The sequence below is a fragment of the Furipterus horrens genome, unplaced genomic scaffold (genome assembly GCF_987537825.1).
Source record: "Furipterus horrens unplaced genomic scaffold, mFurHor1.1.pri manual_scaffold_5, whole genome shotgun sequence".
NCBI lineage: Eukaryota > Metazoa > Chordata > Mammalia > Chiroptera > Furipteridae > Furipterus > Furipterus horrens.
Window position 1 is genome coordinate 65,134,685 of NW_028327175.1, and position 123,242 is coordinate 65,257,926.

The following is a 123,242-nucleotide window of genomic DNA, read 5'->3' on the forward strand; positions in this document are numbered from 1 at the left end:
AGTCCCAGCCCCTGTCTGCCACTGGACTGTAAATCCTCTAATGCTTCCAGACTTCAGTTCCCTCATCTGTTAAACTGAGGCTTGGATTAATGATCCATGCCATACCAAGAGCTTTATTTTGGTGGAAAAAAATAAAAGTTCCTATATTCATTGATTAGCAGGTTTGCTGCTTCTTTATAAATAACTGTTGTTTGTTATTTAAGGAGCTTGTATTCTTCTTCTTTTTGCTATTTATTATATTATACTTAGCCCTCCAGCTTTTTGATTTTCAAATGTTAAATGGTAGAAAGCAAAGATTCTGAAATAGCAATGGGTATAGTAGATAATGTCACACTGTCTTCTCTGATAATGAGTAGTAACTTCATAATAATCTAAAGTATTGTGCCCTTAAACTAAAAAGGAAGTTCTGTGTCAGAGGATAGAAAGAGGTTAAAGACTGAAACACGACGGGTTTCAGCAGTGAAATGTGTGAATTTATGTTCCCTCATAAAGACTTTATGAAGTCAAACGTAAATTTATATTTAAAAAAAGACCCGAATAAGATAAAACAAAATTTATTATTATTTTTTGAGGGTAGGTAGGATCCTGAAACACTTTGGGTTTGCATACTTTTATTTCCAGTCCAAAACCACAAGTCTTTAAATCTTTAAATTGTTCTTAAAGACTCTTTCCTCTTCCCTTCTCCCTAAACCCTCTCTGTGTAGGGATAGGAGGGATGGGAGGCAAGAAGTTGGCAAAGAGAGAATAAAGAAATTTCTCCCTTTGTCCAAGAAATCTCAGTAAGACATGATCATGCACCTCTTAGAGCTGTGGTGAAGAATTTTTTACCACAAGTCTCTGCAGAAATGAAATATTTAAGACAAAACCCAAGATAATGTGTTTCACACTTAAAAGCATGATAGACTCTAACTTACAGGTGAGGTGAGGGAATTTAACAAGCTGTGGAGTTTTAACTATCTCTGATCCCAAGTATTTTGGTTGCAAAAATAACTCCAAAGGGACATGACATGTCCTAACATATAGGGAAGATCCTCTTGTCTAAGCAATACGATGTGTGGGGTCCTTTTAACAAAATCCAGTGCTCCATAAAATGATGCACCAGCTGTGGTTCACTTCCTATTTTTAAGTTCCAGGAGTGGGGGTGGGGAGCAGTCTAAGTGCTCTGATTATCCTTTTTTAACAATGGGGGAAAAGCAGCTTTGAGGTATCATATGATACAGACACCTTTGCTGTACCGATCACATACACACCATTTAATATAGAATAAGATAGATGTTCTCCGGAAAGGTGTGAAACATTGCAAGTTAACTAGAACTCTAAATACCATTGCATCCATTCCCTTATTCATTCAAAAATTTATTGCAGTTACTTCGGGATTAGGAAGACAATCCTTGAAAAAGATAATGACTTGGCCTTTACGCAGTTTGCATTCTTGAGAGGGAGGTTCATAATAATAAAACAACAAACGAAAACATTGTCTTAGAGAGTAATGAGTGCTCTAAGAACAATAAGCAATAGTCCATGTTTGTGCTTATTTTCGATTGTGTGGTCAGGAAAGGGCTCTCTAGAGTTAACATTTGAGTGGAGACCTAAATGACAAGAAGGAACCAGCAGGCAAAGTTCCAGTCAGAAGGAACAGTTCTTGCACGAGGAACATGCTTGGACGGAACTTGACTACTTCCAGGAAATGCAAGAAGCCCTTTGTGGCCAAAGCCCTGACTCGTGTAGGAGATGAGGTCCCAGGGTTAGGTAAAGAGTTTCGCTTTTATTCTAAGGGCGATTGTCGTCCACTGGAGGTTTTAAAGTGGAGCGGGAAGTGTGTAATTTAATACAGTTGGCACTTAACATATAATACTGCACTTCAGTTTTACTTCTTTTAAATTAAATGTCTAATTCCCGTGCGGATCAAACGACAGCCCTGTCGTCCTTGTTCGCTCAGGCTGTTTTGCGCCCACCGCCGGCGTGTTTGCAACCGACGTCCGCCCTGCGCCCTTGTGTTGACAGCCTTTGAGAAGCTTGTGACAGTTGGCAGGAGCGACGAGGCACAGCCTAAGCCTAGTTGCTGCAGCGGCCGGGGATGTGGGAAGAGGAGGGAGAGGGAGAGAGGCGGTGGTCGCGGTCTGGAAGGGCCGCGGCCTCCGCAGCGAGAGTAGCGGAGGCGAAGCGCACATCGAGCAAAGGGTGAGGGAGGCGACCCACCCCGGGGGGCGCTGGTCGGGGCCCCTAGTTGCTCCATCCCCAAGGTTTGCTGGGACTGCCCAGATCTGACAACGGAAACAATGGTGGCAAGAGACTGAAGGCAAAGGCGCCAGTGCTGGGGAGCAGGGGTTAAGGGAGCTTCCGCTTCTCGGGTGCAGCTCCGTCCGCCTAGGCCGCGGGCTCCAGCGGCTGCACCCCTCAGAGCCGCAGGTGTCGATTGAGGGCTCTGCTCCGACAAGCCTTCTGACCACATCCTGCGGCGCCCGCGGCCTCCGGAGTATCCAGCGCCGGGTTTTGTGATTCGCCTGCCTGTAGAGGCCGCGCTCGGAACCGCTAGCCAGAGGACGTGATCCCTGGGTTCCCCCCGCCCCTGCCCTTCAGTCTCTTGGGGTACGCCCTCTTGGGGCCACTCTGTTGTGAGCGGACAGCCCTGCTGAGACGATCTGGAGTGCCTTCTCTTCCGAGCCTTGGCTGAGTGAGCCCCGGGAGCCGCCCCAGTTCGGGGAGCGACCCTTCACCCACAGGCTCCTGCTCTGTCTTCAGATCTCGGTTACAGAGGCACCCCCAGCGAGTCCTCGCTTCACCATGCCACTCGAATTAGCGACCCACTCATTCTTCATCACATCACCCTGATTGAACGCTCAGCGGGACAGTTATTTCAGCCTCTTGTATCTTCTGCGTGTGCTTATTGTCTGTTTCCGGAATGTGTGCTCCAAGGGGCCACGACGGTGTTTTTCCACCGCGGTGCTGAGTCCTGGGCGCCTAGCACCGTGCGCGCCTGCACGCAGTCGGCCTTCACGTTTACTAAATGACCGAACAGAGCTCGGGGCCAGAAGAGACAGTGCTGCCGGCTTTCCTGACGCGGGCGTGGCTTCTTCCCACTCCGCCCAGGCACCCGCCCCCCGCTCTAATCCGCTCCACCCACCCCTCTCTCCAGAGTAGGTTTTGGGCCTGGCGGAGCCTTTCCTCTTTTCCAGCCTCGCAGTTTCTGCAGCTGTCGCGAAAACCCGGAACGGCAGAACGCGGAGCGGCGGAGCGGCGCAGGGGCGCCGCTCCTCGCAACACCTCCCCAACAGCCCTCGGCGGCCTCGCTGGGCATGCTCAGTCTGCAGGGCCGCTTCAACCATCCAAGTAGGAAGCTAGGGCGCTCCGGCTGTAAGGAGCAGTGGCGGGGGGAAAATGGAGCCCTTCACCAGTGGTGAGTGGGCAGCAAGAGGGGCCGGGCCCGGAGCTCTCTGGGGTCCAGAGGATTGTGGGCATTCGTAACCCAAGGGGTCGGGATGCAGTTGCTCCCACCACGGGTCTTCTGCGAGGGTTTGGGGGCGGAGAGATGAGACTGGGGGAGGCAGCTGGAGGCTCGGGGGCAGGGGTCGAACAGCAGCAGGCGCGGGTCTAGGGGGCTGGCGTGAAGGTCAAAGCTGCCACCTTTGCGGGTAGGGTGGGGGGTCTTCGGGTGCGACTGGACCGGTTTCTCCGCTCCGCGGCCAGGTGGGCGAACGCAAAGTTTGGGCTGCCGTGCTCAGAGGAGGGGGAAGTGGGAAAGTTGGTAGCACGGGTTTGCCCCGAATAAGGTGATGTGCGTCGCGGCCCCTACCCAGCCCAACTTCGGTGCTGCGCTGGGAGCTGTCCCCCTGTCCTTCAGCGAGTTGCCAGCGTGACTTTTCCTAATAGGACGGCTCGGGGTAGGGGGCTTGGCCGGTTAGTTTCGTGGAAGGAAGGGAAACTTGGAAAAAGGCTTGTCTACTCCTGCTCAGTACCGAGGACCAGGTGCTTGTCCGCATCGCCACCCTCCTGTCTGTTGCTGAGGCACTGCGCAGAGCGTTCAAGCTTCCTTTTCCCGGCTCCCGATAACATCGGTTTTTCAGTGGAAGTCTCATTAAATATCAAGGGTCCGTCACGGTGATATCACAATGTGACTTGAGGGGAGAGTCAGAGTAGGAGCTTGCGGGATGCCCGACAACAGTCACAGCCCTTTACTGAATGGAGACAGTAAATCCCGCCCTAGTTAAAACGATGGCTTTTGTTTGGAACAGAAGTGCTGGAGTCACAATATAAGGGTGAGATGTCTAACCATTTTGTAGCGTTGATTATATGGATTCTATGGATTCTCTTTGGGGCTAGAAAGTAGGAAAACTGCCAATAAGGGATAATTTACACTCACATAGAGAATTCATTTTCTAGTTGACATTTCCTGAGGGTGGTTGGTTATTTCAGGTAGTTTGTCATATTAATAGAAGCCAAGTCTATCGCTGTTTGCTTGGGTCATTGACACCCAAGAGATGGAGACATTGTCTACTATACGTCCCAAAGACCATCCTGACTTTGTTGTATGTTGTGCTTCATTCACGGGCCTGCGAACTACTCATTCTATTCTTCTTGTTCCTACTTCAAAATGCTTTATTCTACTGCCATCTTTCTGTGTGTGCTGTTTGATTGGGTTTAATGTTGACAACTTTAATTCTGAATCTTCTCATTCAGGTTCTGTTTGTAATCACGAAGGCTCTAAGAAGAGTCTGGTAAAGTTACTAAGACAGTTGAGGAAGATTAGAACAGAAAGGAACTTTAAAGACCATCTAGTCCTTTAGTGTAAAATGCTTAATGCAAATTGTTACATCCTTTCAAATGCCTCTTCCAAAGCTGTTTCTTTGTTCTAAGTAGAATGCCTGGAGCTTCCATCTTTCTCGGATTTTAAATGTGAAATTTCATTTAAATTGAAAAAAATTTTTTTCCACAGCAAGTCCCAGTCATCCATTTGGTCAAGAGCATGGCCAGCTGGTTTTGTGAACCTGTGCCTACAGAATGAAAGTACATTCTCAAGTCTTAAAAGCGGGGCCTTTTCTTTTCTTTTAGAACATGCTCCTTTAGATATGAATGTCTGCAAATTGCCACATTTGGAAAGGTAGTGGAAAAGTCCTACAGATGAGCGTAAAAAAGAAGCAAACCTTCAACTTTCATGTAGGAAATTGGATTTCTAATCCTTTCCTGTCTTCCAAATTTCAGTGTGTGCTAGAAGTTACTGTAAATCCTTTACCAAAGAAATAGAAATTACAATGTCTAAAGTCAAGAAATGAACTTCTAGCAATCCCAGTTGCTTTTCAGGTTTAAGGTGGACTCCCCCCCCCCCATCCGCCCCCCCGCCCCCAGAACTTTTGAAGGATAGCTGTAGAATTTTCTAGTATCTTCAAACAGGGTATCTTTGTACTTAATTCTTTTGAGTCCAAAGGGTATGTACATTTAATTCTTCTCCCATAGGTCTGGGTGTTCTGGTGCAGAGTATTTCATTATCCATAGAATTTATGATTGCAGGAACTATCAAGTTTGGAATTGGATTTTGTTTCAAATTCATGTTCTTTTAATAAAACCTTCACTGCTTACACATTCTCATGTATCCTGTATATGGAAAGAGTTGTGAGAGCTTAACAAAGACAGTTTTCGTTTCAGAACCACATATATTTCAGTTAGAATCTTGTCAATGATTTCACCCTCTGACCTATAAATCTGTAAAGAAGGCAAATTTAGTTTCTGTGTTGTCATTTTGGCTTTCAGTACTCATATATTCCAGTAGGGCTTTCTGTATTTCTTTCAAACTTTCTGCTGGTATGGTTCATTTTCTTGGGCCCTGCTCTTGGCCTGCTGATAATGTGAACATCCTATATTAATCTGTCCAGATAATACTGCTATAACCCATTTATTATACACATCTTCAGAAAAGGCTCATAAAGAGGGACCTTAGTGCCAGGAATTCCCTTTTGGCTCAGGAGATATTTTTGGTCTTGCCCTTGGGAGAAACTGCTGACTCTCATGCTGAAGACTGGATATCCATTCTGGCTTCTGATCTTTGATGATTTATCTTTATTTTTATTTTTGTGGGAAGAGAGATGTGCTAGACCAGTACTCAAGATTGTTTTAACATAATTACTATGTCTTATTAGGCAGGTAGAGGTGAAACTATTAGGAAGTAGTGATTTATATATTATCAGAAAACAAACAAAAAAGTGATAGCAACCGACTATTGCAGATTAAGACAAATTATGATTTGATGACTGTCAAGCTTTATGTGTCCTCCTGTGCATTCAGGGTTGGGGTATTTCAGAGTAACTTACATTTTTGTTAAGGAATATAAATGCCAGGGCTCACCCTCAGAATCGGATTGAAGAGGTCTGAGGTTGTTGGACCTAGGAATCTGTGACTTCATTTTGAGGGTACTAGAATTATTCACCAGAAGAGAACAAATTCAGGATTTGGAGGCATATTGACAGAGAAAGACTTTTTATCCTTATGTGCTGTGTGTGTGTGTGTGTGTGTGTGTATGTGTATGTATATATATGTGTATGTGTCTTTTCCCCTTATGCTTTCTAGGCCTGAAGGAAATCTAGAGGGTAAGAAAGCATTGGTATTTTGAAGTCCCAGAACTAAAAACATAATTTAAACAGCTTGTCATTTATTTCCATATGAACAAAGCGCCCAGAAATTACTTTAGTACCGCAGCCTGGTGCATAATCAAACAGGCAGGCTTTCCTGTCTCACAGAATTATTTTTGTTTTTGTTTTTAAATTGCAATCCAATACGTATTTCCCAAGTTCCATAAAGAGAAGACTGGACAACAAAGTTGATATTCATTGATGACAAGGCAGTATAAAATTGTGATTTCACCTTTTTACGTTATAAGATAATAATTGTCCTATAGTATAGATTTAAAAAAATTTAGGATCATCTATCAAAACTGTGATTTTACCACATTTTGTTTATATGTTTTATATCTTTGGTTCTATGATAAGTTACTACATTGAGAGAAAACTCTTAAGAAATGGAAGATAAGTGTTTTTCCCTCTGATGGAATATAAGTTAAATTCTCTTTTTAATCCATTTATCTTGCTTTTATTTTAGTGAAGGGAAATAGGAACTATATAGGAATTGAGTGTTAACATTTAATAGTCTAATGTTGAGCAGTAACTATAAACCAATTCAGTTTTTAACTGGAAAACAGTGGTTGAAAAGCTCTTTGCTTTACATAACAACCTCCAAAAAAGTGTCTTGAAACAAGATAAACAGCATATTTTAGGAGCAATTGAAACCAGTAATTATCATTTATCTGGAGATCATCCTTAAAAGATATATAACCAGAAAGATCGGTTATGAGGAAATTATCATATAGAAAATAAGCAAGGGGTGATTTCCTCCTCAATAATTCAGTCAGGTGCCATTTTTTTTTTTTTTTTTTTTTTTTTTTTTTTTGATGCCCATTACAAAGTAGACTTTCTGCTAGGCACAATTATAAAAACCCCACAAACCTGTCATCAGATAATGCTAACCTCAGCGACAGAAATGAAATCCAAGAATCTAGTTTTGTTCTCATGCTGATATATAGAAGAAGTGAAAAAGCAATAAAACTTTAAGACATATTTTAATTATGAAAGAAATGTACAGGGTTGTATTTATAGCCTGTTCATATAACATCTGCCACCAATAAGTTCACAATTCTACTGTGACTATTCCTGTTAGGAAGCATTTTGACCCTCTCTATGAAAGTATTAGGAAATCTCCAAAGTTGGGATAGAGCTAGGTTAGACCACTGTTTCTTGGCAGTTGAGGTGAGGAGGATAGTGCAGATGTGTTTTGTAAATTTGTTACCTAATGATGTGAAAACTATAGGAGGTTGGAGTTGGTACAGATACTGATCATTAAGCCTTTCTATAATACTAGTGGAGCAACTAGAGAAAGTCTTTTTTTTTTTTTAATTTGAATCGACAAATAATGCACCGTTCCTGAGTTTCCATAGGAAATAAGGATTGGGAGTGGAGGGAAATTTTGAAGCCCTTGTGGTAGTACAGTTCCTGTATATCTAGTGGCCTTTTTAGAATGGGCTGCTCATTGGTCTTTTGTTTCTGTGCAGTGACCGTGACAGTAAGAATTCCTGTGTCAATGCAAGAGTCGTCAGGATTCCCCTGTAACTTGATTCATTATTGTAATCCATTTGTGATTGGCCTGGGAGGTCTTATAGAACTTTGACTCTTAAGATCTTTAGGGAAAATTGGGACTTAGTAGAACTAATGATGAAGATGAAAGAAATGTAGAGATTTAAGGTAAAGGAGGAAGCTGATAGGCAGAGATTTTCAAAATGGTCATGCCTTGAGCCTTGCAAGTGTGGTTCAGAAATAAGCCTAGTTTGGAAAGCAAGACACTGTTGTATGAGGTTGAAAGACAGAATCAGAGTTGAAAGTGGGAGGTAGGTGGATCTGGTTGGACAAAAGAAATTGAGAGGTGAGGGGAATGAATGAGTTAAGATTGGCATTTGGAGGCCCTGGAAGGAGAGAAAACATTTGCCATGAGTTTAGTGATACAATGTACTTCTCTCTTTCATAGTCACAAATTCAATTACTTGTAAGTTAGGCCTGTTCACTTTCATGAAAGTTTTAGATTTTAAGAAAAAATGTACAGAGGACTGCAGAGCCATTGATCTCGTGGTACCTTCCTGGTAGCAGTCACTGTTCTTTATTCCCTGGTTTTACTTCACTTTTCTACTGATGCTTATGGTTGAATAATTAGCCAAATAATTTTTTTTTTAATTCCAAGATTAGCATCTAATCTAGGAGGAAACCAGTTCTTTTGCCAAATAAAGAAAATTCAGGCTTTCAGGGGAGTTTGAAAAACAATGGAAAATCAAGTTGAACTGTAGAAGATTCTTTGAAGTTCTTTTTCCTTTTATATTGTTTTCCTTAATTAAGGTCTTCCTGGGCATCCTTCCCATGTATTTCAGGAAAGCAGTCACTGAAACAAAACTCAAGCGAATTGTCTGGATTGCTGTAGGTTGGAGGGCTGGGTGGTCCCATCTTCTCCAATCCTCCTGTGCTTTTGGGGGAGGCCAAGCCAATGACCTGAGATGAAGGGAGTAAAAGGATTCCTGATATTTCTGTGGGGAGAATGGGAGAATGGGAAGTGCGATGAGAAAACTGGCATCTCTGTGGGTTGGTTGTGCTCCACTCTTTTCTGATCTCACAGCGATGATGACCTGAACTGTGCGGTAATGTTTCCTAGACAACTGCCTCAGGCATCATAGAGGAACTTCCTGGTGGGCAAGGGGGCTTCGGTTCATAGTATTTCTCGCAGCTGAAACACCATTCCAAGGTTTCCTTTGGAGGAAAAATGCATGGAAGGTAGTGGGAGTGATTGAGTGTTTAAAAGGTCTTTAAGTCGCTTTTGGTCATGTGATTTGAAATCAGAAAGTAGTGTAATCCTTGTCTAGTTTCTTCTTGTTCCTTAACTGTCGAAAGGGCCTGAATGTTTAAATAAGGGAGGCTGCTGTGGCTCTTGGGGTGTGGTGGGAGGAACTAGTGTGTCTCAGATTTCTCAAGATCATGTCCATAAGTTTGGGATGGTTTCCCCTTATAAGTATTAGCAGTAGTTTTTCTGCTTTTAAAACTAAATGCTAAGTACCTAACCTGTTGGGCCACTGACATGTCCTTGCAGTATCTGGACTGGGTGGCTAGATTTAGAAAGCAACTCAGACTGATCACAGAGTATTGGGTGTTTGTGGGAATAAGAAATGCATTGCTCTTTGAAACAGCAACCTCACTTCCATCTGCATCAATTCAGGCTAGTGAGGGTTGGTAACTATGAGTTGGAGGAAGCACAGAAAAATAATTGAATGTAGAAAAGAGGGTCTAATCCAGCAGTTCTCAACCTGTGGGTCGTGACCCCTTTGGGGGTCGAACGACCCTTTCACAGGGTCGCGTAAGACCATCGGAAAACACATATATAATTACATATTGTTTTGTGATTAATCACTATGCTTTAGTTATGGTTGGGGGTCACCACAACATGAGGAACTGTATTAAAGGGTCGCTTCATTAGGAAGGTTGAGAACCTCTGGTTTAATTCAACTGGGGGTTAGATAAGAAATATAATGTATTGAGTTAGATAGAAATAAGCTACCTTTGTTCAAGTGCAGTTGTTCATTGCAATTGGATACATAGTTCTAATTAATTGCCAATTTGGGAAACACCAGAGAGGTAAAGACTTGAAGAATTCATGCATAGAAACTTTTCTTGGCAGTTAATCAATGAATGACATTGATGACTGGTAGGAAAAAATTTGGTTATAATCCTAAAGTTTGGGATAATCATCACTATTTTTTAAAAAGTGGGTTGATGATAAACTGACCCTCATTAAGTTTTAAATCGATGACAAAATTTTTGCTATAGAGATTTAAGACTATCATTTACTTGTGTTTTATCAGTCTGATGAGTCAGATGGAAAAGTATTTCAGAGAATTATCAGCAAAATAATGTTTTGTTCAAATCTTATCTGCAATCAAGTCTAGCAAATATATTCACTAATTGAAGTACTTTCTAAATTATCAGCATTCTGTATACACTGGAGCACCGAAGGGGTCTTATAAATTTCTTTTGCAGATCTCATTCAATGGTATGCATTCTCTGTTAAATTACTTAAAGGTATTCATTATGCCTAATGCCATTTTTCGTTTTAAATAAGGAATTATAGTAGATTAAGATTATTTTGAAATTATATTCAGAGAGTTGATGGAATTAAAAATAGACTTTTAAACTTTAGATCTTTAAAAGGTATTTGGCGTTTTGTAGATTTGCCTGAGAAATTAATGGGCATAATATTTAGGCATCTTTCACAGTTTCAATTGCTTTTTATAGCTGATTCTTTCTAAGTGGTACCATGAGGATTGTCTAGGATTGTGGGACCTATGCTATTAAGAAAGATTTTTAAAATATTATGAACAAGTTTTATACAAATATAAACATTAGGGTAATTTAGCCTAGGAAAGGAAAAGAAAATTGAAAATTAAGCTCAAATAACTTTATTTCCCCACCTGAGGATGTTGGCTAACTTTTAAATGGGGGGAGCAGGGAGCATATCTGATTAATGTCATAAGGATAAGAAATACTGTTTGTCTGTATTCTTCAGTCCATGGAATATTATGTTCCACTTGTTAACTTGATGCTTTTAGGTGTCCCCTAGCCAGAAATTTAGCTAGAGTATTTTTTTTCTGTGGAATCTAAGTGGTTTTGAATGCTTGTTACTCAGTAGAAATCAATGGTTGTTATTAGAGCTTTGTACATTATTGTAAATTTTATTTTTCTTTTGGTTCTCATTAAGTCCATTATAGAGAACAACCAGAGAAAATAAATACAGAAATATTTATTGGAATATATTATACAAGAAGTTTTTAGAAAAGGAATGCTTTGGGCTCAATTCTATTTTATTGAAACCAGATAATACTGGGGTTTAAATCTACTTATGTTTCTACCTCCTTTTTTTAAAAAAATTTCTTCCTTTTTAAATCATGCTAATAGTTTTTCTTCATCTCTTATTTTTATCACCAAGACTAAACATAGAACAAACCAAAATTAGTTTTCCATGTCTCCTTGGAAAGTTAGGAGTTGGGGTCAGAGAAAAAGCATAGAGTGAATATTTTAGTACAAATTCATTTTGCATACCATTTTGAGCTGCCTCAGTTAACAGGTATTTTTAAAATTTGTTTTTGACACATCCCCACTTACCTCTTTTTAAAAATATAATAGTTTTTTTAAAAGATACCCACCTCAAATATATACATTAAAATATACATTAATTGTATGTTAACTTATGCCAAGCTTTGTTCTTAAGACTGGAGCACAAATATGAATGCAGCATTGTCTCTGTTTTTGAGGAGCTTATAGCCCAGCAGAATTAATTTTTAAAAAACATACATGAACACATAAAATAGTACATTCTCTTAAAAAACTGTCAGGCTTCTCTAAGAAGCATAGGTCCCATCCTACACCACTTTCCTTGGATATGCTTGGTTTTGTACCTTTAGTTTTTTTCATTTTGGAGATCTATCCATGATGATAGATCTATCTATCTCATTTTGTAAGACTACTACCTAGTGTAGCATAATACAGATGAGCAGTTCAGATGGCTACATTCCAACCCTGGCTCCTTACTACTGGCTCTGTGATTCTTATTTAAGGATATTAGCAAGATATTTTACTATGTTTATTTAAAAGGCTAAAATGTGCACAGAAACTCAAACTTTTACTGTTTTTAGCTGAGTTCTAAGATACAGAGTGGTTTGACATATTCCAGCCATAGTGAGATGTTCAAAATTGGTATTTCTTGCATCTTCTCTACTAAAGGCTTGAGGCCAGTATAGGAGTATTCTTTTCATTTCATATTTATTAACACTTATCATGCATATGTAACACTTTTAGGGAAGTATTGTGTAAGAGTAGAGTAGAGGAACTATTCATTTCTACATTCAATTTGTTTCTGGCTTAAATGTTTTTTGTGGTTCCTTTAAGCAAATGTAATATGCAGCACCTCATTATTCATACAAGAGAACTTATTTCAGTCTTAGATTAGGTATTAAATATATTTTGTCTGTTAGGTGGGGTTGAAGTAGTTAGGAATTTAAGACCAAAAGGGGTAGTGTTAACATGAAAATATAGAATAAGGGTACTTCATTAATTGGTAACAAGGCCTGTATTTCATAGGTATCAGGAATGCAAACAAACATGTCTGTGTTTAAATTTATGCCTATTTTGCTATGTTTCCTCACAGGAAGTGTAATAAGCTAGTTTTACTAGTGAATTTGTATATCTGCTAGTGACTGTGACAGCATTATTTATTATTATTATTTTTGCAGAAGGATTGTAACTTGGCAGCAGCTTTTGGCTCTGAGAATCTGTTATGAATCATGGCAGTTTACCTCCTTACCTCCACCCTGCCAGGAGCCTCCAGAATGGATTTTTTTTTTTTTAAATCTCACAGAGATAATATGTTCAACTTTTAAAACATATCAAGTAGTGATTTTGACCAAATAGCAAGATGAAGCATCTATATGGAAGGATTACATGGGAACACAGTAGAGGCATTTCTCATCTTGGGCCAGAATTATTCCCGGGAAACCTCAGGGTGAAAAAGAGAGTATTTTTCCACAGAAATAAATTATTAGAGTCCACATTTTTTCCCAGAGATGCTCAAAGAAAAATAAATGATATGTTATGAAAGCAGAGGTACCACTTCTTTAGGACTCCATTTTCTAAATGGTTAACATCCCATTTCAAGTTCTATATAAAGAATGTACATGCCTGTTCAGCCAAAAAATCATCAATTGCAACAAATAAAAACACAATTCTCTTGTACTTGGTTGCTACTAGAGTTGCCACCTAACCTAGTGTTCCACGCATATTAAATGTTCGATAAATATTATCTGAGACTAATATTACTTCAAATAACTGCAAAACACTTAAAATACCAATTTTATTTTGCTTGTTTTAATTCAGAAATTTTTCTTTTTTTTCATCAGTCAATGAAGTTGAATTTCAGTGCTTTTCCTTTTTCCATAAATTTCTCCAGAGCAAATAGAGTGATTCCAAATCAGTTTTTTGGGGAAATATTCTTCTTTTTAAGTATATTTTATTGATTATGTTGTTACAATAGTTCCAATTTTTTTCCCCTTTGCTCCTCTCTGCCCAGTACCCCATTCCCTCCAGCAATTCCACCCCCCCTTAGTTCATGTCCATTGTTCATGCATATGTTCTTTGGCTTCACCGTTTCCTATATTATTCTTAACTTCCCGCTGTCTATTTTGTACCAACCGATCATGCTTCTTAATCCCTGCACCATTTCCCCATTTCTCCTCCTTCCTCTTCCTAGTTGATAACCCTCCACATGATCCCCATACCTATGATTCTGTTCCCATTCTGGTTTGTTTAGTTGGGTTTTGTTTTTATTTTTTAGATTCAGTTGTTGATAGTTGTGAGTTTGTTGTCATTTTAGTGTTCATAGTTTTGATCTTCTTTTTCTTAAGTAAGTCCCTTTGACATTTCATATAATAATGGCTTGGTGATGATGAACTCTTTTAGCTTTACCTTGTCTGGGAAGCACTTCATCTGCCCTTCTATTCTAAATGATAGCTTTGCTGGATAGAGTAATCTTGGTTGTAGGTCCTTGCTTTTCATCACATTGAATACTTCTTGCCAGTCCCTTCTTGCCTGCAAAGTTTCTTTTGAGAAATCAGCGGATAGTCTTATAGGCACCCCTTTGTAGGCAACTCTCTGCTTTTCTCTTGCTGCTTTCAAGATTCTCTCTTTATCTTTCACCTTTGGCATTTTAATCATGATGTGTCTTGGTGTGGTCCCCTCTGGGTCCAGCTCGCCTGGGACTCTCCGTGCTTCCCGGACTTATATGTCTATTTCCTTCACAAAATTTGGGAGTTTTCCTCCATTATTTTTTCACATAAGTTTTCAATTTCTTGCTCTTCCCCTTCTCCTTCTGGCACCCCCATTATTCAGATATTGGCACGTTTAAAGTTGTCCCAGAGGTTCCCAAGCTTCCCCTCATTTTTTTCAATTCTTGTTTCCTCATTCTGTACTAGTTGACTGTTGTTTTCTTCCTAATGTTCCAAATCATTGACTTGAACCCCGGTTTTCTTCTCTTCACCATTGGTTTTGTGTGGATTTTCCTTCATTTCACTTAGCATAGGCTTCACTTCTTCTCTTATGCGTTTGCCGTACTCAAGCATACCTGTCAAGCCTGTGAGCATCTTTATCATCAGTGTTTGGAGTTCTGCTTCTATTAGATTGACTGTCTCCTCGTCGCTTAGTTCTCCCACTGGAACCTTGATCTGTTCCCTCTTCTGGGCTATACTTCTCTGTCTCCTCATCTTGACAGGCTCCTGTGTTTGTTTTCCTCTGTGTTTTAGGTAGAGCTGTTGCTCCTGTTACGTTGTAAGGAGCAGAGCCTTAGGTATTCATCAGTACAGGACGACCTGTTTCACCATGTTGTGGTGCTGTATGTGGGGGAGGGGTCTGAGAGGGAACAATGCCACTTGCTCAGCACTTGCTCCTTTTCCAGGCACTTCTCCCACTTCCATATGGGACTGGTGCCTCTCTAGCTGTTGCCCTGGTTGTCTTTCCCAGAGTGGGTGGGTCTGTGGACGTTCTAGGACCATGGGGACCCTTTAAACAAGCGGACTCTGCTGAGAGACCAGCAGTTTCTTCTTCCATCCCAACCCCCACTGGTCTGCACAGTCAGAAGCAATAAGGCTTGATTTTCCCCGGTGCTGGGACCATGAGCTGTGCCATCTGGTCTGGTGCTGGGAGCGCTCCCCAGGTGGCCCTCCTTACTTTTTGAACCATGTAACTGTGCTTTCTGCCGGCCTGACACTGCTTCCACTGCTGCTTCCACACACCGAGTCCTCTCTGCCCTGTTCCGCCCCTCCTACCTGTCTGGATGAGTATGTCTTCTTTATATGTTTGTTTGCTGGACTTCCATGCAGTTAGATTTTCTGAAACTTCTGGTTGTTTCTAGTTCTGAGGTAGTTATATTCTTCCTTAGTTGTGGAGGGAGGTGCAGCGTGTCTGTCTATGCCTCCATCTTGGCCGGAAGTGGGGAATAAAATTCTTACTGGTGTTCATTCAGCTTCCCTTTTCACTGAAATGCATTTTGAGTGCTTGTTGTATTTCAGACACAGCAAGTACTTAGTACGGGAAAGATAGGGCTACATAAGTCGCTATGCCTTGGAGACCAAAGTGGTGCAGTTAAATCAGTTTCTCTGCCCACAGTGCTGTAGGGCCTCTGGCTGACCTGCTATTGGGATACTTATGCCCTTCATTAAAAAGACACGGAAACAATTCCCAAGCCAATTAGATTCAACTTTTAAAAAGTAATTTTTTAATGTCCCAGAATTGATAAGAAGGCATGAATTGGTCATACATATGCATTCATGTCGCCTGATGGAAGACTAAAGGAGGTGAGGCTGCATCATTGCTGTCAATTAGGCAGAGCCATTGAGAGGCAAGTTTCTCTGTTATTTGATATAACAGAATAACTAATGGTATGAGTTAGTTACAGTATGAGTGGGAATGTGAAAACACGAAACTAACCAGGAGGAAAAAGTGTAGATGTTTCTGTCCTAATGTTAATCAAAGGATAAAAATTAAATGACATTTGGAGAACAAAACCAATACCACTCCTTAGTGGCCACATAACATCAATTATGGCATGTGAACTATAAAAGCAATTCAACATCTTCAAGAAGGAACCCTTCATTCCACCCCCCACCCCACCCCGTTTTACTCAGTATATTATGGAGTACTTATAGGAAAACAGAATATAGGCAGTATATTAGTCAGCTCAGGCTTCCATAACATAAAACCACAGTCTGACTGGGTCGAGTGGCTTAAACATCAGTGATTTTATTTCCTTACAGTTGTGGTGTGGAGGTTAGGCATTCAAGATCAAGGTGCAGGGCATAATTGGTTTCTGGTAAGAGCTCTCTTCCTGGCTTGCAGATGGCCATCTTCTTGCTGTGTCTGCACATGCCTTTCCTCTGTGCTTGCAGAAAGAGGTATGGTGTCTCAGATGCCTCTTAGAAGAACATCAGTCCTATCAGCCTCACCCTTATGACATCATTTAACCTTAATTATGTTCTTAAAGGCCCCTGTGTCCAAAGACAGTTACATTGGGGGCTAGTGCTTAGACATATAAATTTTTTTGTAGGAGGCGGGACTCAGTTCAGTCCATAACAGGCAGCCTTTGATTTGGATGCTGTGTTTACCTTGTGGTGAAGAAGATTGTGTTATTCCATAGAAACAAATTGTGGGAGTCCACATGCCTATCTGAAGATACTCAGAGGAGCATATATGTTAATCTGAGTTCAATGATTTTTTCCCCCTCTAGATCCAGGAATAAAGGATGATCCAAAACCCCTTGTCCCTTCCTGCCCTACTAGAGAGTGATTCAGATCTGTATTTATTTTTTCTTACTTTATGTATTTATATGCTTTTTCAAACAGTATACTGAAACTTCCATTCTTGAATCAAGCTATTTAGAGATTTTGGAATTTTTTCTTTTATCTTTGAAGGCAGAATTATACTTCTCAAACTTTTTGGTCTCAGAATGCCTTTTATAGTCTTAAAAATTGTTGTGGACCCCTAAACACTTTTGTTTATGTGGACTATATTTCTAGATATTTAGTGTGTTAGAAGTTAACACTGAAACAATTTTTAGAATATTTCATAATAATAAAAAACCTTTTACATGTTAAATAATATTTTAATGAAAAATAACTGTTTTTCAAAACAAAACAATTATTGAAAGCCATTATTTTACGTTGTTACAAGTCTCTTTAATGTCTGACTTAATAAAAGATAACCAGATTTTCAGTTTTGCTTCTGCATCCAGTCTGTTATATTACATGTAATGTACCTGTGTATAACTCCACTGTATACTCATGAGAGAATGGGAATGAAAACGGCAAAAACCTGTTATTATGAAAATAGTTTTAACCTTGAAGACTGGCTGACAGAGTGTTAGGGATTCTCAGGGTACCCATACCACATCTTCATAATGTTACTTTAAACAGTTAAACTGCCTTTTACAGGGACTGGAGAGGAATACCTTAGGAGTCCACAGCAGGTAGAAAGTCCAACTGTTGGAATTAGGCAGCAGGTTTCTTAAGATAGATCTAGGTCACAGGAGAAGGAAATGTTCTGGCCAGGCATATCAGGTGCCTTGGTTATTTGAGGATTCTGCATTTATTTATTTCAGCCCTGGATAGTTCTAAACTAGGGTGGACACAAAATTTAGAACCCTGTTTAATTACCTTAAAAAAGAGGATTGGATTTTATCTATTTTGTGTTTAAACCTGAAGAGTTTTCAACCTGCTGCTCCTCTTTCCCAAACCCCTCCCTCCAACATACACATAATATGAATACATCATTTGACTTCTCAGTCCGTTAGTGGTTTCTTAGACTTATCTTAATTTTAATGAATGAAAGGCCTGCATGGTTAAATTCAATTATCTTTTTACTACTTGTCCTGATCTGTGGAATCCAGAATGGTATAAAACCCTTTGTCCCATATCTTTTTTTAAGAGAACTAGAATGAACTCTCTTTCTTTTCTGTGGTATTTAGGACCATGAATGACTAGTATTGATCTTCTTAAGCCTGTTTTTCCCCTTGAGAAGATATCTTCACCCCATGTTCATACTCACATTATTTATAACAACCAAGACATGGAAACAATCTAAGTGTCCATCGATGGATGAATGGATAAAGAAGTTCTAGTGCATATATACAATGGAATATTACCCAGCCTTAAAAAAAAAAAAACAAGGAAATCCTTGCTCTGGCTAGGTGACTTCATTGGTTGGAATGTCATCCTATGTACCAAAAGGATGCTGATTCGAATCTTAGGGCACATACCTAGGTTGTGGTTTTGATCTGCGGTTGGGGCGCATATAGGAGGCAACCAATCTGTTTCTCTCTCACATTGATGTCTCTTTCTCTCTTTCTCTTTCCCCCTTCCTCTCTAAAATCAATAAAAATATCCTTGGGTGAGGATTACAAAAAAAAAAAAAAAAAGGAAATCCTACGATTTGTGACAGCATGGGTGGACCTTGGAGACATTATGCTAAGTGAAATAAGTCAGAGAAAGAAAACTACTATATTTGTCTTACATGTGGAATCTAAAAAATAAAAACAAACAAACAAGAAAACCAAACACTAAAAACGAACAAACACACCAAACACATAGAAAAAGAGGACAGATTTGTGGTTACCAGAAGCAGGGTGTGGGGAGGGGCAATTGGAGGAAGGCGGTCAAAAGGTACAGACTTCTAGTTGCAAGATAACTTAGTACTAGGGATGTAATATACACAGGGTGACTATAGTTAGCACTGCTGTATGATTTGTAACAAAGTTATAGAGTAGATTCTAAGAGTTATCATCACAAGGTGAATTTTTTTCACTGTATCAACATATGAGATGGTGGATGTTAACTAAACCTATTGCGGTAACCATTTCACAATACTCTATGTAAATCAAGCCATCATGCTTTGCACCTTTAACTTATACAGTGATGTAGATCAGTTATAAGTTTAGTTAACTGAATTAATGTTCTGTAAAAGTAAGTTATATACCCAACCATCCTAATCCATACATTTAAAGTACCTTGAAGTACTTACTAACAGAGAATTAGCTCTTCACTCCGTTGTTGTTCACAGTAAGTGTCAGGAACACTTTTGAACAGAAGACCATTTATTGTTCCTTTGTGTGAGTGAACAAAAGTAATTGTGAAGTCTGGCATGTGAATGTGCAGTAATTGTTCAAATGAATAAACCTCTAAAATTGGCCTTTGTATAATTAAAATCAGGGTACTGAGGTGTTGCATTTTCCTGGTTCTTAGTTTTATGTTTTTTAAACTTAAAGTCAAAGCAAAACAAGAAAACCCCTACACTTTATCCCTCCCTCAATCCCCATTTTGAGGAAACAATTGAGCTGATTTGTCACTATAGATTAGTTTATAGTTCTTAGAATTTTATATTAATGGAATATACAGATTTTATATAAACAGAATCATATACTATCTTTTTTGCCTGTTTTTCTCAATCAGCATAATAATTTTGAGATTTGTCCATGTAACATCAATATTTACTGTTTCTTTTTTCTTTTTAAAAATTGCTGAATAATATTCCATTATATAGATATACCATAATTTATTAATACCTCTTAATGGAAATTTTTTTTGTTTATTATAAATAAAGCTGCTGTGAACATTCAAATACAAGTCTTTGTGTAGACATTAGTTTTTGTTTCTCTTGGTTAAATACCTAAGAGTTGGTTAAATACCTGGTAGCTGCATATTTTAACTTTAAGAAGCTGCCAAGTTTTCAAAATTGGTCATTTCACATTTCTATTAGCAGTATTATGATAGTGCTTCTCTATATCCTTGCCAAAACTTGGTATGGTTAATCTTTTTAATTTTAGCCAGTCTAGTAGGCTTGTCGTAGTTTCTCAGTGTGGTTTTAATTTGCATTTCCCTGTGACTACTGATGTTGAGCATCTTTTCATGTTTTTTCTTTTTCTTTTTGGCCATTAGTTCATCTTTTTTTGTGAATTAGTTGTTCAAATATTTTGCCCATATACTGTGTTGTAAGAGTTCTTTATGTATTCAGGATTCAATTTTACCAAATATATAAATACATTTGTGTAATATATAACGTATGTATTATACAGGGTGAGGCAAAAGTAGGCTTACAGTTGTTCATATAGGAAACAGTACAATAATTAATAAATAATAATACAAGAATAAACTGTTACATGCACTCACAACTGTAAACTTACTTTTGCCCCACACTGTGTGTATTTCACAAGCATATAAGTTGCCTATATGTATATATACACACACTAAATATATGTGTATATGTGTATATACAATATATACATATGTTATATATATATATATCTCAAAACACTAAAGATGCTGCACTAAAAAGATGTTGCTATATGAACTTGCCTCTACAGTTTTCTGTTAAGAAATGTATGGTATATGATTGCGGGAGAGGGGGTGGGTTGGGTGGGGGAGAGAAATTGGGAGAAAAGGGGACAACTGTAATTGAAAAACCAAAAAAAAAAAAAGGAAATGTATGGTACTTTGAATAGTCATTACCCTATATGTAATATGTATTTTTTTCTAGCTGGTTTCAGAGTTTTTCTTTACTTTTTTTTTTTTTTTAGCAGTTTCCTTTTGTCTTGGTTTGTTTTTTTTGGGTCTTATTATTTTTTTTTTAATATTTTATTTATTTTTAGAGAGAGTGGAGGGAAGGAGAAAGAGGGGGAGAGAAACACTGATGTGTAAGAGAGACATCTGATTGGTTGCCTCTCGCACACACCCTAACTGGGGACCAGGCCAGGAATTGAACCAGCAACCTTTTGGTCCAACACTCAGCTCACTGAGCCACACCAGCCAGGGGCTGGGCTTATTCATTTGTCAGGTTCATTGAACTGTAATTTATGTCTTTCACTATATTTGCAGAGTTTTAGACCATAGTTTTTCTTTTAATATGATTTGTCTGCCCCAATATTTTTTTACATGTAGTTTAGTCTTTTTGATATCTTGATTAACTTGTTGATATTGAGGCACTGCTCTTTATTTTTTATCTTTCTTTTCTCCCTGTTACTGATACTGAGGCACTGTTCATTTTTTTCTCAATCTTTCTTTTCTTCCTGTTATTCAAATTGAATAATTTCTGTTTATCTTTAAGAAATGTGATATGTGAATCATAATTAAAATTGACCATCAGTTGAACTAATAAATCCCCTGATAAATAGCTGGAGTAAACAGCTATAGTGCCTTCAGTGAAACAGTGGTTCAGTGAATAAATCTACACTAAAATTTTAAAAAGTCTCATGCAATATGATTTGCTATAAATTTTAAATTGTTAATTGAAATGCATTTTAAAGAAAATTTGGCCAAATTCTGGGATATAGAGTGTCATTTTACTCTGTCAGCTAAGACACTGAGTTCTGTTTCCAAACATATAGCAGTGTATTTTTTTTGCCAATGATGACCATATGTTGAAACTGTTCTTTGTAAGAAGATGGTAAAGTAGTAAAATATGTTAGAAATATTTGCATCAAAAACATTTTAAAAATTAGTAGGTAAAGTTTTATCACTTAGCCAGGAAACTCTAATATTAATAATTATGCAGATTCTCTCATCCAGTGTTAAATTTTAATGTATTAGGATTCAGCTAGTGCTTACTACCGGGGAAAAAAGGAGACAGCAGATATTTTTCTCAAAAAATCAGCTATAGCACAATATGAGAAATTTCTCTAAAATATATCATATCTGGTCTCTGTTTTGTCTAAGATCAAGATGGAACCATGTTGCTCACTCTTCAATTGCCAGTTTGTCTGTTCCCTGCAATGATTTTTATTCTCCTGGTTTGGTCTTGAAGTCTTGAGAATTCCTTTTATTATAAAATGTAAAAACTCATTAAAAAAACATATTATAGCTCTCTTTGCCCTTTTTAAAGGAAAAGGGCTCTCGAGAATATGGTAATAACTTGTAATATCCTATAGATTTGCTATATTTAGTTGATGTAGGCTTGGACAATGTTAGGATGTTCTATTGTCTGAAAAACACTCATCGAATAAAAAACTTCTGCCATGGTGCAGGAACAAATGGCTTCTCTGAGGTTACTTAACCATTTCCTGTGTCTGAGAAAGTTGTTGTTTTCAAAATCACCAAACTGCATTTCGATAGATCTAAACTTAACTGAGTGATTCTTGATTCTGTGGGTAAAACTCAGTTTCACTTCCATCTTCCTGTAGAGACATTAAAGTTCAAATATTAAAAAAAGAAATCTCCTGGGTTCCAGTTATTTCGACTAACCAGCTGAATAACTTTGGACAGAAGTTGTTTCATCTGTAAAATATAAAGATTTAGCATGTCTCTAAAAAAGCTTCTAGTTTGCTAAATAGCAAAACAAAGTTTCAGTAAAATGGGCATGCATTGTGTTGTATTTGGATAATTTCATGATCTTAATGAGGAAGGGGAAAGTCCAACTTCCTGCCCATGAGGGAGTAGTGATTCAGTGAATGTAAGTGGGCAATATCAAGCAGCACCTTTAGGATGCCTACTAAGTGCCTGGCTGAGAGAGTCGTGCAAACCGCAGTGTCAGTGTCTGACACGTGGTGGTAGTTTTGTTGATTAATCTCTGAGGCCATGCTAAACCTCTGAGGAGCTGCTCAGTTCTGACCCAAAGGTGGTTCTGTGATCACCCCAGCTCCAGAGGCTGAGAAGACATGGAACATTTGCCTGGCAGGAGGGACCTGGTTTGACACTCCTGGGCTATTTTAAGTTATCTCACATGGTGTCAGAGGGTTCAGCTACTACAGTCAGAAAAATGTGGGTTTGGAACTTGGTTGTGCCACTTACTAGCAAGTTCTTTAACCTCTAACACTCTCACTTCTTCATCTGTAAAATGTTGTAGAAATTAAATTAAATAAGCTCATACATGTAAAATGCTGATTAATAATGCAGAAAGCTAATAATTATTGTGTACTTACTATGGTAGGCTCTGTTCTAAATATTTTACCTGGATCTCATTTAATTCTCACAATTCAATGAGATATCTCCATTTTACAAATGAGTACACTGAGCTTAGAAAGATGGAATAACTTATTCAAAGTTACAAAGGAAATGGCAGAGAATATCTCTGGTTAAGAATACCTTTGGAAGACATTCTTAACTAGTCTGCGGTGCTCAGCCCATTGTTAGCACATGCTAAAGTCCCCAGTGAATGTTGGTTTTTATTATCATTTTTATTGGTGGTAGTGTTAAAATAGGGGTGGTGATGATGAACTTTGGTTTTACTTTTTTCAGCATCTATTCTGGTGCTGTTCTAGGAACTTAGGCAGAGAGCATCCTCACATCTGTTAATGAGGGAAGTAGAAACTATGGAGTCAAGTACACCAAGGCCTTGGGCTTTGGAGGAAAAGCCCGCAGCTGCACAGAGGAGTTTTTGTATAAAGAATGCAAAGTGTTTCGAATGCCAGGTGTTCTGTTCTCTTTTTATGTGTTTGAGATGAAGTCCAAAATAACCATGAAGCCCTGCATGTGTTTCAGAGATACCACAGAATCATAGAACTGATATCTGTAGCATAATATCACTTTTGTCTTAGGGGTAAATTAGTCTCTAAGAATAATACATACAGCAAAATAAGTATACATGTAGGTGATGGATAAATCAGTCATCTACTGCTGCATAATAAATCACAAAACATAATGGCTTAATAACAACCACCATTTACTTTGCCCATGATTTTTTTTTTTTTTTTTTTTTTTTTTGGTCAGTAAATTTGTATTGGGCTCAGCTGGATATCTCTTTGACTCATGTTGCCTGAGGTCAATTGTAGCAGCCCTCATCTGGCAGGTTAACTTGAAGCCAGAAGATTTGATAACTTCGCTCACATATTTGAAGGTGCTGGCTGTTGGCTGGGCTTGTCTTTGCATGTGGCTCCTCATTCACGAAGAGGCCAGCTCTGATTTCTTCTCATTGGACCCTCCGGTCAGCAAAAGAGAAATAGAGCTTCAAGGCCCCTAAGCCTAGGATTGGAAATATTACATTGTCACTTCTGCTGCATTCTATTGATTAAAGCAAATTACAAGGCCAATACAGATTCAAGGAGGGGATATAATAGGAGGTCTCCTGGAAGATTAATTAGCAAATTCTGTCCTGGTATTCAGGGTCCTGATTTCTCTGACTAGGATAATTTCTAAGACATGCCAACAGTGTTGATAATTTTTCATTAGTTTCTTAACTCTACATCATGAACAGATTAAAACATAATCTGTACATGTTTGAGTGAGTTTTCCTATTATTTAACATATAAAAAGAAAAATAATGAAAGCATTCAACATACCGCTAACTTCACCTCTCAGAAATAACCACTGTTAGCCCTGTCTGGTGTGGCTCAGGATTGAGCACTGGCCTGTGAACTAAAAGGTCGCCGATTTGATTCCCAGTCAGGGCACATACCCAGGTTGCAGGCCAGGTCCCCTGTTGGGGGTGCATGAGGCAACCACACAGTGATGTTCCTCTCATTCTCTCCCTCCCTTTCCCTCTCTTTAAAAATGAATAATAGCTTTAAAAAAAAAGAAATAACCACTGTTAACATTTTTATTTACAGTGTGTCTACCTGGACAAATATTTATTTAAAATTTTATAACCTTCCTCTTAGTACTATATTTTGAACACCTTTCCATGTTTAAAATGGATGCAAATAATTTTTATGTCTGCATAATATTTTATTGGGTATGAATATACCTCTCCTCTGTTGTTATACATGTAGGTAGTTTCTTTTTTCTTGCTATGTAAACAAAACTGCTGTAAACATTCTTTAAATGCATGTAGATTCTCATTGGATAAATTCCTCTTATGGGATTACTTGGTTAAAGAGTCAGGCTTCTGACGTATATTGATGAGACATGATTTCAAAAATCCTCTGGTTTAAACTCATCAATGAGTATAATTTTGCAGAGCTAGGTTCTTTTTTTTTTTTCTTTCTTTTTTTAATTGTTGTTCTATTACAGGTGACCCAATTTTTCCCCCTGGTGCACTCCACTGTCTGTCCCCCCCAACCCCCCTGCACCTCCTGTTGCTCCCACAGTCAATCCCTGCCCTGTTGTCCATGTCCATGGGTTATTTATACTAGTTCCTTAACTAGTCCTTTCTCCTTCTTTCCCTCCTTCTCCCCCTCCCCGCTCCCCTCTGGTCACTGTCAATCAGTTCCTTGTTTCCGTGCCTCTGGTTCTCTTTTGCTCCTTTTTTTGTTCATTAGGTTCCTGTTATAGGTGAGGTCATAATGGTATTTGTCTTTTGCTGCCTGGATTATTTCACTCAGCATAATACTCTCCAGTTCCATCCATACTGTTGGGAAAGATAGGAGTTTCTTCTTACTTTCTGCTGTGTAGTATTGCATCATGTAAATATACCAGTTTTTTGATCCACTCATCTACTTATGGGCACTTAGGCTGTTTCCAGCACTTGGCTATTGTAAATAATGCTGCTGTGAACATAGGGGTGCATAGGATCTTTAGAATTGGTGTTTCAGAATTCTTTGGATATAATCCCAGCAGTGGGATAGCTGGATCAAAAAGCAGTTCCATTTTTAGTTTTTTGAGGAAATTCCATACTCTTTTCCACAGTGGCTGCACTAGTCTGCATTCCCACCAGCAGTGCAATAGGGTTCCTTTTACTCCACATCCTCGCCAGCACTTGTTGTTGGTTCATTTGTTAATGATGGCCATTCTGACCTGTGTGAGGTGGTATCTCACTGTGGTTTTAATTTGCATCTCTCTGATAGCTAGTGATGTTGAGCATCCTTTCATATGCCTATGGACCCTTTGTATGTCCTCCTTGGAGAAGTGTCCTTTCAGGTCCTTTGCTAATTTTTTAAATTGGATTGTTTGTCTTCCTAGTTTTGAGTCATATTTCTTTATATATTTTGGAGATCAAACCCTTGTCCAAGATATCATTGGCCAATACATTTCCCCATACAGTTGATTCCCTTTTCATTTTGGTGACTTTTTTTTTTTAGCCATGCAGAATCTTTTTAGTTTGATGTAGTCCCATTTGCTTATTCTTTCCTTTATTTCTCTTGGCCAAGGAGGTATATCAGTGAGAATATTGCTATGTGGGATATCTGAAATTCTACTGCCTATGTTTTCCTCTATGACTTTTATTGTGTCATGGCTTACATTTAAGTTTTATCCATCTTGGGTTGATTTTGGTGTATGGTGTAAGTTGGTGGTCTAGTTTTATTTTTTTGCATGTCCCTGTCCAGTTCTCCCAGCACCATTTGTTGAAGAGGCTATTTTTACTCCATTTTATGCTCCTGCCCCTTTTGTCAAATATTAATTGACCACAGAGACCTGGGTTAGTTCTGGTTTCTCTATTCTGTTCCATTGAACTATGTATCTGTTCTTTTGCCAGTACCAGACTGTTTTGATTACAGTGACCTTGTAGTATAGTTTGATATCAGGTATTGTGATTCCTCCTACTTTGTTCTTGTTTCTCAACATTTCTGAGGCTATTCGGGGTCATTTTTGGTACCATATACATTTTTGAAATATTTGTTGCAGATCTGTGAACTCTTTCATTGGTATTTTAATAGGAATTGTGTTGAATCTGTAAATTGCTTTGGATAGTATGGATATTTTAATGATGGTAATTCTTCCAATCCATGAACACAGTATATGCTTCCATTTATTTGTATCTTCCTTGCTTTCTTCAGTGTTCAGTAGTTTTCTGAGTATAGGTCTTTTACCTTCTAGGTTAGGTTTAGTCCTAGGTATTTTATTTTTCTTGTTTCTATAGTATATGGGATTTTTTTCTAGTTTCTATTTCTGATATTTCATTGTTGGGATACAAAAAATGCCTTTGATTTCTGAATATTGACTTTGTATACTGCTATTTTGCCAAATCCACTTACTAGGTCAAGTAGTGTTTTGGTGGAGCCTGTAGGGTTTTCTATGCACACTATCATGCCATCTGCAAATAATGAGAGTTTACTTCCTCCTTTCCAATTTGGATGCCTTTTATTTCTTTTTCTTGTCTGATCACTGTGGCTAGAAGTTTCAAAACTATGTTGAAGAGAAGTGGAGTATGTTACAGAGCAAAAGGGGGTTCTTTCACTTGGCGCCTTGGTGTAAAACCCAACAACTAGTGTGAGGAAAACAGGTCTTTATTTACAATATTACAACCTAGGGAGGGCAGTGAGCACTTCAGCTCAGAGCCCTATTCTACTATGGGACCCAGCACTTCCCTTGCTCCCCAAAAGGCTATAAGCCAAAAACATGCCCAGAAGTTCCCCATCCCTTATCTGTCAGCTGTCTTCTTCAGGATCTGGGGTATGATATCATCAGCCTCCATATAATAGTCCAGGAAAACATGTGCCATGTTGTACTGGATCATGTGTGGTTCTCTCTCTGCCCTTTCAAAGCCACATGGTACTCTCCTCTAAAATCTCATGGTTCTCTTCCCTCTGCAAACTACATGGTTCTCTTTATTCTCTGTAAACTGCTTCTCCCCTCCTCTGCAAACTGCATGATTCTCCTTCTGCTCTCCACAAAAATGGCTGCTGCCTTATTTTTAAATCCCTGACCACGGCCTGTGATGCAGTGCGTGTGGTGATGGTTCTGACCATTCACAGAACCTTGCGCAGGCCCTGTGTGCTCTTTTGTCACCATTCCATGGTCAACCCCTCCCATCTCCTAGGGGCCTTGAAAGAACTAAAGCCATTTACATAACTAAGACACTAGCTACCAGCTATAGATATGCAAAGGCATCTTGAAAGCTGCCCTCTTTCTCCATTCCCCAACTCAAAGGCACTGGGGATTTGGGGGACCCCGCTCTGTAACAAGTGGACACCATTCTCTTGTTCCTGGTCTTAGGGGGAAAGCTTTTAGTTTTTACCCATTGAGTATGATATTGGCTGTAGATTTCTCATATATGGCCTTTATTATGTTGAGGTATGCTTCCTCTATTCCCACTTTGCTGAGTGTTTTTATAATAAATGGGCGTTGTACTTTATCAAATGCTTTTTTAGTATCTACTGATATCATGTGACTTATCTTTCATTTTGTTTATGTGGTGTATTACGTTTATTAATTTGTGACTATTATACCATCCTTGCATTTCTGGGATGTATCACACTTGATCATGGTATATGATATTCTTAATGTGCTGCTGGATCCAGTTTGCCAAAATTTTGTTGAGAATTTTAGCATCAGTGTTCATCAGCAATATTGGCCTGTAGTTTTCTTTATTTATTGTTTCTTTACCTGGTTTTGGAATTAGGATAGTACTGGCCTCATAGAAAGAGTCTGGGAGTCTTCTCTCTTCTTGGAGTTTTTGGAATAGTTTGAGAAGGATAGAAGTCAGTTCTTCCCTAAATGTTTTGTGAAATTCGCCTGTGAAGCCATCTGGTCCTGGGCTTTTGTGTGCCAGGAGTTTTTTGATTACTACTTCAAATTTACTACTTGTTACCAGTCTATTCAGGCTTTCTGCTTCTTCTTGATTCAGTTTGGGAAGATTATATGTTTCCCGAAATTTGTCAATTTCATCTGGGTTGTCAAATTTCTTGTGATACAGTTATTCATAATAATTTCTTACAATCCTTTGTATTTCTGAGGTATTGGTTGTGATTTCTCCTCTTTCATTTTGATTTTATATATTTGGGTCTTCTCTCATCAAGTTAGGGAGGTTTTCTGTCATTACTTTTCAAACAGGTTTTTTATTTATCCCTTGCTCCTCTTCTTCTCCTTCTGGTATATCCCTATCATACAGATATTATTATGTTTCACATTGTCCTGCAGCTCTCTTAAACCCTCTTTATTCTTTTTCAGACTTTTTTCATTTTGTTGCTCTGTCTGGGAGTTTTTTTTTTTTTTTTCTGCATTGTTCTCTTAACTCACTGATCCAATCCTCTGCTTCATCTAGCCTGCTTTTGATTCCTTCTACTCTGATCTTTATTCAGAAATTGCATTCTTCAGTTCCTCCTGGCTCTTATTCATAGATTCTGTGTCCTTTTTCATGCTGATGTAGTTTGCAGTAAGTTCCTTGTATCTTCCCTGGAGTTCTTTTTGGTTCTCACTGAGCTCATTGAGCTTCCTTATAACCATTATTTTGAACTCAGTGTCTGATGGTTTGCTTGCCTCTGTTTCATTTAGCACTCTTTCTGGGGATTCCGCCTTTCCTTTTGATTGAGGAATTGTTTCTTTGTCTCCTTATTTTAGGTGATTCTTCTTGTTTGTTTCTACATTGTAGATTGATCTGCTTTGACTCCCTCTTTTTGTGATGTGACCTTCTGTGGTAGAGGACTTGTGATATTCAGAGGTATAAGCTCCTTGATTTTCTGAACTTGATGCTCTTGGTATGCCCTTTATGCTATTTATGTGGGCTGTATGGTTGTAACTGGGTTTGGGTTGTTTGGTTGCTCTTTGGTGGGTCCCTCCCTCTGGCTGGCTGGCTGGCTGGCTGAGAGTCACTCCTCCCACCATGTCTGTTATGCTTTTGTACAGGTGCTGCCAAAATCAAACCAAACAGCCCAGGAAAGAAACCCACACCTCACCAATAAACTCCACCCACAATCACACTATCAATAGCAAATGAGCTAGTATTAATAAAGATGTAAAGAGGTTAAGACTATTATAAGAAAGGAAAAACAGATATGAGATGACTAACTGAAAGAAAAATGACTTTTGAGAGGGGAGATGGAGGAGCAATTAGAGCAGCAAATAGGGACAAGGAAGTGAGAGAAAGAAAGTAAAATTTACATCATAAACAAAAAAGGGAGGGAAGAATGGAACAAAATAAGAGAGGGAAAGTGTATACTGTTAGGTTTAAACAGAACTTTTAATATATATGGCGAGAGACAGAACAAAAAAAAAGAAGAAAAAGAAAAGAAAAAAATAATAACCAAATTAGAGAAAAAGTTTCACCACTGCACTATTGACAACCAATGAGCAAAGATTAATATAGGTGGCATGGGAATGAGAAAGAAAAAAGAAACAGAGAAAAGCTTAATAGATGTGTAGAGGAATGGGAAGTGATTTTGGGATCAAAGAGGGAGAAGGAATACTAAGAGTGAGGAATGAAAACCAGGCTTAGACAGGGAAAAATTCAAATTTAAAATGAAAAAAGAAAGGGGGGGGGCTAGAGAAAGGTAAAACGGAGTAAGAGAGGGAAACGATAAGATTTGAGATTTGAAATATCAATATAGCGAAGATCTAGGAATAAAATTGAAGAAATTCAACAACTGCTACCATATCCACAACCAATGAGCAAAGAGTGATCAAGGTGGAGAGGACAGGGGTATTTTAAGAACAGGAAAAAAATGTGAGATGACTAATGACAAGAAAATGGTTTTAGGAGGCTGGAGAGGAGAGAAATAGTAAGAGTGTGGAATGGAAACAAGTCATATCAAGAGAGAAGATAGAATTTAAAGCAAAAATAAGAAAAGAAAATAAGATGGTAAAATGGAGTAAGAGAAGGGAGGAGCAAAATAAGAGATTTGAAATAAACTATTAAATAAAAACTAGAGGCAAAATGCACAGACTGGGAGGACAAGAAATGAATATTAAAAAGCTATGCAGGAGAGAAAGTAACTCAAATTATGAAGAAGACTATGGTGGAATTTGTCTCAGTAGTATCTGTGTTTTACCACTTTGTTTCTCTTTCTGGATCCTCCTGTAATCTCATCTTGTCACAGTCTGGGCCTATGCAACCTGTCTGAGACTACCAGCTATCCACAGTCTGTGGCTATCTCTTTCAGTTGTTAATCTAGTCAACCTATAATCAGCAGTCAAGTTTAAACACCACTGAGTGAGAGAAAATTCCTGCGGGCAGGGGCAGGGCTGTTGCTTCCCCTCGAGCTGATGCCACTGTAGGGGAGTGGTCTGCCTGAGCAAGAGGGCTCCTAAAGTTTGAGGGATGGCTCAGCACAGGGCTCCTAGCAGCTGCTCCCTCAGTTCTCTCCCCAAAGCCACCACCCCCAAACTCTCCTCAAGTGTCTCTAGTCCCCTCTGTCCTCCCTCTTCTGGATCCTAGGGTAAGTGAGTGCCAATGAAATTTGTGCATTGGCCCTTTTTGAAGCTCTCTGTGACTCCAGCCATCTCGCCCTGGCAGGCAAACCCCCCACCACCACTTTTTGCAACTGGGTGCTATCTGGGTTCTTCTCAGCTCTGATGCTGTAGGCTGGGGAGCCCAAATTGGGGTTTAGACCCCACACTTCCAGGGGGACCCTTGCAGCTGCTGAAATATTTCTCTGAATCTTCAGCTGCTGCCAGTGGGAGCCCAGCCAGCCCTATCACGTCTCTCTGCAGTTTGAGACCAGCAATCCATAGTCTGTGGCTTTCTCTTTAGTTGTTCATCTAGTCAGCCTGTAATCAGCAGTTAGGCTTAAGCACTGCTGGGTAGGGCAGAAAATTCCTACAGGCAGTGCTGTTGCTTCCCCTCAGGCTAATGCCTCCGCAGGGGAGTGGTCTGCCTGAGCAAGACGGCTCCTACAGTATGGGGCATGACTCAGCACAGGGATCCCATTGGCTACTCCTTCCGTCTCTCCCGAAAGCCACTGCTCAAAAACTCTCCTCAAGCGTCTCTAGTCCACTCTGTCCTCCCTCTGCTGGATCCCAGGGTAAGTGGGTGCCAGTGAAATTTTGTGCGTTGGCTCTTTTTGAAGCTCTCTGTGACTCCAGCCGTCTCTCCCAGGCCAGTAAAACCCCGTGCTTTTTGCATTGGATGCTATCTGGGTTTCCCTCTGGCTCTGACGCTGTAGGCCTGGGAGCCCAGCTTGGTGTTTAGACTTCACACTTCTCAGGGGGAACCCTCTGGCTGCTGAAATATTTCTCTGTACCTTCAGCTGCCGCCTGTGAGAGCCTAGCCAGCCCTCCTGAGTCTCGCCCGCATTCTGTACCAGTCAGGTTTTGATGAAGCGGTTTCTTCTGTCTGTCTGTGGCTATAAAGCTTCTTTCTAGCTGTTGTTTAGTTGGTTATTCCTGATGACTTCTCCAGTTAAGTTTTAATTCCAGACTGGTCATGGGAGGAGGTTAGTATAACTTCCTCTTACTCCTCCACCATATTAGAACTCTATTCCTTATCTTGTTTTTTAAAGGATATTTTCATTGGATATAAAATTCTGAGTTGACTTTTTTTTTTTCAGCCCCTCAAAAATATTGCGTGTCACCCTCTAGTCCCAGTTGTGATGAGAAGCTACTTGTTTGTCATTATTTTTCTCTTTCATATAACATTGTTTTCAAGTTCCTTTAAAGATTTTCTCTTTATTTTTTTTAGTAGTTTGAGAATGATGTAGCTAGGAATGATTTTCTTTGTATTTATTGTTTTTGAAGTTTGATGAGACTTGTGGATCTGGTAAATAGTGTTTTCATCAAACTGAATAAAAATTTAACTTATTTCTTCATTTTCTTATGTATGTGTTAGACATCTAATATTGTTCACAAAACCCTGATACTGTGTTCACTTTTCTTCAATCCTTTTTTTCTTTTTGTTCCTAAAATTGGTAATTGCTAGTAATCTGTCAGCTTCTGTGACTCCTCTGCTATTTCCAATCTACTAAGTCTATTCAGTGATAAATATTTTTTTTAGTTATGAACCTTTTAATCCTAGAACTTCAATTGTTTTCTTCCCTTTGACTCTTTTTGAAGTTTTAGTTTCTTTGCTGAGATTCTCATCTGTTCATATACTCTTATTTGTTGTTGTTTTTGTTGTCTTTTACACATTTTCCTTTACCCTTTGACACATTTCTAATAGCCGCTGTAAAGTTTCTACTAAATATAATATCTGGGTCAACTTAAAGCCTGTTTATAATGACTCAGTTTTTCCCTACAGGTCACATTTTCTTGTTTTGTTGAATGTCTAGTAATTTTTATTATGTATCAGACAGTGTTGATGATACATTATTGAGATGCTGAATGTTTTTGTGCTTTTTAAAAAAAAAATTTTTGTAGAGTGTTCGCTTTTGTTTTAGTAGGCAGTTTAGTTATGGGCTGATCACCTTGTGTAAGCTTGGTTTTATTTTGGTAGGGCAGATCTGTGGAAGACTCAAGGTTTTTTCTCAGGCATCTCTAAAATAGCAAGTCTCATCCTCCAAATTCTGTATCCTGTATGAGTTTTATGAGGGCATGTTTTTAGATTTTGTTAGTGTGGGTCTAGAGTAAACCTTATTCTTGGGTGTGCTTTTGCTCCTAAAGTGAAGCCTTTCTAGTGTTTCAAGTTGATGCCCAGAGTGCTAATGAGGTCTCTTTGTTCAGACTGGGTTAGACTGCCAATATATCCCCATGCAACTTGACTTCTAGTATTTTGATTCTATATTAACCTTATTACAGCCACCCTTTTGTAAGCCTCATGTAATCCTGCACTGGTTGAGGACTCTCAAGAAGCCCTTGTATAAAATTTTGTGCTTCCCCCCTCTGCATGGTTCCCTCCTATCTGGTGCTCTGTCTCTGCCTACCAGCCCTGCTCTGCTGCACTTCAGCTCACTGTACTCCAATTAGGAAATTGTCCTTAGGCAGACAACTAAGGTAAATGTGAACTCACCTTTTCCTTCTCTCATAGGTCACATTCCTGTGCTGTGTGTTATCCAGTACCTCAAAATAGTTGCATCATTTTAGTAGTTGTTTACCAGAGGAGGAAGAGTCTAGTATCCATTACTTTGTCATATTGGAAGGCCATGTCTCCCACAGCATTTTTATATGTGTTGAAGTGAATTGTAGGGATTTCATAAAAGAGAAAAATCAATCTTAGTCTCTCATAACTAAAGAGTGTAAAGTGAGTTCATGGTGCTCATGAACTGAATCATTTCTCCTGGATCTCCCTGCTTCTAACCCCAGGTCATGCATTCACTTCACTCTTCTCAAGGGAGGAGAGGGGAACAGGAGAGAGAAAGACCTTATTTGGATCTTGCATCTTGGTTTATGATCTCAGGCCTGTCAACTGGAAAATAAATGTGGTTTGTGAAAAAGCACTATATATTAGGAGTAAAAGCAGGAATGCATGCAAGACTTTCTGTGTTTGTGTTTTATGACACTGCTTATATATTGAGATTTAAGGAAATAGGATGTGCCAGGGAAAGGGACTACTTAGAACATCTTCCAAAGTTGTGCTCTCTAATGACTGTCCTTTAGATTCTGGGAGGTCATGATATATCGAAACTGGTAGCTTAACATGAGCATTGGGATCGGGGCTGGGTAGAGAATTTTTTGTCATATTAACACTTCAAAAAAGTCACTTTTTTGTTCTAAATTCCAGTCCTTTTTAATCTTAAATATCTTTAAAATCTTTTTGATGGGAGAGGATTACTTTATTTCATAATTAGCCATCACTTCAGAAATTTAATGAAGCTTCCATTTGGAAATAATCTAGAAGATTTAAATGTTGTCTTATGCTTGGAGCTTTTAGCTCTATTTAAATGTGTCATAGAGGCCTTAGAAGAATAATCTTTTATTTATAGAGCCTAATGTGGTTGCTATATTACCTAATTGAATACAGTAAATCTTGTATCTGTCCAAGAAGCCTTATTTTGATTAGGCCTATTCTATTAAAATGGTTTTGTTTGTTGATCTGGAAATACGCCCCATTTCATTTTCTCAAAGACTGTAATGGTAGTCTGAATGGATTAAAGTCTGTGGGAAGTTTGTTCCTTTTAATTCAAGTTGTTCACCATGTTTGCAAAAGCTTTACTTTTGGTCATATTTTTAAAATTAAACTCCTCAGTTAATCACTTATTACTCTCTTGCCAGCACCCTCTCTGCATTTTCCTCTTAGGTTTTCAACACATCCTCCTTAAATATTAAACCCTGGATCCACCATTTCCTTTCTCTACTTTTAAGATTTATTTTTAATTATTTGTTTTTTTTAATTGTGATAAAATACGTATAACATGCTTTCTCTTCTTTTAGACCTGGACTGGTAAACACCACTAATCACATTTATGGAGACTCGTGGCATGACATATTCTGCTGGCCTTATTACTAAACTTCTCAGCCATTTGTCCTTGGGCCACCCTTCCCTGGTTCTATCCCGTAGCCTCTGTCCTTATTTTTCACCTCAGGTCACCTATATCTTCCCCAAAACTGCCTTTGGCTCTGGGCAGATGGCCTTGCTTCCTTTGTCACAGAGAACATGGAGGCCATCTGCTGTTTATACTCTTGGCTTTCCATGTTCAAATACATGTTTCTCTAGCTTCACCTCGTGTTCTTCCAGTCTTCGAGGAGGAGAGTGTCTAGGTCCCACAAAGGTTAGTCTCTTTTGGAGTTCTTGTGATGTTTCCCTATCCCTCTGAGATATAGCATTTGCTGTGGTCTACTTCTCCAGCTCCACATTTTGATGTTCTTTTCCTTCTCACATAAATAGATGCTTAAGGTCTTATCTTAAACACAGACCAAAAAAACTACTCTTCACTATGCCATGTTTTCTTTCAGTTTGATTCTATGCTTTTCTCTTGATACACAAAGATGTACCTTGAAAGAGTAGTCTGCAGTCCTTCCCTTCTCTTGTTAACTTTCCATTCTTTCTTTGGGCCACTGAAGTCAGGCTTCTGTTCCCATTACTCCACTGAAGGTGCCTCATAAATCATTGTTTCCTTGGTTGGCTAATCTAGTGACCTCTATCGGTCTCATTTAATTGACAATCCTGAGACATCAATTTTCTTTTTTTTAAGTATATTTTATTGTTATGCCTTTACAGTTGTCCCAATTTTCTTTCCCTTTGCCCCTCCTCTGCCCGATACCTTCCTTCCCTCCAGCAATCCCCTCCCTCCTTTAGTCCATGTCCATGGGCCATGCATATAAGTTCTTTGGCTTCTCCATTTCCTATACTATCTTAATGTCCCCCTGTTTATTTTGTACCTACCAGTTATGCTTCTTGATCCCTGCACCTTTCCCCCCATTCTCCCTCTTCTCCCTCACCACTGACAACCCTCCAAATTACCTCCATATCTATGGTTCTGTTCCTGTTCTAGTTGTTTGCTTAGTTTATTTATTTATTTTTAAGATTCATTTGTTGATAGTTAGGAATTTGTCATTTTACTGTTCATAGTTTTGATCTTCTTTTTCTTAAATGTGTCCCTTTAAGATTTCATATAATAAAGGCTTGGTGATGATGAACTCCTTATCTGGAAAGCACTTTTATCTGCCCTTCCATTCTAAATGATAGCTTTGCTGGATAGAGTAGTCTTGGTTGTATGCTCTTGCTTTTCATCACTTTGAATACTTCTTGCCAGTTCCTTCTTGCCTGAAAAGTTTCTTTTGCAAAATCAGCTGACAGTGTTATGGGAACTCCTTTGTAGGTAACTCTCTTCTTTTTTCTTACTGCTTTTAAGATTCTCTCTTTATCTTTAACCTTTGGCATTTTAATTATGATGTGTCTTGGTGTGGTCCTCTTTGGGTCTAGCTTGTTTGGGACTCTCTGTGCTTCTTGAACTTGTATGTCTATTTCCTTCACCATATTAAGGAAGATTTTCTTCATTATTTTTTCAAATAAATTTTTGATTTCTTGCTCATCATCTTCTCCCTCTGGCACCCCTATGATTTGGATGTTGGTATGTTTAAAGTTGTCTCAGAGGTCTCTAAGCCTCTCCTCGTTTTTTTCAATTCTTATTTCTTCATTCTGTACTGATTGATTGTATATTTCTTCCTTATGTTTCAAATCATTGACCTGCACCCCAGCTTCCTTCCCTTCACCATTAGCTTCTGGTGAATTTTCTTTCTTTTCACTTAGTATAGCCTTCACTTCTTCCCTTCTGCATTTGCCATACTCAGGCATATTTGTCAAGTCTGTGAGCATCATTATCACCAGTGTTTTGAATGCTTCAGCTGTTAGGTTGGCTATCTCCTCGTTGCTTAGTTCTCCCACTGGAGACTTCATTTGCTCCATCTTTTGGGCCATACATCTCTGTCCCCTCAACTTGACAGCCTCCTGTATTTGCCTCCGTGTCTTAGGTAGAGCTGTTGCACCTGATACATTGAGAGGGATGGAGCCTTAAGTATCTATCAGTATGGGGCAACCTGTTTCAGCATGTTGTGGTGATTTGTGTGGGGAGGGGTCAGGGAGGGTACAGTGCCTCTTGCTCAGTGCTTGCCCCTTTTCCTGTTACTTCACCTGCTTTCCATATGCAACTACCACCCCTCTAACTGTTGCCCTGGTGATGGCTCCCAGAGTGGGTGCTTTTGTGGACGTTCTAGGACTGGGGGACCTCTAAACAGACTCTAGTGAGAGATGAGCAGTTTCCTCCACCACCCCAATCCCCACTGATTTTCACAGCCAGAAGCAATGCAGGTTTATTTTCCTGGTGCTGGAACTGTGAGCTCCGTGGTCTGGCCTGGGACTGTGATTACTCCCCTGGTGTCCCTCCTAGCTTTTATAATATGTGACTGCTCTTTCTGATGGCCGACTGCAGCCACTGCCACTGCTCCCACAGCCGCCACACTGCATCCTCTCTGCTCCAGCTCTGCCCCTCTTACCTGTCTGGATGAGTATCACTTCTTTTTATCTTTGTTGGACTTGCATGGAGTTTGATTGTCTGGTAGTTTTTGTTGTTTGTTGTTTTGAGGTAGAGGAATCCTTTTTATGGTTGTAGAAGGGGGCAAAGCATGTCTACCTACGCCTCCATCTTGGCCAGAAGTCCCCTAAGAAAGCAATTTTCAATGTTTTTCATCTCATAACACACATAAGCTAATTACTAAAATTCTGTAGCACACCATAAAGTATATTTTTTGCTGATCTGACAAAAAAATATAGGCATAACTTTTATTCATCCACACTGACTGGCTGTTGTTGTGTTAGCTGTTGTCTTTTTTTTTTTTTTTAATTTGACAATCTAAGGGAAAAGAGGCCAGTGCCCCTGACTTAGTGAGATATTGCATGTTTAAAAAATTCTTGCAGCACACTAGTTGAAAATCGCTGTTCTAAGACATTATATGCTGATCATGTCCCTCTTCTTGAAAATATTCTTCTGCTTTCTGGGATGTTACTGCCCCTGATTTTTCCTCTGGTACATTCCACTTATTCTTCTTTGCTGCCCGTCTTCCTCTGCCCACCTCTTTAATGCTGAAGCCCTCTGACTTTTCTCTCCCTTTCATTAATCTCACCCATCTGCATAATTTTAATTACCATGTAATTAAAATTACATGAAAATTTCAAAATCTGAGTCTTTCACCCATATCCCTCTTTTGAGTTCAGACCCACATAATGTTATCCTTATAATAGTCCTACAAAATAGTAATGTTTTCAACATTTATAGGTGAGGAAATTGAAACTAAGGCATGTTTAGTCATTTGTTTGAGATCAAGCAGTCAATGGAAGAGCCAGGATTTTAACTTCTGTTTAAAGTTAGGCCTTTAACTCTATATGTTATTAATCAAATAGTTTCACCTGGCTATCTGACAGATATTAAATATGTCATATCCCACACCAAATGCCATATGTTAACTCCATCCTCACTATCCCCTCCCACAATAAAACAAGAGAGAGAACATGAAAACCTATATTCTCAATCTCGATGAATGGCATTTCTTCTTTTAGTTATCCGAGCCAGAATTGTTTAGAGAATTCATGTAGAGTTCCCTCTGTATTTCCCTCTATCTCTCCACCCGACAGGCCCATCTGGCCCAAGCTGGCATCAGTTCCTGTATATTCTCCTTCTTTAACATGACTTGTAATCATTCCCTCCTTTTTTCTTCCACTGCTACTGTGACAGTTGAGAACTTTATATCGACCTTGATTGCCATTATTGTGACAATCCAACCCCTTATTTTTCACATTATCTGAGATGAAGAGTTAATGTTTATCATTTAAAAAAATTTTTAATATATTACAGAAATGTAGGAATATAAAAATGAATCACTGAAAAACTGAAATTAAAATGACATGCAAAATATAAGCTTCATTTTAAATTTGATAGACAAAATTACTGTGAAACTTCTTTAGTAGTTTTCAAATACTAATTTTCTGTGTGTATCTTGTCACAGACAGGTAACAGTTGGTGGCTTGGCACTGGTCCATAGACAACATTGGGAGCACCAGTTCATGGTATCTGATGAAAAGAAATGTCTTCAGTTTTTCTTAGATTATAACCACATGGGCCTATGCTATTTAAAACTGAAATATTTCAACTAGGAAATTCTTTGCTTTTGGCTTATAGGTAGCTTATATATACGGATTTAAGAGGTTTCAGAAAATTTCCTGTTTCTTTAGGATCCCTTCTTTCAGTATAAATAAATCCCATGTGAGCAAGGGGTAGTCATTTGTCACATTACAATTTAATTCTAAGATCAAAGTATACTGACTTAAGAATCCAGAGTGACATTTTCTTAAATAAGCTTGAAGTACAGTCTTCATGGGCTACCTGTAATAAAAGTGATTTCCCTGGTTTGATATATTTAACTTGATATGATAGCACACACATACAAAAATTTGTTTCTAATTACAGTAAAATACAGCAGGTGGGTTGATGTGTTTCATTTATGAAAGATTAAAATTCTATATATGTATTAATCTGACTGGGTGATAAATAATAAGAGTTATCTGGATTTTGACTAAGCCCTTGTCAAAGATTTGAATGAATTGTAGACAGGAGATGCTAAAATGGTTAGACTGTGGTTTACCCCTTGGCTTTCAACAGGGCGTTGCTTAGGAATCAAAAAACACAAAAATGAAGTTCTAGAGAGATGGATGAATTCAGGGAGGGGAATGCTCTAAATAAATATTAAGCTGAACCATACCTAGAGTTAGTTTAGAAATTTTTTATTAAATAAAACCATACTGCCCAGACCCCATTATTGTCTATATCAGGTCTGACACAGAACAAAACGCATGGGCAGAGAACATAATTTTCTCATATGAGATTTTTAAAAAGTCATGAAAGGTCTTTTAGACATATTTAAATGAAAAAGCAGATAATACAACTAATTGGCAGCACTTCCAGGTACTAAAAAACTACCATACACAGAAAATGTCTAACCATTAAGTATTCATTAAAAGTTAAAATTTTTTTGAAGTTCAGTTGCAGTGATATTTGCTCTGTAAATTAAGTAAATGACTCCCAAACACAATTAACTATAAAAACAAGATGAAACTTTGTCACAAGAAGTTGGGGCACTATAGGAAGTTTAGGAGACTAAATTCCCAAAGCAGGATGTTATAACTATCACCATTCTTCCATTTCCAGATCATTCACAGGAGATGGAGAGACGGCAGCTTGCTAAACCCGCACCTAGAAAGTGATTAGAAGTTTTATTCAAAGAAAACTTTAAAACTAGTATGAGGGGAGAGGGAAGGGAAAAGGGGAGAAAGAAAGGGAAGGGTTTAGTCAAGAAACTAGTGTAAATGACCCATAGACATGGACAACGGGGAGAAGGGGTGAGCGGGATGGAGGGGAAGCAATAAGGGTGGGCAGAATTTAACAACTGTAATATAGCAACAATAAATTTTAAAAAATAAAATAGAATAATAACCTAAAAAAATAAAGTAAAACTAGCATAGCTTTTATGAAGTTCAGGATGGAGAGGAGGTAGGAAAAGACAACCCAATTGGGGTCTCAGTGCTCCCCAAATCAAAAAAAGGGGTGAGATAAAGTGGAATAAAGTGTATTTTAAAAGGTAATTTTTAAAAAGTAAATAAATATTCTTAATTTGTATTGTAGCAAGTTATGGAATAACACGTTCATTCACCGGATGGACTGGGATGGGAGGGAGAAACGACATTGCAGGCAAAGGGAGCGGAGAGGAAAGAAGGCATGTGGAGGATAACATGAAATAGCAGCCTGGCTTGCTCTCAGAGAGGAAAGCAGTTTGGGATGGCCGGAGTACACACAGGAATGGAGTGTCTAGTGTCTGGCTGATCTCAGAGAAGGCTTAAAGCAGTGCTTCTCAGACTTAGGGGAATGTAAATCACCTGAGGATTTGTTAAAATCAGATTCAGGGGAGGGACTTGAGAGTCTGCTCTTCTAAAAAACTGCAATGTGTTGCAGATGCTCTGATCCACAGACCGCATTTTGAGCAGCAAGACTATAAATTTTATCTTAATAGTTATTGATACTTTGTTTCATGGATTGAGTTACCGCTATTTAGTTATTTAGCGTTTGTTGAATAGCACAAAATATACATCATTTCTGTTAAGCTAGATATTAAGTAATTTTATGTCCATTTTCTCTGCTGATGGAGAAATAATATTCAGCAACTTCATTACCGAGTGCAAAAGAAATAAATACTTTAGATACAAGCTCTCATCCTTTATTGAATTAGTTGAGTAGGGGGATGCAACATAATAATGGAAGAATCTAAAATTTGATATCAGAGTTTTAGAACTGGGCTCCAGTCTCAGATTTGTGACTAAATAACCCTGACTTTATGAAGGTAAACTAACATCCCTTTCTGTGTTTTTTCTCTCATCTGAAATAGTTACAATACTTGCCATCTTATAGAATTGTTGCGAGGGTAACAGATGATATGTATAAAGTACCTTGTAGGGAAGGTAAATGGGAATTTCAATTATTAAACTTTTGGGCTCCCTCAAAAGCTAAAATTATATGAGTCTTTAAATGAAGAACATTTAACAATCTGATTATAGGAATTATTGATCTGTGTGTGATTATCTACTTTTGAGTCTTTTATTCTCAGTGACTCTTAGCAAGTTGGAGAGTGTGTGTGTTTTTTTGTTTTGTTTTTTGTTTTGTAGTTTATAAAAGCTCCCACCATTACCCAGCCCTAGATCCACTTATACTTATGGTGGATATAAGTAATGTGGCTGTTAGAGAGGGGGTTTTGTTGTACTCCTCAATGTTCTGGAAGGATGAAAAAATAGGTTGGATTGCAGCTTTATCTGATATTTACAGTTCGTTTGTCTTATTTTTAGCATTCCTTGATTATGGAAATTTTCTATATAATTTGCCACTTTCAGTTTGTTGTGGAACAGGAACATCCCAGCGGGGGAAAAGTAACAGCCTCCTGCTTAGCCACTATTTAAGCCTGTAAAGGGCGTACCAGTTTGTGATCCTCCTTAGAGAGAATGGGACTGAGAGAAGAGATCCACAGAAGCCCCTAAACCAGAAATTCTTGGGTTCTGGTGCCAGAACCCCAGAAGGGGGACATGGACTGCTGGTGGGCACATCTCTTAGATCTTATTGACTCCTTACCCAGTAGGGACAGACACAGAGGCAGGCCAAAGCAGGGCTTTCTAAAGCCCCAGTCAAGGGTCCAGGTTGTTGGGCAGGAGTGTATTAAGGAACTTAGTATTTAATCTCAGTGACCGTTTTTTGTTTTCTTTTTGTACTAGCCTGTTTATTTAGCTTTCTTGTTTCATGACTGTAGTATATACATTTGTTTATGCTTGGATTTTTAATGGATACAAGAAAATTATAGCATCTTATTTAGTACAGTAGCTCTATGATGGAAATGTCTTAGTGATAAAAATAAATTCTTAGATTAATTATGTCTTGCCAGGAGACATTTCATTATGAGCTTTTCTTACTCACTCTGTGCCTTGTCTTGTGTTTTGGTTTTTTAGATCGGCTTCCACTCCCCAGGAATATGATTGAAAACAGCATGTTTGAGGAAGAGCCAGACGTGGTGGATTTAGCCAAAGAGCCTTGTTTACATCCTTTAGAACCTGATGAGGTGGAATATGAGCCCCGGGGTTCACGACTGCTGGTGCGGGGTCTTGGAGAACATGAGATGGATGAGGAGGAAGAGGATTGTGAGTCATCTGCAAAGCTGCTGGGCATGTCCTTCATGAACAGAAGCTCAGGCCTTCGGAACAGTGCAACTGGCTACCGGCAGAGCCCCGATGGGACTTGTTCTGTACCCTCTGCAAAGACCATGGTGGCCTGTGCTTTTGTCATTTTGGTTGCCGTTTCTGTAATCATGGTGATTTATCTACTGCCCAGATGTACCTTTACCAAAGAAGGCTGCCATAAGAAAAACCAATCAATGGGACTAATTCAGCCACTTACAGCAAATGGGAAGTTATTTCCATGGGCACAAGTTAGGCTTCCCACTGCCATCATGCCACTACGCTATGAACTTAATGTACACCCAGACCTAACCTCAATGACATTCAGGGGTTCTGTGACAATTTCATTTCAGGCTCTTCAGGCCACATGGAATATCATTCTTCACAGCATGGGCCATAATATTTCAAGAGCAATCTTTATGTCAGCAATTTCAAGCCAAGAAAAACAAGTTGAAGTCCTGGAATATCCACTTCATGAACAAATCGCCATTGTTGCTCCTGAAGCCCTTCTTGAGGGGCACAATTATACCTTGAAGATAGAGTACTCAGCAAATATATCTAATTCTTACTATGGGTTTTATGGTCTCACCTACACAGATGAAAGTAATAAGAAAAAGTATGTAGCCCTCTTAAATGATTCTGTTTCTTTGCTCTGTGACAACTTCTGCAATATGATTTCTTTGACCACACAAGAGATATTAACTGCAATTCTTTAAATTTTAGGATGTTATGTGTGAAAGAGTAGAACGGTGATTTGGAAGAATGCCCTATATCTCTGTTAGTCAAAACCTTGGGCATAAATCATACATCATAGTGGGGGTGGGGGTGGGGACATGCTGATGGAAGGAATTGGATAAAGATTTTGTCTGTTACAGTCTCTATCACAAAACTTATGTTATTTTGTGTTTTTTATATCTTATAAGATGAATCTAGTTTTATACAAGACCTCTATGGGAAGCAGAGTAAATAAGAGTATGGATCATTCCTTAAGACCTATTTTTCTAATGTACGGAACTTTTAGTAGGTGCTTAATGAGATAACTAAAAGGGTGTTAAGAAGTGTTGTATGCTTACGTAAATCATTTTTAGTATCTTCAATCTTTGCTTATTTATTTATTTTTTTAATGCCACTGGCTATTTTGGATTTCTGACCAAATTTATTTTAAAAATCTAGGAGAGACTTAATTTGGCTTTTATAAAAAGTGACTCAAAACAGGAAAGTATTCAGCTCCATATTTAGACCATATATTTTGCACTTTAATCATAGCGTGTGGTTTGAATTTCCAAAAAGATGCAATGTACACTGCCTATAGGTCATACTTAAGTAGCAATAGTGTTAATTGTCTTGAGTGCACAAAGTCCATATTAGATCTGCCTAACGCAGCTGGAGCATCCTCTCATATTTCTTTGTAAACCAGTATGTGGATTACTGATGCCATTTAGCTAATGTATACTGGTATATTGAGAAAAAATGTAAATGAATATTTCAAATCTATTTTTCTGATCCTTGTTAAACAGAGGGACAAAAGCAGGATCTATGGTTCTATTTAGATAAGTATGTTTTCTTTTTTCTCATTATGTAATACTTGAAAAGTAAACGGTATGCTGACTCTTCATGAGATCTGACATTAAAAGCAAATTTATAAAAAAAAACCAACAAAAACAAATTTATAATTGCAATGGTAGCTTGGGCTTCTTGGCTTTACTTTTCCTTCCATAATCTCTGTCATCTCTAAGAATTACCGGATATATATAAAAACAATATTTTTAGTATCCAAACAAACCTTTAAGACAAATTTTTTATCATATCTTCCAATCAGATTATTGCCCTTGGTGTCCCTTGTGTCTGATCCTATAAAATGGGAGGAAAAACGTTATGTGGCAGAAAAAAGTGATTTTTGGTAGGTTACTTGTTGACTCTTGCCATGGGGTATATTGAATTGTGGAAAATTCCAGGAAAATGAAAGACAGTTTCTTAAAATTAAGAAATAGAGTATTAAAAACAAGTATTTTAAGATCTTAAAATAGATCTGTGAAACTCTGCTGTTAAAAATAAATATAAATTCACTAACCTTCTTGGTTAGGTAAAATGCATACCTCACAAGAATGTATATCCTGATGCAAAATAAAAGTTTAGAAGATTATTTATACCTTTGAAGATGTATGAAAACGATACTTCAGAGTAATTTTTGGTCTTTTTTTCCCCACTTTTAATTTTGCTTAGTTCTCGGAGAAGTTTTTTGTACTTTTTCCTCCTCTGAGGTGTAATAGGAATAAATATTTAAACAAGTAGGTAAAGTAATTAGGGATATATTTCTTATTGATTGGAAAATCAGAATATATGTAAATGTCAAACATGTATTGATGTTACTTGTGGTAAGGGAAAGTTACCGATGTCATTTAAGAAGTAAAGATGGTCAGTAAACCTGGAAATTGTTGATGATAGACTTAGGTTCTCGATAACAAACCAATACTAAAGGAACTAGTAAACAAATTTAGGTTGGGAGTGTGTTTTATTTCTTTGTCTTTCAATCTGTCAGTGTCTTTTTCTTGAACTCTTGAAGCATCTTCCTAACTGACCTCCTGACTTCTAATCCCCTACATCTTGCCCCCATCTTCCACACTGCCGCCAGACTCATAATTCTAGAAATACTGATCTGACCATATTGGTCTCTGTTTTAGGATCCTGTGGCAGTTCCTCATCTCTTAACAGGATTTAGTTCAAGATCTGGCCCTTGTTTTTTCACAGCCATAGTGAATTTCATGGGCACTTTCCTGAATTCCAGTAATCATAACCCATATTTACTGAAAACTGAAGTGTAAGAAACTGTTCCAAGCTTTTCATATGTTTAGTTGTTTATCCTATCAAACTCATTAAGAGTTGGGTATCAATATTTTATTTATATTACAGATGAGGAGACAGAGTCACGTAAAGTAACTCATCCAACAAGTTATAGCTAGTAGATAGCAGAGGGGGAAATCAAAGCCAAGGTCATTTTAACTTAAGAGGCCACATTCTTAACCACTAAGGTGCACTGCCTCCCTAGTTCACACCTCTTTTTCTTTATTGTTATCCCAGTGCTTCGCATTCCCTTACCTGACCCCCCAGCTAATTCTTAATGGTCTTCACTATTTGAAGTAGTACTCAAGCTGCAACTAGTATTTCTGGAAGCAGATGCAGTCGCTAATTGAGACATAGGTCATTGATTTGCCTAAAGTCATGGGTGGTAAATTGAAGAGTTTGTATCTTCCAATTCCAAATCCCACTCTTATCTACTTATCTTTTTAAAGTAGAAACTAAGCCCTAAGCAAACGAGGCTATCCTGTCTAAAGTGGTGGTTGGACATGTACCCTAATGACTGGTATCTGAAATATGCGCACTGCAGCCACACTTGCCCTGACTGCTCTATGCCCATGTTTGGATGATTTCCCAAATACAGGTCTGTTTTATTCCTCTGCTTAGTTGACAACCTGAATTTCTACTCTTGCCATGCTTTACTTCCAGCCGTTATATGAGTCAACTTCTCAAGTGTTGTTGCTGTGCTGTGGGAGGGAGAGGAAAATGTTTATTCATTTCTGAAGCGCGTGAAGGAAACGAGTATACTACAGGACAACTGGCTGTGAAGCCGGAGTCTGTACAGATGAGCAGTGGTGATTCATGACCACCCCGCACTCTGAGCTTCCATCCGAAGCCTTTTTAGGGCCTCATTGGCCATCTCTAGCCCCATTGGAAAGCTGTCCTTAGTCCCTGAACACTCACTGCTTTTTCCTTGTGCTTTCCACTCTTTCGATGATCGTACTTTCTCTCCTCTATCTTTTCAAGTATTCCTCATTTTTAAAGACCCTTTTCAGGTTTTCTCACCAGTTTCCTTATCGTGTTTGACTTCTAGTCAGAATTTGTTTCCAGGGCTTTGTTTTCACTGTTATGACATCATTTGCAACCTGACAAGTTTCTGTTCATCTTATAACCTCTGCTCCTCCCAGTTGATTGTGGTTCCTTTAATGACTGGGATTGTAGCATGTTTATCTTAGTATCTGTATTACTTGGCAAGGTGCCTTGAATAGTAGGTGCTCAATGATTATTGGATGAATTTGCATTTGTTTTAGGTACTTCGCAGCAACTCAGTTTGAGCCCCTGGCAGCAAGAACTGCTTTTCCATGTTTTGATGAACCAGCATTTAAAGCCACATTTATCATCAGAATCATGAGAGAGGAGCAATACACTGCTTTATCAAATATGCCTAAGGTACTGTTCTGGTCCTTGTTATAAAATCTTTCAGTGGGTCTCTTTCTTTCTTGTGAAGACTTGAATTCCTCTTTGCCATGCTGTTGAGGATGGGTAAAGTCTCATACATTCTTATTCTTTCTTAAGATACATAAATAAAAGTTAAAATAAATGTTGGAATCAACTGGAAAGTCAGCCTGAGGAGCACTTGAGGAAAGAGAAAGAGCTGTTGAGTGTGGAATGTATAGGTAGGAAACATGAAGTATGTGCTGTGCACTAAAGATATACAAAATATTAATACTATGACCAGTACTGAAGATCAGAGTGATATTTTCTGAGATATGGTGAATTTGCTATTCTAAACAGTAGAGAGTGATGAATCATTATTGACCTAGATATTTTATTGGTTATTTAAAAATCTTGGTTGTGAGCCCTGTATGGGAGGCAGTAAGTGTGAAACTAAGCAGAATTGTTTTTATGCTAAACAGAACTTAGGGGGGTCCTTTTGTTGATACCTGAGGGGCTGTGTGCATGTTGAGAGGAGCCTCTCAGAACCCATGTGGCTGGGGGAGAGGAGCAGCCACATTCAGCAGATTGGAGTGAACCCTGGTAGGCAAGAGAGAACATGATCTGTCCTTTAACAGGGACAGTGCAACAGCTCCACTCCCAGCCATACACTTCACCTTAATCTTTCTCTAAGAGAGATGGAATGCCTACTTGCCTTATATCCAAAAACATTGCAGTTCATGGTCAGAAAATCCTATATGATTGCCTGCATTCCCATATCTTATGTCTACTACAGACTTTGCTAATGACTTGATCCCAGTAAACCTTGGGGTCATCAACACATTACTTTCTGAAGCCATTTCAGATCATTCGGCATGATATCCCAGCTTTAGCTCCTTCTTCTGTCACTATATTTGTAGCAGTGCTAGATCATAAAGAAGGCCTTTTGTTTTGGTGATGTTTTAAAAAGGAGAAACAGAGAAAATGCTATTTACTGTCTCTTACATTTGCTTAAAGCCATATTTTGAGGCTAAAAGCTCTTTAAGGATTTTCACTGTAATTAATATATCAACATGATGAAGAATGGTAGAACAGACTGAGACTAAGGGCCATGCTCTGTTAAGAAACTAGTGCTGAGAGATTAAAACATGCCAACATCTTTAGTACTTATTTCCTATCTGAATTTTCAGCTTCTCAGCTTATTTGTCACTGTCAGTTATTCCCATAATTATAGAACTGTCATCTTTTCCCCTTTGCTTATAGAAGTCATCGGTCACTATGAATAACAGACTTGTTCAGGATGAGTTTTTTGAAAGCGTGAAGATGAGCACTTACCTGGTTGCTTTCATTGTGGGGGAGATGAAGAATCTGAGCCAGGACATAAATGGAACCCTGGTAGGTGGTGGTATTTGTCTTGAAAGAGGTTGAGAGGATTTCTATAATGATTTCTGATAACTGCTTTATGGAGGGAAACAAGCTTTTGGATCACAACTCTGATATTTTATGCCAGAACTGTTACTTTTTCCTTAATTGTTATTTACTGTTATTAATTGAATACCTGAAAGGCAATAATGTTTCAATTTCTTTTCATTTTATTTTACAAGTAACAGACAACATATAGGGTAGGCAAAAGCAGGTTTATTATAGTTATTCATATGGTAAATATTACAATAATAAATAATAATACAGGATTAAACTCTGTTTCACATACAACTGTATATAGAGTAAAGCTTCTGGAACTGTGTTGTACACTATGGTGGTCACTAGCTTAATGTGACTATTTAGGTTTAAATTAAAATTAGATGACAGTATCATGGCTGAATAAGATGTCTCTCATTTATGCACTCCCCACCCCAACAACAATTTCATCCATCCACGGACAAAAATGCCTTTGTATAAGCTGTGGGATCCAGCACCATGTGCCATGGGACATGGAAGAGCCTTGCCCACCTATGTGTCAGCTACTAAGCATGCAAACCTTGGTCCTGGCTGTGGACCCTGTAGTAGCTAAAGAAAAGAAAAAAGTCAGTCTCAAACTCTTTCAAAAAATGGAAGCTAAGGGAATACTTATTTTGCAATGTCAATTTTACTTGATACCAAAGCCAGATAAGGACAATACAAGAATCTATAGACTCCAGCCAAGATGGAGGCCTAGGCTGACATGCTCCGTGTCCCTCCACAACTAAGAAGGAATACATCTACCGCAAAATCAGAAATAATCAGAAGCTCCAGAAAATAAAGCTACATGGAAGTCCAACATATGAAGTTATAAACAAGTGGTGCTTGTCCAGACAGGTATGAGGGGCAAAGCTGGGGTGAAGAGGTCAAGCTGTGCTGGAGGCGGCAGCTGCGGCAATGGTGGCAGAACAGCAGTAAGCACAGACACCCGTATTTAAAAAGAGGCTAGAAACACCTGGGGAGCACCCCCGGCTGCCGACCGGACCCGTCAGCTCACAATTCCAATGCCAGGGAAGGCAGATCCCCATTACCTTGGACTGCGAAGGCTGGAGGGGATGGGGACAGAGGAAGAAGCTCCTGGTCTTTCAGTAGAGAGTAAATGGCAAGAATCCATCTTGGACTCCTGCCCCCACACAAAACGCCACAGCGTGGTGAGAAGGGTCACCTGGTAGTGATGAGTGCATGGGGCTCTGCCTCCTATAGCATAGGAGGTGTGACAGCCCTGCCCAGGAAGCAAAGGTTAACACAAAACTGTCAGGATGGTAGAGATCATGATAGGATCCCAGTGATGCAACTGACCAGCCAGCAAATATCTAATCTAATGGATCAGCAGATAGGAAATCTTTCTGAGGCACAGTTCAGAACTTTGGTTATAAGAATGCTTACAGACCTGACAGCAGATCTTAACAAGAAAGGGAAGGCATGAAGGCTAGTCCAGCTGAAATGAACGAAAACACATACGAAACAAGTGGTGAAGGAAAGAAAACCAGGGATCAAATCAACAAATCGGAATGCAGGGAAGAAACAAATAGTCAACCAGTGCAGAAAGAGAAAACGAAAAGTGAGGTAATGAAGAGAGGCTCAGAAACCTATGGGACAGCTATAAGCGGGCCAACATCCAAATCATGGGGTTGCCAGAAGGTGAAGAAGAAGAACTAGAAATTGAAAAATTATGTGAAAAAATAATGAAGCAGAACTTCCTGAACTTGGGGAAGGAAATAGACTTTCTGGTCCAGGAAGCACAGAGAGTTCCAAAGAAACTGGACCCAGGGAGAACCACACCAAGACACATTATAATCAAAATGCCAAAGGTTCAAGATAAAGAGAGAATCTTAAAAGCAGCAAGAGAGAAGAAGAGAATTGCATACAAAGGGGTCCCAATAAAACTATCAGCTGATTTCTCAAAAGAAACTCTGCAGACAAGAAGGGACTGGCAAGAAATATTCAAAGGAATGAAAAGCAAAAACCTACAGCCATGATTACTCTATCCAGCGAAGCTGTCATTCAGAATAGAAGGGCAGAGAAAGTGCTTCCAGGACAAAGTAAAACTGAAGGAGTTCATTAGATCCAAACCACTGTTATATGAGATGTTAAAGGGACTTGTTTAGGAGAAAGAGGATCAAAACTATGAACATTAAAATGAAAACTGTATCACAACAGCCAACAACAGAAGCTAGGGAATGGAAACAAAGGCAAACTAAGTAGACAACAAGAATATGAAAGGAATTATAGGTATGGGGAAGATATAGGGGGGAGGTCAGCTGGGAGTGGGGAGAGGGGAAGGGAGGGAGATGGTACAGGAATTAAGAAGCATAGTAGGTGGGAGTGGAGTAGACAGGAAGAGGTTGAGAAGAACTATATGCACAATCAATGGACATGGACTAAGGAGGGGGCAACTGGAGGGAGGGGGGTCACTGGGTGGAGGAGAACAAAGGGAAAAGAAATTGGGGCAACTGTAACAGCATAATCAATAAAACATATTAAAATATAATAAAGAACCTATAGGCCAATATCCCTGGTGAATGTAGATGAATTAGATGTTTGTGCATGACATTCTCAACAAAATATTAACATACTGACTTTCTATAGCACATAAAAAGATTAGACATCATGATCAAATAGAATTTATCCCTAGGATACAACATACACAGATCAGTAAATGTAATCGATTAAATTAATAGAATGAAAGGTAAATATATGCAACCATCTCAATAGATGCAGAAAAAACATTTTACAAAATACAACTTTCCTTTATCGTAAAAATTTTCAACAAATTTAGTATACCTCAACATAATAAAGTCTAAATATGAGAAGCCCACAGCTGATATCATATTCAACAGTGAAAGGTTGAAAGCTTTTTCTCTTAATATTGGAAACAAGACAAGGGTGCCCACTCTCACCACTCTTATTTAGCATAGTACTGGAAGTATTAGCTAGAGTGATTAAGCAAGAAAAAGAAATAAAAGACATTCAGATTGTAAAGGATGAAGTGCATTTGTCTTTATTATCAGATGATATGGTCTTATATATAGAAAACCCTAAAGATACCACTAAAAAACTGACCTTATCAATTAATTCAATAATGTTGCAGGATATATAATCAATATATAGAAATCAGTTCTGTTTCTATATATCAGCTATGAAATATCTGAAAAAGAAATAAAGAAAACTATTCTGTTCATGATACCATCAAAAAACAATAAAATACTGAGGAATTTAACCAAGGAAGTAAAAGATCTGTATACTGAAAACTATAAAATTTTGAAGAAAGAAAGTGAAGAAGACACAAATAAAATGATAACCCATGTTTTTGGGTGGGAAATAATATTGCTAAAATTTCTATATTATCCAAAGGCATCTGGAGATTCAGTTACAATCTCTATCAAAAATTTAATAACATTTTTTTATAGAAATAGAAAAAGAAATCCTAAAATTTGCATGAAATCACAAAAGACCTTAAATAGCCAAAGCAATTTTGAGAAAGAAGAACAAAGCAGGAGGTATCACACTTCCTTGTTTCAAACTATACTACAAACGTATAGTAATCAAAACAGTATGTATAGCAATCAAAAGAGTATGGTATTGGTATAAAAAGAGACATAGACCAATTGCACAGAATCAAGAGCCAAGAAACAAATCCCTATATATTATGACAAATATTTGACAAGGGATTAAAGACTATGCAATGGGGAAACGATGATTTCTTCAGGTATTGGTTCTGGGAAAACCAGACAATCACGTGCAGAAGAATGAAATTGGACCTCTCTCTTAACACCACTCACAAAAATTAATTTGAAATGAATTAAGAGACTTAAACAGAAGATCTTAAACTGTAAAACTCCTAGGAATAATATAGGGAAATAGCTTCTTGACATTGGTCTTAGCAACAATTTTTGTATATGATACTAAAAGTGCAAGCAACAAAAGCAAAGATAAGTAGGACTTCATCAAATAAAAAGCTTCTTTACAACAAAAGAAACAATCAGTGAAATAAAAAGGCAACCTACAGAATAAGAGCAAATATGTACAAATTGTATATCTAATAAAGGGTTAATATCCAAAATGCATAAGGAACTCATACAGCTCTATAGCAAAAACAAACAAACAATACAATTTGAAAATGGGCAGAGGAACTGAACAGACATTTTTCCAAAGAAGGTATACAAATGACTAACAGGTACATGAAAAGGGGTTCTAAATCACTAAGCTCAAGGGAAATGCAAATCAAACCCTCAATGAGAATCCACCTCACACCTATCAGAATGACTATCTCAAAAAGACAAGAGTTAAGTGTTGGTGAGGATGTGGAGGAAAGGGAACCCTTGTGCGCTGTTGGTGGGAATGTAAATTGGTACAATGTCTGGAAAACAATATGGATGTTTCTCAGAAATTTTTTCAAAAATTTAAACTACCATGTGATCCAACAATTCTACTTCTGGATATATCCAAAGGAAATGTAATCAGAATTTCAGTTATCTGCACTCCCTTGTTAATTGCAGTATTACTCACAATAGCAAAGACATGGAAATAACCTGTGTCTATAAATGAATGGATAAAGAAGGTGTGGTATATATTCCATGTACTATGGAATATTGCTCAGCCATGAGAAAAGGAAATTCTTCCATTTACAACATGGACGGACCCTGAGGGCATTATGCTAAATAACATAAACCAGAAAGAGAAAGACAAAGACTGTATGATGTCACTTATATGTGGAATCCAAGAAAGCCAAACTCATAGAAATAGAGAATAGAATGGTTGCCAGAGGCTGAGGGTTAGGAGAAATGAGAAGATGTTGGTCAAAGGGTAGACATTTCCAGTTACAAGATGAGTAAGTTCTGGGAATCTGAGGTACAGCCTGGTGATCATAATTAATAATACTGTATTATATATATGAAAAATGCTAAAGAAAGTAGATCTTAAATTTTCTCACCAAAAAAAAAAAAAAAGTAACTAGGTGAGGTGGTGGAGGTGTTACCTAATGCTACTGTGAAAATCATTTCACAATATATAAGTGTATCAAATCAACACATTGTACATCTTGAATTTACACAATATTGTATGTGAATTATATCATTAAGCTGAAATAAATTTAAAATTCACTTCCTCAATCTCAATAGCCACATTTTTAGTGTTTTTGTGGCTAGTGGCTACCATTTGGGTATCACCAATACTGAATGTTTCGATCAATGCAGAAAATTTTATTGGACAGCCAGCACTAATTTAGAACATTGTGCAGATTTAAAAGCACATAAAAATGTAGGTAGAAGAAGGACTGCAGGTTGTGAAAATTAGTTGAATCTTTCTTTTTTAATAAGTAAATTCTGATTCATTTTTCTGTAATCTGGGAGTAATGGGTAAAATTGTTTAAGGGTCCTGTGTATCTGTAATTTGTCAAAATTGATTATTTGTTCTAATTAGTCTCTTCTGCTTTTCTTTCCATTAGTGACTATCTATAAATGATTTTGTTTGGATTTTCTGTTGATTTTACAGTAGAGACCTAATAAAGCTAATATTTTCACATGCTGAAAATATTGAAGGGTCCTTTAAAGCTAATAATGATTATTCTTCAAGATAGAAGTGTAATGGAATTCTTTTTTTCCCATATTTTTGAACCCCACCAGGGAATACTGTCTACCCTTTGAATACATTTGGTTGTATTTGGGTTTCCTGTCTAGACTAAAGAACTTTATTTTAGTCACAGTATACTTGGGTTATATTATTCTGCTAATTAAAAGGGTATACTCCCTCTGTTATAAAAGATTATTATGTCTACCCCATAACTATTAGATATAAGGAAAGATATGAGGATTATCTGGCTATTTATTAGCAATAACACTCTATACCTTTATGTTCAACTTAAAGAATGGAGGACATCATGAAATAAAGTAAGTATTCAAGGGTAAATGTAGACTGCATATTGAATAACTGTTCAATATGATTTACTCACCTTTGAGTCGAGTTTTTGTAAGTCTAAACCAAACAATTTTTCAGAATCAGTTCAAAAGGATATTAAGATTGGTTTAATCGTAAAAAAATTCAGTTCCTCAAATTTAGCCCTTGATTTAGTTGTTGCAGCCTTGATAAAATCTAAAAGGCTCAATCTATAAAGTTACATTTGCTGCTTCAAGACCCAGCAGAATACCCTCTTTCCTTGAAGCATTTCCTTCCTTCTTTGCACAGTGGGGGTTCATCATTCCCTCTGCTCTTTCATAGCACTTAAGTCACATCTCTGTTGTAGTTCTTGTCACACTTTTTGATATAAAACCCCTAGCACTTTTTGTGTTCCAAAATATACGCAGGCTTGGCTCCCCACCCCCACCCGTCTCTCCCTCCCATTCTTCCTGTTTTCCTCTTTTCTCTCTCTCTTTCTCCCTGTCTCCCTTCTCCCTTTCTTCCTCCCTCTGTCCCCTACTCCATCCCGTCTTTTATTCTCTCAACTGTTCCATCGGCTTCTTACTGCCTATAGGATTAATTTCAATTCATCATTCTGATATTCAAGGTCCTCTTATAAATTGGGTTATATTTCCAGTTGATAGATAGTATTAAGAGAGAGGCGTTTCAGGTGACTTTTTTTTTTTTTTTTTTTTTTTTTTTTTTTTTACATGTATTAGAAAGCAGCGTGGTTTAGCATAGAATGTGGTGTCTACCTGAGTTCAAATCTCTCCTTTACAGTTGACTAGCTATGTGCCCTTGACAGACTGCCGGTAATCCTCTCTAAACCTCACCTTCCACCAGTCTAGTACTGTATTGCCCATATTAGCCTGCCCTGTCAAAGATTAAATTTGTTAAATTCCCATAAAATGTTCAGTACCTTGCAGATAGTAATACACACATACACAGGGAAGTACAGTCTCTTTTTTTGTATATGCAAATTATGAACTCCCTGTATGTGTATAATTATAAATAATCTATATTTTAATAAGGTAGGAAATGTTTTGAAAAAATTAGCATCATACAAATAAACAATTGTTTTATTTTATCTCTTTTTAGTAGGAAATGGAGAAGAAGCTAACATGCATGGAGTTATACTCTTCCCTGGCAGCTTACTCACTCATTTATAAACATCTTTTCATTTTATAAACCAAATGAGAGGAAGGCATTAGCTCCAGGTTGTTGATGAAGAAAGTGGCTCAGAGGAGTTTATCAGATGACCCAAGATTATATAGCCAGTAAGTGGTAGTCAGAATTGTACTGTCACTGCAATATGCTGCTTCTTATGCCAGATGACATAAATAACTTCTGTAGATATGGTGACCAGAAATTCAGACTTGGAGTCTAACAAAGGAATTTTGTTTGCTAAAATGTGGTAGCCTTTTGGATGCTTTCTATTTTGTAATATTTGACCTTGGGCCTATTTCACAAGATTCTAGAAGAAGGCAGTAGGGCTTCACTTACTGATCAGTCTTACCAAACAACTAAAACTGTCCAAATTCACTGTAGATTATTTAAAATGTCCTGTTCAGTGCTAAAGATTACTGTGTTGTCAAAGGCCTAAAGAAAAATGAACATTTGTTTTATTATTTCTGTCCATTCTTCAGTGTTCTTTAGACCTTTCCCTGACTTCAGGATGCCAGAATTACCTAGGAAAATCCAGGCTAGTTTTAAAATACACTGATTTTATCTGTTTTTCTTGAAGTTTTTATTTTACTTTTCCCATTGCCTGATTTTGTTTTTACCATAGAGCAGTTCTAATTAGTAGAATCAGAATCCAGTGGTGGTTAGTCAGATGTGGACAATTTAACATTCAAACAGAACCTTCAACAGTATTATCCATGTAAAGTTATAATTTTAATTTATTCATTTTCAGTCAGGAACATAGCTCAGTTCCAAATTTCCACTAACAACAGTTCTATGTCAAGTATCTCTTCACCAACCAGGGACATTATTCATAATTTATATCATTCTTTTAAAATCCCATCTAATCAATTATTCTGGATAGACTTGATACTGTTGGAGTGGTTTTGTTTTATAGCAAGTTATATTTTTTTGTGTATTCACCTGTCAGTTTAGGAAAGCTGTGCTTTTGAGGAGCAGGTTATATTATTATCCTTTTGGGTGGGGAATGAGGTGTAGTTTTGTTTTTTATTTTGTTTTATTTAATTTTTGCTTTTAGTAAATTAAGGAACAGATTAAGTTAAGCCGAACAAATCTGTTACTCCTCAATCTTAAAGAACCGTTTACTCTGAGTCTTTGGTTATGTCTTTCAGAATTCCCTCTAAGGTATTAGCGCAAGGTCTTGCAAGAAGAGTTTTCAGTTGTGAAGTCTTAAGATCTGAGAGCCAGTTGAGTTTAGAGTGCTCTTACCAAGACCAGAATGCTGGTCAAGGCTTTCTTGGTTCAACTAGATTGCTCTCTTTGTTTATTTCTTACTGCTCCTGTTGCTTATAAAACAAGTTTGATAATAGTTATAATGACCAGACTTTTATCTCTAGTGAGAACTCATAGCCTGCGTTCTTTTAAGGAAAAAGAAAAGAAGTAGAGAAAAGAGAACATTCCAAAGTATCTTTTTCCCTGATTACTGTATTCCAGAAATGGGACTGAGTGAATTTTTTGGTCATATTTCAGTTTCTTATACACTTCTTTTCCCCTCTTTACTTTTCCTCTAAGGAAAGGTGCTTTGCACTTACAGTGATGAAAGTGGTCAAATTGTTTGGCTGGCAAAAGGATGTTTGAGGAGAAATCTGGGTTATATGAGTGATGTTACTTTTCTTTTTTTAAGATTTCATTTATTTAGTTTTAGAGAGTGAGGAAGGGATGGAGAAAGAGAGGGAGAGAAACATCAATGTGAGAGAGAAACATTGATCAGAAGCCTCTCGCTTGCCCCTACTTGGGGACCTGGCCCACAACCCAGGCATGTGCCCTGACCAGGAAGTAATCCGGTGGCCTTTCAGTTTGTGGGACATCAGGGCAGGTGATGCTTCTATTGGGATAACATATTTAAATGATTGCATCAATTATAACATACAGGTAGAATAGATATATTTGGAAAAAACAGGCAGAGATAATAAAGACATCTCAAATTCTAAGTGATCTTGGTACAGCATTTATAATGACAGATTTTAAAAGAATATGTCAGGCTTTTTTATTATTTTAGTGATAACACTGATTTCTTCAGAGGAGGAAAGATGCAGGAAGTGCACATGTTGGCAGCATGAGCTTGAGTTCCCTTGGCAGGTGGTGACTGAATTCAGTAAGCTATGGTCACAGCCGTGTATTGTCCAAGGACCGCAGGTGGCAGAGTACTGGGCTGGAGAAGAACACTTGACCACGTGCTGTGGGAGATTATATTTCTTCTAGAGTTACTTTAGAATGCAGCATATTTTTAATTCTAATTCTTGGCATTTCATTCTTCCAGTAACCGTTGCCACAAATGTTTTAGTCACACTTATTTTGCCCCTTTCTGATGGGACTCTGGTAGTAATGATAACTACCATTTATGGAACCCTTATATTGTGTCAGGTACTATTCTAAGTGCTATGAATGTATCAGGTCATTTAATCCTCACAGCTGCCCTGTGAGGGTGGGAGCTACTTTTATCACCATTGTATAGATGAGAAGACTAAGGTTAACCTGCTCAGCGTCACACAGCCAGCAGAGATTTGAGCCTGGCACTCTGGCTACACAGCCTGTATGTCCATTTAATTTTGTTATTTGTTTACTTAAAAATGTTCTTTTTTTTACATTTAATTTTGATGCCATGTGTCCTCCATGTTTCTGTGATTAATGCATATGTTCTATAGACTGAAGCCTCACATAAAGGCAGTTATGACTTAAATCTACTTGACTTCTTAGACATTGTTGACAGTTTTTCAGTCCTTTTATGGGAGACGAAAATTAATTTAAAATGAGAGTCCACCAATGTCTTTTGTCCAAATGATCAATTATTTAATATCTCCATTTCCTACTTTCTGAAATCTTTATTTTGAAGTTTTTATTTTATGCTGTGTCTTGTCCACATTCCATTTTCCAATTAAAAAATAATAAACATTGCTTTTTTAAAAACCATCATTTTTAACATTATTGTTTAAGTTTTGCCTTTTAGTACTTATTAAATAAGAAGTTTACAGTTAGTCACATTGTATGTGTTTAACTTATGTACTTGCAAAAAGAGAAAATAAGTTCTGGCTGGTGTGGCTCAGCTGGTTGCAGTGTCATCACGTACGTACGTTGACAGATTGTGAGTTCAATTCCTGGTCACCGCACATACCTAGGTTGTGGGTTCAATCCCTGGTTGGTGCGCATATGAGAAGGCAACCAATCAATGTTTCTCTCCTCTCTCTTTCTTTCTTCTCCTCCCCACTCTCCCTCCCTTTCTTTCTCTCTAAAAGCAATGAAAAAGAAAAAAGAAAGAAAGAAAGAAAGAAAGAAAGAAAGAAAGAAAGAAAGAAAGAAAGAAAAAGAAAAAGGGGAGAGAGAGAGAGAGAGAGAGAGAGAGAGAGAGGAGAGAGAGAGGGAGGGAGTAAGGAAAGGAAATGAAGGGGGGAGGGGAGGGAAGGGAAAGGAAAGGAAAGAAAAGGAAGAAGGAAGGAAGGAAGAGAAAGAAAGAAAAGAGAGAAAGAATAACAATTTACATAATGTGGGTGATTGCATCTGTTATTTCCCTGAGTGAGCATGTGCCCTGGAGTGAATGGGTGATGGGGTGTGAATTTATCATTCCATTAAGCTGGTTTTAGCTAGTGTGCCACTCACTGAGTATTTCACTCTGCTGGGTATGATTACTTTTTCATACTATATGGTCTATTAAAAGAAGCCAACAACTGGAAAAAATGTAAGCTCTCCCAAGGCTGGAAGAAAAACTGGCTGTGCCATGCTCACGGAAAGAGAATGTGTTGATCTCTGATAGGTTTTTCCAGGGTAATTTCACAAATGTTCAATTTCTGCCTTATATGTTTAAGTAACTCCCTCTGTATTGAGTGTCTGCCCAATGCCAGGTACTGTAGTTAAGTGTCAAAAGAATGAAAATTTGATTTTGTCCTTTAAGTAATTCACAATCTTGTTAGCTCATAATCAAGGGAGGACAAGTATAGTTAGTGGAGAGAAAAAAAAAATTGTACAATTAAATGGGCAAATGTTTATTAATTGCTATAATACGATCCAAATAGTTTATTTTGAATGTTATAACAACTTTTAAAAAAAGAATTATCAAGGTTGTTTTTTTTTTACACTATTCTATGTATGGAAGTGACTTGCTAAACTCTGCGGGCGCTAAAGGAACTGTACACAAGAATTTTTGCCCTGAAAAATCTTTCAGTTCTATGCATTTCTCATATATACTGACCTTGACAGTGTTCCCGAGAGTATCATGACATTTTAATTATACCTGGCCTTACCTCATACATAATTTTTTTCTTCTAGGTTTCTATATATACTGTACCAGAAAAGATTGGTCAAGTCCAACATGCCTTCGGAACAGCTATGAAGCTTCTTGAATATTTTCAAAACTACTTTGAAATTCAATACCCACTTAAGAAATTGGGTAAGAATCAAACAGTGCCTCTGATTTTTATTATCATTATAACCTAGATTCATTTTGCAATTTTTTTTTTAGAAATAATTATTGCCAAAGTTACTATAAAAGAAAACCAAGAAAGTGTTAATGATTTAAAAGTTGTTTGTATTTAAGATCATTTAGATTTCATGAATGTCTCTGAATGTGGAGCTTATAACACTTAGAAGTTTATGGGGCTACTACAAAGGTGCTGCGTACGTGGGAACTTGCTTCAGGCTTAGTCTGGAGTTTAATTCTTACTTCATAAGAAATTTCTGATTCAGATAATGAGAACTGAGCAATGGAACCTCTGAGTAATGGAGCTGGTGCTAGATCAAAGAGAGCTGGCCCTGCACATTGGGAAGGAATTGGGTGTCTCTTTGTCTGCTGAGGAATGTGACTCTACAGGGGTTTGACCAGGTCTTCCTCAGCTGATGTGTAGGTGAGGAGCATACAGGGCTAGAGTAAGGAAGGTTCCAATTATCTGGTGTGTAAAATGAACTCACTGCCTCCTGGTCCTCAGTGATGAAGCAATGGGTAAAATATTTTGATTTAACTAGGGAATATCTTAAATGAGGGAAAGTTGATTATTTTTTTCCTATTATGTCCAGATTTGGTGGCTATTCCTGACTTCCGAGCAGTAGCAATGGAAAATTGGGGTTTGCTCACCTTCCCAGAAGACACAATTCTGTATGACAATAATACTTCTTCAGTGACAGATAGAAAACTGGTTGCTAAAATCATCGCTCATGAGCTGGCCCATCAGGTATTAGCAACTAAGGCTCTTATATTTCATACCTGTCATCTATTTCATATCCTAGAGTATTAGAATAAGTTTAGATGCTAATAATATATCTTTTTATTATGGTATGGCTTTCATAATGAAATGAAGCTTTTGAACACAAAAACTTCAGATGAAAATGCTATCTAATGTTTGTATAGGACTTGACAGTTTTTAAAGCATTTTCACCTATATTATCTCAGTTTTCATAACTGCTGTAAAGTAAGCGATAATCCCCGTTCACAGATGTGGAAATAGACTCAGCTTAAGTAAATTACTTGCTTAAATTAACACAGCTAAGTGGCAGCACCAGGCCTTACAGAACCACTACCTTATTAATATCTCTTTCTTTCCCCCCAATAATACATAGCCATTTTGCCTCTGATAAAAGCCAGCTGCTCAGTGTAGCTTTGTGGGGGGAAAATCTTTTTCCTAAGTTCTACTCTCACAACTCTTGGTCTATAGTTGTCATGACTAGATTTATTTTTTCCTCTCCTGCTAGAATTGTATTATTTAAATTATTTTTGGAGGGGCAGCGTACTCTTTGTATGGCATGGAGAAAAAGAAAGAAAATCATGCAAGTACATGTACCTCTCTCTGTCTTCCCCAACACCTTGTCTCTCTTGTATCCTTGATGAGGTGCTTCTTGGTGCTAAGGGTGCCATGATGGTGGGAGGATCTAGAAGAAGAGTAGAACATGCTCTCGGCAGTTTACTCCCTATCTCAAAGTCAGCTTGAATACGACTGTGTATCCCTTGTGAAGACTTCATGACAAGCTGGTATATGAAGCACATGCTCATGTACTATTATAGTGTTAGGCACGTAGACTGATTGTCTTTTAGGCGATTTCATCTAGGTCTGTTATTTCTGGGACCTCCCATCACTGCTTGGGGAGTATTTCTCTGATACTTCTTCTTTAGGACTTACAGATCATCTTCGTCTGAAACAGGTTTTAAGATATATCTTTGAAAAATATGTTCTGGTAATTCTCAAAAATGTTTTTGTTTCAGTATCTGGTAACCTTATTATTTTGCTGCTGGCTTAAGCCCTAAGCAACACTAGCTATTGCATACCCTATCACCACACTTTATTTTAGGGAATTTTGAGATACATTTTTTAGGAGAGTTTCCTATCTCTTTATTTTCCTTCTTACTTCCTCATAGGAGAAGACACTTAAGATCTTTCTGATTTCATTTCTTTACATGCATGCCAACTTTCTTAAGGAATGTTGTTTGAATTTTGCTTTGAATTGTGTAAATACTGTCCTCAACTTGGGCAACTGAGGAGATACATGAAGTATAGGTTCTCAGACTACAGGAAAGTCTGACACATAGAAATTTATTTTTTAGTTGCCATGGATGGTTGTAGGTACAATGGAAAATAATCTTACTAACTTGATATTAAAAGGTAGAAGAATTTCATTATCTAGGAAATCTCATTTTTAATGAGCTGTCTGAAAATGTTTTTTAACCTAGTATGTAATGTGTGTTAATTTGATAAATATGCTAATTGTCTGTCTTATTTGTTCTCCCATTCAGTTAGGGTAAAATGTTAACTTTTTAATTTTAGTTTTAAAGTAAACTTATACACCTTTTGTTAGTCTTTAATTTGAATATAGTTTGTTTTAACTATAATGACTGTATTTTTAAGTAATTGTCATCTAGTTATATGTGATTAATCTAACAATTCAATTGTTAGAATATTCTTAAGAACTTAAATATTGTGTTGGTTAGTAGTTTGTTTTTTCCCCACAGTGGTTTGGTAATCTGGTAACAATGCAGTGGTGGAATGATCTATGGCTAAATGAAGGTTTGGCAACTTTCATGGAGTATTTCTCTTTGGAAAAAATATTCGATGAGCTGTCCAGTGTAAGTACAGTGTTTATTAGGTCTACTGTGAATGCTGGGGTTGATGGGGGGAATCAAACCATATTTGGCGTGTATTTTCTATGCATTTGCAATAAAGAAAGTGTTTCTAGAAAGAAACAGTAAAATTGGCCCCTGTTACCTCTTGAGATTTGACAAGGAAAATTATGCTTTTATTTAATGACATATTTCATTGAAAGCTGAAAGTATGTGAAATTATTTTGCGTTTTGTTGTTAGGAAGAATATTTTAAATTGTTTTGCTACATTTTATTTTTAATAGTTGTGATTCTTCTGCTTGAAGGAATTTAGATATAGTTGAAAAGTCTTTTTTTGTAAAACAATACTTTTTATCCTATGCATAAAGAAAAAAGTTAAGATATTTTGTAGCAGTGCTGTCAGTTATCACTCTGATCATACTTATAACAGTGATACATAAGTTGATGCAGACAAATAATTTGCCCTTTTTAGATACAAACTGTATTTTGTTTCTTTTCAAAGACTTGGAACACCATTCTGTTATAGAGAGCATAATAATGTCACTATGTTATTAGAAACTTTGGACATGTTTCCTATCCTGAGAGATATTTGGACATACTATGATATGATATGACAGATACTGCCAAATAATTCAAGCAATAGGTGGGAAAGTATAAAGATCCCTTTTAACCCTTAAATTCTGTGACTTTGTATAAAACTTCCTGGATATACAAGACTGCTTTAAAACAGGAGTTCTCTTAGAGCTTTCAACTTGAAATTTTTGTGCAGTGCCTGCTGAAAAATTTCAAGTGGTATAGAAGGAAATTATTCTTAGCTAGAGGACTGAACAAAGATACTTTACATATTCATATGCTCCATAATTGAGCAGAGAGATGCACATTTTCACCACTTGGTGGTGCCCAGAATGTTTAAAAGCTTCTAACATACATTCTAGGGGAGCTCATCTGCTGAGCTCTCAAAGAATTCTTTCTGTTTAAGAGTTATATTTTATTTCAGATGAACCTCAGTTAAAGGAAATGTATATTTTCTTAATAGAAAAGCTGTACTGGATATAATAAGTCAGCTTAAGAACCAGTTTTTATTTTTGTTTTTAATTTCAGATTTTATTTTTAAAATATACATGAACCTTTTCAGACTATTCATCTTGAATATCAAGATTTGACAGTTGATTGCTTTAATAATAGAATCTTAATTCATCCTTACGTTGTTTAGGCAACACTGTTTTTCATGTGGCCAAGAGGTTATAGTTTTATTTTTAAACTTAAGAAATATGCATAAATATCACATTCTTCCTATATTTTCAAAAGCTTATGTTCTGAAATTTAATGAATCTGGCTATTTTTTAATAATATCCTTAAGCAGTAGTATAATTTATGTAAATAATTACTATACTTGCCTTTGCCTTTGATACTGCTCATGATATCCTAATCTGTTTAATTTTTTATTAGTATGAAGATTTCTTAGATGCTCAATTTAAAATCATGAAGAAAGATTCCTTGAATTCATCTCGTCCAATATCATCATCTGTTCAGTCTTCACAACAGATTGGAGAAATGTTTGATTCTCTTTCCTATATTAAGGTATTGCTACGCACAATAATACCTGGAATAGATTTCAGATTAATTTCATATGTGGACAAGCTGCATGGTTTAGATTACTTTAAAGATTAAATGAGTATTATTTTTAGGTATTCTGTTAAAATTTAAGACACTTGCTTCTATTTAACTTGGGTCTTAACTTTTTCTGGATTATTTTTTTCTGTCTCTTGTTTAAGTTCCCTGACTAGTATCTGGGCAGTTAACTGATTTTACACCAATGTATTTTTTAAAGTTGCTTCACTCTTTAGATCTATTGGTAGTATATGTCCAGGGAGGGTTTTAAGCAAGCCCTTGGCTGTGTTATTCAGGTTTGAGGTATATTCCAAAGTCAGAATTTCCAGAACAAGTAAGCAAAAAGCTATTTTGAGAATTGAAGATTAGGAGATTCCAAGATGGCTGTGGAGTAGGTGGAAGCTACACTCAGCTCCTCGTGGCGCCAAATCAGATTTACAGCTAAATTATAGAGCAGTCAGCCTGAATAACCAACTGAAGGACAGCTGAACAGGATTACAACCAAGGACTTACAGAGAAAGCCACAGAGAGATTGGTAAGAAGGATGGAGATGCAGAGAGGGCTGGCCCTGCACCCACGTGCAGCAGATGAGAAGCTGGAGGTTTATCTCAGTTGCAAAAGTCCCCCCTGAGGAACATGGGGTCTCATCCTCAGTCTGGGATCCCTGACCCAAAGCATTGGACCTGGGAAGAGGAGCCTGCAGACAAAACCCTACCGCCCAAACCCCCACAGACAACAATATGGTGATTTCCAGAGAGAAAGGGAGAGGAGGAAGGAGGAGGAGGACTGGGGGGGACACGTGGTGGTGGAAGGAGGCTTGACTTTGCATGGTGAGCACATGATCCAGTATGCAGATGATGTGTTATAGAGTTGTACACTTGAAACCTGTGTAGTTTTATTAACCAATTCACCCCAATAAATTCAAAAATTTAAAAAATAATTAAAGATCAGATGGCAGAACCAGAAACACAGACTCCTGATTTGAAGGTGAAACAAAAACAGAGAACTAGAAAGCTGACTAGGATCACCATAGGTCAGAAGAACCCAGTTATCAGTGCCACTCACATTTGTATTTCAAAGAAGGGGTGAATGTTATATGCCTTCTTTGCCTCCTTCCTCTGGATATTAGATTAAGTGATTAATAAATTGAATTGCTGTGTTAGAGAAGAAAATACAGAAAATAAGTGAGATACAGTCCATGTTTTTAATGGGAATGTGACAGTAGAGAGGGAAAGTTGGTGTTGCAGGATAGGGAGGGAAATATTGGGAAAGAACGAGTACTTAAATTTATAGAACAAGTAACACCATAGAGAGCAATAGGTGTTAAATTCAGTTAATGTGTATATCATCATCTTAATGACTTGACATTGCTGCATTTTTATCAGAAGCGAAATTCATTCAAAAACCCCTGGAGTTGAAGTTTTCAGTTTTCCCCTCAACTAATATACAGTCTAGAAGAAGAAATAAATATACATCTATAGCAGATGCAGGAAGTGATATAAATTGCTTTTGAAGATAGAGAAATAGGGCTTCAATTTCAAATCTGGGAAGGCTTCACCCAGGAGGTGGTAGTTTTAAGATTGGGAGCGATGATGTGTGCATCAGTGAATATTGTGTGACCTTAGTAGGCGCATTCCTAGTTCTGAATATTAGTATATACTTACCACCCTATACGTTCATCAGTTCCAAACATATTGGAAGTGACTCAGCAGGAAGAAGAGATCTTGGTTACTTCAGCAACATGATTTACTAAAATTGAAAATTAATGTACTCCCTACCAGAGAGGCTTTTGAAAGCTCTTCTAATTTATAGTCCCCAGTAGTGTAACCATGAAATGAGCTGGTACTTTAAACATTTGAGCATAAGAGTGGGGATGCCACAGAAAATTTGGCATGTTTTTCTACTAAAAATATATTTATAATCACTTAGCTTTTTAACACTAACAGTGGCACAATGAGTAACTGATAGACCGCACAGAATGTCTCCATAGTAGAATTAGTGCACATGGGAATCTACTTCATTAATTCTTTTGAAATCTTTTAAAATAATTTTTAAGACAATATGAACATATTCCACATCTGCTTATATGAAACTAAATAACGGTGTATTATAACTAGATTCTATCTATGAAAATATATGCTCAGATTGATTACATTTTGAAATTTAGATTCTCAATTCTATAAATCTGTTGCATTCTATTATTTTCCTCTTTCTTCCTTTTTTTTAAAAATAGGGAGCTTCTCTCTTGATGATGCTGAAAACTTTTCTTAGTGAAGATGTATTTCAACGTGCTCTTAATTTTTACCTGCATAATCATAGTTATGCATCCATTCAAAGTGATGATCTATGGGATAGTTTTAATGAGGTAAGTGACCTGGATATTTTATTTAGCTCTTAAAATAAGAAGAAAGGACCTCTATTTATATTTTGATCAAGTATGTAAATAAGCTGTAGTACCAAAGATAGTTATTTAAGAAAGAGGGGAAGGGAGCTTAGGATATAAATATTTATAAATAGAGCACAGAATTAAAAGTCAAGAAATGGAAGTATTAGTCTTAATTGTTGAAGACTTGCGTGTGGCCTTGTGTAACCATTTTTATTCCATACTTTAATCTCTATTCTTACTTTGTAGGATAGTTGTCTTTTCCAAATTAGTCTATATTACTATATTTTTTTACTTTTTTCAAAAATCTTCTTTATTCTTATGATTTTGCAGTTTTTCTACCTCTTATTCATGATTTTTTTTTTTCCTGTACCCTATCCTATGAATCCTCCTGTCTTTTGGAACCGTGTCCTCTAAAGTAGATAATACATCACAAGCTGGCTGCCCTCAGCTGCATACTGCCATTGCTTTGCTGTTTGGATTTTGTTGCATCTGCAAATATACTAATAAGCAGTGTAATTAGGTACATGTTAAGCCTCATAGAATTGCGTGAACCCAGACTTCATTGTTCATGTATGCTAACTGCATATCCTTATAAATATTTGAGGTTTTTTTTACTCTGATCTAGATCAAGTTCTTAATGCTTAGAAGATCACAGACATATTTGAAAATTTTATGAATGTTCTGGACATATTCCCCAGAAAAATCACATAATGCAAAACATCACACAGTTCCAAAGTCGTATGGACCCTGTTTAAGAACCATGCTCTGCATGTTTTTCATATAGTCTTTCTGCTTCCTTGCTGTACCTGAACTTGGTATTTTCTGGCTGCTAGCCCTTTGCCCAGAAAACATACCTTCTCCACTTTTTGAGTATTCTTTGAGAAGAGGGATTGATCCTTATTACCTATGAGTTGCTTCCCAATCATTGTTTTTCCTTTTATCAAACAGTAGTATTTCAATTGAAAGCTATACTATTTACTTTATACTTGTTATATTATCTCCTGACATATAGAATATATTTCTGCCTTCCTCACTGACTTCGACTTTTGTATCATAATGTTTTCCTACCCCGAACTAGTCCCTAACATTATCCTCTGGGTTTTTAGCATCCAGACCAAATTATGCACGGTACTCTTCATTTCAGTTCTGCCTCAAAGACCCAAAAGTGCCTTGCTTAGGAGCAAGCTTGTTTTCTTCCCAACCCCTTGTCCAGAAATAAATAGATCTGAGTCATGAGAAATGTTAGATTTGGGAAGACTTGCTCCCTCCTTTTCTGCTCTAAATAAATAGGAGTGTGATGATGGGGGTAACTAAGGCCTACCATAGTGCAGTGTTATTACCAAGCACTTAAATACTTGATGATTTTAGTTGCTTGCAATTCAAACCTATATGTAATCTAGAAAAAAATAATTTGAATCGTAAGTTTAACTCACCTTCTTTAAAGATAGTTCTTCAACAATTGCTTATACATCATTGATTCCAGATGCTTCAGGGACAGTGAGCTTTAGAGGATCTGTAAACCTCTGACACTGGATTTTTGTAGATAAGTTTATGTAATTATCTGGGAAAGAGGGTCTGTACCATCAAAAAAGTTTACCACTGCTCTCTAGAGAGACTTAAAGTCAAGGCAGCCGACCTGTTTATATTTCACTCTTCTGCTGCTGCTGTTTTCTGGCTTTTCTACAGTACTGGTTCTTTAAGAGAAGAACTCTAACATTATGAAAGCAAAGGGTCTGGAGAATAGAGAAATCTGGACTCAGCCGATTCAGAGGAGTAAGGCACAGTGCTTCTGACTCTAGGCTCTATGGTATTATTCATACCTTCAGTGCGAGTATTGTGACCTGAAAGAGTGCCTATTCCTCCTTAGGAATTTTAATGAACACTCCATTGATAATATCTGCTGGTTTTTCAACATAGTGCCTCTCTCTCTTTAGTTTTCACTTAGTTCAGTTCCAGGTTGCTCACCTTTTAGCAATTGCTCATTTACCTAGCTTAGAAATGTAAATTCAACTCAGCATCTAGCATCTATTTTTATATTAACATTAAATGTAGCCTCCATAGAATGTGGTAGAGAAAGGAGGAAAGATACAAATTGTAATAAACTGTTTATCTTCGAGCAAAAATAATCTGTTCTTTTATTTATAGGTCACAAACGAAACACTAGATATAAAGAAAATGATGAAAACCTGGACCTTGCAGAAAGGATTCCCTTTAGTGACTGTTCAAAAAAAAGGAAAGGAACTTACTGTGCAACAAGAAAGATTCTTTCTAAATATGAAGCCTGAAATGCAGCCCTCAGATTCAAGGTACATGCCTTCTTTCTCTCCCTTGAGTACCCTCAAGTTAAAGTACTTTTAAATGTTTTGTAATCATAGGTTCTTATAAAACCTCTAACAAGGTTATCTCTTTTTGAAAATACCTTGAAAATTTTCACCTTTCTGCCACACCGCCCCCCAAAAAACAAAAGAGAAAACAATGATAAATTATATGTAAATGATTTAAATATTGGAAAGCATAATAATCTTTCAATATTTTCTTTTTATAGCTATCTGTGGCATATTCCACTCTCCTTTGTCACTGAGGGAAGAAATTATTCAAAATATCAATTGGTATTTCTGGACAAGAAATCAGGTTTGACTTAACACTTTTTTAATAAGAAATTGGAAAGAGTATATATTTAAAACATCTGACCAAGCAGCAGAAAGGAGTTACACCTTCCAGTGTGCAGACTCTGTGAGCTGGTTTTATGAGTCACCTGTACATGATGTGACTAACATGAGATTGAATCTGTGTATTGTGCATTAAATTGTTCTATCATAGTCATGTGACTATGCACTGAAAGTTCCAGCAGTCCTGTTAGAAAAAAACAAATGCTGTATTTTTGTCTCCTAGATAAATATTTCATGTTACACAGTAAGAAGTAGAACAGTTTCTTAAGTATGCTCTGCTATCTGCTTTCTAGGGGTAGGCTGGGGCAATGGCTTTTTAACAAGCACCCTAGATGATTCTTACACATAATAAAGGTTGATTCATGACCTAAGTTTATAGTAAATAATTACTACAAAATGTCCTATAGACAAAATATACATTTTTTGGTAATGAACAAAATGAGGCAAGAAATTATGATTGCAAGGAGAGGGGATAGTAAAATCTAGCTTACCCACGAGTCTAAAAAACAATTGAAATGTAGTTTCTGACCATCTGTTAAATACCTCTGTGAATACCACACCATGTATCCTCTTAATTTACATCCTGAAAGAGCATAAAGCTTCTAGGTTCTGCAGGAACCATTAGTGATACTCTACATTTATGGAAAGGGAAAATTTCTTGTTTGAATTTGGATATGGTGTTCAATCCTGTATTTTTGAGAGTGCAATGTAGCTTAGTGGTTAAGGGAACAAACTTTGGAGACAGATTGCCTGGTTCCATTGGATGATTTTGGGTGAGTTATGTGCCCTGTCTGAGCCTCATTTCCTCTGCTACAGAATGGAGATAGTAGCCACAGTTACTGTATAGTGTTATGATGAGCATTGAGTTCATTTATATGAAACACCTAGAACAGCTCCTGGAGTGTGTTGTGTGGTAAATATTTAACCCTACATAAGGGTTAGCTACTGTTATTGATGGCATTATTGCAAAATACTTTAAATATAATATATCCACTTTACAGAAAATCTAGAAAAATAGCAAATTTTATCACCCTATCATAACTACGCACATGATTATTTCTTTCTAGTCATTTAAAAGTATTTTTTACTTAGTTGATGTCATTGTATACATCTTATTTTTAAAAATCACACATGTAGTAATTGACTTAATCTTTCCTTATTATTGGACACTTGATTCACCATTTGTCTCTGGTGGGAAAAAAAGCCTTAATAAAAATTCAGGCACTTAAATGTTTTTTTCTTATTTTTCATAGGAATGCCTCTCAAATGAAGCCTGTTACCTTTTGTGACTTAATACATGTTTCTAAGTTGCCCTTTTGTTGTGTGGTAGCAATTTATATTGCCAGTTGAAATATATGAGCATACCAGTTGCATTGCAGTTAACTAGAGTGGAGTGTTACAAGAACAATCTTATTACTTAAAAACCCTAAGAGCAGTTGATGATGCCATCATATCCTTGGTTAATGTAGCATAGTTGGAAGTGCTGCCTTCTTTAATGAAAACAAAACCACGTACTTTAAGTGGGCCCTGGAAGGATAGTCTCTGACCTAAGAGAGAATAAAAAATGTCATCTCTCTGTTTGAAGGGTTTAGTCAAAGAACCCATATAAATGACTCATGGACATGGACAACGGGGAGGGATATGATTGCGGGAGAGGGGGTGGGTTGGGTGGGGGAGAGAAATTGGGGGAAAAGGGGACAACTGTAATTGAAAAACCAAAAATAAAAATAAAAATAAAAAAGTAAAAAAAAAAAAATTTCATCTCTCTGTTTGAAAGGAACCAGTGAGGATATTTTGCAAACCTCCTGACAGTCTGTAAGTTTTTGGTGGTATTAGAAATAATTGGATGATAAGATATCTGCTTTTATTAGCCCTTTACTTTTTAGCTCAGTTTATATGTGAGCTTTTTAAACTCCTTGAGATTCACAGCCCAAAGTCTAGCTCATATTTTTCTGTTAAAACCTTTTCTTTCTAAGCCCTTACCTGGTACTCTTGTGTTTCCACTGCTCAAAAACTGAGCGACTCCAACATGCCTTTCCTCCTCTTGTCCGTGGGTGGCTTTTGTTTACGCTGTTTTCTCTCCTGCTCCCTTGATTTACTCCATTTATTCTTCAGATCTCAAGTCACCCATGCTTGCTCCAGGAAGCCTCCCCTCACCCCACAGCAAGGCCGGTTAGATCCCCTACTTACGTGCTTTCCTAACATTTTCTGCTTCTCTACTTGTAGTAGAAGTACCTTAAGTGCTGTTTCACAGGAATCTAGCCCCACGTTAGATGTGGCCCCTATTGAAGGTAGATATCATGGCTATATGAACCACTTTTGCAGCCTTAGCACCAAGTAGGCACAAGAACATTTATTGAGTGAATAAATTTTGTCTATAATGAAGTGACTCAATTTCAAATCTCACTGTAAAAGGTTCCAGGAAAAGAGCATTCAAAGCCTGATGAAATGATATCTTCTGTTTCCTTTCATTTCAAAATATTCTTAGTCAAGGAGTCTATACACAATGCACTCTAATGTAATTGGTTTAATTTAGAGCTGGAACTGAGCCACTATATGATGAAAGCCGTGACTGTTAGTGCCTCTCCTCGGCTGTATTTCCCTTGCTGCTGCTGCTCTGTTCACTCCTGGCAGTCCGGGTTTTGAGAATCCACAGTGAAAATGTCCTGTCCTCACAAAAAATGGTAGACCCTGGGGCAGCTGGCTCTTCTTGGTTCCTGATGCTCCAGTGAGAATCCCTCTTATTTTTAATTTTTTCTCCTCAAAAGAAGTATAGTAGAGGCAGTGACTACAAAGGTTTATTTTATGCCATATGACTTCAGGGTGTTACCTTGGTAGTTTGTTAAATTATAGTCTATTTCCATCTGTTCTAGGGTCGCTGGGCTAGTCCATTAGTTCAGTCAAATATGGGACTTATATTTGGTCAATATCTTTGTCACTTTTCCCCACATACATGAGTTTTGAACAAGTAATAATAGTTGTGTAGAAGAAGGGCTGAAAGGGACCATTTTTTCAAGCTACATATTGAGGAAGTTATACTAAAAAAGTGTCTCCCTCTCCCTTTCATCTCTCCTTTCCCTCTCTCCTCAGTCTCTGTCTCAATCCACATCATACTCAGACCTAAACTCTTTAAACTATAGAAAAATTTTATATTGATTCTAACTTGAAACATTCATGTCTCTAAAAGGATATCACTGTGCCAGAAATATTTCCCTGAAACTAAAAGACATGTCATTAGTGCGAAAGGCAACTGGAAAAAAAAGAAGAAGGGGGGAAAATCATAGTGTTAAGATATTTATCACGTGCCATTCTCTGCTCTTGCCCCCCACCCACCAGTAAAATACAGGGGAAAAAAGGGTGTTGCAGAAAGGAATGTTTTTGAATAAACAGTGGATGCAGTACAACTGGATGCCTTGTGCAAGTCCTCTGGAGCAAACTACCCAGGACATTTTTAGCTTTGTAGTAAAAACATGATTTTTGTTTCTGTGCTTTAATGTTTCTTCATAAAACAGTAGTTGATTTTCATAACTCACTGACAAATGGCTTTTTAAAATCAATATTAGATTACTTCATCTGGGCTTCTGCCATTTAAGATTGGAGTTGCTCACTCTTTTTTTACTACTCAATGGATTGTGAAAGTTGAACTGTTAATCTGTTAATGATTATAATAAATGAAAAACATGTGAGGGTAGCCTCATCCACATTTGAGCTGCAGGGATGTAGTGACCTCCCTTGTGAGCAAAGCTATTACTTCTTGATACGTGTGGTTTTAAGGATCTCTATTCTGGATCATTCAGAATAGGCTAATATGTTGACTCTTAAATGATAACTCTCCTCTCTATGCTGTTGGCTGTACCATTTTACGTTCTGTCATCGAGATGACAGTAATAATTTCAAGTACACTCCCAGCTGCATTTCTCCTCTCTACCATCTGGACTTGGCTAGGTTTATGACACAGCCAAGATACTCTGAGATTTCAGAATTTCCTTGCATCCATCCAGTGGGAAAATGGCCATACTTATCATTGCTTCCCTCTTTTCATGGGAAAGGGAGCTTTTCAGTCCTTCCCAAGGTCCTTTCCTGGTAAAAGATCTGTAGGAAATTATGTTTGGTGACCTGGAGAGGGTTGATTTTTTTCCACCACCTAATGATAAAGTTAATTTCATTAGTCATAGTTTCATTAAAAAAGATCTCCAACTTACAGCAGCTACTGCTGCCATCACAATTATTCCATAGAACTGCATTCTGCTTCAGAAGAAGAAATATACCATATTAATACTACTGATTTTTCCCACCTATTGCTATATCAGCAATAAAACAGAAATTAGCATGGAATTTTTATTTTTTGTTTTTTGTTTTTATTTAATCTTTATTGTATTTTTTCCATTAGCATTTAGTCCCCGTCTACCCCTACCTCCCCAGCAGTCACCACACTGGTGTCCATGTTTTTGAGGCCCTTTTCCCACTAGCCGTCATTCTTCACTCCATATATGAGTCTGTCCCCATTTTCCTTTAGTACAGAATTTGTAAGTGAAAATGCCTTTATCTTATATGTCACATTAAGACATGATTAGACTGACTTTTCCATTTTAAATATCTTTTGAAGTTTCAGTAGAATTAGAGTAAATAAGGCATTAAAGAATCTCGTAAATTTTAATAATTCATGCTTCTGAAGTTGATAGACCCTAAGACTTCAGATACTCAAGGGTTTACATGTTTTTCTAAAGTATGTGTGCAAAAGCCTTCACACAGAATTATTATGATAGTGTAAATTTTAAAACATTCTAAATGTTTCCAAATAGGAGATTGGTTAAATTGCATTAGGTCTTGAAATAGAATATTATAAAGAGATTTGAACACTGAGTGTGAAGGCAAGGGAAAAATGGCAGGGGATAGAATCTGGTAGGTGAAAAGCAGTATAAAAATGCATATATATATATATATATATATATATATATATATATAGATCCATTGTATGGAATATTACATCAGTTAAATTATGTATAGGAAGAATCTTGGCAGTGCTGTCATTGTTTGAGTTCAGATTATTTTTCTTATCTCTCTACTCCTCTTTAATAATTTTAAAAATTAGTTAGTATTCTTTAAAGCAGGGAAGAAAACTTACATCATATACATTTACAAATGTTATTTAGGTACTTTGAAACCATTTACCATTAATTCATCCATTAATTATCCAAGTACCTTTTGAGTACCAGGAACATTGTTCTCAGCACTGAGGGAGTAACAGTAACAAAAATAGTTCATGGAGCAGATATTCTAATAAATAGTAAATCTTAATTTGCTTATAAGCATACTCTTAACTATTACATTAAATTCATATCTTGGTTGCCAAATTTAAGGGACATCTCTTGTTCAGTAATTTTAAGGATTTAAAATTTTACTACACATATTTTGTAGTCAGCTTTTGTAGTAATATGTCTCTGTAGTCATATATTTTGTACCTCCTTATTAATTTAAAATTAACTGAAATTATTCCATATAAATTTCTAACAATTCTCTCAGTATTTATATATGTAATGGTAGGGGCCCCAAAAGTGCATATCACTTTTCCATTATTTTAACTCAATTATTGTTCAGTTATTGTTCTTATTTGTGCCCAGTGAGACATTAACCCTTCCCCCATGTTTATTTTGCTATCTTTGAATTATGTAACTTTTCTAAATGGCATTATTTGTTCTTCCTTTGCTAACATAAAGACAAAGCCTGAGACAGAACAAGTTTTCCTTAGTTCTCTTACACGATGTTCCCTGCTGCCCCACCCTACACACATCTTCCCTTTCTCCTTGCTTTTCTTCACTGGCCACAGTGACCTTGGGAGCCAGTTCAGTGCATGGACACTATACTTTCTTTCTGGGTCTTGAATACTCTTTACCTGGCTAACATATTTTGAAGTCTCAGGTTAGCTGTCATTTCTTCCAGGGAACCTCTCCTAACTTTCCCTAGGGGATGAAGCATTTCTTCTATGTACTTCCATAGAATACCATCAATGACATTTCTGTGAATTCTACCTGCCTGGTTACACAAGACTATAAGGTCTGTGAGAGAAGGGACACAACTACCCTGTTTACCAGTAAATAAATAATTGTTAAATGAACGAGTTGTAATCTTTGTTAATGTGAAAATAACTGCACAGAAGGAAGATATTTAGTTTCTTAGTAGAATAATAAATTATGTATAAAAAATACCAAATAACTTTGAAACAAAGCATTTATTTAATTTTTTTTTCTTGTCCTGTTTCCTCCTCCTCTTCCTCTTCTCTCTCTCTCTCTCTCATTTTTTGGTCTGTATTAGATGTCATCCATCTTACAGAAGAAGTGCAGTGGATCAAAGTCAATACAGACATGACTGGCTATTATATTGTACATTATGCAGATGACGGCTGGGACGCACTAATCAAACAGTTAAAAATAAATCCTTATGTCCTGAGTGACAAAGACCGGGCAAACCTCATCAACAACATCTTTCAACTTGCAGGGTAGAGTATGCTTGATTCGGTTTTGTTTGTTTTTTTAACAAGTGATATTGAAGAAAAAGAACGTTTTAGAAAAACAGTTCAAAAAAACTAGGATGTATTGCCTGTAAGGTATAATTCATTTCAGAGGAACTGGAAAATGTAAGACATATTCCATGCCTTCAGGGACTTTGTAATCTGTATTGAAACCTTAGTTACAAATATTGAACAGTTAAATAACAAGATTTAAATAATATTTCAAGTGTGTAGATGCCAATGAGCAGGACCCATCTTTGCTGAATACATTGATGTAGTTCAGGCTTTGCTTTATTTCTTGAGAGAATTCTTTTCAAGCAGCATTTGGTTTAAGTGCGATGCTTCGAGCTTACTCACTGGTTGAGGGACATCTCTGATATCTAGAGCCTTCTTATTTGTATACCACTTGCCTCCCCACTCCTGCCGTGCTTTACGGAATCCCGAAGCCAAGAATGGCGGTGACCTTGTGTGAATAGATATCTTCAGAATAGAAAGATTGCCAGTTTAGGTTGTTAATGGGTCTGGAGAAACAGGAGTAGTCATCCACAAGGGTTCCTTCTCACCACTCTTAACGTTCCTATCTTGGTTCATTTTTTAATAAAATGACCTTATATCATCTCAGCCATCATTATTATGATTTCTGTAAAATGGTTATTTTTGAAATGCACTCACCGTAAATTCACAGTGGACCTTGCTTTATTTAACAAGTTTGACAAGCAAATTCTCATATAAACAAATAAAAAATTTTCTTTCTGATTCAGATCCTTTTTATGTGGCCTGTTCTTACCTTTTAAATACAAGTAATTTAAAAAGTAAATAAAATTTGTACTTTTCATCTTTTATTACCTAAGATATTGTAATACTTTTTCTGAGTCAGTAGCAGTTTACAAGTGACATGAAATGTGTCTTTAACCTTGGGTCACACATATGAACTTAATTAAAGGTAATAATATTTAGTCTAACTTTACAGACTAACACTCTAAATTTGAATTTTAGGTCTTCAAGACTCATCACCTGGCCATTATGTTTCCCTCTCAGCATGTGTAGAGTTCATCTGCCTTTCTCAGCATGTTTACTTGTTCTGTTCTTTTACCCTTTAGCCTAGGCATAGTGCCTCTTCAGAGGGCCTTTGATCTGATTGGTTATCTTGGAAATGAGACCTATACTGCACCCATCAGTGAAGCCCTGTTCCAGACAGGCCTCATCCATAATCTCCTGGAAAAACTGGGACAAGTGGATCTGGCCTCAAGAGTGGTGGTAAATCTGCCTTATTGCCAGCTTCTCTTTGTTGCTTGTTTTTAATATGGTTATTCGTAATTCTATTCAACAGTAATAGGCTGAAGAAACCACTAGTTAAATTCCATTTTCTTTACTTTTCTAGAAATCTTTGCTTTGAATCAAAACATCCTTGCTTACCATGAAGAGCTGAAAAAGGCTTAGCATGATGTGGTCTTATTTGAATATCCAAATATAGACTGCTGATACTGCTATCACATGAAAAGGAAATTTTTCTGTTTAAATCCTCATTTATTTTTATATAATAAATGCTTTAAACGGGCCCTTTTGCAAAAGTAGTGCTCCCCATTAATATCCTAGTAGTTGATATAATGACAGTTATGATTATATTGAGAATATTGTTTAGGAATCCTTACTGATACCTGTCTTATGGATGTCAATGCTGGTGGATATGTTTCTCTGCAAGGCAGTAAGGGAGGCTTTATATTGGAGACTGTTTTACCTTTTTAAAAACCAGTTGCCTGATCTTAACAGTTTTAACAACTGTTTTTAGACACTTTCAGTGTTAAACCATTGATTGAGTCATTAAAAGCTTGAGAGGGAATGATGAATCCTTTGTTCTGTCTAATTCTCTGAATCAGCACATTCTGACAACAGTGTTTGCTTTGTAAACCAGTCAGGTTTTTCAGGGACCAAGCAAAAGACAGCTTTCAGGGAAAGGAAGAAAGTATTGGACCAGGAATTAAGAATAAGTCTTATGGTTTTGGTATCCTCACTAGTAAAAGGAAGGGGTCGGATTACGCAATCTTCTTTCTGCCCCTCTTACTGTGCATCCCATGTGATGAAGGTCTTAACACATGCATGACTCTCAGTGGGGGAAGGGAATGTGGGGCAGGAGGGCTACATAGAGCTTGAAAAGCACCCATCCTCACAAGTTTCTAATCTGACCCCGAAGGAGCCAACCCCATCCCTACTCATATCCCTATGTTCATAAGTGAGATGCTTAAGGTAGATGATTTCTGAGGTCTCTTCTAATTGATATATTTTTATCATTCTTCTATTTTTATGAGGCTTTAACTACCAGCCTTAATAAAATCCAGTGCCAGAAACAAGTACATGTCAGTGCTTATTATATTCTGTATGCCATCCCAAGTGCTTAATGTAGATTACCCCATTTAATCCTCACACAATGCCAGACAGATATTCCTACCCTCATTAGAGATATGAGGAGACGAAAATAGCTTCCCCAAGTCACTTACTTAGTCATTTATAAAGCTGAGATTCAAACTCGTATTAGTTTCATTTGAAAGCCTATTCTTTGTGTTGTGTTGCTATATTTTAAACTAATTTGTATTCTAACAATGTCATCTCCTCAATAATACCGTTTTTGTTGGGAAAGATCGAAGTTTTTCTTTTCTTGCTATCATTTTTTTCTTTTTTAAACTGAGATTTAAAAAATAAAATTAAAACAGTTTGAAAAGATTGTAGACCATGTGTTTAAAGTTTAAAATCACAGACCCACATCTAATTACTTCCTTGGAAATGAAGTTGTCAACTTACTACATGAACTTTCTTTTATATCCAAAATGTTAGTAACGGTATTTTTAAAATAGTATTGATATGCATTTCCAAGAAGTATGCAAATAACTTATTACTCTCTTTAGGTCAAACTTAGAATCCAACACAGACTTTCTAATGCTAGTGTATTAAAGAAATTGACCATTCATTAGTCAGTTCAGCTACTGTAGATGGACATTTGGGTTATTTGGAGTTTGGAGCTATTTTTACAAATAGTGTTTCTGTGAACATTCTTATATATATCTTTGGTGAATTTCTATGGGATATGTGTCTGGAAGTAGAATTGCTGAGTCATAACGTGTGTGTACTACCAAATCATTTTTCAAAGTTATACCAATTTAATGCTCCATCAGCAGTGTATGAGAATTTGAATTCTGTTCTGGATCTATATTTTGCCAATACTTAGTATTAATAGCAAACTTTTTTTTCTTTGAGCTGTTTTGATGGGTCCATCATAGTATTGCAATTATGGTTTTAATTCGCACTTCCCTAAGTGAAGATAAATTCCTTTTGATATATTTATTGACCATTGGATGGTCTCTTTTGTACCCAAGTCTTTCATTGTCAGCCTTTCTCTTATTGATATGTAAGAGTTTCTTATATATTCTATTTATGAGTCCTTTGTTGATCATATATATTTACAAATATCTTCTACTCTGGCTTTTTTCATTCTCTTAATGATTTTTAAATTAGCATAAATTCTTAATTTTAAGGTATGAAATCTGCATATCCCAATATATTCTCCTGTGTTTTTCTTTGAAAACTTTATTATTTTATCTTTTATATTTATATTTATGATCCATCTGGAATTGATTTTTGTATATGGTGTGAGGTTGACATAAATATTAACTTTTTTTCAATATGGGTATCTAATTGATCCAGCACCAGTGTACATAATTGTATACATATATATTTTTATTATATATGTGGTGATTATTAGTGCCACATCAAAGCAACACAATTTGGGGTAGCATATTATTTTTCTAGGGCCACTGTAATAAATCATTACAAACTTGGTGTCTAATAACAACAGAACTTTATTCTCTTACAGTTTTGGAAGCCTTAAATTAAGGTGTTGTCAGGTTAGGGCTGGTTTCTTCTGAGGGAGAATCTGTTCCATGTGTCTCTCTGAGCTTCAAGGGGTAGTTAGCAGTCCTTGGCATTCCTTGATTTGTAGTTACATGACTATGGTCTCTGCCTTTGTCATCACGTGGCATTCTTCCTGTGTTTCTTTGTCCAAATTTCCTCTTCTTCTAAGGGCACCAGTCATTGGATTTGGACCCACCATAATCCAGTATGACTTCATCTTAACTTGTTTACGAAAATCCTATTCCCAAATAAGGTCACATTCACAGGTTCCAGTTAGACCTGAATTTGGGGGGGATACTATTCAACCCGGTATAGGTAGCAATGTTAGTATATATCACTCACTTCAGCGTTAAAGAACAGTGTTGGTACTGAGTATACCCTGAGACGAGGCAGAGGCAGAATATGTCTACTCTGAAGCTCCCCAACTGGTTAAATTTTGTAACGGCAGAAGCTACTCTTCCTCCACCTTTCCATTAACTCTCCATTAACTGTGTTGAGGACCAGCGTCAGGAAGCTCTTGACAACTTACTCAAGCTATCCCCATGCAGAGAATATAGATGTGAAACACAATTCGAGGAGTTAACCCTTTTGAGTATTTTCCTACTGTGGCACTCACGTAACTCTACGTCTTCATCCCAGATGATGATGTCCAGTTAGCTGGGCAGGGATGTGTTTATTAGGAATGCACTTCAGGGCGAGGTCCAGAGGGCTGGTGGTTAGATGGCAAGGACAGGAGGCTCAGTGTGTGATGGAAAAACATGGACCTTTTTACTGCCAGAGATCTTCATGTACTAGATCGTTAGTTAAAAGTCAGCTTAGCCTCAGTTCATCAAGAGTGACAAATTGTCTCTTTAAAATTCTAAGTCTAATTTTAGGGCATTTTGGTAGCATCGAAACTCTCAAAATATGAAGTCTGACCTACTGTAGTAGGAGATTGGAATGGCAGACATTTCTGAGTCCTTGGATCCAATCTTCAAATAGTATTTGTGATTAAGGCTGGTGTCCAATTCTTTATATCATTGTTACCAGAGCAGTGTGTACATGTACTGGTCATTTTGCTGTGTAGGCTGCACATACCTGAATAACACACACCCGTATATTCCATTTTGATGCTGTGGTGTTGTGGTGAGTAGGGTCTGGAGGCACATTTGAATTGTGTCAAATTGTTCACATATGATGTTAACATCTGATCCCAGCCATATTCCTGTCTCGTGACTTATGAGTCTGTCATTCTCTTACATGTGAGGGATCAGTGGGATAAACCTTTTGCAACAAAACTGCCACTTCACTTTTAAGAAGTTCAGTTGACCCCGGAAAGAACTCCCAGGGCACATCAGTGTAAAATGAAAGCAGTAACTCAAGATGTAATACATAATGCAAGTGCCAGCATCTTTTCCTGCTTTGTTGTTTTTAAGTCATTTTATGTGTGCTGTTTTATTTTATTGCATAGCTTGTGTAACCTTTTTGAGTTGTCACTGTAGGAAAGAATTCACAAGGTTTAACGCCTTGACTTGTGTTTAGCATCTATATTTCCTCTCCTTACTTGCCATTTTTACTTTATGAAGTCAGAGGATGGGATTCTATTGCTTAATGAGTTTAAATTTCAAAAAATAATTTAGAGCCATGAAAAAAGAGGTTTAATTTGATTTGTAAAAGGCAAAGATGACTTGAAATACTTGCTGTGATTTATTAATACTAAAAATATAAACTGGATTACTTATAAAATGACATTTTATAACTGCAGTCATTTTCTAAAGAATCATTTTTTAAAAGAAGATATTTTCCTCTGTTATGTTATCATTTGGAATATATTTAAAATAAACTATTTTGGGAATTCCTCTTGACTCTGGTGTGCAGGGAATAACTAGTAAAATTTCACCCTGTAATTCCAATGGAGTCACTGCTCAGGAACTAGCCTGAGCATCCTCAAATGTTAGGTTCCTTTTGCCTCTAGTACTTTGAAGGGATTTCTGTTATTTTTATTTTTTCTTTGTACTGGCTTCTTTATGTTTTAGCTAACTCTAAAGCAGCATTACCATTTTTCTCCACTGAACTTTTTAAAATAGTATTTCAAGCATGTGACTTTTTCCCTCTCGTTCCTCTTTTGTTTGCGTTTGAGAGTTAGGAGTAGCTTTTAAGTTTCTTTTATGCTTCGCTCACTTGGGACGGTTTGCTATCATGATGCCATTGAAGAGGTCAGGCCAGTGAAGACAGCATGTACCAAGCAGTCATGTGTATCCAATAGGACCCCCTGCACCGCTTTTATGTTCGTGCATCGCTGGTCAGCATGGCAGCTGCGTTTCCACTTCACATCCTCCCAATGACTCCCAGCTTACTCACACATTCCACAAGGTGTCTGTTCTCTGTTTCATTGCCTTTGAAGCAAACAAACAAAAGTGAATTGACATGTCATCACAACCTCTGAGTCCTAGCTGCACAGATTCTTTTTTTCCATTCTCATAGTCAGATCCACAAGAGATTTATTCAGAGAAGGTCTTCTGAGAAAATAGCTTCCCAGTTTAAACGTCTCTGACTAGGATTCATCTTAGGTATTGACAGTGGTGCTCAGTGAGAATGTAATTTTCTGAGGTTGAGAGTTTGCGTGTATGGTTGTCCGTGGCACTTGACGACTTGAGATGAGATACGACGAGGGTGATGCTGTTACAGAAGTACTCGTGGGAAAAAATACTCCTGTGCTGAGAACCTGCAGGCAGGGTATGCATGTACATTCTTTTCACTTTGATTCTCCTTATTTGTAGCCATGAAGGTTTTCTAAAACATACCTATAACCATTTTTAAAACATTTTGTTCCCTTCAGTGGCATTCATAAATACATGTTTTACATGGTGATTTTTTAAAAGATCCCATGTGTCCTCACCCCACTCCATGCACCATGAGTGGCAACATGGAAATACTTCCACATACTATTAACAGCTTTTACACTTTTGTTGTGGGGAGAGATGAAGAAGAAATAAGATATTTGTTGTTTTTGTTAATACAATAAGTATACATTTAAGAATGACATCTTATTCAGAAGTAATTATAACAGTGGACTAAATAGTGGATCATATTACTGAATATCTGTTTTAATTTCTTTAAGTGTGATAAGGTATTATAGTTATATAGGAGAATGTCTTTATTTCTGGGACTTTCATGTTAAAGTATTTGTAATTGAAATATCATGATATCTGTAACTTACTTTCACATGGTTCAGCTAAAACCATAAAAAGTTAAGTATGTACGTGTGCTATATACACATAGAAACGAAGCAAACATAAGAGTATTAAAAGACAATGAATCTAGCATATGGGTATACATTGTACTATTCTTGTAGCTTTTTTGTAGGTTGAGGATTTTTTAAATAACAAGTTGGGGGATGGCTAACTATAAACAAGTATCTGTAATTTTTTGCAGTCTTCATTGTCTCATTAATTAGATTACATTGTTGCAGCATCAAACTAGTTGATATTTTAAATATTTCTTTAATATTGGATTTAGAAACATTTGATCATCCACTCATGAATAGAGAACTTTATTTTCTGTCATTGCTTTTTGAATTTGTGGATTCTAAAGTCATGAGGTCAGGAAGTTACAACTTCCTTCTAGGGGCGATACTTGGGGGCAGGAAAATAACTTCTAGCTGAGTACACACAGAAGAAAGGTTCCCTGCTGCACAGAAGCCATTAATTCTTTCTATGTTACATCACTAAAAGTCTCTCTTGGCTGTAGGAGCCTTTTTGTATAACCTTTGTGTTGAATGGTTCACCCTAGCTGTATGCTAGCAGTTGATATTTAATGAGTAATATCTATGACCCCCCCTTTTCTCCTTTGGTAAATGTTGGGAAAAAGATAACTAGTTGGCCTGGTTTTCCTGGTTGTCTTAATTATTATTATTCCATTCTAATCCATTTTATCTCTCTAGACCAGAGTATTTAAATTGCTCCAAAGCCAAATTCAGCAGCAAACTTGGACTAATGAGGGCACCCCACCTGTTCGAGAGCTGCGGTCAGCCTTGCTAGAATTTGCTTGCACCCACAACCTAGAGAACTGCAGCACTATTGCCATGAAGCTATTTGACGACTGGGTGGCATCCAATGGAACCCTAAGGTGATGGGTGCTGCTTCTTCTTTACTTCACATCATATGCTAAAACCAGGATCTTTTCATCCTGGATCATAAATGTTATAAAACTGAGTGCTAATGTATGTGAACTCTATGTACTTATATTCTCAAATAAGATTTAAAAAAAAATTGTGGTAAAATACATATAACATAAAATGTACTATCTTAATTTTTAAGTGTATAGTTCAATAGTATAGGTATATTCACATTCTTGTTCAACGACTCTCCAGAACTTTATCTTGCAGAACTGTAACTTTTGACCCAAACAACTGCCCACCTTCCCCTCTCCCCAGCCCCTAGAAACCACCATTCTACTTATTATTTTATGAATTTTTACTATCCTAAGTACCTTATCTATGTGAAATCCTATAGTATCTGTCTATCTGTGACTGGTTTGTTTCACTTAACAAAATATTCTCAAGGCTCATCCGTGTTGTAGTATGTGTCAGAGTTTTCTTCCTCTTTAAGGCTAAATAATCAATTTGTTGTATGTGGTATACACCACATTTTGCTTATTCATTCACCCGTTGATAGACATCTGGGTTGCTTCTACCTTTTGGCTCTCACAAATAATGCTGCTATGAACATGGGTGAACAAATATCTTTTTGAAACCCATTTTTTCAGTTATTTCAGATATATACCTAGAAGTAGGAATTGCTGAATCATGTAGTAGTTCCATTTTTAATTTTTTGAGGAACCGCCACACTGTTTTCCACAGTGGCTGCACCAGTCCACATTCCCACCAACAGCGCACTAGGGTTCCTTCCAATTTCTCCACATCTTCACCAACACTTGTTATTTTCTGGGTTTTGTTTTTTTTTTTTAATAGCAAAAAGTCTCTTAATTTAAGAATAAAACATAACAAGTGGAGTTAGCAGTTAGTAGAAATATTTTGATGATAATTGGTTCTCTCTAGGTTCCCTATGGGGTGTTATGGAAAAAGGTTCAAGCATCAGATAAAGCGGTCATAATCATGGCAGAAGATTGTGCTTCTTCCCCTCTTCTCATCCCTCTCTTCATATTTCTACTATGGAACTTACCACACTGTATTATAATGTATATATTTGCTGTTCTTTATTTTGCAATAGCCTGTGAGTTCCTAGAGACAGAGACTGTCTCATTCTTCCCCTCTATCATCCAGCCAGTTGCCTACCTGGTTCTTCATGGATGCTCAGTGAATAATAATTGTATTGAATTGAATTAATATTCCTCGTAGTCCCACCAACTAGGAAAGTAGCAGCCACTAAAGTAATCCTCTTCTTCACTGTTACTTACAGTAAAGACTCTTCTACTGTACTGCTCTGCTCTGATCCCATAAGCTTCTCCACTAGTCATTTCCTCAGCTTTATATGCAGGAGTTTTTCTTGTTCTCATATGTGGCCACCTCTCTTACAGCCTACCTACTGATGTCATGGGCGCTGTGTTCAAAGTTGGAGCAAAAACTGAGAGAGGCTGGTCATTCCTCTTAAGCAAGTACATTACTATAGGCTCCGAAGCAGAGAAGAATAAAATACTTGAAGGTCTTGCCAGCTCGGAGGATGTACGGAAACTTTACTGGTATGAAACCACCCAAGGAATGTGTTATATAGAAACCAAAAGCTTAAAAGCATTGTGCTCTAAGGGTGGGAGGTTATTTTCCTCTGGGATCTTCCTTTTTATCTCCCCTTACTCACAGCCACCTTCCTGTGAATCTGCAAGAGATTTCCTTTTGAATATTCAGCTGATGAAGACCTGGAAATGGAAGTGAAGGGCAGTGAGGGAGAGAAGGGCATTGAGGGGGCCTCCTGACTGGGAGAACAGTCAGTGGCGGAGGAGCTCTGGGAGCCAAGGGAAGGTGAAAGTACCTGAGAGTGAGCTCTGGGAAGGATAGCGGGAGGCACTTGGCAGTCATTGCTTCTCATGTATAATTTTGCTCAGATAAATCCTAAGAGTGTCCCAGAGATATCCCCAGCACCTGCCCTGACCTACTTTCCAGAGGATGCACTGGAAATAATAATTTTATTTAAGGTAGCAGCTAGCCTCTGACCCAAGCAAATGGAGAAAAGTTTTTGTTTTAAATCAGTAAGAAGTTTGATTTTAATTGGTAACACATGAATAAATTCCCCTTATAAAGTATTTAAACAGTACCTAAGAAAATGGAATAAAATGTGAATGTAGCTCTCATATGATCCTTTACTTTTATTCTTATTCTCTCTGTTAACAATGTCAATTCTGGTCTGTATGTTTATGTATATCAATATAGGTTTATACTATGCCCAGTTTTTGTGACTGCCCTTGCAGTGAATGATCACTCTTTGAGATTTGCCATGTCAGTTCATAAAGCCTACTTCATTTGTTTTTACGGCTGCATAGTATCCCTTAGTACAGCCCTATCATAATTTATTTAGTCCATCGCATCTTGATGAGCACTTGGCTTTTTCTTTCTATTAGAAATACTGCTGCATTCTTTTGTGGATAAGTGTTTTCCCACCACACACAGACTTCATAGCACAGTAGACAAGAACTGCTTATGTTCAGACGCGAGGCTTTAGTATTTATTAGCAATGTAACTGGGGCAATTATTAATCTCAATTTTTTTAATGATAAAATAGGGGTAGGTAATAGTAATAATTACCTATTTCAAGCATTGTTATGTCAACAATTTAGAACATTGCCTACTACATATGAATTGTCAATAAATAATAATATCCTGATATGTATCTTCATTTTCACATTATATAAACAGCCCAGTTTTTAAGAGTAATAATATACCTGCCTACTCAAATCAAATAAGGTTTTTAACAGAAAAAAATTCAGTCTTCAGAATTATAAATTCTACCAGGCTTTATTTCTTAAATGTCCTTACTATATCAGAGCTATTTATTATTGTCACAGTATTTTATTTTATTTTATTTTTTAAATATGTTTTATTGATTATGCTGTTACAGTTGTCCCAATTTCTTTTCCTTCTGCTCCCCTCCACCCAATGGCCCCCCTCCTTACAGTTGTCCCCACCCCTTAGTCCATGTCCATTGGTTGTGCATATAGTTCTTCTCAACATCTTCCTGTCTACTCCACTCCCTCCTACTATGCTTCTTAATTCCTGTACCATCTCCCTCCCTTTCCCCCTTCCCCCTCCCTGCTGACCTCCACCCTATATGTTCCCCATACCTATAGTTCTTTTTCTACTCTCGTTGCCTACTTAGTTTGCCTTTGTTTCAATTCCCTAGCTTCTGTTGTTGGTTGTTGTGATGTAGTTTTCATTTTAATGTTCATAGTTTTGATCCTCCTTCTTCTAAACCAGTCCCTTTAACATCTCATATAACAGTGGTTTGGATCTGATGAACTCCTTCAGTTTTACTTTGTCCTGGAAGCACTTTCTCTTCCCTTCTATTCTGAATGACTGTTTCGCTGGATAGAGTATTCATGGCTGTAGGTTTTTTATTTTCATTACTTTGAATATTTCTTGCCAGTCTCTTCTTGCCTGCAGGGCCTCCCTTGAGAAGTAAGCTGATAGTCTAATTGGGACTCCTTTGCACATGATTCTTTTCTTCTCTCTTTCTGCTTTTAAGATTCTATCTTTATTTTTGACATTTTGATTATAATGTGTCTTGGTGTGGTTCTCCCTGGGTCCAGTTTTTCTGGAACTCTCTGTGCTTCCTGGACCAGTAAGTCTGTTTCCTTCCCCAAGTTCAGGAAGTTCTGCTTCATTATTTTTTCACATAATTTTTCAATTTCTAGTTCTTCGCCCTCTGGCAATCCTATTATTCGAATGTTTGATGGCTTATAGCTGTCCCAGACGTTTCTGATCTTCTCACTTTCCTTACTTTTTGTTTCCTCTGTCTGCACTGGTTGTTTGTTCCTTCCCTATGTTCTGGTTTGTTGATTTGATCTTTGTATTTTATTTCCTCACCACTTGTCTCGTATGTGTTTTTCGTTCGTTTCAGTATGAGTAGCTTTCCTTCCTTCCCTGTCTTGTTCCAAATCTTTTGTTAATTCTGTAAGCTCTGAACTGAGCCTCTGAAAGGTTTTTTATTTGTTCCTCTGTCAGGTCTTTCATCTGCTGCCTGGTGAGCTGCGTCACCGGGATTTCAATCGTTGTCTACTTCATTCTAACAGATTTGTGTTTAGCTTTCTTCCTGGGCAGGCTATAGGGGGTGGAGCGCCATGCACTCGTCACTGCCTGGCAACCGGCAGGGACTGGTGGCAATCAGCGACCTTCTTTGCCGCTCTTCCGCGTTTTGTGTTGGGGCGGGGGTCCAAGATGGATTCCCGCTGTTACTCTCCGCCGAGAGACTGGGAGGCTCCTTCCCCACAGCCTCACCATCCAAGGCAATGGTGGTTCTGTCTTCCCCAGCATTGGAATCATGAGCTGCCAGGTCTCGACTGCAGCCGGGATTGCTCCCCTGGCATTTCTCACAGTCCCGCCGCTATTCCTGCTGCTACCGGGGACAGCTCAGCCTGACCCTTCTGTCCCGATTCTGATCTTGCCCCTCCTACCTGTCCAGAGGAGCACCGCTGGTTTATAACTTCATATGTTGGGCTTCCATTTAGTTTTATTTTCTGGAATTTCTAGTTATCTTTTGTTTTGTGGTAGTTGTATTCCTTAGTTGTAGAGGGAGACTGAGCATGTCAGTCTAAGCCTCCATCTTGGCCGGAAGTGTGTCACAGTATTTTAAAGTGCTTATCTCATTGGTGAGTTCTTCTTCACTTAGAAAAAATGACATTTTCAATCTATTGCTCAATCTTAGGCTAACCCAAAATGTATATCGCTTGAATTGCTACAGAGCTTTAATTAGGAGACCAGTACTAATGTAAGTTCAGTCATCACTTCATCACAAATAAGTATTTTGGAAGCTAAATCTGCTTTGCTTTTCAGGTTAATGAAAAATAGCCTCAGTGGAGATATCATCCGAACACAAAAGCTGCCATTGGTCATTAAAACAGTGGGCCAGCACTTTGCTGGACACTTACTGGCATGGGATTTTGTCAAAGAGAACTGGGATAAGCTTGCACAGAAGTAAGTTTCTCAGATAATTACTAGCTTTTAGTATTTTCAGTCTCGGCATTTGAAAAATGTTCTCAGTGTTGTATTGGTTCACAGTAGTTATGATTTGCTATGAGAGGAAAAATGCTTCAGTGACATTTACCTGAAACACCTAGAAATTTTTACATGTGTAAACATAATTCCATAATGTGAGTCACATAACTGATGTTCCAGTTGAGTATTAATCAAGCCTAGCCATGCGTGGCTCCAGGCCACTTAGTTTAGTAGGGCCATGGGCTGTTTCAGAATAGCTGTTTAGTTATGTGTGCTGAAAAATGCCTCTCCATTGCCAAGGGATCAGTTAAGAACTCACCCAGGTAGATAGCACGTGTAGGATTTTTTTCTTTTAAAACAATAATTACATTTCTGGATGTTTAATCTAATTTTTGAATAAATCAAATGAATTAATAATTTATATGGATATCCCTAACTTGTGCCTTTTTCTGCTCACCTTTCCTTACTGCTGGCAGTAAGTGTGTGTAGAACTCCTTGTCTACTGAGCTGCAGTTCCTGGCAGTGGGACTCTGCTCTGCCTTTGGCATATGTAGCTTGTACTAAAGCAGTTCCTTTGCATGTGGCAACTTAGTTTACCAACATCTGCTTCATTTAAAAAAATTTTTTTTGCTCTTTTTACTCTTGTGTTTGTGTTTCTCCAGGTTCCATCTGAGTTCCTATATCATGCAAAGTATTGTTGCTGAATCAACTCACCTATTTTCAACAAAGGCACATTTGTCAGAGGTTGGTTGTATAAAATGCTAGTAAGGAAGATGGGGTATCCCTTTCCTCTCATGGTGCTCAGTCTAAGTCAGAGGGTGGCCTTTCCTGCCCCTCCTCTGCCTTCCTCGGTGCTAATGATTCTACATTGGGATTACTTCTACAGGGTGTTTAGACAGCAATGAGATAAAATTCCAATGAGGAAAAATTCTGTTCCATGCTCAACAATATCCCCTGTCTCCCTGATACAAATATATTTTTTTTAATTAAGACCAATATATGCCAAGTTTGTTTTTAAGTGGTAATAAAACAGTTTTGAAGATTGCCACTCCAAGGGGAACATTGGGCACCAAGCCTAGCTTTGGACTCTACCTCACTGGCTGTTACTTGGCCATTTTATTATTTTACTTTAAATTTGAAAAATTAATCTTTGTGGGAGTAAGGAGAAGGCATTTTTAAAATTACTTCGGATTTCATCATACTTGATCAGTAATATGATATAAGTACCTCGGATATTAAAATACTTCTTGTCTCTACTTCTTTTAAGACATCAGCAAAGCCATCACTAAATGAAAGTTTATTTGAAAAGGCTATTCAGAGTTACCTGAGATTTACTGGTTTTTCCTTATTGAAATGTTTCTCTGTGCAACTTACAGGTCAAGGCCTTCTTTGAAAATCAGCCAGAGGCCACCTTTCGGCTTCGTTATGTCCAGGAGGCTTTGGAAGTCATTCAAGTGAATATCCAGTGGGTGGAGAAGAACCTTAAAACTCTGACTCGGTGGCTGTAGCATGCAAAACTGCACCTCATTGTGTCGCCCATTCAGAGAGCTTGTTACTTTGGGCTCTGTTTGGTAACTTTTGCAAAAGCCACAGTGAAGCCAAGGATTGCTGCTGACCTGTTTGCACTCTTAGGAGTTCTAGTTAGCTCAGGGCCCGTCTGTGTTTTTTATCAGTCTTTCCTGAAATATCATTGGGTAGTACATAGTTATTTGTTACAAAATTATATTCACCTATATGCCAACCATCCACAAAAATAATGAATAATTTTTCTACTTTGAAGATCCACAAATGGGGAATAAAATCTGTTTTGGAATTCTGTTGTATTTCTTGGTGTCTGTAAAGTACTGACCCAGTGAACAAGGAGGAACCTTCTGTGGAAGGCAAAATCGCTGCAGGCCGCTGGTTTGTGAGCCATTTGTTGCTTCTTGTTGATAAATGTTATTTGAATGTGGTAACAGCTTCAAAAAGTATGAAAGTGAAATCAATGAAGCATGTGACTATAGAGAACTAATCTCAGGTGTGCAGATCTACTTTGATTTGGGGTTTTGATTGATCCTTTATTTCCTGGAAAGTTTTTAAATAAGATCTATAACTATTATATTTTTTCTGCAGAATAGCCAGGTGCTACAGAATTTTTAAATTTTTGTTATATTGAAAAGCTAAATAACAAGGCCAAAAGATTAAATTTTCCCAATATTTAACACTTTGTTTTTCATCTTTATGAAAATGTCTCAAACCAAGTTAGCTTTAATTATAATTATTTTATTCACAAATTTCAATATTCTCCAAATCTATACACCTTTATCACTTCCTGCCATAGATATACTTTATGCTATTCATAAGTATTTCCAAAGTTATGACGAGCATTTTGTTCGTACTGGTGTCTTTGACCCTGACTTTCTCACTGTTACTTAGAATATAGGTTGTTTTAGATGCCTTTTAGCATGATAGACTATAGACATTTTCTCTCTGAATCATACTCATGGACGGATTTTAATTTTACATGCTAGAGTAGCACATTAGAAACATGTTAAGGTAGAGCCTTTGAGAAACTGAACATTTTTATTTGAAGTTCACCATAGTACCTTAAAGGGATTAAGAGAATATGAGGCAGGAGTTGCTTGATTCACGTTTAATATGGTGGGCTTTGAATTTTTTCTACTATCAAATACAGTACTTTTCTTCAGTTGAAAATTCATAGTTTTATTTTATGATGGCCAAACTAACAGACTAAAAGGAATGTCCAAGGGAAGGAAGGAAGGCAGAAAGGAAGGAAGGAAGGAAGGAAAAGAGGGAAGGAGGAAGGGAGGGAGGAAGGAAGGGAGGAAAGGAGGGAGGGAAATCCAAAACTATGGCATTTTTACTCCTTCTAAAGGAGAAATACTGTACTTGAATTTTTTGAACTGTGCAGACTTATACCTAGATTGTTGGTGTTTCTTTGATTCTTAGGGGAAAAGCTTTCGTCCTAATAATTCTTAAACTTTATATTTTGTTTGAAAACATCTATGTACAAAAGAGGGTAACTACCCATTTGCAAGCACTTAAAAATACCCCACAGAATCAGACAATGGGAAAGGTCAGCTTTTTTTATTCAGCAAGTTTAAAGTGAAAATATATGGGATAGTGTATAAAATTATATTTTATTTTATGAAAATATTTTTATATAACAAAATTAAAAAGGCTGGCAGACTAAAAGATAGCCTTCTTTACTCCTAGTGTGTTTTTGCTCAATTTAGTCTTTTCTAAACATTTATCTCTCTGTTTTAGAGTAGGAAACATATCCTGAGAATCACAGAATCATCTAAAGATGTCTTACTGAAACTGGGGTAATTGTATGTCTTTATTTCTCTTGTGCTTCAGTAAATGAATGATAATTTTGTTAATAATGAAAGTTAGTGAGTTTTTATATTTTTAGAGTAGGGAAAAAGGTTAAGTTTTCGAAGGGTATTTTTGTTGCTTTTTTTTTTTTTTTACCATATATTATTACTAAATTCCACTTTGATACAGAACTTAAATTTTGCTACTTCTCAAAATCAGTTAAGATACTTCAGTTCTGCCTTCCCATCTTAACATTGCTCCTACAACACATAATAACTCTGCAAATGGCAAATCTTTTCTTGAATTATATCATTTTTTCCTCTGTGTGTGTGTGTGTGTGTGTGTATGGTTGGGGGGTATTGTTATAAGTAAAACCTTATTAAAACTTTGGCTAAAAAAGAGTTAACTCATAATTCTTTGCTATCTTTGTACTCAAAAACTGTTCATTCCCATGAGACCAGATCCATACTACTTGTAGTTTTATTTGTGAGCCTCACTTCAGATTTGCATTTTAGTAGGTCTCTCCTCAAATTTTCCCACAAAATTCCATAATTTTTAATATGATGCTAACCCATTATATGAGGCTTCTAAAAACTAACCTAAGTGAGAAAGATAAGGTTAAATAATAGGTAAAACATGTAGTATAATAAGTTGAATTGTAGCTTTTGAAGTTTTTTCCTCCCCAAAACTTTCTTAGCCACTGTATTTCTGAGAACTCAAGTAGACTAAAGCACAGCAGTCAGCCACAGTATGCTTTTTATTCAAGCACCGTAGGTCCGTGACACAATTAAGTACTTGTTTGACAATATTATCCTCATTGCAGAGCGACAGTCTCATTGAATGTAATATAAAAGACACTTCACAGTAGATTCTTAGGAAGGGTAGACTAGGAAATCTGGAATTGTGGGACACATATTTGTGCTTTGGAGATCTTAAAGGCCACATGAGAATGGAAACCTAAGGAGTCCGGTTTGTTTTGTTAATACCAAGAGATTGGATATAGTAAACTGCAAGGAGTGTCCACCTCCCTCTTAGTGTTTTACATAAATCTCGTCAGAAATTGTATTCTTTGCCATTGTTTCAGTGTTCGTGAACTTTCTTATGCTCACAGGTTCCACTTAATTCTCATATTCTTTGCCATTCATGTTTTCACTGTATTGTACTTTAGCCATTGTAAGAAAAAGAAAAGAACTAGCAGAAGAGCCCTGGGTGTGTGGAGGATGGTCTGCTGCATCTGTCTCATTGGGTGCAGAGTAGAACCCTTTCCCAATACTAGGAAGTAAGAAAGGAAAGGAATGTGCTGGATTTGTTTGATTACTCATTAGCCTGTTACCAAGTCAGACTTTAAAAGCGTCTACTCCAACTCCAGCTCCTGAAACCATCATCTGCAGTCAGATTGCTGGGCATTCACATAGTTCCTGTGAGTTTCTGGGGCCAGGTGAGGGTGTGTGCTGTCACCAAGGGTGGCCGTTCCTGGGCCTGCTTTGCAAAATGAGACCTGTGATGTAGCTCTTCTCCCCTTGCCTTTGTTTTTATTTGAATTAACTCGCTTTTAAAACTGCTTCCCCCTGCTTCCATTTGTATTTAAAAAGTAATAGAGTATATAATATTGCTGTTTTTTGCATTCTTTTATTTTGTGCTTCATTCTCTCCCTGAATTGGCAAGTAAGTACCAAATGAAAAGTGGAGGTCCAAAAGTATGATAAATCTCCTCTTCTCGCTTCCTGTTATTGCCGGCATGGGCAATAGCCAATAAAATAGTTGATTGATTTCTTTCAGTGGCTCTTTGGGGGTGTATACTTTAAAAATGTACATAGGGTTTTTTATGTGTTTTTATATTCTTTCATTTTGTATATTTTGGCCTGATGAAAAGTGAAATATTGTCCATGAAAATCTGCCTTCCTATATTGTCTGTGTGGGCAACAGCTATAAAGTTTTTTTGTTTTTTTTTCTGGAAGGAGGTGGTGATATTGGGAGGAGAGCAGAGTATGTTCTTTGAAAAATGTGTACAAGTGTTTCTGCTGCTGTTTTGTGGGTGTCGTTTCATTTTGTGTTTTATTTGTCCTTCATGGATATGTAGATGTCTAATGAACCATGGAGGTCCACAAGTATGACATATGGCCCTTTTACCCCTCTCTCTGTTGCCTGCATGGGCAATAGCTAATTGAGGAATTGTCGCTGTTGTTTTGATCTAGTCTTAGGGGTAGGGGGAGATCTGTATCATTCTTTCAAGTGTACGTAAATATTATGCTACTTATTTGTATTTCATTTTATACATGTACTTTTGCATGGGTGCATATGTACTTAATGAAAATTGACGTCTAGAGAATGACAATTTCCTCTTTTTCTTATTGCCTCTTTGGACAATAGCTAATAGAGTAGTTTGCTTTGTTTTGTGGTGTAGGAGAGAATGGGGTATGTACTTAATGTATATAAATAAATTTGCTACTACTTTGTATTACTAATTTTGTACTGTGTCCTCCTCATAGGATGTTAAGTATCTAATGAGACATGGAGGTCTGAGTGTATGACAGTCTTCTCTGGTCCCCTTCCCTTATTGCCTCTGTGGACAGTGGGTAGTAGTGTAGTTATTGGAGTGGGTTGGGGATCAGGGAGAGGCAGGCAGGGATGTGCATCTACTGTATATAACTGTTCTTACTGCTGTGTGGTGTTACTTCATTGGGTACCCACACTGGAAGGTACCTAATGAACATGAAGGTCTGGATGTATAACAATCTCCTGTTCTCCCCTTCCCTTATTGCCTGTGTAGGCAGTGGCTATGAAAGCGTTTGACTAGTTTCAGGGTATTGGGGTGAATATTGTACTTTTTACTTTCTTATAATATTTCATTGGGCACCCAGTCCTTCAGTTGCACATGTAGGTTGCTAATGAACCATGAAGTTCTGGATGTATAGCAATTTCCTATTCTCCCTTTCCTTTTTTATCTTAGGCAATAATTTTATAGTAGTTGGGGTTTTTTGAAGGTTTTTTTTGGGGGGTGGGCAGGAAGGACCTAAGGGCAGGATGTATCCTTTTAAAAACTGTGTATGCAATGTTTGTTACTATGTTGTGTTATTCCATTCTGTACCCCATCCCTTACTTGGATGTGTAGGTACCTAATGAGACATGGAGGTCCGGATGTATGAAAATCTCCTCTTTTCCCCTTTCCTTATTGCCTCTGTGGGCAACAGTAGTGTAGATGATTCTTTTTTTTTTTACTATACCACTCCCTCCCCTGAGAGGGTGGTAATATGTACTTTTAAAATGTATATAAATGTTTTTGCTTTTTTCTGTTATTTCATTTTGTACCTAGACATTTCCATGGATGCTTAGGTACATGATGAAAATTAGGGTTCATTCTATGAAAAAAATCTCCTCCCCTTCCCTATTGCCTGTCTAGGCAGTGACTAGTGGCATAGTTGTTTAAAGGGGTTTTTTTTGGGGGGGGGGGCGGGGGGATGGGCAGGATTATAAGGGATTTCTGTTTGCATTTAAAAAAATGTATATAAATGTTTGCTGCCTTTTTTGTTCTTTCGCTGTAAACTCAATTTTTCTGTTTGGACTTGTAGATATCAAATGTAATGCAGAGGCCCAGATCCAGAGGTGTGGTAAATCTTTTCTTCCTTACCTGTAGCCTGTGTTCATGGACTTAGTCTGAGAATACTGTAGGACTTGAGGTTTGTTTGTTTGTTTGTTGAGGTTTTTAATGAGGAATTGGCTTTTTAGGAAAGATGTGTATATAAATGTTTTGCCTCTTTTTGTTGTTCACTTCATTTTGAATATAGTTCTTTGCATGACTATTTAGGTACTTCATGAAAGTTGAGATTGACTCTATGAAATATCTCCCATATTCCCCTTCCCTCGTTGCCTGGTGGGCAATGATAGAAGAATAGGTGTTTGATTGCTTTTTTTGGAGGGGTAGTGGTTGGGGGGAGGTCTGCATGTGTGTACATGTGTGGTGTGTGTGTGGGTGTGTGTATTTTTTTAATGTATGTAAATGTTTGCTACATTTGTGTATTTTTTCATTTAGTACTCAGTCCTTTGCTGGGACTTATAAGTACATAATGAAACGTGGATGTCCAGACCAATGTTAACTGTCCTTTGCTCCCCTTTCCTCACTGCCTGCATAGGCAATAGTTTTATAATTTGGGTTTGTTTTTCTAGGGGGAGGGATTATTTGGGTGGGTTAGGGGGAAAGGACAGAAGGACAGGGTATGAACTTCAAGTGTGTGTGCGTGTGTGTGTGTGTGTGTGTGTGTGTGTGTGTATGGTATTGATTTTATACATAGTCCTTTGCACGGGTGTATAGGTACCAAATGAAAACCGAGGATCAGTGTATGACAGATCTCCCCTCTCCCCTGCCCCTTATTGCCTTTGTGGGCATATTAGTGACTAGAATTGTTGTGTGTTGTTTACTGCTTGTTTGCTTCAGAGGGATTTATATTTTCAGCAGGGAAATGTTTTTAATATATATAAATATGTTTTCATTTCTTAGTGCATTTGTATTTAGTTCTTTGCAGGGTTATATAGGGACCTAATGAAAATTGAGTTTCATAAATTGACAGATCACTTCTTCCTTTTCCACATTTTTCTTGGTGTAGCAGTAGCTAGTACAGTTGTTGTTTTATGGTTTGTTTGTTTTATTCTCTAGCATATATGTCTTTAAAGATGTAAATGCACACATAATTTGTTTCTTTTTTTATTCTTTTCCTTTATGACTTAGTGTGTTGCAGAGCTCTGAATGTATCTAACAAAAATAAAGTCCCACCAAATCCCTGCCATGTGACTTGAAGGTGCAGCATGGTAGTGGTGTCACTAATGGCAGTGGGCATGTGGCCAGTAAGATGGGAGAAGGCACCTGGATATGGCTGTGCTGTGAAAGCTGATCAGGTCCAGCTTTTCCTAGGTTGATTCAAACTGAATGAAATGGTGGGAAGGGAGCTGTACTTTGGAAATTCCAGAAAGGCAAGAGGATAATCCTAAGTAAAAGTACATTTAAACTACACTGCTGATTAATCTTTCAGTGACCGGTAAGTCAATAAAAATCCCTTGAGAGTAACTTCTTTTGAAACCTGGAATTCTTACTCATCTGTAGAAGTCTGTTGCAGTTTCACTGATAGCATATTCTCAAATACCTGGTAAAAAAATTTTATCTTTGGAATAAACCTGTTGAGTTATTGCCATAGTTCCAGTGAATGACAAAATGGGCCCCAAGACTAATCCAAAATGAATTTGGAGGACAAGCCCTTCAATCTTCAACACCCCCATATGGTAGGGCAGTTGGTCCTTTCCTCCCCAGAGTTCTTTGGGGCAGCTACCTCTCCCTCCTCTGCTACCCGTTAGCCAGACCAGTCCCATTCTTGTCCCTTTTTCTTCTGGGCCCACACCATTTGAGGCTATCTCGAAGTGCACTCAAAATGTTAACCATTGTTGCCTCATTAGCTCTGTTTTGTGTGCATCTCATACGTCAGACCTGCACATTCATGCTCAGCATTCTCAAGTCATGCATCACATTGACTCTTCATCTGCCACAGAGTGAATGTTGAGATGCCATATGTGTCTGTATCAGAGAAAATGCGTGTGTAAAATCCCCTTCTTCCTCCCTTCCTTGTTTCCTCCCTTCTCTTCCTTTGAGCTTCTGAGCATCATTGATTTGTTCTGCAATTTATAATGAATATAATGCTGAAGATTTGCCATATTATTATTGCATTTTTGGGAACATTGAGTGATAGGACTCCTACAAAATTTGCAGAGATGTTATTTATCATATCAAACCCTCAGGTTCTTGTGTTGAAAAATCAGTCTATTCTTTGCTGTCACCTATACCTGCTACTGTAGAAAAAAGTTAAGAGTTTATTCATGACACTTTTAGCTTTCATCATAAATAAGAGAAGGAGGCACCTTTTTAGAGTTAGTCACGGTAGTTAGTGATATTTCTGAACAGTTTTTAATTTAAAATACTTCAAAGAAAGTAAAGGTCATGGCTTAACTGAATGAAATGCTCCAGCAGTTGAACTGTATAAACCATCAGTACAATAATACGCCCGTGTGTGCGTGCGTGTATATAAAATGAGAATTACATTACAATTGGAGCATTTGCATTAAGAAACAAAACTCACATTGAGACAAAACTTAGTCTTACAGATGTCTTGACTCAAGCCAAGTGTTCCACGTTGCTGTGAAGTCTCTTTCAAACACTTTGAAAAGTGATTACTTGGAAACTTGTAAAGGTATTACATTTTTGTATTAAAACACCCATAGAGATCTCTGATTTCTTGAATCTGAGCTTGTGAGTGGAATTCTAAATTTATATAATAATCTGTCTTTTGTGAAAGATTTTGAAAATAGTATGTGTGTATATATAACATTATATGCAAATTGTATTGTGTCAGTTGTAAAGGGAAAAGACTTATTTTTCTTTATACTTCAGATAACTTGTTTGGCATATGACCAGCACTGACTGAAAGGCATGTGTATCTGCAAACACTGTTGCTTTTTTTTTTTTTTTTTTGTGAAATGAAAATAAAAGTATTTAAATATAAATATTGTGTAGACTACCTGGATAAAAAAAAAAAATTACATACAGTGGTTGGCAAAGGAGGTTTACAGTTGTGAGTATGCAAAACAGAGTTCATTCTTGCATTATTTGTCTTATTATTGTTATTATTTCATATCCTTATGATTTATCTTTTAGGTAATGATGGCTGGTAATTTAACCTACTTTTGTCCACCCCTGTTATAAAGTGGTATGAGATTACACACTCTACCAGGACAATGACCATACTTCATTGTCTTTCATAACTTGTCTCCTACCTCACCAGTACCCCAGTATCCTTACTGCTTATTAACTGAAGGTTTTCCAAACGCACACTGTTAACATTTTGGCCTGTCCCATGCATTGTATGATGCTTAGCAGCATCCCTGGCCTCTATGCAAACAGCAACTCCCCAACCCCGAGTATGACAACCAAAAGTGTTTCCAGACTTTGCCAAACATCCCCTGGGGTCGGGGGTGGGGATGAAAGCTTTCAGGGGATGCATGGGACAGTGAGTTCAGTAACAGATGAATTCCATCTAGGGCAATTATTTACTTTTTAGACTGAAATGATTCTTATAAACAGGTCACCTGATTAGCCAACCGATAGAGTAATAATTTTGCACCTAAATCAGTCGAAGACATAACTTCTTATGCCAGTGAAATCAAGGGACACACTATCTTAATTTGAAGGTGAAAGGACATTGGCTGTTACCAGGGAACAGCCGTTGCCTTGATTCACGTATAGCTGAAGCGTTGAATGCACAGGTGTTTTTCAAAGTCCTCCCACAGTGACTTTCCTAGTCAGCTATTCCCATGAGTGGTGTTGAGGCTTCCAGGTGTGGTGACTAGAACCACTATTCTTTTATACTAATTATGAGGGCTTAAAGTGGGTAGTTTAGGGCAAATATAGGGTCTCTTAATCCCCTTACCCAACACCCTATTTCTGGGAACACAAAACAATCTCGAAACCATACCCTTTTAAAGTCTCCTAAGATGATCATTAATGATATAATGGGGAAATAGATGATCTTAGGAATTGTAAAGATTTTGATCAAAAGTTTCTGTTTAAACTTTAGATACTTTTTTATTCATGAATATTGGCAGTAAACAATTGAACTATAACCACTATAAATGTAGAGAACACTGATTCCAATGGACTTTTGGGAGAGTAATAAGTCGTTTGTTATTTTCAAAATCATTTTTAGAATTTATGGCACAGAAGAGTTAGATCTGGTTATGTGATCTTTTGGCTTAACTTCACTTCTTAGCATAAAAGCCCTCCCCCATCAGCACACACACACCAGCATCCAGTGCTTACTAACATTGGTTCCAAGTTGAACACTCGACTTAACGTGCTGTATAGGAAAGTTATTACCAGAGAGCAAAACTATACTTTTTAAAAAAATATTTCATTTATTTATTTTTAGGGGGGAAGGGATGAAGAATGAGAGGGAGAGAAACATCAATGTGTGGTTGCCTCTTGTGTGCCCCCAGCTGGGGACCTGGCCCGCAACCTAGGCATGTGTCCTGATTGGGAATCGAACTGGCAACCCGTTGATTCACAGGCTGGCAGCTCAATCCACTGAGCCATGCCAGCCAGGGCCAAAAATATACATTTAAATGATGATTACAGCTCACCCTCTGGATCCAACAATTGGTGATGTATTTCCAATACTTTGATGCTTGTTCTTCACTCTTATTTTTCTTCATGGATGAACCTCCAGTCAACTGGCCAAAGTCCAATTGAAGGTAAATGTACTTTGGGGAATCCTGTGATTTCTGTCATTGGCTGAGCTGAATTATAATCAGGACTTTTGCTTATGTATAATAACTTTCATTCTTGCTTTGCACTCATTTTTGTAATGGGAAGACATAATGTAACAACATAATGAAAGAACCTAGTAAGAGTTCTCAGCATCTGCGATGCTGCCCAAGCTGAACTGTTGATAAGGAGGAAGCACCAGGAAGACATAGCTTGAAGTCAGGGGACACATAAGAGGCCAATCAGCTTAGGAAAGGCTGTTAAGGGGAATCTTCGTGCTGCTTATTCAAGTGTCATTTGAATACGGGTCAAGTGTGGGATTTGGAAGCCCTTGTGTCCTGTGCTTTCTTAGGCTGTTGCTCTTCCCTGTGAGTGTGGCAGAAGCTACCCTTGGGTGCTCCCTGCAGGAATGCACATTGTGGGCTCTGTGTGTTTCGTGACTGTTTATATCTTCACTTTCCTTCCTTCTTCTGCCTTTGTAATTTTTAATTTGAGCAAAATATTGAAATATTACTATTATCCACATGATAACAAAAGATAATGACTTATAGAAATTTAAAGCACTTGAAAGGCTGTGGATCATAGGCTGGCATCAATCAGGACTGTGGTTCCTGATTCACACATTTTCCACTTGTTACTTATTTCCTGTTAGCCTCAGTTTCCTCCATTAATAAAACAGGGATACTAGCTACCTTGCAGGGAGGGCCATTCGCATTAAATAAAATAACCAGTAAAGTGCCTAGCACAATGCCTGACACAGACATAGGAGATATCAACTGCTATTCTTAAATCTACCAGCTGCTTTCTGAGGGATATGGATGTTAACACCCTCAGTAACAGATGGAAATGAGCTTTTAAAATTGAATAGGGTTATTTAACTTGCCAGTTAGGAAGTTAGACAAATATCTTCAGTCTAATCCTCTTTTTATAAATTTAAGCCTTAAATTTTGCAAAATTTTTGTTTACTTGAGAGGCACTGTAGTCGTCGGCAGCCATCCGTCTCGAGAGACGATGGTGTAGCTTCTTAAGAGTCTATCTGCACCGCCGAGAATGACTGTGCAGTCCGACTCGGGAGTGACACGGTATCTGTCTCCTCCCGTGTTGAATCGACATCTTGCGATGACGCTGGAGTGTCCTCTCCAGTGAAGCTGAAGCTACAGAGCCTGGGCAGGGTGATATGGAGGGTCTGCTGTTGCCCATGCAGCAGACCTCCCCTCTCTTCGCAGCTGAAGGGTCCAAGGGAAAGACGGAGTCAATACAGCTTGGTTTCAGGTGCGCCGCAGGAGTTGCCGGTGTTGACTACAATGTCAAACCGCCTTAGGGACTCCGGCTCCGGATTTTCTGTCGGGGTTTACTCCCTTAGCCTTTCCCCTGAAGAGGTATGCCGCAAGGCAGCGGAGGTTTTTTGGAGTCAGAGTTTTCCTTCTCTGATGTGCCCTGACTGGAAGATCGAACCAGCGACACTTAGCTCGCAGGCCGACGCTCAATCCACTGAGCCAAACCAGCCAGGGCAGGGTAATATCTACTTTGTAGTAAAAACATGAGGAGCAGGTTTACGGGAAAGCAGACCTGGTACATCACAGGTGCTCAGTATATATTCCCTCCCTTTCTCTCAATTTATTTGCCTGAAATATGCTAAAGAATCCAGAATGTCCAAGTCTCAATTCTATCCAGAAAACATTGTGTACAACTTCCGGCATGATACAGAGCAACTGGCCAAAGGTAGGGTCTCTGTGAGTGCAGTAAGGAGCCTTCCATGTGACCCAGCCCGACTCCCTCATTTTACTGAGAGAGCAAGGTCACCGGAGGTTATACCATAGCTAAGACCTCCCTAATATAACCTGGTAAGTCCAGGTATGTGTTTGTATCAGAAACAATGCATGTGTGTCACCTTTGAGAATAATGATGTACAACTACCTGCAGGAGACTTTTCTTGGAGACAAGAGTATTAGAATTTACTATTGAAAGTGGTGTTTCATTATTTTAATGTGGACTGTGGATCTAAATTAAGCTATCCTAATATTTAACTTTCAGACTTGATGATATGAATGATCTGGATATTATAGTCCTAAAAGAGTAGCGTTTTTTGTATGTTTAAACAAAGTAGGTTGTGCTGAAGTAACCTCTCTCAGGTGAAAGGTACTAACGTCAGGGAGGTTCAGACAGACTTCTTTCACCCCCGAAGGGGACACCAGGAAGGAGAGCAGGTTCGTTACCAGCGGTGAATGATGTACCGTAATGGTTGATGAACTGGACTGGAAGAACATAAATGTTAACTTCAAACCACAGGTAGAAGATGAAAATATACCATTTTGCTAGAGCAGTTTGAAGTCAGTCTGAGGCGGGCCCTCTGTGCTCGGGTAAGCCACAGAGCCCTAGGCCATGGGAGCAGACTGCCCTCCCAACTTTTCGACAGAAAAGTGGTTGAAATGGAGAGGAGAAAGTATGAGGGGGAAGTAGCTCACATGCTACAGCAGACACCCTCATCCTCATCTGATATTTCTTTTCTACAGGGCCTTTCTTTTTATCTCACCATTTCTGGGGCATCTGTTCACCTACCTATTTTATCCAGAGTGTTGTACACATGCACACAGAGACAGACACACACACACAGGCCTTGATGACTGCTTGTTCTTGCTCCTAGATACTCTCCTGGACTTGAAATGTCTCTTCTGTGACATTCTGCCTCAGCATCTACACCCCGAAGCACATGACCAAGTGCATCAGAAACTCAATGAGACTAATAGCCCGTAGTTAACAGCGGGCCCCACGATTTAGGGGATCGATCTATGGCCTTTTGCTCTTGGACATACTCCTTGGAGTCTCACCCCTTACTCCAGGCAGCTTATCAGCTGTTCATTACAAAGAAACACATTGTTCTCATAAAAGGAAACTTTATGTACCTCTTTAGATTGGCAACCAATTTCCTCCTATGTTTTTCTAAACTAATATGGAAATTGGCTTATAATATCTGAGCACATCCTGGCTTTGGGTGAGAGGAAACAGCTATAAATTGAACCAGTAGAAGAAGGAAGCCAGGCCACACTTTTTAAATGCTTTTCATGGGTCATTCATTCAATAAATATTTGCAATCCTCTACTATGCACCGGGCCCTGTGCTAGGTGGGTACGTGAGGCTTGACTCTGTAATGTGAGCAGCTGGCTCCAGCTGGGAGAATGCCGCCTGGGTTTTATAAACACTGCCTGCGTGGTGGGTGGTAGATCATTGAGGGCATTTGGTTTATGAGGAACAGAAGTAAAGGGTGTCGTGGTGGGAGGTTGTAAGCTACGAGGTTGGTAGTGCTGCAGCCACTTCCTAACAGCAACTGCCTTGCGTGGGTTGGGGTTGGTGACACTCATTCCCCAGCCAGAACTCTGCGTCTGCTCGTTTGGGTGTGCAATGCGATGTGAGAAATGGAGGACTCGCAACAGATGCTGCTTAAGTGCCCACAGTTTATGCCTTCTGACACTGATTGGGAACTAGAGTTACTTTTGATCCAAGTGACCACACAGGTATTCCTTTCTAAGGATCTTCCTAATAAATGACAAGAGACAAGTTAATTTACTTCCTGTAAAGTGGTCTGATTTAGGCAGCCTCGAAATTGCCAATGACCAGGAAGGGAGTTGGATTGTCCTGAGCAAGACTTGCTCCAACAGGAGCCCTGGAAGGTGGTGCTTTCCCAGGGCAGCCAGAACACTCCACTGGGAGGCAGTACATGGGCTTGTTGGAGGCCACCTCATCCTGGGAATGGAAAAGTATTGCCAGGTTCCTGCAGGCAAGGACCTTTACATAGGGTCTGTGGAACAAAGGTCCTCATGGGTTTGGCAGAATGAGTGCCAGTCCTCAACGGTGTTCCTTAGTTACCTCATTAAATTAGCCCACAAGTCTGCTCAACCCAGACTGAGACTGAAGTCCTGACTGTGGGTTTGCCATGAAATGTCATTTCAAGTGACATGGCCCCAGGTGTATGGAAGGGAGCTGCAGCTCAGGCTCCTCTGCCTCCAGCTGCTCTAGGAAAATGTCCCTTCATTCTCTGTGAGGCAAGCTTTGCAGGTGGTTGGCAGAAAGGCAGCAGGGGCATTCAGACCAGACTGTCTAATAATGGGGGTGGATGTTTAAGGGTATTGGGCACTCTGTGGGAGAAGGCAGTCTGACAAACATTCTCTGTGATATTTGCAGCTCCAGTCATCACAAATGTTTGTTCAAGATGATGATACTTTGAGATAGGTACTTCATGATTAAGAATACTGAGCTAACTGATGCTCCTGGTCTACTTGTGAAGACCCTCTTGGGAGAGCAAGGAACATCCTGGTTCAGTGGAGACTCTCCCTTGCTTCATGCAGGCCAGCAAGTGGCTGGGGGTGAGGTAGAGAGAAGCAGGTGGATCAAGGCTTCTAACATCTCAAATGTATGGAGCTGCCCAGTTTCTCAAATCCTTGTCTGTCACTTTTATCCCATTGCCTACTATCGATAAGAAATAATTTCTGGACCTAACAAAATAGTAGAAGCAGATGACATAAGGAAATGAAACTACAAACCAATATCATATAAATATTGGTGCAAAAACATTCAACTAAATTCTAGCAAACTCAATCCAACAACATATATAAAGAATTGTACATCATGGCAAAGTTGGATTTATCCCAGGAATGCAAGATTGGTTTAATATAAAAAAATCAATTAATGTAACATATCAATAACATATAGAATTAAAAGAGCAACATGATCATACCAGAAGCAGAAAAACGTCTGATTAAAAAATACACTTTTATGATAAAACACAACAAAATAGAAGGAATAGAACTTCAAGCTGCTAAGGGGCACGTATAAGAAACCCATTGCTAATATCATCTTGCTTAATGCTGATATTGAAAGATTCCCTCCTAACACCAGGAATAAGATAAAGATGTCTATGCTCTCTACTTATGTGCAACATTGTACTAGATGTTCTAGTAGGACAATTGTTAAAAGTAAAATAAAATAATAGTAAAAAGCACCCAGATTAGAAAGGAATAAGTAAAACAATCTCTATTTGCAGATGACATGATCTTAGATATAGAAAACCCTAAAGCAGCAAAAAAATAAATAAAACAAGAAAGAAACTGTTAGAACTAAAAATGAGTTTAAAAGGGTAGAAGACAAGATCAAGATCAATATTCAAAAGTCATTTGTGTTTCTAAACACTAACAATGAACAATCCAAAAATGAAATTAAGAATCCAATTTCATCTATAATACCATTACAAATTAAAATACTTAAGAGCAAATTCAAACACAAAAGTTCAAGATTTGTACACTAAAAACTATAAAACATTGCTGGCATAAAGAAAGCCTTGATAAATGGAAAGACATCATATGTTCATGGACTATAACACTTAGTAGCGCTAAGATGTTGATATTTTTCAAATTGATCTAGAAATTCAACACAATTTCTATCAGAATGTCAGCTGGCTTTTTTTGTGGAAATTGATAAGTTGCTTCTAAAATTTCATGAAAACTCAAGGAACCTAGAATAGCCAAAGTAATTTTGAAAAGAGAACAAAGTTGGAAGACTCATACAATTTCAAAACCTACTACAAAGCTACAGTAATCAAGACAATGTGGTATAGGCATAAGGGCAGACCTATAGATCAGTGGATTAGAACCGAGAATCTGGAAATAAACCCCTATGTGTGTAGTCAATTAATTTCTGACAAGGGTGCCAAGACCATTCAAGCAGGGAAAAATAGTCTTGTCAACAGATGGTGCTGTGACAAGTAGATAGCCACATACAAAAGAATAAAATGACACTACTACTCACACCATATACAAAAATTAATAATAATTGATCAAAATGGATTAAAGGGCTAAATGTAAACTCTTCAAGTAAACAGGTCTAAATCTGCATGACCTGGATTAGGCAATGCTTGTTTAAGACATGACACCAAAAACACAAGCAACAAAGGTAAAAACAGATATATTTTATTTCATCCGAATTTAAAACTTGTGCATCAAAGGACACTATCCAGAGAATAAAGGGACTTACCATAGAATGGCATAAAATATTTTTTAAATACATATCTGATAAGAGTTTAGTATCCAGAATATATAAAGAACTCATCAATGCAACAATAAAAAGACCCAATTTAAAATGGGTAAAGGATCTGAAAAGAAATCTCCACAAAGAAGATATACAAATTGTCAATAAGCATTTGAAAAGATATTCAATATCATGTCATTAGGAAATACAAATTAAAAGTCAATGAGACTCATTACAATAGTTATAATTTTTTTTAATGGAAAATAATGCTGGTGAAGATGTGGAGAAATTGGAACCCTCATAACATTGGCTGGTGGGAATGTAAAATGTGGAGGATTTTGGCTATTCCTCCACATTTTAACATAAGATCCAACCATTTCACTCTCAGGTATCCACTATTCTTCTCATTCCTTTACCCTTCTGATCCTGGAAACCTCTGAATGATGTGTGAGGTCATTTCCATGAACTACAAATGCCCAACATTGCCCCAACACCCCTTTCTTAGAGAAATTGATAAATAGGAATTGGATGAGGCATGTGCCTGTCTATGCCCTTCATTCTATCTCAGTCAAGATTAATTGGACCAGGGATGAACACCTGGTTTGGGGAAATAAATCACAATTTGGACAGATCCAATCAAGTTATCCAAACTTCATGATATCGGGTCTTGGAGGAACTCAATCTATTAATGCAAAGAGGCTTCAGTGCCAAGTGTATGAAGCTGATTTTAAGGCACCCTCTAAGGTAAGGATAGGGTGACCAAATTATCCCAGTTTGCCTGAGACTTCCTGGTTTTTGCATTGAAAGTCCTGTGTCACGGGAACCTACTCCATCCCAGACAAATTGGGTGAGTGGCTACCCTAGAAGGGGGCCACTGTGGAGCAGATAGTCATGTCCATGCAGAAATAGACAAGTAAAGCAGACACTTATAAACAGAGATGTAAGATTATGGGGCCAGTGAGAGCAGCTGCTTTGATTCCTAATGATTTTCTGGTTCCTTAGACATGTGCCTTGAATGAGAAAAACTTGTAGTGTTGTTCCAAAAGATCTCCTGGATGTGTCCACTAGACCACTGACATTCGTACATTCTTGCCTTCTACCCAAAGAATGACAAACAGTAAATGTACTAGATACCATCACGGATTACTCTGTAGCCATGAAAAAGAATAGACCAGAGTATAGATAGTGTGTTTTTAATTTATGTAATTTTATATAAATTATAAAACATGCACCCAAATTAAGGCACATTTGGCAAAAAAAAGAACCAGAAAGAATGCATTAAACACATTATAAAGATTGCCTTTGAACAGAAGTGGAGAATGGGGGAAAAGGAAATAAAGAGAAGAAACTTATGTTGATCAATGTAAACATATGCAATAAACTCATTAGTGTAACTGGAATGTTTTTTTAAATGCATTTTACCTTGCAACCTAGTACACATACATGCATGTAGCGGTAACACATGATTCACAAGACATTATTTACCTTCACCATATTCAATACTCTCTAGTTTTGTTCTATTATTTTTAATGCTGATCAAAATACCTTAAATTGCTTTCACATCTCCCTAGTGTGACAGGACCTAAAGTTGGAGTATTCTCACCTCACACCCAGGTGAAAAGTGCACATGCTCAGTTAGCCAGCGGCTCTGAATTTGTTTGACTGACTCCAAACCCAATCAAGCACATAAGTTCTTGCAGGGAGTGGAAACAATGTGCCTTTTTTTCCATTTTATGCAGATGAATTTTGGATTGTGAATTAGTACAAACTAATTTTCTATTTCTGATTGAAGTTTAGAATTACCTGTGGTAGGCAAAAAATGGTCCCCCAAAGATGCCCACGTCCTATTCTCTGGAAACTATGAATTTGTTACCTCACATGGCAAGAGAGAATTAAGTTTGCAGATAGCATTCAGATTGTTAGTTGACCTTAAAATTAAAAGATTATCCTGGATTAACTAGTTGGACCCAATAGAGTAACTACGATCCTTAAAAGTGGAGGGAGACAGAGCAACACCAGGTGAGCAGGACTCCACTTGCTTTTGCTGGTTTTGAAGGTGGAGGAAGAGACCACAGTCAGTGAATGTGGGTTGTCTCTAGAAGCTGGAAAAAGAGGGAAGGACACTTAACAGAAGTCTCCAGAAAGGAGTGCAGCCTTGCCCAGGCTTTGCTTACCCAGGTGAAGTCCATGTTAGACTTCTGGACCATAGAAAAGTAAGATAATGATGTTGTGTGTTTAAACTACTGAAGTTCGTCGTAGTTTGCTACAGCACTAGCTGCAAAATAATCTGTCAATACAGTTAGAAACACTGGATCTAATCACTTGCTAAAAAACTGGTGACTACAAATCCCATAATTTTTACCTCTGAGTTAGGAGCTCTAAGCTTCAGACAAGTATTTGCAAATGCAAATAGAGTCACTTGGCAAGAAGAAAAAGAAACAGTTTCAGAAGCAGCCAGTTGGAGAATAGAATCACCAACATCTTTCAGGCTGTCTCTTGGTACAAATGTATTTTTTTCGTCTTAACTAATTTACAAAAAAAAAAAAAAAATTCCAGAGAGTAATTCAAAAGATATGTAGAAATCATCACTCATGATAATTTTCTCAAAAGTGGGAAAATCATGGGGTGATAAAAATTGAAGAAACAAACGCTCTAGAGAGTCCCAGAGTAAAGATAATATCTAAATCAGCAGTGATTATCATCTCTTGGGTCACAGACCCATTCGAAACTCTTTTAAGAGAAATTTACATACATACCTACACACACAATTCAGCACTTGTTTCAGTTGGTTTTACAGCCACCCTAACATTTATAAACACAGGTTAAAAGCCGCTGATCTGAATGAATATTTTCATGATGTTGTATTTGATTGTGGTGAGGGAATCGGTTCCTTAGAAAACACTCATATGACAGAGCACGAGTTAGCACACAAGAAATAATATTTTCTTTATTCTAGTTAACTGGGGAACTAGGTTTTCTTCAAAGGGGTTGTGCTTTTTGTTTTAGTCAATAGGATCTAAATTCAATACTTCGTTGGGAAAGAATGTGGCCTCTTAAGTCGTATACCGTGAAAGCTGTGGGATTGGCTGTCAGTCACATGGCTCTGAAGTATCACTTTTGACAGAAGCATCATGGAAAAGTCTGCTGTGAAAAATGTGGCCAACAAATCCTGAGGGAGAACCGCCAGGATCACAGTAAGGTACTGGGGAGAGAGCAGGACCAATAAAATGACATTGGTCTGATCAAGATAGCATACATATAAAACAAAGTGGAGTCACTCATGTCAACCAAGATGGCTGTCAGTCAGCCGTGACACTTTGGTTCAAGAGGGAAACTACCTAAGTCAGAGCAGACACATCTGACAAGGAGACACACCCAAGCTATCTGCACACGTGGTCAGAGCACCCATGTCTGCAGAGCAGGACCACACACAGATAGGCTCCTGGGCAAATCCCACAGTTGGCATCAAGGGTTCCAAGATATATATTGAAAAAACCTGGAAGGGTGGGGTACACCACTTTCCAGGTATAACTAAGGCAGGTTTCAGACCACTGCTGAGACAGCCCAGTTCCATACACCAGAAACCTGCTCCGTATCATGCTGATCTCCCTTGGCATTGGCCACTGGAGACTCTGTCCAGCTGGAGTGAGGACTTCATCTGTCCTGCTGCCCACCTGGATCCAGAGAGCCTTCCTTGCAAGATGCTGATGACTTTCTTACCCACCGTGCTGTCTCCTGGACCTGCAGGCTGAGACTCCGGGACTCGGGATCATTATCTCCCATTGATTACTGTGTGTGTGTGTTACAAGTGTGAGTAGGAAATTGTTGATGTTCTACTTTGAGTGAACCTTCATTCAATAAAAGCTGAGTGAATAGCATAGTTACCTTGTGTGGCTCTTGCCTATCCCTTGGTGCTGGGCTGTTCAGCTGCCCGACTGACTTAGAGGAAAGACTATATCACGAATGTATACTCATGACAGGTACAAGTGGGTAAAAGTGAGTGAAACATTGGGATGTCCCCCACTTTTTCAAAAACATCCATGTTGGTTTGGTGTTTAATTCAATTCATGGAGATTTATTAACAGAAAACTAAAAAGTAAAACAGAACTGGTAGCCATCGAGTGGGTGGTGAGACACCATGGTCTAGGCTGCATGTCTCTGCAGCTGTCGAGGGCCCAACTCATGGGGACAGACCTGTGGCAGGATTCCCTGGGCTCAGTGCTAAATCCAGCACAGCTGCCATTATTGCAAATATTATCCCAAAGTGCTTGAGTACTGACAGGATTCTCACAACCCGAGAATTTCTTACTTTCCGTGTGACCTTTGAGGTAGATGAATGTATTTTCCTCCTTCCCCTTTTTACAAATGAGGGAACAAAGACCTAATTAGGTTAAATGATTTGCCAAGTCTTTCAAAAGGAACTAGGATCTCATTCTTCGGTTTTACAACACAAAACCTAGTGCTTTTAAAAAAATATCTTTTTCTCAGCACTGTGGTTCTCATGGTTGATTGCATTATTAATCTATAGAAGTTTTCTATCTGTGTCAAAAGAACTGATGAATTTGGCTATGAATGAGAATTCTCTGTGCCCATGCATGAGAGCATTCAGTGAGAAGCCAAATAAAGACCAGTAGATCTTTCAAATAGTTCTTTAATTCCTGTGTTAAGTATTGACTTTTTCTCAGTCGGTTTATGACCAGTCAACCATGGAGACAAATAAACTAAACTGGGAAATTTTAGAAGAAAGGAATATAAAACATACGGCTACAAAGATATCAAACATTTACCTACTCTGGCTGGATGGCAGAGTTGGTTGGAGCACCCTCCATACACCAAACGGTTGTGGGTTCAGTCCCTAGTCGGGATGCATCAGGGTTGGGGTTGGGGTGCAACTGATCAACCAATAGGTGTTTCTTTCTCACATCAATGTTTCTCTCTCTCTGAATCAATGTTTCTCTCTCACATCAGTATTTTCCTCTTTCTCTCTCCTTCTCTCTTTCTCTCTCCTTCCTCTATAAAAAAATAAAATTTATATATATCCTCAGACGAGGATTTTAAAAAAAGAAATCAAACACCTATGGGATGTGTTCTAGGCACCTTGGAACAGTCCCTCGTTGGGAGAACCACAAAATACAAGCACATCACTTCACAGCCAGTAAAAGTGGTAAAGGAGAGCCTGCCACTTTCCGTTTGTGGATGTTCGTGCAACATAGAAACCATATTTTGGTTTTCTCTCAGTGAAAGGCATGAGTTTTTTCAGAAACACGAAATAGAGAAGATGAAACCTGGGAGTGGCCTGAGGCAACACAGAAGCACAATTTCAGGAGCTTGCAGTCAGAAGTGAGACAGTGTCAGAAATCCAGATGGGAGTCAGGTTATGGTTTGTCCATGTCAAAAATAACTATGAAACTGATGTTATAACTTTTACTGTCATATTTATGACCTATCCTTTAAACTAACTGGTGTTTGCTATTCTATAAAAGTCTTTTAATAAATTCAATTTTTTCTAGGGAACTATAATTGACTCTGGATACAAAGTCTGTCACAGAAAAGTGATCAATTTTTAGTGAACTATCCCTAAAGAGAGTGGCATACAAATTGGCTATTATGTTTCAAGCAAAAGACTCAAAGTGTCAAAACAACAACAACAACCCACCAATCTTTAAATCTGGCATAATTGATAAAAGTTAAATAAGGGACTGGGTATCCCCTGAGTGTTGATACAAAGTTTCTTATTACTCTTTAGTTCTGAATATGTTCTGATTTCCATTATGATTTCTTCCATGGTCTGTGACTTATTTAAAGTATGTTTTGTTTTGTTTTTAAGTACAGGATTTTTTTTTTTATTACTGATTTATCATTTAATTGCATGGTGGTCAGAAAATGTAATCTGTGTGATATCAGTTCTCTGACATGTGTTGAGTTTTATATATAGCTGAGTATATGTTCCATATTACCCCTGGCTGGTTTAGCTCAGTGGATTGAGCGTCGGCCTGCGAGCTAAGTGTCGCTGGTTCGATCTTCCAGTCAGGGTACATCAGAGAAGGAAAACTCTGACTCCAAAAAACCTCCGCTGCCTTGCGTCATACCTCTTCAGGGGAAAGGCTAAGGGAGTAAACCCCGACAGAAAATCCGGAGCCGGAGTCCCTAAGGCGGTTTGACGTTGTAGTCAACACCGGCAACTCCTGCGGCGCACCTGAAGCCAAGCTGTATCGACTCCGTCTTTCCCTTGGACCCTTCAGCTGCGAAGAGAGGGGAGGTCTGCTGCATGGGCAACAGCAGACCCTCCATATCACCCTGCCCAGGCTCTGTAGCTTCAGCTTCACTGGAGAGGACACTCCAGCGTCATTGCAAGATGTCGATTCAACACGGGAGGAGACAGATACCGTGTCACTCCCGAGTCGGACTGCACAGCCATTCTCGGCGGTGCAGATAGACTCTTGTGAAGCTACACCATCGTCTCTTGAGACGGACGGCTGCCGACGATGTTCCATATGTACTTGAAAAGGAAAGTCCAGCTGAAAGTTCAGTTCCACAGAAAATTAGTGAGTTCTTCCTCAAGTTGCTTGGGCTCTTTTCTAGCCTGAGGCTACTCTAAAATTAATTCTCAGTGATAATATGGATTCATTCTATAAACCCAAATGAGGGCCACTTTGTGATTGCAGATCCTTGGGAATTTTTTTTTTTTTCTTGATTCATCCGGGAAAAATTATAAATGTTTCTTTGCTGTCGATAGGGATCAGGATATGCCACCCTGAACTATGCATTTTGATGGTGTGTTGATTATTTTGAGCAGGAGGCAATTGAGAGACAGTAGATGCAAGATCTCTCTGCTCTCCTGCTTTCTTCCTAAAAGCAGGTTGTGAATCCTGGTCTTCTCCTGCACCACGGTAAGGAGAGCAGCCATCATTACTGAAAAAACAGAGCCTGCACATGCGTCTGAAAAAACAAGCCTTACTAAAGTTACCTTTACTACCATGAGTTCCTCCTGCATATTTCCTAGTTACTTTCTCACAATGTATTGGCCCTAGTACCCCCAACCCTCTTTTCTTTGTCTAGTCACTTCTTCACAATATTTTGTCCTTTGTTAAAATGGAACATAAGTCCCCAAGTCTAACTGCTTCTTTGGGTTTTCATTTCTTTTCTGTAAAGGACCCTGTGCACATAAAAAAATTATATGTGATATATATTTTTTATTTATATAAAATATATTTATATAAATAAACATTGATAAAATGTGTATGACTTTCCTCCTGTTGACCTATTTTCAGTTTGCTTCACATGTCTCGTTCACTGAATCTGCAATTCCGTTATTCCCTTCCTTCCTGGGAAGGGTGTAGTCCATCTTGTAGCTCTTCTGGCTTAAACAAATACACACCTCTGATGTCCGTATTAAAAAAAAAAAAAAAAAGTATTATCTCCTGATTTCTAGATGTTGGCTCAGTTTTTTATTTTATTTTTTGTTTTTATTTTTGAAAGCATCATGAATACCAAACCAAACATTCTGCAGACAGAATATGGCCCGTGACTGTTGATGGAGACCAGTAGAACAGATGGCTTAACTTTGAATTTTTCACCTTGGGATCATTTTTTGAAACTTCTAAACATACATGTTTTATATTTAGAAACCTAAAATTATTTAGTAAGTTGGAGCAAATTTTTTTTTTCTGACATAAGAATGTCTGAATATCTCAGTTTTCTAAGAAAGTCAGCCATTTCTCAATAGAGACTGGGGGTTAAAATATGAGCTAAGTCTGGAGGAGTGAAGTCATCTGATGCTCTGTGAGCAGAGAGCGTCTGTCTGTCTCCCTATTATCACAACCAAGAGATTCTGGTGATTAACAAGACATAATTTGCATAAAAATATTATATTTTTGCCTAAGGAATGCATACCTCTACTTATGTGCAGGGAATATCAAATACTGGTCATTTCTCTATGAAGTCCGAATGCCCACAGGATTTTCACCTTATAATATGTTAGAATGTAAAAGTCACCAAGAGCAACAGAGATTTGCAGAAGAAAAAAATCCGACCGGCCTTGGCTCCTCCCAGCGCTGCATGTGTGGCTGAAATCAGCACCCTGCTCAGGCTGATCAGGGGTTGCTTTCTGTGCAGGCCTCCCCAGCGAGCCAGGTAATCTGAGCCCCAGCCCTCTGCTTGGCTGCGCAGCCATAAGGAAGCCATTCCTTTCTCTTGGAGGTAATGCACATCAACTGGGCAGGGCCACATGTTCAAAGGCCAGCTTGGCCTTCTGCATGGGGTGACACAGCCTGCTAGGGGCCCTTTGAAATGCCAGGGCAGCCTGCAGCCTGGTGGAGCAGGCACTCAGCCGTGAGACAGCTGGAACCCATTAAGGTTGGCAATTTTTGTCCAGGGGACCAAAGTGCCTTTACATTGGCAGGGCCAAGGATTTGGTTCACACTTGACCGATATTTGTAAATGCTTAAGGGAATTTCAGGCAAAGGAGGTGAGCCTGTCCCCAGGGTCCTGTTTCATGCCTGAGCAGCCTGCCTGTGGAAGTAATTAGGTGTTGTGCTGATGGGCACCCTGTCAATTTAAACACAATTGATTGTGTCAGGAATTGTTCTCCACAAAGTGCAGAGTCATTATATAAAAATTCCCATGAAGAAAAATGGTCTGAACACAGGGAAAGGATAACAACAGTGGTGTGGTTTTATCCTATTATTACTTTTAACATAATGCTATCATTACATACTATCTAATCAGTGTTTAGAATAAAATATACAGGACATAGCTCTGAGGGCATTTTATGCTAATAATTTTTCCATTTGTTTAAAAATGCACACATAATTGTGATGAAATCATCCTTAAGCCATCAGTTTATCTAAAATCAAAAGGTATTTAAAAAAATTTTTTTAAATGTAACTCAATAGCAAATATGATTTAACAGTATGATTAAATTCTAGCTAAGATAGCTATAGTAAAAACCTAAATATGAAACAACATATTTTCTTCTGCAGAGATAAGGTATGGGCATAGAGCCAGAAATTGGGAGCCAGAGTTCTAGTTCAGTCCTGCAAGGTGCTCTCTGTGGACAAGGGCCAATGATCAATTAAGCTGCAGAATTGCTGTGCCCTATGTTCCGTTATGGAGATAGATGGTACACGTTAGCCATATTTGGAAATCTGATGTTAAGAAAGCTAAACACTACATTTTTCCATATTCCCTTGCCACCATGACTTCTAAAGGGAGAGAGGTTTCATCAATTTGTTGCATTTGTGCAAGACTGAGTCCAGAACTGAGTGAAGTCAGGAGAGAGAGAGAGTGGGGCATGAGGCACCTATTTTAGCTAGTCCAAATGGAGCGGATAAAGAATGACTTTGAAGCCAATGGTTCTGGTGATGCCTTGCAGTGTCCGGGTCTACAGTAGGGCAGGGTGTTTCTGAGATGCACAATTGCAGAGGCAGCTTCTTGATTCCTAGAGCTCAAGTATGGCATTGTGGTCCTGGAGCCAGCAGTTGTCATAATAGTTCTCTGATTGTAGCTGGGGCAGCAGGTCAGTTTTGTAATGCTATTCTGAAAGTCATTTCCGAAAGCCCCGCCTAGAGTTTATTCTTCTAGCTATTCCATTGATTCCCTGAGTTAAATCCCTTTCTGGTGAAGTAACTGGAATGGTTTTTCTTACCTGCAGCTGAACAGTTATTGGTACATAGTGGTTCTCCCTGTTGGAAATGTGGCTCTAAATTATGATCCTATAAGGGGGGAAATATACCCATGACCTTTCCCCATGACATACTCAGCTCTTGTTGGGAGGTGTTATTGTCCCCCAATATTCTTTAGTAGGAAATATTTTTCACAGTCCATGAGCTCTCCCCTCTGGCCAAGCTGCCATGCCTCTCTGAAGAGCTCAGCCTCCTCCAAGCAGGCAAAGGCCATCCCAAGAATTAAAAAGGCATGTTCTTGATCACTTCAGTGCTCCACACAGTGCCTGGCAGAACGAGCTGTTGGGAATTCATAAGACATTAACATACAATAAATGGCAGAGGGTTTGAAACTTTGGAATACTTTCCAACTTTGTGTGAAATTGCTTCGACACTCTGTGTCACAGGCTACTTTTCAGTTTCCTTTTGCCTTATGGACATGGTGATTCCCAAATCATAGGTAACAGTTTCTTTTACTGCTAAAGAGCCTCCTCTTGCAATCTAGCTCTCCTTGAGTGCTAAAGAAGGCAAAGATGTGCTGTTAATTACTGAAAGCTTTGATTTGTAAAATTATACTTAAAAGAGATTTAAAGTAAAGTCTCATTAATTATAATTTCAGAATACTTTTTCAAAATCACTTGTGATCTGTTTAGAAACATAGCCAATTGCTTATGGTTCTAAGCCTCACAGGTAAGGTTTGTGTGTGCCAGAGCTGCCTGTTCGGGTGTTCCTTGTTTGAGTCTCAGGGTGAGTTGTGGGTCTGTGGTGGTGAATTTAATGCCTACCCTCACGAATTCCTTACAAGTCAGTTAGCAACTTTTAAGCAGAAAGAGTCTGAGAACCTCTGGCTCTAATTCTTTATAAGGATTTTCTGAATTTTTCTTCAAATTATGCTTTCTTTTCCACAACCAGACCTAAATTCTCAGTAGGCTATGATAAATTACTTTCTCTTCCTGTATTTTTTCTTTTCTTTTCTTTCTTTCTTTTTTTTTTTTGAGAGGGTGAGTGGGGATAAACTAGCACATATTTAAGCTATTCCACAATGTCAATTGACCCTAAAAATGCTACAACTTGAAATCTACGCTTCCCTCAAGGTTAGCTGACGTTTTCCCCACATAGTAAGTACCCTTTCTTCTTCACAGGGTGGTTCCTATATAAAGTGGACTGCCACCTGAGGATGCTCTGAGACTGCCATTGTGTTGTTTAGTGACCTGTCTGCCAATGTGAACCATTGCCAGGAACAACCGAGAGACGCACTGGATGCTCAGAGAGAAACGTGAAGCAAACTTCACATGAGAACAGGTCTGGGTGAATGTGTTCCTGTGAGTTCGTCTAGTCCGCAGGTAGAAAAGACTGTTAAAAGGAATCCTTAGCTTGGAACAAAAGAGCATTATTGAGTAATAATTACTTGTGTATGCTAACACTAAATCTTGGGAGAAAACTGGAGGAAGTTGCTCCTGAGGCATTTTTAAAAGGCTTCTAGCTAAACTTTCAATGAAATTTTACGAATTTGAGATCCTATGATTTAAGGACTAATTACGTCTCCTCCGAAGCACCTTTATTTAATTTCCATCCCCTTAGCTGAAATCTGACCCTGAGGAATGCAAACAGGAAGGGGTGGGAAAGGTGCCTAGAAGTACAAGAATCTTGGAGACACATTTGTCTGATAAACATTCCCTTTCGCGGTGTCCTGGGGTCTCTTGCTGATGTGACTTTGCTGACATTATACAACTGTTTCTTCACCCCCAAATGTTAAGCTAGTCAGGACTGTTTTTTGGTGAGTTCTAAAAAGAAAGAAAGAAAAGAAAAATCCTTGACATATTGTTATTTATTTTCTGCCTTCATTTTTACATCCCCCGATATTTTTTTCAGTCTAGTAGTGAGTTGTGGATGAAGAAAAAAAATGCAAATCTCTGTGTTGTAAAGTTAATAAAACATTTTTCTTAGGAAAAACAGACCAAGCTGTGTGGCACTGTAATTCTAAAATAAGATCAATGTTTTAAAACAGTGTCCCAGAACTGTTTATTAATTTAAATAATAGATTCATTACCAAGCCCTTACTTCCACTGAGTATAGAGAACCAGCTTGACTGTGTCTTTTAATGAAAAACACTACCTTCAGGACTACCAAACACCTACTAAATTGCGGTAGTTAGTGAAAGACGTCAGATGGACGGCATGGTGGCGACCATAATGAAGCACGGTGGGGTTGGAAAGCCAAAAGGGGAAAATGATGGAGTTTCACATATGATTACACTTTGGACAGGGAAAGACCACCTTTAAGAAAGGAGGAAAAAAAAGAAGAAATGGGAGAATGTGTTTTTCATTTTTACGCATTGCTTCTTCCAAGTTTTCCCCATTAAATTTGTAAACTATACGGTCCATTATACCATTGTTATTATTATTTATCAAAACAGAACAGTTAATGCACTCTAAATGCACATTAACTATAAAAGGTAGGGATACCCTTTCCATAGTGACCTTATTTGGAATAAAAAATCTTTGTTCTTCATTGTTATGTTGTTTTTCTATACTTCTTGCCCACCCAGCTTCAGAGAACCCTATAGATGCACTCTCCCTGACTTTTCCCCTCCCCAATATCTCTGTAGCACCCTTCAGGAAGAAAACTGTGCTGGAAAGTTTTCATTTTGTTAGATTTCCAGAACACATTTTGTAGTAGAACTCATGAAAAATAACAGCGCTGAAAACCTGGGATCATTTGCTTTCATTGCTCCTGACTGAGAAGAAGTACACTCATTTTCTAAGCTGTGTTCCTTCTAGTCTTTCCACTCATTAAATAATTTAATTGAAAAAGGCTTTAAAGTTGAACTGAATTCCCAGGTAACCAAAATCCTTTTCTTTGCACCTAATAAATTTTCCTGTTCCTTTTCTCTTCCTCCGAGTGATGTTCTCAAGGGGCTAATGGTTTTAATTCAGCTCGGAATATATTTTATCCCATCTATGTTTTGGTGAATGCTTTCCGTGGCAAAAAGAAAAAGGGACATCCGTGCAGAAGAATGAGGCTTCAAGGCAGACTGAGGTGGAGGACTGAAGTCAGAAAAAGAGGCAGTTTGTCCAGGGGTTTTTGGTTTTTGCTGTACTGATATCTTTATGCAGCAGTAGCCTTTTCAGGCTCCCCCCCCCCCTACTCCTCAGAGCAACCAAGACTATACCATGATTCATTTGAAGGGAAAATTGAATTAAAAATGGAAAAGAAGCAGATATGTGTGTCTGACAGTTGGTTTTGACTCCCACCCACTGAGAGAGTAAAGAAGTTTATTGTTTCAGTTGATACCTGGTTTTTGGTGATATATTGTTTGTTGCTGTTATTTTTAAAGCTATTCGGTTACTTTATTTTGAAGGATGGGTGTGAGAAAAGCCTTTCTTTTCCTTTGGAACTAGTCCATGTCTTAACCTACCAGTAACAGCAACTGTTCTGTGTCGGTCATTTTCTGGGGCCTGCTTGTGAATGAAATGTCAGGAAACTTGTCCAGGGAGCCCAGGTACTGGGAATCATTTACATGCCAGCTGCCCTGTGCTCCTCTCTTTACACACAGTGTGTTTGTTATTGAAAATCACAGTGGGAAAACACATTCTGAGCTTTGAAGGAGACAGGGCTGTGCATATGTGTAATACTTACAATAGTTACAATTATAAGAGGGTTTCTGCCCATTAACTTTTATTTCTTATTGCTTTAAGTTAGAAATTTAGAAACCAAGAATCTCTCTGTTTCTTTATATTATCAGGTCAGATAATCTGAAGGCTCTCCTCTGATAAATAGCCCTTTTAAAGCCACATAGAATTGTCCTGATACAGCATGGACAAGACACGTCCATGGACTGGGATGACAAGAAATAGGAAGAGGTGAATGATGTCACCCGAGGACTCACGACCAACCTCTGCCCTGTTTCCACATGCAGTAACAGCAAAAATATTTTGGGATACTCACTGGACAGCAAGGTTCATGTAAGTTAGTCTAGGATAGTGCTGACGTGCTTGTTAACGTCGACCCATTCTACAAGTGGCCTGAACTCCCACACTGATTCGACACCTCATTCATGCGCTCTGGTATCCACAAGAGCAAGCCTCACCCTAGCGCCAAGGCTCCCAAACATACAGTTACTATTGTTGACCATAACAAGACCTGCCTCTAAATTGTGACAGGAATAGAGGTCTACTGATTTATTTAAATCCTTCTCACTTTCCCTGACTGAGAGAGAAGGATATACGTATGAGAAAAGTAAGGTGAGGGGTTTTAATAATGATTGAATGTATTCCTTTTGGGGCCAGTTAGAGCTTCACAGTCTTTTTATTTTGAATGATGTCTATTGACATTTATGTTATAGTTCACCACTAATTCTCTCTGCTGCTGAATCTGATCTTTTGTTAAATTTGTCTATACAGTTATTAAGTTCCGTTACTATACTTTTTAGTTCTAGAATTTTCATTCTGTTCTTTTTATATGTATAGAAAGTCAACTGTCATTCAATTTTTTAATTTTTTGGTCTACCTTGACCATCTATTTCTCTATTCTATTGAACATTTTAATATGTTAAAACCCTTATCATCATATGCCAGTATTTGGATCACCTATGAGATCTGTTTCTATAGTTTGTTTTATCTCTTAGCTTTAAATCTTATAGGTTTGTCTCTTAGAATTCCTCATGATTTTTGAAGATTAAAACCAGGACAGTGTGCATTAAAAAATCTTAGATGCTTCAGCAGATGTTATGTTTTTCCAGACAAGGTGTACCCCTTTTCTCACCAAACGGCTAGAATAAGAGCTTATTACTCAAGTCACACCCCATACCCATTCAATAAAAAGGTCTTATGCTATTTCAATATGCAGCAAAGTTGGGAAGAGATTATTACAGACTACTTTATTCACCAAGGACTTTCTCCTGATCTTTGAACACTAATTCATATTGCCTCAGCCTGGCAAGACTCAACAATTCCATCCAACTCTCTAAAATACTAATGGTTCTTTATTTTTTAACCATACTTGTCTCAAGCATCTTCAGTGTTCAGCAAATGTTTTCAGGGAAAAGCAGGTCATGTTTCAGGTTCAGTTACCTGCTCTTCCCTTTTCACCAGGATCATGGCTTCCAAGTCTTGAACTGCTTCAGTCTTATGAGTTTGACAAAGTTCTGCTGGTTTCTTTAACCCTACAAGCTTCCCTTTGCCCTCCACACCAAAGTGCATATTTTCAGCTTGTCTATCCCTGAAATCAACATATGTCCTCCAGGAAAATGAAGCAGAATAACAATCCACTTTTTCAAGAACTGCTGCCCCCGCTTCTCACTAAATCTTGATGTTTCTAGCTTCAGCAACTCTGTGCTGCCTCTAAAACACATACATGACTTTGTAAATCCCATTTTTTAGTTTTCTCAGTGAGCATTGATTTGCTGTAAACCACTCCACTTACCAGCAGAAATCAGACATTTATTTATTTATTTATTTATTTATTTATTTATTTTCTTTACTGTTGACACTATTACAGTTGTCTCCATTTTTCCCCTTTTGCCCACCTCCCCCTAGCCCTCATTTCCCACCCCCGGTCTCTCTGGTCATCACCACACTGTTGTCTGTGTCAGTGGGTCATGCATACATGTGCTTTGGCTGATCCTTCCAGCTTCTTTCATCCAGTCCCTCTCCCCCACCCTGCCCCAGCAGCTGTCAGTCTGTTCCATGTGTCCATGCTGCTGTTTCTATTTTGTTTGTTGGCTTATTTTGTTCATTAGATTCCACATATAAGTGAGATCATATGCTATGCTTTTCACTGACTGGCTTATTTCACTCGCTTAAAATATTTTACTTAATTATATTTATGAATAATAGTACCTTGTGCCACAATCCATATGCAGATATAATCCATTTAAAATTATTTATTAATCACCTGCTATGTGTCAGATATTAGGGACAGAGCAGTGAACAAAGCAGTTTCTGCTCTTGGGCACCTAACACCTCAGTGTGAGAGAAATAAGCAAATGACATAATGCCAAGTGGTAATTAAATGCTATGAGGAAACATAAAGTGCGGAAACAGGATAGGGAATAGGGAGGGTGCTATGGTTATAAAGGGTGGCCAGGAAAGGCCAAAGATAGAGCAGAGAACTGAATGAAGCCAGAAATCAATCCATGTGAATTATCCGAGGTAAGTGTATTCCAGGCACAGGAACAGCAACTGCCATGGACTTGAGAACACTACTGGAATGTCCAAGAAATAGCCACGGGTAAAGTGGGGCTAGAGTAAGGAGAGGGATAGTTGAAAATTATCTAGTACTTTCTTCTCTTTCTATAAGCTATCATAGCACATCATGATTCTTTTAGAAGGTTTCTAATGGAGAAGGGAGCATCATTGTCTTTAAGATTCACTTTTGTTATGTATTGGAAGTCTCCATAGTCATTATTTTGAGATCATGGCCTGTTATGATGTCCTGGGGCCTACACCATCCACAGGTAAGATTTGTTTTGTTTCCCAGGAAGCCTTTAAAATGACTGCTCATTTAATATATATTTATAGAAGACTGGCTACATCCAGACACTATACTGAGCTGAGCATACAGAACCAGGCTGCTTGCAGTAGTGTTTAGGAGTAACTTTTTAAATTTAATAACTGTAATTAAGTATTAACTTTGTGTCCAGTATAATGGAGTGGAATATAAAGAGCACAGAAGAAGCATGGACTTGGCCTACAAGGAGTTTCTTGTAGCAGGAATCCCAACCTGAGCCTTTGCACGAGGATTCAGCCACAACCTGGATGACTCAGGAGCGTAAATGAGTCTCCTCTAATAGAAAAGACAGGTTAGGAAAGGGCTTTGGTCCAAAATCAACAGATCAGTGTTGAAGAGAGAGGTGTTTAATATTCAGCACCAGTGAACTCATGCCTCTGTCTTTGGGAGAAAGACTTCAAAAATATTGAGTAAAAACCAGAAGAGCTATTTCCTGGATGTCTACTAAAGCAGCCAGAGCTCAGATTTGCACAGCTTTGCAGCCTGAGTGGCAGAGAGCAATTCTGGGGTTGCTGTATGATCAGGGAAGGGGCACAGAGGGCCTGAGCAGCCAAAGGGACCACCTTCAATCTAAACTGAG

At 38.0% G+C, this 123,242-nt stretch overlaps 1 protein-coding gene across 2 annotated transcripts; it reads left to right on the forward strand.

Moving 5' to 3' along the window:
* The first annotated feature begins 3,252 nt into the window (after window positions 1-3,252).
* LNPEP (leucyl and cystinyl aminopeptidase) lies at window positions 3,253-90,669 on the forward strand. 2 transcript variants are annotated; one of them, XM_090276518.1, is made up of 18 exons: window positions 3,253-3,330; window positions 42,591-43,431; window positions 46,922-47,060; window positions 48,309-48,440; window positions 59,862-59,982; window positions 60,606-60,760; window positions 62,530-62,643; window positions 64,087-64,218; window positions 66,482-66,613; window positions 68,780-68,940; window positions 69,180-69,265; window positions 75,616-75,799; window positions 76,912-77,068; window positions 83,637-83,821; window positions 85,232-85,393; window positions 88,695-88,835; window positions 89,519-89,600; window positions 90,233-90,669. In XM_090276518.1, the coding sequence occupies exons 1-18, from the start codon at window positions 3,297-3,299 to the stop codon at window positions 90,362-90,364; spliced, it is 3,090 nt and encodes a 1,029-aa protein (XP_090132644.1). In that variant the 5' UTR covers window positions 3,253-3,296; the 3' UTR covers window positions 90,365-90,669. The 2 variants fall into 2 exon arrangements, with proteins under 2 accessions (XP_090132644.1, XP_090132645.1); XM_090276519.1 differs by having other exon boundaries at window positions 3,288-3,397.
* Window positions 90,670-123,242: the final 32,573 nt, after the last annotated feature.

What these genes read in the sequence shown, in the direction of transcription:
- LNPEP (XM_090276518.1), top strand. Translation starts at nt 3,297, where the DNA reads ATGCTCAGTCTGCAGGGCCGCTTCAACCATCCAA. An exon ending in CTCATGAGCTGGCCCATCAG is followed by an intron (nt 60,761 to 62,529) that starts GTATTAGCAACT and finishes TTTTCCCCACAG; the next exon opens with TGGTTTGGTAATCTGGTAAC. An exon ending in TGGGATAAGCTTGCACAGAA is followed by an intron (nt 88,836 to 89,518) that starts GTAAGTTTCTCA and finishes GTGTTTCTCCAG; the next exon opens with GTTCCATCTGAGTTCCTATA.